The sequence below is a fragment of the Zalophus californianus genome, chromosome 7, assembly GCF_009762305.2.
Source record: "Zalophus californianus isolate mZalCal1 chromosome 7, mZalCal1.pri.v2, whole genome shotgun sequence".
Lineage (NCBI taxonomy): Eukaryota > Metazoa > Chordata > Mammalia > Carnivora > Otariidae > Zalophus > Zalophus californianus.
The window spans coordinates 74,346,867-74,491,045 of record NC_045601.1 but is presented as its reverse complement, the minus strand read 5'-3'; the positions used below and the strand labels follow the sequence as shown (position 1 = coordinate 74,491,045).

Sequence of the window (144,179 nt, the reverse complement as noted above, 5' to 3'; positions counted from 1 at the left end):
TGTGATGGATGCACCACATGAGATTTGCTGCAGATGTTCCCACACAAAAGGCCTCTTGAGCTGTGTTTTGTTTCCCACCCACGCCCTTACCTGGAGTTTATCCTGACCATGGGGCCTCCCACCTTCCGGTGTGGAATTACTGCTTTTCTCAGTAGAACACAAAGCTCAGGCAGATGTCTACAGCCTCACTCAATTCTATTGACACCTTCTTAAATATTGCTGGAACATTTCAATTCTTGTCTAAATTATGTTTTTCCTACCAGATACCAAATGTTTTCTTTTCTTAATACAATCTTGGTTTCGATATTTCCAAATTCTCCTGGCCAGTTGACTATGTTCAACGTCTGTGATATATCACTCTGCTACCTTTATGGGAGTTAAATTGGGCTATTTATTTCTTACATACATGACTGACCTAAAGCCCCTTGCAGTGAAATACTGCACTGTGTTTTAGAATAAACACAAAGGTTTGAGGATTTATGGTTACTTTCAGGCATGTGAATTCTGTGGCTCAGCCATTCAAAGGTAATTCTTAAAATAAGAATTAATTTAATACTTGTTTATGAGTTTATGACTCCTGTACTCACAAACTTCCTCTTAAATGGCCTATGCTTGTGATGTTCATCCTTCTCATTTCTTTGATACTCTTTATAAATTCTGGTTATTTTTCCAGCACGTGGTATATTTAGCTGCCACGATTCTCTTTAATGCTCCTTTGAATGTTGTAGCCAGGGAGGCTTTTCTCTCAGTTCCCCTTATATCCTCCTGAGCCTTGACCACACTCTGCCTCTTGCTGAGGAGTAGCTTCCAGGAATATGCTTTGCCTCTTGAGCGGGATGTCAGTGACTTGGTAGAGACATGAAGAGTGTAAAGACCTCTTGGGTTGGGCTTTGTAGCAGCCACCTTTTTCTTGCATTTAAAGTTCAAATGTCAAATGTCTCTCTCCCTTTTTTTTCTGCTCTGACATAGTTTCTCAATATCGATTTTCTTGTTGTCATTATTAACATTGAGAATGACACAGGTTTCTAAGAGCTCGGAGGATGACGTGTTCCAAGGTCCTCCTTGCCTCTGCTCCTCCTGAGCTGTACCCATTGCTCACAATCCTGACAGTGTTCATGCAGTTGGGTTTCTCATTTTCCCTCCCTCCCTTTTCCCTCAAGGGCTCTGGGAGCTTTATCTTCTCATTAAAGACCATCTATAACCATAAACCAAGTTTTAATGCTGAGTCCCTATAGATGCTCTAGTCTTCCATGATTTTTGTTTTAATGTTCAGGTTTCCTGGTGCTCGCTCTTGTTTACTCTGTCCTGAGGTAATTTTTCTCTCCTCACTGTTTCATCAGAACAGAAAACAGATGCCCATCAAACTCTTAGTGTAAGATTCTGTGGTATGCCACATTCGAGAATGTAGTCTGTGCTTGGTTATTATTGACACAAAAACGTTAAAATGTTTTTTACCTTTGAAAAATGTAACATGAGCATTCCTTGGAGCTGACTCACATGGTGCAGAGAGCTATAAATTCAGTAAACATAAATTCTGTAGTCTTGTTCTAAATAGTCTTCCAAGCCACTATTTGTCAATGCGCATAGTTGCTTAAATGTTCTGAAATTATTCCTTAATGATTAGAGTTATAATTCCATTCCGAGCCTTTAGAAACGTGTTAAATTAGCTTTTTGGATCATATGGTGCACTCTAGTGGGGTCTACTTGAATTACAAATGGTCCTGTTTCCAACTCTTTCCCACCATTTTTGAGGGGGTGGGGCATGACTCGGAGAGGCAGAAAGAAGCTAAAAAAAAAGCTATGACAGTTTCACGATGAAAAAAGCTGAAGAACTTTTTGAGTAAGAGAAGCATATATCTGGAAAGGACACGGAGACATGCAGTTCCTTCCATTGCCTCTAATTAGCATTTCACCCAAGATAATCCAGAGGATAGATTTCTACCCTAATCATATGTTTGAAGGAGAGAGGATGTGAACCATTCCACATAAGCATGTTATGTTCACTTTGAGAACATTTCACATAGATGTTAGACGCCATTATCATCAAATATTTACAGAGCATGGCTTGTGTACATGAAATGGTACTAGATGTTATGATTAGTTTTTCCTGGGCCACTGGATACATCGTAACTTCTAACTAGCCACTTACACATAACTATGTCTTCACCAGTCAGATAATTAATGTATGGTGATTAACATAACATAATAAAAAAAAAAGAGAGAGAAACCAAAATGGAACTCTTCTAGGATGAAGTAGTACCATGAGATCATGTGAAATAGCCATGTTCTGCCAATAAGTTTCAGGGATCAGGGACAGTCCAGCATGGGATATTTCTAGTTCAATTCTCTTTTAAAATAGCACATATTGGTTCCTTGGTGTTTTTTAAAGAAAGAAAACACCAATAGCCAGTACAGGTATGAGGCTGTGCAAGGATGCAAAGCAGAAAGGACTGAGGTTGGTAAGAGATCTGCATTCTAGTCTGTGCCCTTTCCCTAGCCCGCTGGGAGACTAGGGAAGCCAACCACAGTCAGGGTATCCACTTTCTCATCTATAAACTTGGGAGGTCAGCCAAATATTACTTTATTGGTTGGTTCATGAGTTGATGCTACCTATAAGATTGTATTATTCATAAGTAGAAAGACTATTTTTCAAGGCCCTGGAAAATCTGTGGAATATTTAGAGTACATTTATGTTAAAGTCCTGTCCTCACTTCAGAAGAAGGTCATTTTAACCCTGTTAAAACTGAACACTAGATGCTGTTAACATAATGCAGGCAAATAAGGACCACAACAGAATGTTCTTTGAGTGTTCCCTTTTGCTTATGATGCTTACATTCTTTTGGATCTTTAGAACTCAGTAATTGATGGCGGGCTTATGGTACTCATAACAAGAATGAATGCCTAATTGCAATATAGGTGCTTTTGTTTTTGATAAGCAAATACAGGTATAGATAGATTCTGTCAGGGTCCTTATTATATCTTCAGGTTAGCATGGGAAATCATTGTCCAAATGTTTTTTCTCATTATTAATACTGCATTAAATATATATTATATATAACATAAGTATATGTGGATTTAAATATATCTATACACCTAAGGTTTTTTATTAAGCCATACTAAAATATATGTAAATTCTAACAATTTCCAATTCTTACTTAAAATTCATACAAGAGATATATTCTGCTGAATGGAGCAACGTTGGGGTATGAAAACATCCTTGAGAAATGATTAAGTCCATCTCTTTGCCCACAGCTAAACTTATTTACTACATTATCTGGGCAGAAAGAGAACATTGATCTGTTCTAAAATTCCCCTTTCCAGTAGGTCCCCCAGTCCTCCTGAGTAGTGCTAACATTCCTGTGTTGAACTGTCTCTACAAACCCCACCCTCCAGTCCAGGAGACAATATTAAAAAACACTGGAAGGTTGAAAAATCAAATAACACAGAGTACATAATTTATCCTACAAATAACACACATATTTCCATTCTGGTTTGCTTTTACCTCACCATGCTACTACCTAAGTGCATTTCAATCATAACTTCAGTCATTGTTTAAATAATAGCTATTCGTACTTAATAAGCTCTGGGCAGTATGTAAATGCTAGGATCATACTCTGGTGATTCCTTATTTCTTTTTTGGTTTTATTAACGTCTGTAACTTCACAAAATGAGCTCTGTGGTTAACTTCTTGATACTAAGCTAAATGGTTGATTTAGTCAATATAGTGCCTGACAGCGTGTGATCAAAATTTAAATAAAATTTAATTCAAGAACAAAGTCAGTTAAGAAAAAAGAAAACAATGCTATCTAAATTATACGTGTTCATGTGAAATCAAGTATGTTGCTAGAGGGTAACATAATTTTTATTAGTTTCTGGTATACACAGAAAACAAATTCTGAAAAATCATTAAAAATATTGAAATATTGTTTACCTGAGATTGGTAAAGTGCCCGCCCCCAATGCTAATAAAATGCCCAAGCTATGTAGCATTCAGCTTACTATAGAAGCTTTAATCATCTGCATGGCAGTTCTATCTTAAGGCACAAGCCAAGAGCAATTGAAGAATTTGCCATATAGACACCCAGATCAAGTTTCTACATTTAATTAGCTGCAAATAGACTCTATATTTAGATCACTTCTCAGAGCAGTACTTTAGTTATTATCTCTAACTTATAAAAAAAATCGTCGTGGAAATGAGTCATTTTAAACTGATAAGCTTTCAAAAATACCCTAATTGACAAATTCATGCTAAAAATGGATACTATATAGATTAGCACAGGAAACAAAATACTATATGATGATTCAGTCATCCAGAAATTTACAGGCACTCCATCTCAGGGGAAGAATTGGTCTTAATCCAATAACAATTACCTCCTATAAATTTCTTGCCTGTCATAGGTCACATCCTATCATATAGATGTTCAGACTCTATAAATAAAAGCATGGTGATGTAATATATGGTGATGAACATAACAATAAAAAATTAAAAAAAAAAAAGAACTGTCACACTATGGCATCCGGGTTGACATTTGACCTGGCTAACCCAGTAAAATTTAAGCACAGATTTTTAGTCTGTCTTTTCTATAAATGCTAAACAACCCCCAAAGGCTAATTACCTCCACTGTCATGAAATATTCTAATATCAAATGCATGAAGTACTAAAGCAACCTTGTAGAGGTGGAAGCATTTCATATAATGGAAGACCTTGGAGGGAATATATTATAAATAACAGAAATTCTCATTTGAAAAGGGCATGCATTTGCTTGAGCTGTTTTCTTCCTGTTACATAAGGACCTGGGAGTCAGCCAGTGGACATCTTGCCACAGAGAATTGACAGATGCCTACTGAGTAAAAGTGGAAACAAGCCAGGGAGTCCAAACTGGCACATTTCATATTGACTATGGACAAAACATTTGCTTTATGAAAGATATGCCACCAGTTTTCCAGTTTTGACATAATTCTTAAAATTTATAAACACATTTATTGCCTCCTTCTCTGAGGCTTCTTTTTTTCTTTTTAAAAAGTTATTGTATTTATTGAACATCTAAGAGGATTCTTTTTATTTATTTTTTTATTTATTTATTTGAGAGAGCGAGAATGAGAGAGAGAGAGAGAGCACATGAGAGGGGGGAGGGTCAGAGGGAGAAGCAGACTCCCCGCCGAGCAGGGAGCCCAATGCGGGACTCGATCCCAGGACTCGATCCCGGGACTCCAGGATCATGACCCGAGCCCAAGGCAGTCGCCCAACCAACTCAGCCACCCAGGCGCCCTTCTCTGAGGCTTCTTAATAACAATTCATATATTCACGTTTATCAAATGCAACAGTGTTATATTTCATTATAGACCAGAAAATAAACTGCAACATGGGCTGTGCCCAGAAACATCAAATATTTCAATATTACAGGCATCCGCTGTTGCTTTTGAGGTGGTGTTAGAAACCTATGTATTTTCATGAGAGTTATCAATTAGTAAAAGTAGTAGGAACAAAACCCAAAAATTTTTCTACAAATAATCATTACCCCACAACCCTCCATTGTGTTGGTGTACTTGGTGTTTAAAACCCCAATCTTACTCTAGTTGTCCACATTTCCAGTTCACCATGCAGTATAATGGAAAAAATGTGGGCTCTGAAATTTGACAGATCTGCCTCTAAACCCAGCTCTCTTACTTCCTAGCAGAATGACCTCAGAAACTGAGCCTCAGTTCCATCATTTAGACAATAAATAAGTACTATTTCATTTGAATGGTTGTTATGAGGATGAAATCAGGAAATGTGCTATTTGTTGCACTTTGTGAGTAAGTGTGCAATCACTGTTGCTTGGCTTCAAATTCACCCCCTCAAAACAACAAAACAATAAAACCTGGGCCCATCATGAGTGTATCGTGGTTTTAGGTGGTATGAAGCTTAGGAATACAAAATTAGTTTTAAAAGTACATTTGTATGTAGAAGGAGAAAATAAATCATAACCTATTACAAATTTTTAAAAAACTGATCTAAAAATCCAGATCAAACATCACACTCTTTGATTGCTTCCTTGTAGGACAACAATTTTGTAATGGCATTTTTGTGTATTGAGAAAAGAAAAAGAATTTATATTTTCTTTCAGCATTGTTGATTGACCTTTGTTTTTCATATTCTATCTAGTCTAAGGAAGTTTTTTTTTTTTTAGGGTCATAACTCATTATTGACAATGGCATGTTATATTTTAGAATCGTTGCCAATTTTAGAAAGATTTTCATCAAGTTTCTTTCATATATAAGTTGCAAGATTTTGGGGGAATTTCTAACTTCCCTAAGTGACAAATTTTCAACACCCTTTAAACTGGCAACACTTGACCAATTTTTTGCTGACTGTCTTCATGTGATGTTTGGTAGAGTGGACAGAAGCTATTTCTGGAAGCTATTCTTACACCTGGTCGACCAGCAACAATTTAACTGTCCCAGCTGTGACTTTGTATCCCATGATTTCAATAAATCCAAACTAAAAGTATTTCCAATTCAACTTCCCCTCAAATGCATCTCGTACTGAGGAGAGGAAGTTAAAGTGGAAAGGAAATGGTCTTCTAACCAACTGCAGTTAAAATATCTTACACTTGCAAAATTTACAAAACATACGACCACAGGAGTCATTGCTAGAGCTCCTCCCAGTGCCTTAGAAGGGGTCCATGTAAGTGAGAGGCCCTGAAGCTTAAACTTCATTACTTTCACCTAACACTCACCTCCACTTTTCGTGTTTTTTCATCTTTTCTTTTCCTTTCCTGCTCATGCTCTGGCCACCTCTTTCTTTGTCTCCTTTGTTGCTTCAGCTTCCTGTGTTCTGACACTGAGCTCTATGCCTACATTGAAATTGCTCTCTCAGGGCGCCTGGGTGGCTCAGTTGTTAAACGTCTGCCTTCAGCTCAGGTCATGATCCCAGGATGGGATTGAGCCCCGCATTGGGCTCCCCACTGGGCAGGAAGCCTGCTTCTCCCTCTCCCACACCCCAGCTTGTGTTCCTGCTCTCGCTAACTCTCTTTCTCTGTCAAATAAATAAATAAAATCTTTAAAAAAAAAAAAGAAAAAAAGAAATTGCTCTCTCGAATGTGATAGCATTCCATAGCTTTTCCTTTATTCTGATCAGACTTGCTCTTATAGCATTTCAGGCTATCGCTCACGTGTTCCTTGAAATGCCCCCTTCCTGTATGTTTTGTGTGACTCCTCCCTTCCCTGTTTGTTCTTCAGCCAAGTAGTCTTTGTTTCCTGACCTATTCTGGCTTGTCTTCTCTCACCTCCTACATTATATGGATCCTTAGAGTCCTACTCATCTCTCTGTGAACCCCAGAGAGAACCCTCAGCTCTCGTGGTTCCAGGTGGAACCTCTTCAAGAGTGATTTCTAAATCTCTGACTCCTGTCTTACCTTTTCGGTAATGTTACAGTTTCATTTTTCCACCCACCCCATGGACAGCTCTTTTCAAAGTCACTTTGAGACCTTAAAATCGAATGTCCAAAACCTATCTCAACCTTACCCTTCCTAAACTGACTCCACGTTGGTCTAAAGGATATAAATTTTGGAGTAATTCTTGACAAGACCCTTTTTGCCACATTTTACATATCAGGCTGTCCTTACAATGATTCACTGAAAATGTCCCCTTATCTATCTTTCAGTATAAATTCTCATTTCCCTCCATTTATAAGCTTTGAACCTAACCCCCAATGGTATGCTTTGAGTAGCCAAATATTACCTACCTTTCAGAGATTAGCTCATGACCCACATCTTCCACAAACTCTTCCTCAGTTTTCCCATTAACACTTATTTTATCCACATGGCAAAATCCTTCTCTGAACCGGGTCTAATTTTGGTTCTTCTGATTTAAAGAATGAGACAGAGTTTAAGGACTCTGAGAAATCTTGAGGCCAGTGAATTTCTCTGCCATCCCTTTATTTATTCCTCTACTGAGAACAATATTTATACGGCATCTTGATATTATCCATACAGGTTTTGGTACTCTGTTGGTGAGCGTTTTCCCCCAAATGACCAAGCATATTTGACCCTTTATTTTGGGGGGTGAGGAAATAAAGTTATATGCGCATCCAAGTTATTGCTTCACAAGAGATGGCGTCCTCACTATCTTTCTTTCCTCTTATGTGACAAAATGATAGGCCATTGTGCTACAAACCTAATTCCATGTCCTCATACGAGGAAGGTTCAACGGGTAGGCCCCTCTACTCTCTAAAAGTGACAGTAAAACAGCCAAGAGAAACTGATTTTCCATTTGTTATAGTTTGTGGAATTTATCTTCCTGGAAAGGCCCTCAGAGATCCCCGCAATAAAGAACAATCACAATCAACTAATTCCATTCCCTTCCCGCTAGTGAGAAAAACTAGTCAGTTGTATGGCTGACATGGGCTTCGGGGCCATGCAGGGGAAATTGACCAAGTATCTTCCAGAACTCAGCTGTATCACTCTTCTCTGAATTTCTACTCCACTTCTAATCTGTATTTTTGGGAGGGTGGGAAAAGGAATGTGGGAGAAGCAATGTACTCCTGATACTCCATAGGGATTTAGTATCAACAACAGAATTTTTAGAAATGATTTCTTTATGGAGGCCTCACACATCAACCCACAAACAGGGATGATAAGAAACCCTTTAAAATTTGGGTTCAAGGGGCGCCTGGGTGGCTCAGTCGTTAAGTGTCTGCCTTCAGCTTGGGTCATGATCCCAGGGTCCTGGGATCGAGCCCCGCATCGGGCTCCCTGCTCGGTGGGAGGCCTGCTTCTCCCTCTCCCACTCCCCCTGCTTGTGTTCCTGCTCTCGCTATCTCTCTCTATGTCAAATAAACAAATAAAATCTTTAAAAAAAAATTTGGGTTCAAGCCTCAGCGGGGGCAGGGATTTAGAGTTTTAACGTAGGATGCCATCTGTATTACCTAATTATTTATTGACCTCTAATCATGCATTATGTCCCCAAAGATCCTCAGCTTACAAGGGGTTAGAAATGTCTCCTTCTCTTTCCATTTTGAATTCCCAGACAGTGCTCATTAAATAATGGATACTCAGTAAATATGTGCAGATTAAATAATAAAAAGGTTTTTTTTATAAAGTTTATTTTTTTAAAGATTTTATTTATTTATTTGAGAGAGAGAGAGAGAGAGAGAGCAAGCAAGAGAGCACAAGCAGGGGAGCAACAGAGGGAGAGGGAGAGGCAGGCTCCTGCTGAGCTGGGAACCCAACACAGGGCTAGACCCCAAGACCCTGAGATCATGACCTGAGCTGAAGGCAGATGCTTAACCAACTAAGCCACCCAGGCATCCCTAAAAAAAATTTTTTTTAAACATTGAGAAAAATTCTATACATCTGTTTCTTGTAAGGGAATAGATTATGTTCAACCTTGTTTGCCTAAATAGACTTCACAAGCTTAATACCTATTAAATTTCCAGGAACTCTTGAAACATGGGGAAAACCACTAAAATTTATGAAGATATTGACACATGCACAATACTCCAATTGTTTGGTCCTTCATTAAGATGAGAAAATCTGTCAAACACTACCATCTGCCATCCGAAGAATCAGAAGATTAAAAAAAACATGCAAATTAAGTCAATTGATGACTCACAAAAGGGATACAAGTTGAAAAGGCAACACATTATATAATGACTAATAAAGTCTGAAACAATGGCAAAGCGGTAAGGATAGGGGAGGAGGGGGAGGCCGGGGGAGGCCTGATGGTGATTATCCAGTTGCCATGTCACTGCCAAACTACAAGACAAGAAGATGTAGGGGGAAGATGACTAAATTAACTATTCTCTTCCCTCATTATTACCAACCTCCTGTTGCCGAGACACAGGAAAGTGTCTCCTTTCGGGAAGACTGCTTGTTGTGTTTCAATAATATGATTGTCCTTCATTTCTAGGCTAAATCTGTACTCAAAGGTGGAGAAAAAGTGAAAAGGATTGAAACGCGCTGATATACTCACAGAAACATAGTCACCCCCTAACAGAAGTGTGATGGTCTATGGTTGTTCACGTTTTCTTGGGGGTTAACCCAGCTCCGAACAAGAAAGATGCTCCTGACAAGAACTGGAGGCTGACATCTCATAACCCATACCCATATCCTGATTTCACAGATAAGGAAACTAAGGCACGGAAAGGTTAAGTAATTTGCCCAAGATTACACTGGTTTCATGTCTTAACGAAAAATCTCTTCATTCCTACTATATGCTATTATTATACCACAGTGCATTTTAATGTATATTAAGGATATTCTGTTATAATAAAAATAGAATAATATGAATTAGTTATAGTTGTATTATTCAAACATCTATAAGACACAGAATTCAGTAAAAGTGAACCATTATGGGGCGCCTGGGTGGCTCAGTAGGTTGAACATCTGACTTCTGATTTTGGCTCAGTCATCATTTCAGGGTTGTGAGATCTTGAGCCCCGTGTCAGGCTCCAAACTCAGCGTGGAGTCTGCTTGAGATTCTCTCTCTCCCTCTGCCTCTCCCCCATTCCCCACTCATGCATACACTCTTTCTTTCTCTCTCTCTCTAAATAAATAAAATTTGGATGTTCTCTTTTTAAAAATTTTATTTATTTATTTGAGACTGAGAGGGAAAGAAAGAGAGCATGAGTGGTGGGGAGGCACAGAGGGAGAGGGAGAAGAGAATTCCCGCTGAGCAAGGGAATCAGATGTGGGGCTTGATCCCAGGACCCTGAGATCATGACCTGAGCCAAAGGCAGATGCTTAACTGACTGAGCCACACAGGCACTCCTGGATGTTCTTTAAAAAAAAAAAAAAAAAGAAAGAAAGAAAGAAAAAAAGAAAAAAACAAACCATTATAATTACTTCAGTTTTTTCTAAAGATTTATTTATTTATTTATTTGAGAGAGAGTGCACATGTGCAAGTGCATTGGGGAAGGGGTGGAGGGAAAGAGAGAGAGAGTATCTTCAAGCAGACTCCCCTCTGAATGTGGAGCCTGACATATCCCATCCCAGGACCCTAAGATCATGACCTGAACTGATTCAAGAGTCAGCCGCTTAACCGACTCAGCCACCCAGGAGTCCCAAATTACTTCAATTTTAATAAGAGAAACTGAAGCGTAAGTAAACTATAACTGAGAGTCAGTGTAAAATAATGGCATCCTAATGTATATACTAGTTCCCCCGATTTGTGGTGGTTATGTCCTAAGACGCTCACTGGATGCCTGAAACCATGGTTAGTACTGAGCCCTATATATGCTATATTTTTTCCTATACATACCTATGATAAAGTTTAATTCATAAATTAGGTACAGTAAGAGATTAACAACAATAACTAGTAATAAAATAGAAGAGTTATAGCAATATACTGTAACAGAAGTTATGTAAATGTGGTCTTTCTCTCAAAATATCTTATTGTACTGTACTCACCCTTCTTATGACGATGTGACATGATAAAATGCCTATGTGTTGAGATGAAGTGAGGTGAGTGATGCCTGGGTTATGACGTAGCATTAGGCTACTATTGGCCTTCTGATGATAAGTCAGGAGGATCATCTGTTTCCGGATGGCAGTTGACCCTGGGCAACTGAAACCATGGAAATCGAAACCATGGGTAAGGCAGGACTATTGTGTCCTGCTTTGTCTCTCAGGTGATCTCAGATTGTATATAGTTTTACAATCAAGTGAAAAACCTTGACATACTTATGGATTTATCCATTTCTAACTTTAACTCATTTAAAAAGAGAAAGGGAAAGCAGTAACTACACGTGCTGTGAGCACAGCATAATGCAGAGTTGTGGAATCACTTTGTTGTACACTTGAAACTAATGTCACATTTGTGGCAACTAGACTTCAATTTAAAAAAAAGGGGGAAAGGAAATAAAACATTTGAAACATTTATATTCTATTATTGCCAGAAATTCAAATCTAAAAATTTCATTTAGCACCTCAATTCAGAAAGTCTTGGAAGGTTATATAAGATTCACATCTGTAAAGTGCTTAGGAACATCTGGCACAAGTTATCTTTAAACAATTTTTTATTTATTTATTTATTTTACAGAGAGAGAGAGAGAGAACACAAGTAGGCAGAGCAACAGGCAGAGGGAGAGGGAGAAGCAGGCTCCCCGCTGAGCAGGGAGTCCCACGCGGGGCTCGATCCCAGAACCCAGTTTACTTAACCAATTGAGCCATCCAGGTGCCCCAAAAGATTTGCTTTTAAATAAAACTCACATATTATAAGCCAGATTTGCAATAATCTCCAATCTTAGTTTGACCTCCCACAGGAGCAGACCATAAGATAAGAATTTAAGTGCAGATAGTTTGTTAGGAGAAAGTTGTGACCAGAGGAGAGAGGGGACTTGAGACAGGGAAGGAAGGCAGCCAGTGCAGGGTGGGTGCATTAGGAAGCAGCCATCTCCAGGGATGAGTGGAACCTAATCCCACCGGGGAAATCCTGATCATGGACCCCAGAAGGATGAGGGGGTTGGGACATTTACACACCTATTCCCATGAGTCATTGAATGAGAGCTGCTCTGGGGAGGGGCCACATCTCCGCCCTTCCTCAGGCCCTCCGTGCGGGAGGCACAGTGGTCTCTGAGAGCAAGTCCTTGGTGCTGGCGTGGGCAACCGGCAGTCCAGCCAGTGTGCAGCACCAGCACCTGCCCCCTCCCCTCCCCCCTCCCCCCGCTCCATTCCACCTTTCACTCAGAAGGACATTTGTTTGTCTACAGATCTTTATATCCACACAGCACTTACTGTTGGAAATAATAAAAGATCAACTTATCCCACAAACTCCCAGCATGTGGGTTTACGTGAGGGCTCCACAGAAGCAAATGCCCAGTGAGAAGATCCAGGCTCCCTGCTTGAAGCTGCTCTGATGATCAAGCACACAATGTCTTGTGTGGAATCATAGAGTACGGGTTAGTGGGAAGGGAGACGGGTGCAAGAAGCCAAATCTACCGAGTGTATATCACGGATCTAGGGTATCAAGCTGTCCTCTAGCAAGACTCTCTCCCTCCCAGTCCCAGGAGTAAAATGAGAGTTATTGTTGGGTCTTATGGTCACCCTTCTTATTTTCTCTATTCATGAAACCCTAACATCCTGTGTGCCTCATAAATCCTTAATTTATGAGGCAAGGAGGTTTGTTGTCCAGAAAGAGATCAAGTGGTTTATCCTTGGTTAGAAACTGAGTTAATGGTTCAACTAGAGCTGGGACTGATTCCCCATGACCAAGGAGATGGCAGGATTCTGAGTAGGAAATCTGTTCTAACTCACCCACTCTCCTCTAAAGTGTACATATATTCCATTCTCACCCCCCCTTCTAATTTGTCTCATTCTTTTCTTTCTTTCACATAAAGCTTCCCAAATTGGCCAAATGGCCAAATGACCAGATAGATGTTTTTCCTCTTAGTGTTCTCACTTCATGGTGGCTATAGGTTATGACTTGCATGCCCTTTTTTAGGAATTAAAGAAGTGAGGCAATGAGATAAACTCATGGGGTTAGAAGATGCAAAGAACATTTCTACCTGCTTGTACCATTTTTATTCAGCTGTATATCCACATAAATAGGAAAATGGATTTATTTGTGTGTCTTATAATTTGCTCCAGTTCTTCCCATATTAAACTTTTCCTTAGAATACACTCTGATGTTTTGTCCTGAAACATCCTCATTCATTAACCAAACACTAATAATCAAAATTATTTAACCTTGAAAAATTAATTAAAAGGATTTCCCAAGTTGGGAGAAAAAACATTCAAGAAAGAAATGTCATGTTTTAACAAGAAAAGGTGATAAAAAGTGGGAAATCACGTGCTCAAGTGAAGTGTGATTTTCACCCTCTTGTCGGACGCCTGGCAGGATCGCTTAAAAGAGGAAAAAAAAGGATCAACTATGTGATTTATATTTGCACGTTGAAATTTGTCCATAGCCTGAAATCAGATCTCTGTGTTTACTCAGCCATACAATGGAATCACATTACTCCTCTGGCTCATGACTCACAGGAAACACTGGATGATTTTTAAACAGAAAAGAAAGCATAATACTCTTTTTTGAACATCCTGAGATATAAGTTGATAAAAGAAGGATAGAAAATGTCTTCCCACAGTCACCACCTGATAATCCTTATCAAGTCCTGAAGACAGCATAAATATTGACATTTTTCTCTGGTCTGTGCAATGTGAAGTATGAAAAGATGCCGTTATGTTGTAAGTGGATTTGTTAGGATATTTTCTTCTCAGCTATAACTCCAGGGTGTGTGTGGTGTGTGTGTGTGTGTGTGTGTGTGTGTGTGTGTGAAAGAGAAAGGCAGGGGCAGAGGACTGGGAAACCAAAACTTATAAATATCACTAGGTTTCTTATGCGTTTCTCTTTTACATCTTCAGAGAGAAACATCACGAAGGTCCACAGTATGTAAACATATAGATTATAATGGCAGAATAACATACATTTCTGTAAAATATATGTATATATATATATTGTAGAATACAACATATGCACACTACTGTGTTTTAATTGCACCAAGAATACTGGTATGCAGCAAACATTGATTGGATTTAGGGTTGCCAAGAAAATCCTGCCAGTTTAAGGTTTATTTATTTACTGTGCTTGGTTATTTAGTTGACTCTGTTTCAATTATTCATATAATGCTCTTGCTAATTTGATCTATAAAAATGTCTCTTTGTCTCTAGTCTGATAGGCACTGGCTCTTAGGTATGTACTTAAAATAGAGATTGTATTTTCTTTATACTCAAGCATGCTATTCCTATAAAATGCTTCAACATTCGAGTCAGACAAAAGGATGAGCACCAAATCTTGATTTCCTAGTGAACACTCGTGTCCTTTTACATCCTAAACTGGAACTTGAGACTCAAGGAGTATGTAGGGAATTCAGATCCTTAAATGTGAATAAAAAATTATGAAAAGATAATATCAACTTTATAGACATTCGCAAATGCCAGAAACATCTGGGAATAGTGGCAAATTACCTTAACTATTTCTACCAATGATCCACTTAGGTGGAAATTTTAATTAATGCCAGTAGAAGAAAGAACAAAAGTATGAGGTTATTCTGGCACCATGTAGAGACATTCTGATCTGCAAGTAGAAAATGTAGCATATACTTATCCTATTCAAATATGATCTCCTGAATCTATAGAACAGAACTATCCAATAGAACTATGTGCAGCGGTGGAAATGTTCTACATCTGCTTTGTGCATTACAGTAGCCGCTATGTACATGTGGCACCAGAAATGTAGCTAGTGCAATGGAGAAACTGAATTTTAAATTTTGTTTAATTTTAATTAATTTAAATTAAAATAGCCACAGGTGGCTAGTGGCTACCATATCGTACAATATAATTCTAGGAGAAAAAGCTCATTTTTCAGCCTCAGAGAAAAATCATGGCGGTAGCAGAGATAGGATCAAATTAGAGATTTTGCTGACATCAGTGGACATGGAGAAAATATTTGTAAGAGACACATCTGATAAAGAATTGTTATCGAAAATATACAGAGAACGCTTAAAACTCAACAATAAGGACACAAACAACCAGACTAAATGAAAAAAATAGGCCAAAGACTTTAACAGACACCTCACCAAAAATGGCATAGAGATGGCAAGTAAGCATATGAAAAGATACTCTACATCATATGTTAGCAGGGAAATGCAAGTTAAAACAATAGTGAGATGCCACACACATCTATTAGAGTGGTCAAAAATCCAGAACGCAGACAACACGAAATGCTGGTGAGGATGAGGAGCAACAGGAACTCTCCTTCATTACTGGTGGGGAATTCCAAAACCACTTTGGAAGACAATTTGGCAGTTTCTTACAAAGCTAAACATACTCTTACCATATGATCCAGTAGTAGTACAGCTTGGTATTTTCCCAAAGGAGTTGAAAACTTCCGTCCACACAGAAACCTGCACACAGATATTTACAGCAGCTCTATTCATAATTGCCAAAACTTGGAAGCAACCAAGATGTCCTTCAGTAAGTGAATGGATAAAATCAATGGGCATAATCTGAAAATATATTAAATTTTAAAGTAGGATCTAACTCTAAAGGTTTGGAGATCCTTTTAAAAACATTTTTTTTTCAATTCGGCTTTGATTTCTCTAAGACTTTTATCTCAGCTAAAGATTCTTTGAAACTCTCTCCTTTTATAGAGTTCTTTGGCACTCAATCAATTCTACTTCTACTCTTCTATTCCTTCTCAGTCTCCATTTCTGGTTCCTTGGTTCCTCTTTTTTATATGCCTCCCATCTGGAGCTTTGTGCCCTGAATCCTTAAGACTTCCCTTGTGGGGGGAAAAAGACTCTTCCCTTGATATCAGCTTGTTCTACTCAGTTTCTTTGTTCACTTTTCACTCCCATAACTATGTTGTTGATTCCCAAACCAGCTTTTTGAGCCACAGACTTCACATTAGGCTACTTTATCCTAGCTACTAATTTTTTTCTGCCTGAATGTTACGCACAAACCCGACATCAAAGGATTTGGTCCAAAAACCTCTAATCATTTCTGACACTATTAGGCTCCAGGTCTATCATATTATACCCAAATTGATCTTATCATTGACCTTTTTCTACATCTCACCTTCTGTGGGTGGTAACACTATTCTTCCACTCTTGAGACGAGAAACACCACTGTTTATAACATTATCTTTTCATTCATCCCTTGAAAGCAATTCAGTAACAAATCAGTCCTTCAAAATACCAATTCTCCCTCTGTAAATGTGTCTCATATTCACTCCACCTGCTCTTCCTACAGGCCAGGCTGGAGGCTCAGGGTTCTAAGAGCTAAGGCAGCCTGGCCATGAGAATGAGAAGGGGGTTGGCCATGACTGTATGATCAAAGCACAGGGCACTTGGGGTTCATGTTCCATGAATCAATGAGAGGTCAAGGCAGCAAGTCTATGGGAGAAGATCGACAACAACAATGAGAAACATGGGGAAGGTGTTATAGTGTAGAACCTATAAGGCAGAGTAGGCAGGTTTGAAGACAATGTCCAGAAAGGGTTCTAGAAACAACTGGATCTAAGGCAAAGGAACTTTTATGAATTTTTGTTAATGAATTCAGGGACAGGAAGGGAGCCTACTAGACTGGCTTCTTTCTTTTCCCTGAGACACCACCCCAATCTAAGCCCCAATACCCATATTATTACTTAATTACTTTATTACTATTTTGTCTTAACTGTGTCACCTTTGGCAAGTTAGGAACCTCTCAGTGCCTCAGATCTTCATCTGTTAAAGTATTCACACCTATCTCATAGAGTTATTTGAGGATTAAATGTAGAACCCTTAGAACAGAGTCTGGCATCTAATAAATGCTAAATCTTTGGCTATTGTTATTATAGTGTTATATTAATACTATTATTTCAAAACAGTTTTTTGACTGGTCCATCTATCCCCAGTCTCTATCACCTCCATCCCATCCTGCATTCAGTTTTGTAATCATTTTCTTCATGGTACCTCCTGTGGCCTTCCATGGTTCACAAATTACCTGATGGTCAGGCTCAAACTCCTCTCTCATGACCTTCAATAATCGAGCCTCTCCCACTCAACATGACATCTCTTTGCACCCAGTGCTTCACCTCTCCTTTTTTCAGCATGACCTACTTCTTGTCTCCTACGGAAGTCATGACCTTTCATACCACCTCACCTTTGTTTATGTTGCTTTCCCTCTCTAGAAGGATCTCCTTTCTTACCTTCTACCTGTCTCAGTTCTAACCACTTTCAGGGCCTAGCTCAAGTTGTATCTCTTCTGCTATAACACAGGTATTTTCTCTTGTACTTTTCCATAGTGTATGCCTAATAACATCAAGCAGAACACCTGGCACAATAGTGTTTGATAAATATTTCTATCTTAGTTATCCTTGCTCTAGTGCTCAACATCATAGATTTTATTTTATTTTAAAGATTTTATTTATTGATTTGAGAGAGACAGAGAGACAGAGAGACAGAGAGAGCACAGACAAGGGGAGAGGCAGAGCGAGAGGGAGAAGCAGGCTCCCTGCTGAGCTGGGAGCCCAACATGCGGATTGATCCCAGGACCTGGAGATCATGACCTGAGCCAAAGGCAGGCACTTAATATCTGAGCCACCCAAGCTCCCCAACATTGTAGATTTTAGAACTTGCTATTGTTTGAGTGATAGTTTATGAATATACATTGTATCCATTTAGAAAGCCTTTGGTTATATGTCATAGAAGATCACATTAATGGAAGGTTAAACTCTAAGGATACTTATTGTGTGTTTCCAAAGTTTCATCAACAAGTCAAAAAACCCTTTGGTTTCACCATTCTCAGACTGCTGGATTTTCATCTATGTGCTTTTTTGCTTCACCGTCACAAGATGGCTGCTGTAGCTCCAGGCATTTCATCTTCACATAAGTGTCCCAAGGTTAGAAGAAAGTACCAATGGCAAGTGTGTCATCCCTAATTAGAGAAGCTAGCAAAAAAAAGTGTTCTGGGAAAGGAGAAAAGGGATGACAAAATTGGCTTAAATAATTCATCACTTGGGGCAAGGCACATTGCTACCCAAACAAAACTGGAGTTCTGCTGCGAAAAAGAAAGAAATGCCTCTTGAGTAGGCATCATGGTTAGTGTCTGCCATTCTTTTGTATTTTTGTTCTCTACTGTTGTCTCCTACAGAAATACTGTCTTTATTCCCCACGGTGCACAGTACGGTCTTGAAAACAGAGCAGCCACACAGCCAGTTAATTGTTTGATTGTTGAATCTGTAACTGCTGTTCAGGGCATTCCCTAAGCCCTCACCTTCTGCCTTTGTTTTGATCCATTTCAGAGTCCCAAGCAGCTACCCATTTTGAAACTAAGAAAGGTTCAACAAGTACAGTGTGAGCTACTAGACACATAAATTTAACACACTTTTATGGATTCCTGCAGAAGCTCAGAAGCCAAAATACAAATTTTGAGAAGTTGTTTTGTTGCTCTCTGCCTGATATAAACATTATGTGCTTAGCTGAGCTGAGAGTCCTTTAATTATCTTTTCAGGAAGCCTTGCTGAGAGTGTAGATCTGAAAGCGACCAACCAGAGCAGCCTCCTGACAGCCCATGCTCTAAAACAGGAGTCAACTCCAAATAATAGTCCCTTTCCTGCACATGGTAGTATTTATCTGAGCACAGAGTAATTAACATCTCCGGCAAATAAGGTCTCTGATTGCATCATATGGTCTCAGCAACTCTCAGGTCGCCACCCATCTGGTTGCATTGATTTTGCCATTTGCCAGCATGTGGGCTTGTGTGTGTGTAGTTGGGGGGGAGTGGGGGGGGGAGTGGAGGACCATCAGGTGTTTGGAGTAACACGTTACCACATGTGCATGCTTAGGTTTGTAACATGGACCCAGTCCCTCCATCCCTCTGCTCAAGTAAGAAAGGGACAGATGCTCCTCCTGGTCACATCACTCTTGGATTTAAACTCTGTTATTGTTCTTTGCTCACTACCTCTGGAGAGCATCACCCATTGGAAGAGATAAACGTTTTACGATTAATCGGATGAAAAGCTATAGCCTAGCAAATTCCTCAGCTCAGAAAGAAAAATTCTACAGATCAGGAAAATAACGGCTGCACTGATTTTAAGCCATCAGGGAGAATGATACGTAGAAAGAGGAAAACAGATTGTTAAATAGACTCCGTCTATGAATGTATTCCTATATTATGCATATGCAGATTAATTTGCACACATGGCCTAAATATTGCAGTGGAAAGTGAAAAATTCCAAATGTTACCAGATTATTTGGTTATATGACACTCTACACCAAGATGGTTTGCATCCAAAGTCTTCCTTTCAGCTGCTTTGAAAGTACATAAATGTGATAAACAAATCTGCATACGTGTAAGGAGAAGTGACCCAATCTATCCAAAAGTGAGTGTAGACGCTAGGAAATATTCAGCTCAGGTTTTGGCTTCTCTGAAGTTGCTGATCAGAAAGCTGTCTTAAGGTATCATTGAGTAAACATATACATGACAGAGTAGCCGTGTTACTGTAACTCATGAATGGTCATTCTGTAGATATGTTGAAACACAATAAAAGAAATATAATGGACTATAAATATTCCACACAAGCTAAACATAGTACTTGCAACAAACATCACTTAACAACTAATAAGTGTAAATTGTATTTGTTATTTCAATATGCCTTTTTGTTTAGTTTGGTTTTACACACACACACACACACACACACACACACACACACACACACACAAAATGCCAACTCAAACTGGAATGAGCACTTGATATGCTCTCACAGGGGCTGTGATGATCTTGCTTTAATAGTAACAATTAAATCCCCCAAGCTCACATGGGAGGTGTAGGGTGACTAGGAGGGGCAGAAAGGGAAGTGATCAACATGGTCCTCCATCCCACAGTGTTCGTGATTGCTCTTTGCTACTGTTAGCTGGACTCATTTTCTTAGACTCGATTAGCCCTTGCTAATGTTTCCACGGACAGTGACGGAGGGCATTCTAACAATCAGCATAGTGGTTAGAGTGGAGGTGCTGGATGGGTTGAAAGCTGGCTCCACTAGGCTGTAACTTGGACTTATCTTTTCAAAGTTGCTGTGAATTGGGGTAATAATAGTAACTGTCTCATAGGATTAAGGGCAGAGTGAAAAAAATAATCATACAAATTGTTTTATTTAAAGATTTTATTTATTTATTTGTCAGCCAGAGAGAGAGAGAGAGAGATCACGAGCAAGGGGGAGGGTAGAAGGAGAAGCAGGCTCTCCGCGGAGCAGGGAGCCCAATGTGGGGCTCGATGCCAGGACCCTGGGATCATGACCTGAGCCGAAGGCAGACGCTTAACTGACTGAGCCATCTAGGCTCAGCCCATTGTAAGCCATATAAATGGCTTTATTATTATTATTATTGTTGTTGTTGTTGTTATTATTATTATTACTTCTGTTATAACTCAGGATAAAAGAGAGGGGTATGGGAAGGGGGTCTTTTAAAATCTATTCCAGACATCATCCATTCACTCATTTCTTCCTTCAAAAGAAAAGCACCTTGACTGTCATATTGAGTGTCTATTGTATTGAGATAAGCATACTGCTTTGGGTGCAACACAAGATCTTGGTAAAATCTCACCTAGGTGAAATTTGCTTTTCAAATTTCTCACCTCCCTTTCGGCTGTCCTCCTCCAGAGTATTGTTTTCTCCCACTGCCCTGGTGATTAAGAGCCCATCACTGGAGTTCACCTTAACAGGCCAAACTGTCACCTCAGTCAGCCCCCACCAAATCTCCTGTGCAAAGTCCCATTTTTTTCAGATGCTTTTTTGGTAACTGGCTTAATTCTTGCTAAGATGTTAAATTTTCTGATCTGTCAGTACATAGTATTAACTCTTTCAGTTTATTATTCTGATGGTAGAGATACCGTACCTTATATAAAAGAGTCCTTCTGGTATGGAATTTCATGGTACAAAGTGGGTTATGGGGTAAAAACAGGGGCAGATAAGATGTTCAGCGCCTCTGAAATCAATTCTCACAGGAAGTTCTGTCTGTATGCAGGAATAGCTTGGTGGAAGGTAATGAGGTCCTGTCCTGATACAAAGGAGCATGAAGTTCAGTTGGAGATAAGAATTATATCAGTTAGACACTAATTCTAGTAACAGAATAAAACTTGATGCACCAAATTACTAGATAATAACCGTCAGGTAATATTGTTCTGAGAATACATTAAAATGCCAAAATTATTTAGTAATTGCTGAATGTTTACTCTCAAAATACATTTTATTGTGGCAAAATACCACATGTAACATAAAATTTACCATTGGTGACATTCAATAAATTCATAGTGACGTGCAACCATCACCACTATCTAGTGCTGGAACACTTTCATCACCCCAAAAGGAAACCCTATGCCCAGGACACTCCCCATTCTCCCCTCCCACCAGTCCCTGGCAACTACTAATCTGCTTTTTATCTCTATGGATTTGCACACTCTGTATACTTCATATAAATTGACTCATATAACATGTTGCCTTTTGGATCCACTTTCTCATACTTAGTATAATATTCTCAAGGTTTCATCCATGTTGTAGCATGTATCAGTACTTCATTCCTTTTTATGGCTGAATAATATTCCATTGTATGGATAGACCACATTTTATCTGTCCATTCATCAGTTGATTGACATTTGGACCATTTCTGTGTTCTGGCTATTGGAAATAGTGCTTCTTTAAATATTCATGTTCAAGTTTTTGGGGGGCACCATTTTCAGTTCTTTTGGGTATATACTTCAGGAGTGGTATTACTGCATCACATGATTTAACTATACTTGACTTGTTGAGGAACTGCTAAACTGTTTTTCAGTTTCCATTTTATATTGCCACCAGAAACATATGAGGGTTCTAATTTCTCCACATCCTCACCAACTTTTGTTATTTTCATTTTTTTTATTTCAGCCTTCCTAAGGGGTATGAAGTAGTATCTCACTGTGGTTTTGACTTGTATCTGCATAATGACTAATAATATTGAGAATCTTCTCACGTGCTTCTTGGTCTTTGTGATAGCATTTTAAATATCTTATCTCGGGGCGCCTGGGTGGCTCAGTCTGTTGAGTGTCTGACTCTTGAGTTGGGCTCAGGTCATGATCTCAGGGTCACGAGATTGAACTTCACATCTGGCTTTGTGCTCCACGTGGAGTCTGCTTACAATTCTCTCTCCCTCTCTCTCTGCCCCTCCCTCACTGTGAGCAGATGAGTAAACTGAGGCTTTATAATTAAGGTGAAATACATTGTCCAAAGTCATGGAAGAATCAGGTTCAAGGGATCTAAGGGAAATGAGCCTGGAAAATGATGGACTGGGGCTACTGAAGAGTATCTGGACCTCCTATGTTAAGAAAACCTTCCAGGGAAAGCACAATGCCCATCAAGGCATATTGGGAGCAACTCACCCATGTGGCAGGTCAATTGTAGAAGACAAGCCATACACAGCTGGGTTGCTGAGCCAGTTGTCAAATGTGTTGCCCAAAGCAGTCAGCTTCCACAAAGGAGGCTTTGGGGAGCCTCTGTAGGCTGTTGGCAATTTTCCTTTCCATTTTGTTTCTCCTTATTAAAAAAAAAAAAGAAGTAGCCTGTCATAATTGCAGTGAGATCTAATTTCTTTCACAAAATGCCATTTTATTTGATTAACTAGAACATTGAGGTCAGGATATAAAAGGTGAAGAAGTTAGACTTACATAACCCGATAGGAACAGAATCCAGACTGTATTTCAAAGAGCTTCTGATCACTCAGGATGTTCAAAGAACTTTGGAAAAGGACAAGTGAATAAAGAACACATGCCCTGAAGCCAGTACTCTTTTAACCCATGGACTGACCAACTCGGTAGCCCATGAGAAGAATGTCTGAGCACAGATGGATGTGCCACAGGCTCATCACGGGCATGCCACGTGGCACTGGCATCTGGTAAGACTTCACATGTATCTTGGGTAACTGCCCTGCATCCTCTTTAGATTATTCTGCCATTGGTTACATAATTTGGAAATAAAGATAAATAACACACACATAGTAACGAGAGTTCCTACACAGTGCCCTTGATAGAGTAGTTTCTAGGAAGAGCCCCCCCCATGGTAAAAGATGCCTAAAGTCACATGGAGATTGAGCCAAATGGAAGGGAATTTTAAGTTCCAGTCTACTTGACCTCAAATACTGAATAATCTTTTACTCTCTATGAGATGATATTAGAGTGATGTATAGCATGGTGTGGTAAATCAGGGAAGAGGGTCAAATATACACTGGGACTAGAGACACCAAAGTTTAATGTCCATGACTTTGAAGTATATTGGCAAATCATATCAATGGACAAAGCTTGCTGGTCCTGCTACGTGGGAGCACTGTATTCTCCCAGGTACTTGTGTGAGTAACACTTGCCTGTCATATGCCACCTGGACCATGTGGGGTGTTTTCATTAGCACTCAGAGGCAGATCTCCAGAGCTTTCTGTTTACTTTAAAGGAAGTGCAAAGTATAAATGTTTACCAAATCTGGACTAGACTGCCTCTTTCCCAAATGAGTTTGGTTGTGATTTCTTTCTTAAATGTGTTTCAATATAGAGAGAACAATTTTGGACAGAAAATAGTGAGAGTCACTGGATACCTTTTCTCCTATGATCTGAGCCTCTCAAGGAAAGATGAGGAAACTGGCAGGAATTTTCTTACCAACTACGGTGACTGTATAAATCACGCATATAAAGTATACAGAGTTATGTTTTTAAGAAATACTTAAGGCAAGTGTTTTAAAAAGTATTCAACCACTCCCCCCGCCAGAATCTTCTGTCCTCATATCAAATAACAAAAACAAAAACTCCCAGCAAAAGTAACATTTATGTAAAGACAAGGCATTAGTGAAAACAACCAGGGAGCATTTGCTGGTGCCAGGCCTGATATCTGGAGCATTTGTTGCCTGGAGAGTGTGGTGAGATAAAATGAGCTCTTTTATCCTCTGGATCCAAAATACAGATGCCTTAAATTCCGTTTTGGTGCAGAGCTTAATCAGAGTTGGAGTCGAACCGTGAAAGCACAGACTCTTTATAACAAGATCTTTCTATACATGACTGGCTGGACGTTGCAGGTACAACCCAGCTGAATCTATTTGAATTCCCCTGATGTTGTAAAAATATTTATGGACCTTTCAAAAACCGTTATAGGTTTATTTGAGCTATGCGATTCCAAATTCAAAAAAAAAATCAAGATATTCTACATTGAAAGCTAATGGAAAATTATAAGTAGACATTACTGACTTTTTAAAAAAATCTTCTCTGCCCTAAAACAGACTTCACTAAGAATAGTACACCATAGAAACACAGCTAATAGCTTATCTGTTTGTTGCTAGTCAAAAGGAACTATAGTAAGATTTTCCCCTTTTACTTTTCATGTTATTTAGTTTAACTTCACTAGTTTTCCCGATAAGTGGAAAATCAGAACATTGCTGAAAAAGTGGAAAGTGTAGAAAATTATAAAGAAATAAAATCACTTATAATGGCAACCCCAGCTATCACAAAGTTTAATGTTTTGGTCTATTTTTCTAGTCTCTTGTCTCTGTCAGTATGAGTATGTATGCACACCGAGATATTTGATTACCTCAGAGCTGATTTCATCCCTTAGGTAGTCTCTGCCCCCAATTTCACTGAATTAAAAAATTGGATTTTGACATGTCATTAAATATTCTTTGAGCATAAGATTTTAAATGGCTGCATGATATTATCCTTTAACAATATCTGTATTATTGAATAGATTGTTTTTAATTTCTTTTTTTTAAGATTTTATTTATTTATTTGACAGAGAGAGAGATAGCAAGAGAGGGAACACAAGCAGGGGGAGTGGGAGAGGGAGAAATAGATTCCCTGCTGAGCCGGGAGCCCAACATGGGGCTCAATCCCAGGACCCTGGGATCATCACCTGAGCCGAAGGCAGATGCTTCAACGACTGAGCCACCCAGGCGCCTCTATTGTTTTTAATTTCTGTTGTGAATGATTCATGATAAGTATTTTTCTACATAAATTTTTGATACGTAAATTATTTCCTTTCAATAGGTTCTAGAATTGGAACTGGTGAGTAAAATGGAAAAGTAAAACTTTTGTAAGGTTCAAACATATTTTGCCTTTATTGTTCTGAATGAGTGTGCCAATGTAAATTGTATAAACTCCACCACCAGTAGAAAAAAATGTGCCTGTCTCTCACTACATTCTCATCCAGGCTACTTAAGATGGTTAGAAAATTAGTTTCCAGTTCGATGTGCCAGAAATAGCACTTTGTTGTTGCTTTAGTTTGTTTTTCTTTAAAATTAGTTAAAATATACATTTAAAATTTTTGGTGAATGGCAATTTGCATATTTTCTTTGAAAAATTGTTCATTTTTGTTGACCATTTCTCTTTTTTCTGTTAAGTTTTTCTTCAGCTTTTGTTTGTAAGTAAAAAAAAATGCCTGTTGTAAAAATTTAAACAAAATAGAATTATGAGCAATAAAAATGTGAAAATTACCTTCTACCCAACAGATACATTTTTTTGCGCATGCTTACAGACATTTGTTTTTACAAAATACGCCATTATATATATACACGTATCGGATTTTTTTAAACATAAATTGCATCATTTGCTTTTTCACTTAAAAGCGTGTCACTGATTTGTTTACTCTTCGGTGCTGACAGATATTCCTCATGCGTCGAAAAAACTCTGTTCTGAAGTAGCACAGTTTATTCCATTATTTCTTTACTTATGCACACGTTGTGCATATATTTGGATGCCCCTTGTGAGTAAGAGGCTCTGGCTTTTTTATGTATCTTCCCTCTAACCACATGTAAAATATGGATTACATTTTCCATTATGTGTCTTTCTCAGGGAAGAGGCTTCAGTTCTGCAGCTGAGAACGCAGTTCTCACTCACCAGTTAGAAGAGCCAAGGGCAAAATAAAGTGCTCTAATAGACACCATTCTTCGTGCTCAGGAAGGACAGGACAGAATTCCTGGAAAAGCTGCCGATGACGGCTGACAGCCTTCCCCCATGCTCACTCTGAGACCAGAGAATAGGAGCAGAGTTATTCATGGCTCTAGCCCTGGGAGAAGAGGGGTGAGTCACCATGCTGCAGGCTACCCTCTGGTAAACGGCTGGCTAAATTCTTGGAGCTCTAGAGCAGGTTGCCACTGGCCAGACCTAGGGTCTAGGCTATCTGTTTCTAGTATAGGAACGAGTATATATGGCAAGAAGCCTGTGCAGCTCTATGCAGCTTGGTTTCATCCTCCAGGAAATAGCTCAAGAGACCTGAGGAAGAAGCTACCAGGCTCAGACCTATTTCACCACTTGCTTCAGAGTGTTTTTTATTTTAATTAATTAATTTATTTTAGGGAAGAGACAGGCTCTCAAGCAGACTCTCCACCGAGTGGGGGCCTGATGCGGGCCTCTATCTCATGATCCTGAGATTATGACCTGAGCTGAAGCCAAAAGTCGAATGCTTCACCATCTGAGCCACCCAGGCACGCCATGCCTCAGAGTGTTCTAATTGTACTGCCAGGAGAACTGGCACAGTCCCCGGTCTGAGCTGTCTCAGGTGAGCATGATGAGTGGATGCTGTTATGCAGACCCATCATTCACAATATCTTACTCGATCCTGGGAGTAGATCATAGAAAATCCATTCATTCAACAACCAAACATTTATGAAGTGCCTCCGTAATATTGGTTTCTGGAACCTTGTTGGGTAGCAGGGACAAGATGATGAAGAACACATGATCTTTTCCGTCAAGGAGCTTGCTGTCTATTATAAAGATACAGATGTGAATGAATGACTATAATAACATAGGCTTGGTCCTTGGCCAGAAGTGTATCCAGGGTGGGAGAGGCACAAAGGAGGAGGCGAGTTATTCCTACTTAGAATGAGCAGGTGCTATTGGAGCTTAGTGTTGCTCTAGCTGATGATTGCTAGGTCCTGACTCTGGGGCCAGACATAGCTTCAGGGATGCACAGGGAGTCCATGTTAAAGAGCAACACTAAGCTCCAATAGCACCTGCTCCATGAAGGTTTTTCTAGTCTTCTCATTCTAAGTAGGAATATTATGTGTCAAAAACCCAGCCCTCAGAAAGGACATGGATTTGAACCCACGGTGGGGTTTCACTTGGCCTTTATCTTTGTTCAGGTTTTCCCATAAGCAGACCCTGACACAAAGCAAAATCTTCAGGAAAGGCAGAGTGAGAAACAGATTTATTAGACAGAGTTTTGTGACATCAATATCTCCAGCTCCTCACAGGTCGGGGGAGGGGGCAGGGAAAAGCAGGGCCACACCCAGATGTGGACTCAAAAAGGCCTCGGTTCTACTGTCAAGACTAACAGTAAATAGAGAACCAGAAATGTGGTTTAGGATAAGAACCTGATCAAGGAGGGGCATTTCTCAAAGGTAACAAACCCTTTCCCGTTTCATTTTATGAGGAAACTATTGCTATTAAGAATTTCAGGAGCCCCTGGGTGGCTCAGTCGGTTAAGTGTCCGGACTCTTGATTTCGGCTCAGCTCATGATCTCAGGGTGGTGAGATCGAGTCCTGCACTGGGCTGGGCATGGAGCCTGCTTGGGATTCTCTCTCTCCCTCTCCCTCTCTTCCCCCACTCGCTCTCGTGCATGCGCGCTCTCTCTCTCTCTCTCTCTCAAAAAAATTTCAATGTGTTGGATCCTCATTACTAAAATGCATTCTATGTTTAAAAATAAATTTCAGTCTATTAACAAATTAAATTCAAATAATTGAATTTAATATTATGGAGCAACATGCCATGGAGAGTGAAGTCTAGAACCTTTTATTTCTCACAGGAAGAGCACTACCACGCACCACTCATTTATCTGGGGACAGAAACCTCCAATTATAAAGTCAGCCTTGAGGCAGAGAGACATTCTGGAGGGGCCTGGAGCCCCTAGACCTTTCAGTCAGACCTTCATGGCCTGGAATAACCTCAGCCAAAATAGAGACAGGAGTGTTCATACCTGCTATGTTCTGGTTAGCCCAGTTCAACCGCTACCTCCTCACTGTGATCACTGGGGTTTTTAGAAAGCCATCCTGCTGGGGAGGACACCTAGGAAATGGTGACCCTGTTTGGAGGTAGCAGCAGGTGATAGACCCCCTCATAGTTGAGACCACAGCTCAAATCCCAACACAGTCGTTTACCAGCTCTGGGACCTGCAGCTAAGTTGCCCAGCCTCCTGGTACCAATTCCTCATCTGTAAAATGCAAATAAAATTACCATGAAAAATACTGCCAGCCTCAGTCCTCAGGATTGTAAGACTGTAGATGGATTTGCTGCTGCGCAATACTTCTTGCTCTTCCTGTAAATTCCGAAAGGGTCAGATTTCTACAGCAGCATGTCATGAAGTTTGTCTCCCTTGGATGACATAACACTAGGGAAGCCCCAAAATTTCTTCTGAGTTGTGTTTTCATAAACAGAGTTCTGATTTTTTAAGTCAGAAGTTTGGAAAGTTTTGCCCAAGATTGGTTCCTTAACAGCTGTGTCTAGATAATATAACCTGATGTTTGATGTTATGAGCGCTTATTCGTAATGTCTGGGAGCGCTAATTCATAATGTCTATACAAAACCTATCTTTCTACCAGATTTGACTTGTTAAAATCTGAGATTTTAAATTGCTTAAAATGTTCACTCAAAGAAATTAGTTAACTTCATTACATGAAACTTTGCTATGATTATTACCTTGTCCTGAAGTCCTTGTACACTTTCCAGTTTACAAGAGATATTACCAAAATATACTCACAGATTTGGAAGATGAGGCTGTGGACATCTTTGTTTATCTATAGGACTATCAAGAACCATTATGGGTTTCTATATAGTAGAATGACTTGGTCAGATTTTTATGTTAAAAGATAATGTCTGTAGGGTAGAGGCAAAGATTCTGGACAAGTCCAGGTGGATGCTGGTGAGGATCTGAACTGGGAAGGGCACAAGACCCAAGGAGAAAAAGGGACATGGAATACTCATAGTAGAATGTAAATATTCAATCACTTTGTGAAAATTTTACTATTCTCTTCTTTTTCAACCTTTTCCTTGCTGAATTAGAGGGATGGGAAGTAATTATTTCTTACCCTCTGGGAGAGTTCAAAGACTGGGCCTCCCATGCTCTTAGAGAAAGGGATTCGACTATTTTGGCTGCTTTTGATTTAGGCTCTAGATTTAATGAGTCATTGAGGTCTGTTATAAGTGAACATTCGGTATGGAAGGGATAAAGAGGCTGTGGGGATGGGCAGACTGAAGAGAGGAGCAAGAAATGGACATACTATATGTCCCAGATGCCTAGGAATTTCTCTGGAGGAAGGGGCCCAAGAAGGGAAAAGCCCAGTGCTTAGAGAATGGGCCTGAGGCGGGATCTGGGTCCTCTTCTATCCTCTTCTATGACAGCCCAGCAATCACTGAGCAAGAACCTCTTGCAAGATAAGGCAGAGACAGTCCTGAGGCTCACCAAGTCATTTCATTTTTCCTCCTGGACACACAAGGAGTCTAGATTCTCCAGCCCTCAGCATCTAGGTGGGACCATGTGCCTGGTTCTGGTCAATGGGATGTGGATGGAAGTAGCAAGTGCCACTTCCAGACCTGGAATGTAGGAAATCACCTATGCTTGATCCTGCTTTCCCTTTCACTGCACCCTGGGGATCGTAAATATAAAGACAGTGAATCTATAGGATAGGAAGAACTTGGAGGACACCCATCCTAGAAGGCTGTGCGGTGAGGAGTATCTGCACGGAACTTTATATGAGTGAGAAATAAATGTTTATAATGTAAGCCACTGAAATCTGGGGTATATTTGTTAATGCAGCATGGCCTTGCCTGTCGTGACTGAAATATCAACTGATTAATGCTTTTAGTCCCTAAGAGAAGGTCACTTTGTGGGCACCAGAACCAGACCCCGTAAGTTTACAGTGGGAGGGACATTTGGAAAGACATATGATTTTCTAGGGTTCTTTCTGATTGCCTCTTGGTTGACCTGCCCGCACCCCACCCCGGCCAGGGCACCTCAGGATGCCTGTGAACCCAAGAGGTGTCAGATCCTAGACACCTAGTAAAAAACTGGGTGGTGGGAAGGTCTGCCTTGTACCTAGGGGTCTGAACTGTACTTGCAAAGTCAGCCCATGCAAGGGACCTCTAAGATGGGACAGCAGTTACCCACACCTTGGATACACTGTATTTTCTTTTTCCTTTTTAAAATTAGAGCAAACAGGATCCACATAAATGCTGCTTGCTGCTTTCATGGACCTAATCCCTAAAGCCAACTTTATTTAGACTCTGTAGTATGTGCTCTGTCTTAGCTTGAGTTCCCCCCAGAGCAGAGCCTGAAACAAAGACCTGTGTGCAGGAGGTTTATTTAGCATGTGATCGCAGGGAGCAAGAGTAAGGGACCAGAAAGTATAAAGCAGGGAAGAAGAAAAAACTACTACAAGGATATTTTTTCAGGTTATTTACTTACTGTGGGCAACTGAGGCTTGATCTCTCCAAGGCCTGCCAAGGAGTGTATAGAGAGTTTCAGAACTGTCTACCAAATGATTTGACAGGGAGACATTGATTCATAAACTGCTGGCTGAGGGTGACCCCAGGCGGCAATAACTCTCCTGACTTCAGGGCTGTGCAAGGGAGCATGCCTGGCAGTGGCCCATGGTGTCAGAACAGCTGCCCCAGGCAGGTCACAAAAGATGTTCAGGGCATGCTGAAGGCAACGTGCCATCTGCATGAAGCCACTGGAAGCCCACACAGCAGTTTTCCAAAACCAAGGGTGCAAAAAGCAGTGAGGCTGAGAGGATGTGAGGCAGGGCCCCAAGGTTGTGAACAACTTGATAACGTCCCCTTGTAGTGGCTTGGGTAGGGTGAAGGACATCCCAGAACTTGAATCTCCAGAGAGTGCAGCACAAATGGAGGCACTCTGAAGATCCATCTTATATAGCAGTGGTGTCAGCAGCAACATTCCCACCAGGCCGTTTCTGGGTGGGGGTCTGTATTCCCTACTTCCTGTGTCTCCTTGTTCTCACCATTCCTTCACTTGAATTCCAGCATCCCTTCGGGTCTATGAGTTCCTGGTCCCCTTTCAATAAATTCCCTTTTCCTTAAAATAGCCACAGGCTATTTTACAGAACAATCAGTGAACAAATAGAAGACAAGGTGGGGGTGGGGTGGGGTGGAAAATAACACCATTGCCCTCCCTAAACACACTAGAACTCATTACGTGACTCTGCCCTAATTTGTATAACAAACTACTGGATTCAATATCCAGTACATAATATATGTATTATATGTACATGTATGCATTATGTATATTATGGCACCTATCTGGCACAGGAGAATTAAATTGTCTCTAGAAACCAGCTCTTGCATAACTTGCTAGAATTAACATTCATTCAGAAAAAAAGCCCTCTAATTTCCGCCTCAGCAGCTTATCAGTAAGAGTTGTATTAGAAGAAGAGTATACACCCAATTTTATACTGACCTATAGATTGTTCTTGGTTCTGCTTCAGTCTAACTTAACCTTCAATGATATAATTAAAGAGGTATCGGGAAATATGGATTGAATACATACATTTGTCTCTCCTAACACCCTACTCAGATGATGGTGAAGGAATGCAAAAAGGCACACATGCTCAAGGGCAAAGGGAAAGAAAGTACGGAAGACTAGTCACAGAGTCATCAGTTTGAAGGAAGCTGACACCTGAACCAGCAGTGGGAGAAGACAACACCCAAAAACAAGCTGACTCATGATGCAGAGCCCTGGGCAGTCTCAAGAATTGGAGGCACCAGTTATCTTTGGAGACGAGAATGTAGGGTGATGCTGAGAACAGAAGAATTAGTTGAAAGTCTATATTTGCCACAGTCAGACATCCCTTCCCCAGCATATGCACCAGGCAAATACCCCTCCCCGACCAGGGCTGAAGGCTGGAAAGGTCCGCCCTGACAAGCTCTAGATTTGAGGACAACAGGCATGGCTGAGGTATGGGTGAGGCACTACACTGACATGACAAGGGGGTTAAATGTATCTATGACAAGGAAGCATCTTACATTCTAAAAACTTTAGATAGACTATAAATAATTAATTTTTACTATCTTAGTGTCTAATTCAATATAACCTTTCTTAGCTATCATTTAAAAATACAACTTCAGGCCCTTGTAGGACCCAGTCCAGCCTTGCTTTTGGTAATACTCTGCTCTGGGAACAGGAGGAGTCCATAACCATGGTCCCCAGCCTAGGAAAGGAAAGCTGCTCCCAATACACCAGCCACCCAGATGCTGTTCATTCTTGCGAGTCCTTCCAGTGTTCAGCTCTGCTCATTGGTTCTTTATAACACAGTGGTTGTTGAGCGCATTCTCTGGAGTTGAGTTGTTTGGGTTTGAATTTTGGCTCTGCTAGTTACCCACTAAGGGATCTTAGACAAAGCACTTAATTTCCCAGTGCCTCATTTATTTTAAAATGCTTCCAACTCTTTGATGGTTATAAGATTTTGGGCTTTTCTATAAAAAAACCACCCAGCAAAATCACACTGTGCTCCAAGACAGAATTTTAAGAACTTTCAGTCATGGAGTAAATATTTGTGCTACCCCAAAATTCATATGTTGAAATCCTAACCCCCAATGTGCTGCTGTTAGGAAATGGGGCTTTGAGGAGGTGATTAGGTCATAAGATGGAGCCCTCAAGAATTGGATTAGTGCCCTTACAAAGGAGACCCCAGAGAGAGCTCCAGCTCTTTCCTCAATGTGAGGATACAGGAAGATGGCGGTCTGCAAATGGGAAGGAGGATCTCACCAGAACCTAACCATGCTGGCACTCTGATCTCGGACTTCTAGCCTCCAGAACTGTAAGAAATACATTTCTATTGCTAATAAGCCACCCAGTCTTGGGCAATTTGTCATAGGGGCCTAAAGTAAGACAGTTTGTTTACAAAACCATGGATTGTTTTATCTTTTCCATGCTCACAGACTTAAATATCAAACAGAATTCTGAATAATAGGATACCTGGATTTTTAAAAAATCAAAACACTACGGCCTAAAACGCCAATTAATGCAGGTGGAAGGAAAGACAGAGCAAGAAAGTTGTCATTTTGAAACCATCATCACAGTAATTGATTTAGGCAAGAATCATCAGTGGATTCCAAAACCAGTGGTGAACATTTGGTGAGAAACAGGGTGCTTACATAGTCTCAGAGTATCTCCCCATAACTACTTATTAATTACAAAGGGAAAATAACTTCACAATGGGGAAACCTGGCAGGTACTACTTTAAGGAAGTGATTAAGTTTAATATCACAATTAATGAGACAAAGTCATATCACGTACCACCTGTTAGGATGTCTTGCAAGATATAAAACATCACTACTGAATTATTCCCCCCACATTTGCATAACTTGAATTAATGAAGAAATGTCAGATATCCTCAATTTGTGGAACCTTCTACAAAATAATTGGTTGGTGTTCTTAAAAAACGCTAAGGTCATGAAAGACAAAACAAGGCTGAGGGACTGCCACAGATAAAAGGGGACTAAAGAGACATGCAAACTAAATCCAGTGCATGATTCTAGATTGGATTCTAGGCTAGGAAAAGAAATACAGATATAAAAGGAATAATTGGGACAATTAGTGACCTTTCAATATTGACTGAGGATTAGATAATAGTTATTGTATCAATGTAGAATTTCCTGATTTTTTTAATTACGCTGTGGTTACAAAAGAAATTGTCCTTGATTTTAGCATATGCACACCAAAGTATTTAGGCATAAAGGAGCATGATGTCTGCAACTTACTCCTAAATAAGTCGGAAAAAAAATCTCTGTGTGTGTGGGGGGGGTGGGTGTATTGCCAAGAAAACAATAAATCAAGTGGGACAAAATGTTTAACAACTGGTGAACCTGGGTAAAGGGCATACAATATAGGAGTCCTTGCAATCTTTTCATAAGTTTGAAATGATACAATATTAAAGATTATAAAAAAGTAAATATACTATGGCCAAAAGATTGCCTCCTAGATATAATATTCTACAGTTAGCATTCAATGATTAAGGGTGATCCCAATAGACCAATTCATATTGCTATCTCACCTTTGCAAACTTAGAGAAAACTTGCTTTCGAACTATACCCAGTGCTATGATTAAAAACAAGATAGCTCCAGACTCCCAGAGTCCACTGAACTTGTAAGTATGAAGGAGGGAATCAACTGTTTTATGAATTATTCTTCTGATAAAATTTCTTGAAGGTAGTTTTAAGTTGTACCTGATATAGAACAGTGTGACACAATCTGTTAGTTACCACCCCAATATCCATTCTTTCTTGGTAACAAACCTCCTGGTTTTTAGGTAGGGATAGGGTTGCTCACAATAAAAGCCGTGTTTCCTAGCTTTCCTTGCAGCTAGGTGTGGCTATGTGGCTAAATTCTGACCAAAGAGACGAAAAAAAATTATATAGCAACTTCCAAGACACCTCCTTAAAAGATGTCATTGGCCCTTTTACCCTTCTTCTTTGTCTCTTCTACCATAATATTACCTGGAGTGCAGACTGATGCTTGGATTTCTAGCAGCTATCTCGTACAACAAAGGCAAGATTCATATCCTAGGGATGATGGCACAATGAGACAGAAGGAAACCATGTGGGTCCCTTATTAAAAAAGAGCTCTCACAGGACACATGGATAGCTCAGTTGGTTAAGTGGCCAACTCTTGATTTCAGCGCAGGTCATGATCTCAGGGTCATGAGATCGAGCCCCACATCAGGCTCTGCCCTCAGTTTGGAGTCTGCTTGAGATTCTCTCTCTCTGCCCCTCCCCCCACCAGCACTCTAAATAAATAAATAAACAAACAAATACATAAAATCTTAAAAAAAAAAAGCTACCATACCAACCCTGGAATATCTATCTAGTAAATATATTTTATATGAGAGAAAAAGATAAACATCGATTTTGCTTAAGTCACTGCTAAGTCAAGTTTCTATTATGTATCATAAAACAAAAGGTATTTTTTTTTCTTAAATAAGGGGCTGAGGACTGACTTAGCTAATAATTTCTATAAAGTTTGCAGGAAATGATTCACTTCATGAGCGTGGATCCCATCAATGTTTCTCTCTAGAGCCTAGCAGAGCCTTCATATAACTTTAGGTGATGAATTGTTCTGTGGATGAATGAAAATTCTTTTTGTTAAAATAACTCCAAAATGCTGCCTACAGCAATATTAGTAATTCATCCCAACTTGTTATTGTTTTGATTATTATAACTTGCTTCAAAGATCACATTAAATATTTTTCTTTCCCTATGAATCTTGGTCAAAAGTGATACAATCCTTATCTAGTGTTCTAGCTTGTTAAAGACAGAATTTTATGACTATATTGTTTGCTTTCATGGCATTGTTCTTTAATGGATCATAAAGTAAAGGGAATTAGGCAACATAGGCTGAGTTATCCTATAGGAACAATTCCAAAATCTCACTAGTTTTAAACCACAAAGTTTACTTCAGCAGACGGTCCTGCTTTCTTAATCAGCTGATGGAATCCCCTCCATCCAGACAAGAGGGAAAGGAATGTGACAAATTGCTTATTTGTTCTTATGGCTTTGATCAGAAATGAGACATTTCACTTCCACTCATATATCACTGGCTAAAGAAGTCACATGGCCACACCTGACCTGAAGGGAAGGAAGTGCATCCTGCTATGTATCCAGGATGAGCATCCCAGAATTACTGGAGAACACCAATGATTATCAGACATAGTATTTCATAATTAATTCTGAGCCCACGTCTTCTCACTTCAGTCTTCTGAATTTGTCTTCAGCAATTTTTTAAAAGATTTTATTTATTTATTTAAGGGATAGAGAGAATGAGCTGCGGGGAGGGGCAGAAGAAGAAGGAGAAGCAGACTCCCCACTGAGTCCATCCCGGGACCCTGAGATCATGACCTGAGCTGAAGGCAGACACTTAACTGACTGAGCCACCCAGATGCCCCGCCTTCAGTAATTTTTAAATATAAGAAAAATTTGATTGGTAAATAGAATGGCCAGCTACATTTTTTATGATTATGGAGAGTATAATTTTCCTGAGGACATACTCTAACTCTCCTAATCTGCCAGTGTTTGTTTGTAACTACCTGCTGATGAAAAACAAAACAAATGGCTTCTCAAAGTCTTGTCAGGTCAATGTAGTCTATGCTACCTCAGGTTGGTGGTTCATTAAGTGTGCAGGACTCCTGGGGAGTCTCTAGAATGGAGTTAAGGGTTCACAAAATGCTTCCTTTTCCAGACATAACTGTTTGAGACTGTATTTTCTCCATTCACTTCAGTGAAGGCAACATATTGCTGCAGATTGAATGCAGAACAGACTTGAGAATCCAGTCATCTTTTATTAAGCAAGACATTAAAGAAATCGGCAAAAGAAATTAGTTCTGGAAAATATAGTCATTTTTATATGAATACACATTTCATGTTAATATGCAAGGGGTGATTGTTATTTTAAAGGAATTAATAAATACATAGTTTACAATTTGATCAGTTTTAATTTTTAATAAAGTTAATATTGATAGATATAATCAACATAAGCTAAAGGTCTTTGGGGTCCTCAATAATTTTCATTTAACTTTTCATTTTGAAATAATTATTCTCAGTAATTTTTAAGAATTTAAAGGGGTCCTGAGGCTAAAAGGCTTGTGAAAGTAAATTAAAGGAAACCTCATTTAAAATGGAGTCAGGAAGTCCTGGAGGGGGAGCTTTCCTACACTACCACTCTAGGTAAGAAGCATACCTTGCATGCCCCAATAGGAAGAAGCTTACTTTACCTAGGAGGCAGGAGGATAGAAGAATTTCTCCTTGCCTAGCAGCAGCTCAGCCAATGGGAAACCACCACACTCAGCCAATGAAAAGTTATAATAGACCTTCCAGCTTCCTCCTTTCCCCTATAAAAACAAGCCCTTCTCTTTTGTTTTCTGGACTTCTCCAGGGTTCACCATAGTTTGCTTGTCTCAAATTGCAATTCTCTGCTATTCCCAAAGAAACTCATTTTGCTAGTAAAATAATTGGCTCTTTTGTGTTTTTAAAGGGCAACAGGCTTAAGAACCTGCTTGTTAAATTTCAGTGTAAACTTTCAAAAGACAGAACAACTAAATAGCACTTTCTCTACAATGAAGATTTTAAGGATCAGTGAGATAATGATAACAATTTGTGTTTACCTACTCGAGGAGCACTGCATTGTGGAACCACATCTTATTGCTGGGAAGAATAGTTTGGCATGCCTATATTAAAATTTCACATCAACTGCCTATTTGGATTACAAAAGAGCATGTTCAGTTAATCTATTGAATACTACCTGAAAATAGAACTAGTCAATGAATGAAGATACATGCAGCTACAAATAACTAAAACACCTTTTCAGGGGGTAAAATTCAAATAAGAAAATTCACATTCTCATACCAAAAGTCCCGATGTTGGATATTTCCAGAGATGGTTATCAAAATGTTCCCAGGATCTTCACCTCCTTCCTACCTGCTAGTTTCAGGATCTTAACCCATATAAGCTTTCATGAGCCCCAAATCCTGGTACAAAAAGTAAATATAAGATTGAGAGGTAGAACATGGAGGACTGGTGTGTTTCCTCCCATACTTTTCTTTTAGGCAGTAAGAAAGACTTTTCCCACAATCACCCTGCCACCACAGTACAGACTACTTTTTAAATATCATTGGTCAGAATTGGATCACATGACTGCCTAAACTAATCACCAGCAAGATCACATCATGATTCTCTCCTTGCGATTGAGGAAGACACTAGTTTTTCCCAAAGCACTTGACTTCTTCATATCTGCACAAAATTGGGATTCTTTCAGCAAGAATGAGAGTGCGGGATTGGGAGCAGCTATGGGATAGGAAACCAGTAGGTTCTTGCACAGTCTTGACAACTGAAATGTCTCATTGTGGTAACCAAGACGATTATGGGATAACGGATAAAATTTAGACAAGTTTTATGCAGACCACACTTGTCTGTTTTTCCTATTTCAATTAATCAGTCATCACTGAGAGCCTAATGAATGCCTAGCAGCATTAAAGATAGTCTCATTTTCTTATATCTTCACTGATAGTTCATTCTTAGCTTGTAACTTTCTGTAAATCGTCATATATATTTCATTCAGTAGTAACAAAAAGTCAATTCTACTCAATTTCATACTACCACCTTTTGGTTTCCCTACTTAAATTATCATGCACATATTGCTGTTGCCATATTATACTATGACACTTTTTAAACTTAATACTTTGGGCTTCCCATTAAACTGGGAGTCATTTACATATTTAAGGAAAACGAATTTCATTCTAGAATCTAAGTAACTAATAAAACTCAGAAACAAATACAGAAAAATACTCTTCAATATATCTTTCCTTCTCTGGTACAACCCACACATCAGCTGTCTGGTCTCCCACTAATAGCATGAACTTAACCAGAACAGGTAGGTATTTTCTGCCTTGATTTTGTGTGGTCTGGATATAGCAGAAATAACTTATAGATCATTTAGGAAATGGTCCTGTCTCATTTTTCATTCAAGGCTCAGCCTAAATGTTATCTCTTCCTAGGCCTTCCCTGATTACCCTGCTTAAAAGAGGCTTCCTCCAATTACTTTGTATTAAATCCCTCTTCAATTCCGTCTATAGAACTCTTACAAATCTGTGATTATCGTCTTCATTTATTTATTTTCTGTTTTCCAGCCAGAATACAAGCACTATGAGAGCTGGAACTAAGACATGTTGGTCTTATTCAAACTGTATGCTCAATGTTTAATACAGTGGTTGGCAGATAGTGGCTGATCAATAAATGTTTAACTGAATTTAATTTTCTTTTCTGAATCATTTCTCTATTTTATGTCTCATTCTAAAAACAAAAGTTAAACTAAATCTTGATGTTTATCATATTTTGGCCACTGACATTTAATAATATAGGATATTAAAATTGTATAGTTAATGACATTTAACATAAAGTGTCAGATGTGACAAAACATGGTAAAATACAGTTTGTAATGAGATCAATTTCCTTTTAGTCAAGTGAATACATTTTTTACATATTGTATTTTTATTTTATATAATTTATTAGGTAGGAGAAATTAACCTATATGGGGCTAGCATAGAAGTTTAGAAATGTCTAGAAGTGAAGCCATCAAGAACTCTGAATAGTTTACCTGTCCAAAGCTAAACTTCTGCAAATACTTTGTATCTTCAGTATACTTTGAATTGGAACCACCTTTCATAAACTCTCACTGTGGTTTTAATAATATACACCCAACTATAATATAAAGCATATTGTTTTCAGGCCATTACATATTATACTTCACTGTTATTGTTAACCAAGTAAGAAAGTTACTTGAGGAACACAATGAAATCTGGCTGTTTTCAATGGAGATATTCCCATGTATGAGTGTGATTAGCACAGACTTGCTAAATCTCTCTCTGAGCCATCTGTGAGCACCTTCTTGGTTTAAAACAACACACTCTAGCTCTGCTCAGTTCTAAGTCAGTTTTACCACAACTGTTATCTTTATCTTAAACCTGGGAAGATCCTCAAATGCCTGAAGCTTGAAAATGCCACCTTTCATGAAGAATCTAATCTTCAAACTGAAAAAAGACCTCTATGAAATCAATTATCTCAAGTAAGATTTTATCGGCATAAGGGGTTGACCATAGAAGTTTCAATCCAATTGTAAGGGGGAAGAAAGAGTATTTTAGCGTACTAATAAGTTTAGAAGCCATTCATGTATTTAACTTTCTGATAATGCACAATAAAAATCCTAGTTACTTGAAAACATTTGCTTGATCTTTAGTTCGATCTCAAATTGAAGTGATGCAAACGTTTCTTTTATAATGGCCTCAGTATGAGGGTCTGGCTCCTAACAAATCAGCAATAGTGGAGACTTTATTGACAGAGACCTGACAGATAGTTTGTCACTGCACTCAATAGTTTGGAAGCCTTAAGTCCTTATTGTAGACCCAGTACAATCTTTTCTAAAGATCTTATTCTGATCACCATGAATCAAAGCATCGATGTGGAGCCTTGCAGAGACTGCACTGCAATAAAACTACCTAGAACTGTCCAGAGGCCAGTGTAAATATAGCATATGCTTTAAAGGAAATTCCAAAGTTATAAAAGACATTGTAATAACCACTTTTTCTATTCAAGATGCATTATTTTTAAAAAACCCCAAATCAGAAACACCCCCAATAGGCTTGATTCTGACTGCAGTGTTTAGTTTCTCAAGCCTAGACTGAGAATGGTTAGGAATCAATACTTTAATGTCATATTTAAAGTTTTCATATTGAGCTATATTTTGCACACCGTAAAATTCACCCATTCTTACTGAACAAGTTAATGACATTTAGTAAATTACAGAGTTGTGCAACTATCACTGCAATCCAATTTTAGAACATTTGTGTTACTCCAGAAAGATCCTCATACATATTATGTGTAGGGTTTTGTATTGGATTTTTCACCACATTTTTGCATGAAAACATAATTATATAACTAAAATAAAATACCCCAAATAAGTAAGTTAATAAATTTGACTCTGTTGGCATTCAGACACAAACAAATAATTATCTTAGAAAGGAGCACACTTTATAAGTAGAGTCTTAAAAAGGAGTCTAGCTTATAGGGCATATGTTATAATTTTCCTTAAATAATATTCATAAAATCATGGATAAAAAAGGATGTGCATAAACTGAGACTGGCCCTGCTTTCATATAAGCAAAACTGACATTATAAAGGAGGCACATGGTGGCAATAGCAGATGTGAGTCATTATATTCCCCTGATTCTTTCACACTTCTGTTTCTCACCTTAGTCTCTAAGTGGAGACTAAGTCATACTTTAGTTGAGGTCATCCTGTCCATTGAAAAGGGTGGGGCAACATCAGGTCACATTCAAAATGGGAACCTAGTTCAAGCTCTAATTTATCTTTTCATTTAATATTATTTTCCGGATAATAGAGAAGCACGTACTCATTGTTTTTATGTACTTCTCATTTTTTCCATCCATCCTCCTCAAGGACCATTGCCTAGTATCCTTTCTCCAGGGTATGTTTCTCTTCTCTCTTATAGTCATATAAAAATCCCAAAATTAAAAAAAAAAAACATGTTAGGTACACATGTTTACCATGTGTAAGGTGAGTTTATAATACTTTCTTTTTAGTTGAATGAATGAATATTTTTGTATTTTTAATCCTAAAAGATTATGTAGATCTGTCTTCCTCATTGGTATGTTATGAAGAACATATTAATATGTTACATAAAGTACATATTTTAGAAATGGATAAATTCCTAGAAATGTACAATCTACCAAGACTGAAACATGAAGAAATCGAAAATCTGAACAGGACAATTACTAGTAAGGAAATTCAATCAGTAATCAAAAACCTCCCAATAAATAAAGGTCCAGGAGCAGATGGCTTTACTGGTGAATTTTACCAAACATTCAAAGAAGAATTAATACCAATCTTTCTCAAACTCTCAGAAAATAGAAGAGGAAGGAACACTTCCAACTTCATTTTATGAGGCCAGCATTACCCTGATACCAAAATCAGACAAGGATCATATAAGAAGAGAAAATTATACACCAGTGTTCCTGATAAACATAGAGGCAACAATCCTCAGCAGGGATATTAAAATACTGAACTCAACTATACATTATAAGGATCATACACCATAACCAAGTGGGATTTATTCCAGGGATGCAAGGATGGCTCAACATCTATAAGTCAATCAACATGATATATAACATTAACAAAATGAAGGATAAAAGTCATATCATCTCAACAGATTTAGGAAAAGTATTTGACAAAATTCAACATCCATTTATGATAAAAACTCTCAAAAAAGTGGTTATAGAGGGAACATAGCTCAACATAATAAAGGCCATATATGACAAGCCCATATCTAACATCACATTCAATGGTGTAAAGCTGAAAGCTTTTCCTCTAAGATTAGGAATAAGACAAGGATAACCACTCTTGCTGCTTTTATTCAACACAGAATTAGAAGTCTTAACCACAGTAATTAGGCAAGAAGAAGAAATAAAAGATATCCAAAATGCAAACGAAAAAATAAAAACTTCTCCATTTGAGGATGCCATGATATATAGAAAACCCTAAAGACTCTGCCAAAAAAGTCAGCTAATAAATGAATTCAGTAAAGTAGCAGGATACAACATTAATACATAAAAATCAATTGGGTTTCTATACACTAATAACAAATTATCAGAAGGAGAAATTAAGAAAACATTCCCACTTACAAATGTATTAAAAAGATTACATTCTTAGGAATAAATTTAACCAAGGAGGTGAAAGATTTATACTCTGCAAACTTTAAGATACTGATGAAAGAAATCGAAAAAGACACAAATAAATGGGAAGATTCCATGTTCATGGATTAAAAGAATTAATATTGTTAAAATGCTTATAATACTCAAAGCAATCTACAGAATTCAGAATTCAAAATTCCAATGGCATTTTTCACAGAAATCAAACAAACAACCCTAAAAGTTGTATGGAACCACAAAAGACCCCGAATAGCCAAAGTAGCTTGAGAAAGAAGAACAAAGTTGGAGGCATCATGCTTCTTGATTTTAAACCATATTACAAAGCGCTACTCATCAATACAATATTGGCATAAACATAGATCACATATGCACATAGATAAATAGAAAAGAATAGAGAGCCCAGAAATAAACCCATGCATATATGGTCAATTAAAGTATGACAAAGAGGCAAGAATATGCAATGGGAAAAGAACAGTCTCTTTAATAAATGATGTTGGGAAAACTGGACACACACATGCAAACTGGATCAATATCTCTCACCATACAAAAAAATCAACTCAAAATGGATTAAAGACTTGAGCTTAAGAACTGAAAACATAAAACTCCTAGAAAAAAACCCTTAGGCTGTAAGATCCTTGACATCAGTCTTCACAATGAGTTTTTTGGATCGGACTCTAAAATCAAAGACAACAAAAGCAAAATTAAACAAGTGGGACTACATCAAACTAGAGAGGAGGAAACCATCAACAAAATGAAAAGGCAACCTACTGAATGAGAGAAAATATTTGCATAATACATCTGATAAGGCACTAATATCCAAAATATATAAAGGACTCTTACAACTCAATAGCAAAAAAGCAAACAAGCCATTTAAGAAATGGGCAGAAGATCTGAATAGACATTTTTCCAAAGAAGATGTACCGATGGCCAGTAGGTAAATGAAAAGGTGCTCAACATCACTCATCATCAGGGAAATGAAAAACAAAACCATAATGAGATATCACCTCACACCTGTTAGAATGGCTATTATCACAAACACAAGACATAGCAAATATCACTGAAGATGTGGAGAAAAGGACACACTTGTGCACTGTTGGTGGGAGTGCAAGTTGGTGCAGACACTATGAAAAACAATATAGAAGTTCCTCAAGAAATAAAAAATAGAACTACTGTATGACTCAGCAATTGCATATCTGGGTATTTGTCCAAAGGAAACAGAAACACTGACTTGAAAAGGTATCTGTTACCCCCACTGCAGCATTATTTATAAAAGCTAAGACATGGAAACAATCTAATTATCTGTAAATAGATGAATGGATAAAGAAAATGTAATATATATATATGTATGTGTATATATATATAATGAAAAAAGAGGAAATTCTGACATTTGGGACAATGTGGATGGTACTTGAGGGCATTATGCTAAATAAAATAAGTCAGAGAAAGACAAATAACATTTGATCTCACTTATGTGTGGAATCTTTAAACAAACAAACAAGCCCAAACTCATAGATACAGAGAAGAGATGGGTGGTTGCCAGAAGTGGGGGATGGGTGTTCATGAAATGAATGAAGGTTGTCAAATGGTACAAACTTCCAGTTATAAAATAAACAAGTCCTGGGGATGTAATCTATAGCCTGGTGACTATAGTTATTAATAATCTTTTGTATACTGAAAGTTGCTAACAGGGTAGATCTTAAAACCCCCATCACAAGAAAAAGAATTGTAACTATGTGTGGTGATAGACATTAACTAGACTTACTGTGATCATTATTTCATAATATATACACATATTGAATCATCGTGTTGTACACCTGAAACTAATATAATGTTAAATGTGAATTATATCTTAATAAAAAAGCACATTTTAAATGCACTAGTGGGACTCATAGATTTCTAAATAAATTTTAAATGTAACATGAATAAGCTATTTGATCTTGGCCACACTGGCAATGAGCTTCAGCATCTGTATAAATAGGTGGAACAAATGGATAAATGTATAAATAGTCTAGTTCCAGCAATATATATTTCTACTTCTCAGTTTACTTAAATTTGATCAAATATACCTTTTACCATATTTTTGTCAATTGGCTCTCCCTTACATTCTTTAAACATAGCTTAAATTTTGTTGAGAGCTTCCTATGTGTGAGGTTTTGTAGCAAGCATTCTATAAGTTTTATTTTATTTAGCCAACAATAACTCTAGGGTATTGAGACATGCATTAGGTACCTATCCTTACTGATTTCATTATCTGAAACAAACCATATCTTACTTTCCTGATGGGTAGATCATTATAGATCCTTAAGTATTAATTAGATTATTTTCCTACACAGTAACTTCTAGTAATGCATTTTTTTCACAATTTTAAGACAACTGATGTTCTCTCAGATTCATGTCTCATCATCCCATTACCCCCTCCTTCTTCATGACAGATCTAGTCACCTTGATTAAACTTGCTTCTTGAGGAATCACTGGTGCATACCCTCCAACTGCATGAGAATCCTCCCCACAGCTCCTGATCTCATTTCTTCTTTCCTCCTAGGGGACCTGGAGCATTGTCCAGTCCCCTTTCTCTAGAGACCTCTCCACTCCTGCCTCATCTCTTCATCTTATAAACATTCTTTTGTCTCTTGCACCCTAAAAACAAAATGCCTCTACTGACCCAACATTCCTTTTCTCTCTTTTTTCTTCTCAAAAAGGTAGCCTCAACTTACCGTTTTATTTTTTCACCTCTACAGCTCAATTTACTGTAAAAAAGAAAAAAAGCTTCTCTCTCCATATACTTGAGATGTTGTTAAAGTCACTTATGACCCCTGCTTGCCAAATTCAATGAACATGCATCCTTATTTTGTTTGACCCAGTGGTGGCACTTAATGCCCTAGGCCTTTCCTTCCTTGTTGGAATTCTTTCATCCCATGGTCCCACCACACCTGCTCTACAAATGCATCTTGTGCTACCTTCACCATTCCTTTTCAGGGGGGTTTTATTTTGCATCTCTTCTCACTTCACAAGAAATGTGGCTCTCCAGAGCTCTGTCCTTGGTCCTGTTCTCACGCTACAAAATTTCCTGGGAAAATGAATCAGTCCTTACAATTTTAAATTACTACTTCTTTTCTTATGACTCCCACATTTAACTATTTAGTCCTAAACTCTCCACTGAACTCTGAACTTCATATCTCTAATTGTCCTTTTGATAGCTTCCCCACCTACATCTTAGTAAGTCTTTAAAAATCTGTTAATTTTATTCCCTTCCTCCTATTATGACAAATGGCATGGCTTCAGTGGAAAGAGGTTCCATCAGTTAGTATCCTTAAGTGGAGATGACCTGGAGTAAATCCTACCCACCAAAAATGGAATACAGCATGAGTCAGAAATAAACCTCTATATTCTAAGGCAATGAGAGTTTGGAGTTCTTTTTTATTGCCGCATAGCCCAGCCTGACCTAACTGATTCAAGATCCAAAACCAAATTCATTATTTTTTCCCTGAATAAAACAACCTAAAAGCATCTCACCTGCTCTTCCTCCTATATTCCCTGTTTTCTCTGTCTTTGTTTGAACCATCACCATTTACCTAGTTAACCAGGTTAGAAACCTGGGAGCATATATAGACTCCACTTTCATGTCTCCCCACATTTTATGATTCAGGTAGTAGTATAGATTCTATTTCCTAAGTATCCCTCAAATATGTTCTTTCATTTCCATCCTTACTATACATCTTCTCATCACCTTTTGCCTGAACTATGGCAATGATTTTGTAAATGATTTCCTTCTTCCAGTATCAGCCTTCCCTAAATCTGTCTTCCATAGGGCTGCCAGAGAGACTTTTATAAAATGTAAACTTTAGGGGTGCCTGGGTATCTCAGTTGGTTAAACGTCTGCCTTCAGGTCAGGTCATGATCCCAGGGTCCTGGGATTGAGCCTCACATCAGGCTCCCTGATCAGCAGGGAAGCCTGCTTCTCCCTCTCCCTCTACCTGCTACTCCCCTGCTTGTGCTCTCTCTCTCTCTCCCTCTCTCTGTCAAATAGATAAATAAAATCTTTTTAAAACAGTGTAAACTTTGACCATTCCATTCGCCTGCTTAAAATATTTCACCAGTGCTTACAGAATAAATCCAGAATGCTTTATCATGGTATATTAGGCTCCTGTTAGCACAAGCCCTTCTCTCTTCAGCCACATCTCTGCTCCAGCAATCCCTACTCCTTAGAAGCACTGTTCCTTCCTCCTCTTTCCCCTCCTGCACCACACACACAAACTACACTATTTCTTGATCCTTCTAGAAATCCCAACTTAGGTTTCTTTTACTCTAAAAAGGTTTTCCTGGTTGTCCCAAATAGACTTATCAATTCCCTCCCTTGTACCACTTCTCTGGTTAAAATGTGCTTCTGCTATTGAATGTGGCACTTTTTAAACACCTTTGCTTATGTGGCCATTGTGATCACAATGACTGTAACCCTCTTGAGGATGGGGGTGGGGGGTGGGGGATATCTTATTCACCATTACCTTCCAAAAGCACAGTACTTACCACATTACAGACACCTTAAAAGATGTTTATGAAACCGAAATGATGAACATTTCATCAGACAGCTTAACAACTGTTAAGGACTTACATTTTTTAAACATAGCTTAAAATTGTTGAGAGCTTCCTATGTGTGAGGCCTTGTAGCAAGCATTCTATAAGTTTTATTTTATTTAGCCAACAATAATTCTAGGACGTTGAGACATGCATTAGGTACCTATCCTTACTGATTTCATTATCTGAAACAAACCATATCTCACTTTCCTGATGGGTAGATCCTTAAGTATTAATTAGACTATATTCCTACACAGTAACTGAATGAATAGCTGAGACACTATTACTTGCATTAAAAGCTTTTATCTACAACTTTTAAGTAGCTCAGCTCTATTATATAAAACATTTGAAAAAAATTATGGCATTTATATATTATCTTTCCTATATGTTTTCCAAGCATAACGCTTTTTACCAAGTTTAATGGATCTTTGTAATAAGTGAGGGTCAACTTAAATAAGAGAAACAGGGTCCCGGAGAGGTTCACAACTGGTCCCATAACTTTTCAAGATTTCATTATCATTCTACACACACCCTGCCTCCACAGAATAATTTCTAATTATCACTGAGTGACAAAATGCCAAGTAGTGACTGAGGTGTACACATGAAATTCAAGACTTCTCTTCAGGGGACACTGGTAAGATGTTGAGGAAAATCACAAAGATAGGAGAAATAATATAGAGTTCTACGCCTAAATCACATGACTCCAATCTTCGGTTCTCGTGGCTGTCCAGTCTCGGTTCAGTCTTTTACCATTCACTTTTTTTTTTTTAATCTACAAATAATACTATTTGTAGTATTATGACAGACTATGTAGAACCTAGTCTGTCAATACATTAACGAAAATTTCCTTTCGTAAGGAGTCTGTTCATTCACCCAGCTTCATTCTGCCGGAAAGAGGAGTTAAGGGCATTCCTTTCAATTTAGTCAACATCCCAGCTTTTAGCAGACGGGATGCAGAGCTTGTTGCATTGACCACATTCCAAAAAGTCTCGGGTCAAGTAATTACCAGCCACTTGGCCTTTTTGCAGAAATACACAAAACGTGTAGAATTGCTTAATTTTATCGCCTCCTAGACTCCTCACTTGGAAATTGGCTGCTCGGGCGAATGTTGTTTTTTCCCCCGCAGCCATGTGTCGAAGAGCGATTAACACTCGCTCAACAAAACCCATTCCCGGGCCATTTGGGAGCTGCACGCGTTCGCACCCGGGGTTCAGCCGGTTGCGCCTTGACGCGCAACCTTTTTGTTTATGCGGCTAGCTGGGGAGAGAGGGGCGGAGAGGGAGCGAACCTCTCAGTATGCAGCAGGCAGCCGGGGCTCTCTATATAAAGCTCGGGTCTCGGGTCTGACAGAGGGAAGAGGCCCGGCTGGCCCGCGAGCTGGCAGCCGCCTTCTGCTCGGCCCCGCCGCGCCATGGAAACCGGGGAGCCCTCGGCGAGCGGAGCCGGCGAGTGCGCGCGCTGCCGCCGCCGCCCGCCGCCCGCGGGCCCTGACCGCCGGACGCAGCGCGAGGGCGCGGACTCCGGCGGCGGCGCCTCCCCCACCCCGGCCCTACCGCCCGCACCTCCCCGGCTCCTCCCCTCCGCTCTCCGCCCCCCCACCGGCCCCGGGTCCGCGCTCGGCTGCGGGCCGTCCTCCCGGGTCTGGGCTCCCGTCTCCTCTGCGCGCCTTGTACCCCCCAGCCCGCAGACCGGCAGGCTTCTGGAGACCGTGGGTTGACGCCAGAGGCTACAAGGAGGAGGGGGCGCCGCAGCCCGCGGCGGAGGCGGTGAGTGAGCCGCGCGCCTCGGGCCGCGCCTCCCCGGAGGGCAGATGAGCGACCCGGACTGGGTATGCCCTGCCCGAGGGAGATACGCGCCCGGCCTGCCCCTCGTTTAAGCTCGCGCCCGCCCGTGGCCCTACCGGAGGCCCCGTGGGTCCTGATGCTGCGAGGGTGTCCTCCAGAGCCACGAACGCGCGGATCCCGCCAGGAGCGAGGCTGCGGAGAGCCCCGGGGGTCACATTCCCCGCGGGCGCGAGAAACACTAGACCGCTTTCCCCCTTTCTAGAAGGTGAGTGATAACTGCGATTCATCTGCTTTCGTCCCCAGATGCCGGATGGCCCCGGGGTGACCGAAGCCTCAGGAAAGCTTTCCCAGTACAGACACCCAGTCAGGTGAGTGACAGGCCTCACGGAAGGTCTCCCGCTCCTCCAGCCCAGGGTAGAGTCGGGAATCACAGCGCGTAGCTCCATGGCTGGTCTTGCAGTTCTTCTCTCTGGGAAAATCTGTCTTCACGGATCCCAGAGGTCCTTTACTCATCGAATTGATAAATGTAGTTCAAGCTCTCACCTAAAGGAACTGTTAATCAGTGCCCACTCAGTAAACTCTTCAAGAGTATATTATAAAGAGGGAAAGTGGATGGCATCGTGAAAGTCGACCGGTGACATCTCGTGTCTGCAAACCAGTTTTGTGTTGTTTAATGCTAAAGGGTTCGAATGAAATTGACTTCACAGCAGGCAGAGTGTGTATGTTCTTATTCTCTTGCAAACCAGAAGGAAGACTGGTGTTCATTGTTGCGGTTTTACAGCAAATCGAGCTTGACGTGGAAGAAAAAATGGAGTGTAATGAAAATCCTAAAGATCACGAAGCTTCCTAAGAAGGGTCGAGGTTACTTGACATAACAATGAAGAGCTAGTTTATGGTTCCTAGCCACGGGCTGTCGGCCTTCTGTAGAAATCTTTGTAGCTTTTATTCAGGTGAAAGGTTCATTCTGCAGTTTGCTTCAGAGAGCTGTGAAAGGCAGAGCGTATGACATTTGTATGCATATGTTTATAAATAGCTTGTAGAGGTCAATACATGCTGATTGATTTTCTACCTGATGGATACAGGAAAAAAATAATCACATCCCATTGGCAAGTGTTGTAATAGTTTAGTTTGGTCAGGATGTAAAGGACATGAAGTACCTAACTCTCCCTGAGGGAGCAGGGAAAGATCTGGGAAGTGTGTATGATAGGATGTGGTTACCTAGCTGAGGCTTGAAGTTAGCCAGATGGATGGTAGGTGGAGAAAAATAGGACAGAAGAAATAGCAGAGGGGATATAGAGTCATAGAACAACATGGCTCCCTATGGGAGCCTCAAGGAGCTGGAATTTGGGTGCATGAAGCTGTGGTCATTCTAGTAGGTAAGCTATAAGCCAGATCTTGTCCACCTTGGTATAGAGTTTTGTTCTATTCCTGTATGTGGCATTGGAAACCCATGGCCTTTATTCTGTGGATGGTATTGGGGGTTATTCAAAGGTAGTGTGATCAGATTTATGTTTCAGAAAAAGCACTAAAAAAATGGTATATAGGCTTAGTTAGAAAACTAAATGAAATTGGAAGTTACTGTAATTCAGGCAATATATGATAAAGAGCCATTCTAAGGTATTGGAAGTGGGGATGGGACTGGGTGAATTTGGGGGATGCTTAGATGACGTAATAGATTAGGCTTATAATGTATTGTATACGGTAGGTAAAGAAGAGGTAAAAAGAATGGCTTCCAAGTTTGTGGCAGATGACCAGATGAATGCTGTATTAACAGAGTGGAAATTAGGGCTTAAAACAGATTTGGAGAACAAAATAATGAGTCCAATTTTTCATTTACTGTATTTAATGTGCCTAGGGGGTATCTAAATATGTATGTCTAGTGAAGAGCTGTGTGCGCGCGCGCGCGTGCATGGACGCACGCGCACGCACGCGGGTAAGGGGCCCAGAGTCAAGATCTTAAGTGGAAATACAGACAACTGGGAGTCTTTAGTAAATGAACAGTTGAAGAAATCATGTCAGTGGATCAGGTCTTCCAGAAGAATGAGAGAGGAGAGATGATCACTCTTGATAAAACACTGGGGAAGGCCAATACCAACCTGTATACAGAGAAAAAGAGGTCCACAAAGGAGACCGAGAAGAATCACTCAGGACAGGGGAGAATTCAGGAAAGTATGAAGTCCCTGAAAGAAAAGTGGTCAGTCAGAGATTCTGGGCAGAGTGTGGTAACAATTAAACAACATTCTTTGGGTCTGACAATTCTAGTTAAGCATTAGAAAATCATTTGTTTCCTGTATAAGAAATCCCTTTTCTGAACTACTGTAGCCATTTATTTGTACTTCTTTTAAGTTTATTTTATTTTTATTAATTTCTGTCTTGAATACTGTTATTTCTTGAGGATAGAGACTAAGATTTTTTCATCTTTGAATTATGAATTACGTCTGGCACGAGATCACTAAAATATTTATTGAATGACTGAATTATTGATGGTTGCTTATTAAAGGCACCAAAATTAAAACTTTTTTTATCATTTGGCTAAAAACATTTATAAACTACATTGCCTACTTTTCTGCCTTTTAAAATGGAGTAGACTGAGCATAATGTAACCTTCTCTTTGTTAGAAGCACTCTGTTATAAATGGGTATATGGGGCTAACTACCCTACACTAAAATGACTGCGCTGTTGTTGGTGAGTTAGCCATATCCTTCTTCTTTTCTTTTCTTTGGAGGAAAATAATAGAAGACCAGATGGCAAGATTAATATTTGTCAAAAATTTGAAATTCTGAGGTAATTGGGTTACATGTAAGTTGTGTAAAGCCAGCATTATTCTCAATATCCCAATATGGTATTTCCAAATTTAGTTGCATGGGGAAACGGGAGGGAGATGGGATCAAGGTTGGGGTCAGAGGAAGCCTTCCTATAGCCCTGGTGTGAGTGCATAGAAAAACTTTAAAATATTGCTTTTTGTACTCTTCTAAACTTATGTTGTTAGCTACATCTTAACTAACAGTTAAGCAAGATACTAGGTGATTTCTGCTTTTCTGGAAGGTGCATAATATTTTGTTGTCTTTATAAAACTGGGTTTCAGAATTTTTAATGTAATGGTAGGATTCATTTTCCCCCCCAAAGGAATTTGGAAATCGGAAGACAAACCATCTGTATATTGTAAGAATAAATATATTCATAATACCTGAAGTGATCTAAATATTTATCACAAAGGGTTTCATGTGAATTTGTTTGATCCAATTTACAGCTTGGATAAAGACTTAAAACGATTAACTAGTTATTGATACTTTGGCAAGTAGACTCCCATGACACCTGAGATAATAGCATTTTTAGACTATCTAAAGGCATACATCAATTGTTAAGTATATGGAACTCTTAGCATTTGAACATTTCATGAATATAAGGATTCTGAATGTGAAAAAAATAAAGCCTATTGTGTTGTCTGCTTCTTTCAGACTATTTTGGCCAAAATCAAAGTGTTATGATTACTTATATCAAGAAGCAGAAGCTCTTCTGAAAAATTTTCCAATTCAAGCCACAATTTCATTTTATGAAGATTCTGATAGTGAAGATGATATTGAGGAGCTGATCTGTGAAAATTAACCTGATTAGTTACTTGCGATGACATTCAAAGCTTATAGGATTTAAACTTAGTGTACAAATGTATCATAATCCTTCATACTAATTTATTTGTATATAAATTATTAATAAAATGAAATATTTTGTAATTCTATAGTAGTTTGGCTTTTTTTTACCCCTACGCTATAATTCGGTGTTGGAATTTAAAAATAAGTGCCACTTACGGATGCCTTGATTGGACTGTAAACATTTGGGGCTTACAAAAGATACTTTTGATCTCTTCATCAAATTACAAGTTATAATTTTGCAAATATTTAGCTAAAATTTTGCAAAGAATGACAATATTTAATTTTCAAGACTGAATCTTGTAACATCTGGTATTTCCTACTGATCTCCATTAGGTATTGTGTTGCTGATGAGTATTTTTAGATAATGATAAAAATCACCTTATGCTACCAATCACACAATATTATGTTTTTGCTAGCAGATGGTGAAAAACACTTTAAATCATTGTCCATAATTGAGAATGGGAATTAATGCCATGGCTATCAAATTTTATGGATTTTTAATGAATGATGAATCAAGTAATAGCACTTTAATACTCCTCTGCTGCCTTTAAATCTAGTAGTAAAATAGCATTTGTGCTCAATAATTAGAGCACTTCATTGAGGGATCCCCAGAATTTAAAAAAAATGTTTAAGTGAGCACAACTTATATGGAGTCTAAAAAAGGAGAGCCAAAAGCCTAGAATTTGATCTTTTTCCATTTCTGTCTAAGGGGGAGCTGAGACATTTGGCAGATATGAAACATTCTTCAACAGCATCACCTTCCTTTGTTCTGGCTCCTTGCTCCTGATATTGTCATGTACAGATTTTCTCATGGGAAGTGAAATAAGAAATTCTCAGTGATTAGTTTTTTAAAATGTAGACTTACAGAAGAATACATCACCATTTAATGACAGAGAAAAACAGGAGCACATTGCAAGGTAGAGGTAACCTAGACTATGGTCATGAGGTTCTTCAGCTCAAATGCAGTCTCCCAATAAGCATTTTCATTGCAAATGTTTCTTAGTACCCCAGAATGATGATGGGTAGAGGTGAAGGTCAGAGATAGTTACCTGGCTAAGAAATGCCTCTTACTTGAATGGCTACATAGATCACACACTTTTCCTTCTAATTGAAAGGATACTACAAACATTGATTTGCAGGCACTTTTAAGGACAAGGCAGTTGAAACAGAGCAAGTTTAAATCATGTGTCAGAGTCGGGAAAAGTTAGTAATGGCAGGTGGACAGGGAGAGTTACTTAGAACTGTATTTCTTCTGAAAACTTTCCCTTCACTGGATTCTACACTCAGGAAGTGTGTGTTCCCCAAGGACTATGCAAAAAACCCACCAGGTCACCAATCTGGACCTTGATCATTAGGGACTTGTTTTTAGCTGCACAGTATTTGAGCTTCTTTCAATATGTCGGAATAGTATGACGAGCCACTGCCATTTTTGGGGGTGCCTACTATTAACCAGGCATTGTACTAGGTAATTTACATATGACATCTCATTTAATTCTTACTGAAACCTAAATCCATTAGGCAGAGGGGGAAAATGAGACTTTGAGATACTGAAATAACTTGCGTAAGCCTGCTCATTTATTAAGTGCAGAGATGGCATTCAAACTAAACCTATCTGACAAACATAACTCTTCGTCACTACATCTGGGGATGGGCTGTATCTGTACACAATTCCCTGTAGCTTTCAGCGAAGACAAGAAGTTAGATGAGGAGGAAGAACTTGTGAGTGGGTGAATGGAGCAGGAGACTTTACTAGCTTCTTTGACTCATTCGTTTGTCATTAGTGGGGGTTCTTAAAGGTGAAGCTTCACCTCATAAGAGTGGCTGTGGTTGTTTGCATTTGACGCCTTAACTCTTAAAAGTTCTCTTTCTTGTACAGCCGGGTGCTTTAGGGGAGAGAGTGTCAGAGAAATCAAAATGCTTTGATAGTGTTATTTTATTCCATATTTCAAGCAGTGTGAAGGTGGGGCATAACAACAGACACTTGTGTTCTGGGTTAAGAGGAGTCTAAAAGAATTTATGCTCAGATTCTGTCAGCACCAAGGCTAAGGAACAGCTTCGCTCTGTCTTTAGTCCTTCCACGGAATAGCTGTCACCTCACTGCGGTGCTGAAATTCAGGGTGCAGAGCTAACGCAGCACGCGTAACAGAATTCTGTCTGGTTCCTCCCCTGCCGGCGCTGCGTTCGTCCCGTTGGCTCCGCCCCCTCGGCCTCGACGTGCTGCGTCATGGCGCTCCTCACCCGCGGCGACCCCGGAAGTGGGTCGGGGGCTTGGCCTCTGCCCGGCCTCGGAGCCGGAGCGGGAGGTGTTACTCTGGAGGGGTAGAGCTGAGCGCTTTTGTCCGGCGGCGGACCCCGGGCAGGGCCCGGGCCAGGGGTCCAGGATGCTGAACGTCCCTTCCCAGTCTTTCCCGGCCCCCAGCTCGCAGCAGCGCGTCGCCTCCGGGGGGCGTAGCAAGGTAAGTGGATGACATCGTGCGTCTTGTTCAGCTCGCCTCCCGCTGGCGTTCCGTACTACCGAACGGTCCATTCTCTCTTTTGGCCCCCTCTTCCACCTCCTGTCCTCATCTCTAGCCTTCGTTCCTCCTGCACTAGCTGGCGATCTCTTTCCCCGGCCGTTTGCAGTCCTCTCTCTCACCTACTAGGCCCCCCCCCCCCCCCCCCCGCCAATCCTCTTTTCCCGCGAATTAAATTGAGTTGTATATGACGGCCAGCACCGTGCTTTTGCCGTTATCATAGGTACTCAGTATTAGCTTCCTTACCTCAGTCTGTCCTCGTCTCCGGTCTTTTGTTCTGCAGTTTCCGGAAGGAGTTGTGAGTGAGGTGGGTTCCCTAGGAGAAGGGAAAGGTTGGGCAGTAGCGACATTGACCGGTGACCATCCTCCAAAGGTGGGGACTCCCAGAGCTAGGGAAGATGGGGGGAGCGAGAACAAATGTCTACAGTCCTCCGGTGGGTTTACGGACACTTCTCTAAGTCATACGGCCTTTCTTCCTCTGGTACCTGTTTTATCGCACTGTCTTTTCTATTGACATCACTTGCTGACTTCGAAGCTAATATAATACTCTTTTTGTTGACCATAGTTACTGTTAGCAACAAGTGGAATACAGGTGTATTTTATATTTATAAAATTTAATAAAATTGTCTCCCGTGCAGTTATTCGTTAGTTCCTCATTCTGTAAGTTCATCTTCATGTTTTGTTCATGTTTTGTTTTTGAAACTTCCACCTACTTGGACCACTCCGCCCAACCCCCCATTTCTGGACTCTTGGGTCTTAGCATGATTTAAGATCTTCACTGACTTTTTTTTTTTTTTCTCTCTCCACTTAAACTTGAAGTTGACTCGAGATCAGAATTATGGGTTCAGGGATCTGTAGCTTTCATTAGATTTTCAGAAGTCTGTAACTCCAAATATAATAGTAATAAAGCTGAGATTTATTTGGTGCTTACGGTATATATGTATGTTAGTGTTCTGAGTGCTTCATGTGTAGTGTATTAACTCATTAATTTTTACAATAATCCCACGAAGTGGTTGCTTTTGTTATCTCTATATCACAGAAAAGAAAACTGGTTAAGAAACGTTGCTTTGGACCCTAAAAGTTTGATGTGATGTGACTCTGGCTGTGATATTTCATTTATTGCTCCATAGCTCCATATATCATCCAGTCATCTAATCATCTGTCCCCTCCTTCTTGATGTTTGACCTTTTCTCTCCTTGAACTAAATGCTTGGCTAAATAGTCAGAAAGACTCTCTGAATTAAAATATAAGAGTTGCTGGCCTTCTGTACTAAAACTACAAACCACGTGCTCAGCATCCTTTTAAAGGAGAAAGCTCAGAGGCAAAGACAAAAGGTCCACAGGTGGTGATGGCAAAGGTGAGTCTTCGGGTCCAAACAGAGAACAAAATACGGTTATTGCACAATTCAGAGGGAAACTGAGACTTTTTCCCCCCCTTTATAAAATGAAGTAATCTTGCACGTATCAGAACCTGACTCAGGATTGTATGAAATGGGTAGAGGTTGAAAAAGTAGAAGCTAGTTGGGGAGGTTATATATCATAATAGTTAAAAGCATAGACTTTTGAGTGAGAAAGACCCGGATTCTTTTCCCAACTCCCATGACTAAGTCTCTGAGTCTCAGTTTTCTCAGGTGTAAAAGAGAATAATAGTACCCATTTTATAGGGCCGTTCACAGGATTAAATGAGATAATGTTTCTCTTAGCACAGTCTGGTATGTGGTAAGCACTCATGTGTTACTTGCCCTTAGACTTTTATTTGGATTCCATGGATTGTTGTGTAAAGTCCTGAGCACAGTGTCTGGTGCTGAGTATGCATTCTATATATGATAGCTACTATTATTTTTGCTAATACTAGTAAATAAATATTTTTTGAGAACCTACCGTATGCTGAAGATGTGGTCTCTGTTTCCAAGGAGTTTAGTCTAATAGGCTGCACACACTAATAAATAGTTATAAATGTGATAAGTGCTATAACTGTGTGTTATGACCACAGAGGGGTTGGGGTCAGAAAAGGCTTCTGGAGGAGATAGTGTCTGTGAGAGAGAGAGGGAGGGAATTGGGCCAGGCCAAGGAGCAGGTATTTCATAGCAATCAAGGAATTGGTTCCCATTTAGCTAAAGCGTTTAATAGGAAGGAGCAAAAATTAAAACTCAGAGCTAGTGAGGTAAACTATGACCAGATATAAAAGGCCTGGTAAACCACTCTAGGGAATTTAGAGACATTATTATAAGGTAATGTGGTGGGCGCCCAGGTGGCTCAATCGGTTAAGCAGCTGCCTTCGGCTCAGGTAATGATCCCAGAGTCCCGGGATCGAGTCCCACATTGGGCTCCCTGCTCAGCAGGGAGTCTGCTTCTCCCTCTCCCTCTACCCGTGCTTGTGCTCTCTCTCACTCACTCTCTCTCTCTCAAATAAATAAATAAAAATCTTAAAAAAAAAATAAGGTAGTGTGGGGAGCCATTGAAGGAGGGAGGGCCCATGGTTAGATTTGAGTTTTCAGAAGATTACGCATTAACTACCCAGTGGATTATGGAATCCACATAAATAAGAGAGATGAATGATTTTGGTTTGGGATGGAAATGATCATATTCTCATACTTTACTTCATTTATTGGGACCAAGAGACCTAGAGAGTTTCAGGGATGGTAAGAATGGGATGATGTAATTGGTAGGAAGGAATGTGAAATTGCAGTGGTACCACAGACCTATTAACTTGGTTATTTTGGGGGTAAATGAATGACTACAATAGACAAGATTCCAGAAAGTGAGGTATATAAATATCTTAGTCTATTCAGTCTTTTATAACAGAGAACCATATACTTTATAAGGTGGATTATAAACAACAGCAATCTATTTCTCACAGTTCTGGAGGCTGGGAATTCCAAGATTAATGCACCACCGAGTTCGGTGTCTGATGAAGGCCTGATTCCTGGTTCATAGCCATTTTTCCCCACATCCTCACATGGCAGAAAGGATGAGGGAGCTCTTTGAGGCCTTTTTAATGAGGGCATTAGTAGCATTCATGAAGGCTCTACCTTTATGATTTAATTACCTACCAAAAGATCTTACTTCCTAATACCATCGCATTGGAGGTTAGGATTTCAACATGAATTTTGGAGGGGCACAAACATTCAGTCTCTAGCAATATATTTCTTTGAACGTGCCTTCTTTTACATTAAACATTCCTCTGGTACTATGTTACAAACTAGTTATACGAGTTTAGACAGTAGCTCAATCCCTTTACCAGATCTTCTTTGCAGGGGTAGGCAGACTTTTCTGCAAAGGGCCAGATAATAAATATTTTTGGCTTTGAGGGCCACACGACAATTGAGTCTCTTCATCACCACCAGCACCACGACCTGTGAAAATGATTCTAAGCTCCAGGGTGATACAGAAACAGGCATGGACCGGTTTGCCAAACCCTTCCCTAGAGTGTTAGAGTTTTTTTTTATTTTCCATATTTGAGAACTTTTGTTTCTTAGTGAATTCTTAGAAAACAGATTGCTGCCTCGTGATTTCTAATGTTTTGTGTATATTGGATATGGATATATATATGGATATATATATATCCAGAAATTCAACTTTAGCTCGCCATTTATATTTTCTTCTATTAAATCTCTTGTGATTTTTAAGGGAAAGAACTTTTGGTCCAGGTTGGTGAGCAACTCCAACGTATTAGTGACAGAGCAGAGCCAGGACCAAAATTTGTTTTCTACCTCCAGGTTCAATACTGTTCTTGTGTTATTAGATACCATTATGGTGAGTGTTTGTGTGACAGAATTTCTAAGCCCTACCTCATAGTTCATGTATTTTATATTGTTCTATTTATAATTCTAAAACAGCAGAGATGATTTTGACAACCACCTAAATCTGTAAAAAAATAAAATTGTAGAATTGTTAGATTTGAGTTTTCTTATCTTTTTGAATGAGAATAAGAGTAGTGAGCAGCCTGCAGAGAAGCAGCAGGTGGGGCAGGAGAAGCAGCTGACTCAAAGAATCCACATTGAATTCTTCTCTGTTCCTTTTTTAGGTCCCTCTAAAACAGGGCAGAAGTCTTATGGATTGGATTCGCCTCACCAAAAGTGGAAAGGATCTAACGGGATTAAAAGGCAGGTTAATTGAAGTAACTGAAGAAGAACTTAAAAAACACAACAAAAAAGACGATTGCTGGATATGCATAAGAGGTACGTGGTATTTATTACATACTGCAAAAAGTTTTGGCTGGGCTTTCCAGTTGTAATGTCATATGGCCTCATGGTCCTGTTATTTGGTGATATGATTCACAAGTAGATAACAAAAATATGCCTTATGCTGGACTACAAAGTATATAATTCTGAATTTCAACAGTATTTCTTTCTTAGGTAACTATTTACATAGCATACCGGCACTGTACTCCCTTAGAAAGAAAGCAAGTGTTTGCTGGGTGGTTATTCAGTAACACTCTAGTTTATATATAATCATGTCCCACCTTAGTGCCTTTTAACAGAATCGTTTTGAATGGGAGAAATTGTTCTGCCAGAAAAAATGTCTCTGAGAACCGAAAGTAAATCAGAAAGCCTGTGTTTAAGCCAAATCTTAAGTTCTGACATGAAGCAATTTTTATTATTTAATGTAAATTTCTTAGCAATATTAATGACCTGATTTTTGTAGCCCATAGCAAATTAGAAGTGCCAAGCTAGAAATGAGTGGGTTGGAGAGAGTGAGCAGAGATACAGGAGAGTGGCTGATAAAAGCAGACCTCATGGCAATCAACAACCTCACATCTCAGAGGGGAATGAAAGCAAAAAAGGCCATGGGAATGTACAATGGGCTTCCGTAGCAATGTCACTGAGCCATCCAGACCTGGTTAAATATGCCCACTATTTTTAAAGTGTCGGTTTGTTATTCATTGGTGTTACACAATTGTAATTTTATCATTATATAGTTATGGTATGTTGTCAGTTATCCTGATTACACTGTGACCTGTATGAGGGCAGAGACCATGTCATGTCAGTCATACTGTTCTGTCCTTGGTGCCTGGCACATAGACATCATCAGTATATGTTGTTTGTTGAATGAATTCACTTAACATTTTTAAGAAGTTTTGTTACTTAAAGAGCTCTGTGGTTGTTATAGTAGATTGGTGATGTGATAAATGGAAAGATAGCAGTAGACACTATTAGTTTGCTAGGGATGCCCAAACAAAATAGCGCAAACTAGGTGGCTTAAACTACAGAAAATTACTGTCCCACGATTCTGGAGGCTAAAGTCTGAGATCAAGGTGCCTTTTTCATAAGGCTGTGAAAAAGAAAAATGCCTGTGTCTCTCACCTAGCTTCTGCTGGTTTGCTACTACCAATCTTTGAAGTTGCTTGGCTTGTAGAAGCATCACCCCAGTCTGCCTTCAGCTTCACATTGCATTCTCCCTGTGTACTTGTCTGGGTCCAAATTTCCTATTTTTACAAGGACCCCAGTCATATTAGATTAAGACCCTACCCTACTCTAGAATGACCTAATCTAATTATATCTGCATTGACCCTATATCCAAATAGGTCACGTTCTGAAGTACTGGTGGGTAGGACTTCAGCATATGAATTTGGGGGTTATGCAATTCAACCCATAACAGACACAGTTAGAGTGTGAAATTTATTTCAGTGGCAAAGGGGGTGGACTGTTCCAGCAGGTGATGACATAGCTTGTTCTGAGACAGAAGAACAGCTGCTCAACTCCCCAGAGTTTCTCAGGGAAATACAGCTGTGGATAGTACCCATAAGTTGGAATGAGGATTCTGCTAGATGCAAAAAACTCCTTTTGCCATTTTATTTTATTTATTTTTTTTAAATTTAAAAAAATTTATTTATTTGAGAGAAAGAGCGAGAGTGTGCATGCGTGTGCACGAGGAGGGAGGGGCAGAGGGAAAGGGAGAGAGGCTCACCGCTGAGCGTGGAGCCTGACATGGGGTGCCATCTCATGACCCTGAGATCATGACCTGAGCTAAAATCCAGAGTCGGCCACTTAACTGACTGAGCCACCCAGGCGCCCCTCCTTTTGCCATTCTCTAGGGTTTTGAATACCCTCCTTGCTCTTTCTCCATGCTGCCCACCTGTTTTACCAGGTGTAAGTATAATGACCGCCACACTGCCTGAGTGTTTTCTGCTAGACTGGGTGAAGTGGAGGTCAGTATGCAGGAGAATCTCTCAGCTGGTCCAGGCTGTAGGCGTGTGAGTTCTGTTTCTATAGGCACTTCTCCAGAAAACTCACTTATGTGAACCCTTTGTGTCTTAGTTATGTTAGATAAATGAGGCATTAATATAACACAGTCACACTTCGTTATTCATTTGGTGTATTGATGGAGATAAGGGACTAGTGTGCTATGTTTCAAAAGTAATACATACACTGCTCCCTGTTATATATCTCCTATAAGGATTGAATGCATGCCACTTTTTTCTGGTAAGGTTGTCAATTTAAGGATAAATTTGTTTAAAGTCTCTGTTACTCTTTTAGTAATAAGGCTTTTTCCCCTTTGCAAAAAGTTAAGTGTCTTTTTTTTTTTTCCTTTTTGACGAGTTCAGTTTATATTATCAAGAGCACTCAATTTAGGTGGTGCTCTTTGAGCATCCCCTCTAGTAGGAGAGGATAAATGACTGATAGTGGACACAGCTGAGTGAAGTGCCATTAGAAGCTATAAAGAAAGTGACATCAGATTGGAGGGAGGGAGACATGTGGGTTAGGAAAATCAGGGACACTCTTGTGGTAGTGATAGCTTAGAAGCTGGGGACAGGTGTTCATCAGAAAATAAGGAGGAAGTACATCAAAGTGGAGTGAAAAGCCTAACCCACAGATGCAGAAAGGCTTGAGAGACATTCTGGAGCTTAGGTTAACTGTTGGACAGTTATATAGAGAAGACTAGAAAGGTATGCTAGGTCAGATCGTAAAGGACCTTGAAAGCCAGGCGGAGAAATGTGTCCTTAATTTAGATGGCAGTATGAGCTCTAAGAGATATATGGATGTGGGGACATTGTGATCAGAGTATGCCTTGGAAACATTAGTCTGGTGGGTGGGTATAGTGAATTAAATGGGACAAAAAGCATTTAGCTCGTTACAGAAGTTCAGGTGTTCTTAGGGGAACCAGGGTGTTGACAAAGACAATGGAAAGTAGGATGAATTTGAGACAAACAGATTAAACAGATTACTGGTAATTTCTGAGACAGTCATAATTTAAAGTAAGCGTGTGACTATTGTCTTTTTCTTATTGTTCTAATTTAAAATATAAATGATACCTTCTTAAAAGGGGAATGTATACCAAATTTAGCTTTGAATGTCAGAGATAATGTTTGGGCCCAATTTTTAATCAAAGCTGTACCATAGGGAAACATGGTATCATGGTATCATATTTTCCCCCTTGATAAAATATTAAATTCTTCATTTGTCTAACAATTGCCCCATATTTAGATCTGTTCCAATTTCAGCTGATCGGGTTAAGGTAGACACAATTAGTTTTAGTATTTTTTTTAAAGAAATCTTAGAAAATATACACTTTGGTATGGGTTTTTATGGCTGATATTATGGGAATTATTTTCTTTTTTTGAGTATATATCAGTATTTATGCACATGTTCAGGTGTGTTGAGTCCAGTTACATACCTAAAAATGATGGTATGAAAAGAACACTTGGCTGGCAGCAGTTCACTTAATCACCATTTTCTGTGAAGTGTGTAATTACTGTAATGCAGTAGGAGGTAATTGGAACGTTGAAGGAATTGATAGGAGTGATAATGCTTTTTTAAAAATCTTGTTGAATTTACATTAATGCAAACTTTTGTAGTTTTCTCTGTTATTGCTGTTTCTTGAGAACTAAAGGTGATTTACAAACATGTGAAACTTTGAGCAAACATCTGAATCACTCATCTGTGAAAGCTCCGTAGAGCCTAAATCAGACTTTGTTTCCCCTGTGGTATATTTTATTGTAGGATGTAGTCAGTGTGGGTAATGATATATTAAGTCATGAAATCATTTTTTGGCAGCATGGTATACAGCCTTTGATCTCAGTGAGAGTGAGGGTGAGTGTAGCCTGATACTTAGTAACAGTCATTTGAATGAATGGTATTTAGAAAAAGTTGATTACCCTCAGTAGACTGGCTGCTCTGTTAAAAAAAAAAACTGATGGGATTTGGGGCACCTGGGTGGCTCAGTCAGTTACGAGTCTGAGTCTTGGTTTTGGCTCAGATCATGATCGCAGGGTCCTGAGATTAAGACCCTGGGTTGAGCTCTGTGCTCAGCGGAAAGTCTGAGCGTGTGCCCTCTCTCTCAAACAAACAAACAAATAAATAAAATCTTAAAAGTTTATCACATTAAGTTGCTCGTAAGAGATTTAATGGATTTCATTTATAACTTAGAAATAAACATGCTTTAATTTCTCCTAATGCTGATTATCTTATACTAGTAAATTGAAGAGGCTTGCTTGAGATCACTGTAAAAGTGACTTGAAATGGGTCCGTACTTTTCGTGTTTCATTAGTATTTAGAATATCTTTGGGCGCCTGGGTGGCTCAGTCGGTTGAGTGTCCAGCTCTTGATTTCAGCTCAGGTCATGATCTCAGGATCCTGGGATCAAGCCCTGCCTCTGCTCCGTGCTGGGTATGGAACCTGCTTGGGATTCTCTCCCTCCCTTCTCCTCTGCCCCTCCCCACCGTACACACTCTCTCTCTCTCTTAAAAAAAAATAAAAGAGGGGCACCTGGGTGGCTTAGTCAGTTAAGCATCTGCCTTCAGCTCAGGTCATGATCCCAGAGTCCTGGGATCGAGCCCCACATCAAGCTCTCTGCTCAGCAAGGAGCCTGCTTCTTCTTCTCCCTCTGCCCCTCCCCCCACTCGTGTTCTCACTCGCTCTGCTCTCTCTCTCTCAAATAAAAAAATCTTAAAAAAAAGAAAATTTTGGTAAATTGAGTCCGAGAAGTAATATTTAGTCCTATGATATTTCTAGTCCAGCTTCCTAGATTTCTAGATACATTTACAGTAAACGTTTTTTAAATTTTACTTTGTAGGATGGTAGTGTAAATTTTTGTGTGTACAGTCAATCCTCATTATTCGTGAGTTGCAGATTTGCCTACTCACTAAAATTGCTTTGTAACCCCAGAAATCAATACTCAACAGTGCTTTCATAGTCCTTTGCAGACATGAGCAGCGCAGGGAAAATGTGTTTGGCCCAAGCACACATTCCTACTTGAGGTTGAACAAGGCGATGCTCTGCCTTCCGATTTCCGCTCTCATACACCTACAGATGTGTCTTTCTTGAGGTCCGTTTAGTGCCATGTTTTTCATATTTTGTGCTTTTTGTTGGTGTTTTGGTTTAAAGTGGCCCCCAGGCGTAGTGCTGAAGGCTATGATGTGCCTCACAGAGAAAATATGTATGTTAGATAAGCTTTGTTCCGGCATGAGTTCAGTGCTGTTGGCTGTGAATTAAATGCTCATGAAGCAGCAATACATATTGACTAAGGTGTTTTTAAACAGAAATACACCTTAAGCACCACGGTTATGTATTGTTTGACAAAAATGTGACCAGAGGCTTACAGGAACCTAACGCTGCCTTTTCCCAAAGGAGCAATGGTTCAGTATTTGCTAATTCAGTGTTCACAGTGACTTTGGAGAACATAACTGCTGGGAGAAAAGAGAATTGACTAGGCTGTTTTTTTATTTATACTCCAGAAATAAAGTAAGTTTTATACTTTCTGGGTTAGATTCAAGTCCACCAAGAACAGAGCTGATGTTTCCAACAGTAAGCTCTTTTCTTTAGGGCCCCTTAGCTCCTTGCTTCACTTTTATTTTGAGAAACTGCAATATTATTTGTCTCTAGCAGAGAAACTTTTTTCTTCTAAGAACAGCTTTTCAAATCTGGGACTAACTTGGGGCGCCTGGGTGGCTCAGTCGTTAAACGTCTTTGGCTCAGGTCATGATCCCAGGGTCCTGGGATCGAGCCCCGCATCGGGCTCCCTGCTCCGCGGGAGGCCTGCTTCTCCCTCTCACACTCCCCTCGCTTGTGTTTCCTCTTTTGCTGTCTCTCTCTCTGTCAAATAAATAAATAAAATCTTAAAAAAAAAAAATTGGGGACTAACTTTTTAATTTATAATGAAATGTATTGTCACAGCTGTACAGAGTGTAACTGAACAGTAGTGTACTATTATTACAGGTAGCTCAGCTCTTCTGTACACAGTCCACTTTGTATATGGTCCTCATTACTTCTCGACAGCAGATTTCTGAACACCTCTTCTGCTATTGCTTGCTTGCTTAGGAAATACAAATCAACATTTTTTTACAGCTACACTTCCCCTTACTCATTTCTGATCTGATCTGTAGGTTTTCACATTGCCTGTTCTCCCCTATGAAATGCAGATAATCTCATCCTTGTCGATTTTATTCATTCTGTCCTGCTGACATCCAAGAAGGTTTGCTTTTACTGTCATTATCTCCTAAATTGTCAATCTTTTCCTTGCTTTTGTTTTTGTTTTTAAGTTTTCTTCTTTCTGTCCCTCCCTCTCATCCACTAAAAATTTGGTAGAGGAAGAGAACGGGTGGTTTTCGGGCCTCATCTGACCCACAGGGATTTTGTTTGGTTGACACAGAATTTTACAAACTTTAGCCAATGTTTTGCAATTTTTTTCTTTGTGGGAATGTTTTTGATAATTAATTTTAAAAAAAGATACAGGTTATTCAAATGTTCTTTTGTTCTTATGCCAATTTTTGCAAGTTATGTTTTTTCAGTGAATTTGTTCATTTTAATCTCAGTTATTGACCATATTGACATAAAGTTGTTTACAACATTCCCTTATTACATCTTTAGTGTCTTTAGGTTCTATAGTAATATACCCTGTTGCAGTCCAGATACTGCTAATTTTTGGCTTCTTTTTTTTTCTTGATCAGTCTTACTAGAAGTTTATCAATTTTTTTAACTTTTGGTTTTGATTTTCTTTGTTGCTTGTCCATTTTCTATTTCATTAATTTCTACTCCTATCATAGTTAGGAAGGTGGCTATTTCAAGACTCTTTTTCCTGCAGTATTGGCATCAGTATATTTATGGCGATAACTTGGCAGTTACTCTTGTTATATTCTTGACTTACCCCATTCTAAGCTTTTAAGCTTAAACTATTACAGTATGCTTTCTCCTGTTTTATTATATTCAACTCTGGATTGAATCCTGGTTTAGCATTTGTGTGTTATTCATTTTGAGTGCCATATGTAAACTAATTCATTAAGAAATTACCATGGGGTGCCTATTACCTGTAGTTCTTTTTTATGTTAATTAACAATCATATAGGATATCCTTCTGGGACAGTTTTTATTTCTAGTAATTTAATGAAACATAGCTTTTGCTTTTTTTGTTACCTGTGTGTAGTTGTCATTCATAAAAAATAGAGAAGTTAGTTTTGAACTTTTCCTCTATCTTGGTTCACTCATTTAATCAGTATTTATCATGCACTCTACCAGGTTCTGGGGATAACATGGAAATATAAAACAGAGATGGCTTTTGATTTTAGGGAATTTACAATGCGGTGGGGAGCACAAAGCATTAATCAGGTCTGACAAGTATTGTGAAGGAGAGGTATGCTGTGCTGAGTGAGGACTACAGAAGATGGAGCTGAGATCTGAAAGCTAAACGAGAGTTAACTAGGAGAAGAGGAATGGGAATGGCACTCTAGGCTCTGGGAAGAAGCATGTGCAAAGGCTGGGCGGTGTGATTGTGTGAGAGAGAGGTCACGTGCACACGTGGAGGTGTTTACCATGAGTAGAAGGTGCTTAAAGTTAGTGATTTCTGTTTTCTTTCTTCTCTCCTCTTATATTGGAAAGACACTTTTTTTTTAAGATTTTATTTATTTATTTATTTATTTATTTATTTATTTATTTATTTATTTATTTATTTGAGAGAGAATGAGAGCATGAGCAGGGTTAGGGGCAGAGGGAGAAGCAGACTCCCCGCGGAGCAGGGGTACTTGATCCCAGAACCTGAGCCAAAGGCACATGCTTAACCCTCTGAGCCACCGAGGTGCCCAAGACACACTCTTTTCAAAGATCGTACTCCTTCTAAGATATTTTCTTAACTATGGCTCATCTCTGTGTGCTCTTACCAGTGCTCTCCAGCCTCCTCATACCTTGGGCAGTTGCCCATCCAGAACTATTTAACACCCTTTAGTTCTTTGCTTTCTTTCTGACAACGGTTTCTTCCTTTAATCTCCTCATGACTTTGGCCCTCTTGGACTGTGTTTCTTCCCTGGGCTTTCTTCCTTAGCACTTGGTGTTGGACTTCTTTTAGAATATCTATAACACTTTTTGGCCATTTTTAATATTTTTCCTATTTAAATTGAGTTTGGGGATACTAATATACTGCTTCTCTCCGTACCCCTAGCTTCCAGCACAGGGCGTGGCTCCTAGTTAGTGTTCAGTAAATGTACCTGGAATCATTTGTATATTTTGATATGTGTAGGAGTTTTAAACCATGGTATTGTTTTATTATTTCACAGAATAGTAACCAGTGGAGAAACTTGATATTTGATGTTTCCAGATTATTGGCCCCTGGAGTTCCTTAATCAGTTTGAAACTTTGTTATTTCTGGATAGTTTTCTTATATAGATTCATGGTCCATTATTGAGTTTTGAGCCCCATTTTAAAATATATTAGTATTTCCATTAAACTCCTTTTTATAGTTTCTGTCTCTGTGATGATATTTCCTCTCTGTTAAATGTCATCCACATTTTCTACTAGATTTTTTTAAAGATATTAATTATAGGGGCGCCTGGGTGGCTCAGTCGTTAAGCATCTGCCTTTGGCTCAGATCATGATCTCAGGGTCCTGGGATCGAGCCCCACGTAGGGCTCCCTGCTCCACAAGAAGCCTGCTTCTTCCTCTCCCACTCCCCCTGCTTGTGTTCCCTCTCTTGCTCTCTCTCTGTCAAATAAGTAAATAAAAATCTATTTAAAAAAGATATTAATTATAGTTATTTTAATATCCCTGTATAATAGTTCTAACATATACACCATCTTAAAGTCTGGTTTTGTTACTGTTTTATTTTTCTCTCTTGACAATGGGTTTTTTGTCTTTTTTTTTTTTCAGTGTGACTTGTAATGTTTGATTGAATGTCACACATTGCATAAGGTGCACAGTAAAACCTGAAGTATTTACACTTAGAAACGAGTACACTTTTTCTGGCAGACAATTAGGTTGAGTCAGTCTGGGTAGTAGCTGAGCTGGGTTTGGGGTGTATTGTTGCTATTGTTACCATCAGTATACTGCAGACTTCAAACTTCTCCCACAGTGGGTTGCTGCTAACTTGTTTGTGTGGGTCCCGCCATGGTAGAGGATTTTCTCCTTGTTCCTGTTGCACTCTTAGCTGACAGCTTGCCTTACATTGTTGTGTAGGGTCTCCTTCCATGCTCCCAGCTGCTCTTGCTTGTTACTTGGTGCAAGACTTGTGGTGGAGGCAGAAGGGGTTTTGCAATTTTCCTGTTTGAGCCTCAGTCTCAGGGGGGTCCTGTGAACTTGAGCCCCAGAGGCTGACCTTTTTCAGTGCTTGTGTCACTTCCCCAGTGGAAATTACTTCTGCCTCATCCTCGGCACAGGATCTGGAATACCGGCAGGTTTTTTGTCTCTCCCCAACCTCCTCTCCTCCTGACCGCAGAGCTTTGCCTTGTATCAGTAGGGCAGAGGGTGTAGGCTGTGAGCAATTGCCCTGCCTCTCTTCTAGTGCTAGAAGAGCTCTATTTTGTATCAGCACAGAGTGTGGGCGTGAGTGGGCTTTCTGTCCCTCTCCCAGTGTTGATCTTGCATTTGCCTAGTGTCAGACCAGAGTGAAGGAGGATGTTTGTTTCCTTCCCTTTCCAGCAGCAGCTAACATCTGCCTGGTATTAATGCAGGAACTCAAGAATGAGAGGCTTTACTGTACCTTCCCAAGCAAACGGACAACTTTTGCTGCATGTGAGGGTTCATTCTGAAGCACGGATGAATTTCTTGCTTCTGCCCCACCAGTAGCTGATAATCACCTTGTGTCTGGGCAGTCTGAAAGTGTGCATAGACTTCTTGGTACTCCTGCTTTACCCTCAAATCTTGGAGCAAGCATTGCACACCAGTACCAGCAATATTACTTTCTCAGCTCTGCCCTGCTTGTCCTTCTCATAAGCATCTCTTGAGGTGGGAAACTGTGAAAAAGCAATTTGTGAGTGGGTACAGAATCCTGTGTCTGAGGCCTTCAGGGTTCTAAATTGGCATGAGTGCACATTTGGCCCTTAAAGAGTTTGTTGAAACTTCAGTTCTTTTCTAGCAATGTCTCTTTTTCCCGTGCTCTATCAAAGATGAAACAATTCATAAGTCCCACCTCCTCAGAGGGGCTTATCACTCTAGAGTTTAGATTACTGGTTGCCTTATGATCTCATTTTCCGGATGGGCTCAGAAACTTACGGTTTTTATGGATTGCCTGGCTTTTTCTTTTTTTTTTTTTTGCTTTATTTCATTTTTTATTTTTAAAAGATTTTATTTATTTGAGAGAGAAACAGAGCACAACCAGGGAGAGGGACAGAGGGAGAGGGACAAGCAGACTCCCTGCTGAGCGCAGAGCCCGATGTGGGGCTCGAGGTGGGGCCCATGCCAGGACCCTGAGATCATGACCTGAGCCAAAGTTAGACATTTAACCAACTGAGCCACCCAGGCACCCCTAGCTTTTTCTTTTTGTTAAGGGTAGGAACAAATATTTCTTGTGGTTTTCTACTTCTGAAGTTCATTATTATATCTTGGAGCTAATCTTTGCAGCTGCCTTATTTTGGAAAATAAGAAATAATCCAAAGCACAAGGACATACTTGTCCCCCCCCCCCCCCCCCCCCCCCCCCCGCTGCCAAGTAATTAATAACAAGGCAGTCAAGTGCTGGTTGGTAGCTGTCACTGGTAGACCTAAGGCATAGGCAGACAGAGGGAAATGATCCCATGGAATAGGGAAAACTAATCTTTTAGAGAGAGGGTGTCTTGCTTAATATTGATATACATTGTAAATCTGCTTTAAGTATATAGTAAATGTGGCTATTGCTAATGATGTTTTGTTATTGTTCTCCCTAGGAGAGGTTTGTGATTTTTTTTTTCAGAATATTTAGAGTGTAACTGATTCCTCAGGCTGTTGGTTAATTTTTAAAGCTTTTACTGATCAATTTCCTTTTAAACTAATTTCCTAGTTAAATGTCAGGGCTGTTTTTCCTAATACTAATGTCACATAGGATGATCTTTGATAATTATGCCCTATTGATGTTCTGAAGTGCACAGAGGCCTTTATCACATCCTATTTAAATTTTCCCATGCAAACTGAGGCATTCAGTTCAGATTGTCTTGGCTCTTTTGTAAATTGGACTCACCATCATTGAGGTAGTTTGGTGGAGTTAGAAGCTCCAAGTTGTATTCACGATAGTTGTTACCTCACTCTTTTCTAGTTTCTCTGAGGCAGTGCTGGTCTCATTTTTCATCTTTCTTTTTCTTTTTAAAATTGTGCACCAGAGGTTGGCAATTTAAGTTGCTTAGATACTAATCTTAATTTTAGAGGCTTTCTTCAAATGTCTGCCCTTTTATTTTGAGAGTGATGGACCAGAGAGCTAAATGGAAGCTCCGTGTGTGGGCAGAACTCTTTTATGCATTGGTTTGGCTGCACTGGCAAGGTGTCCCCAACCGATGGTATGCAAGTCTTTTGGGCTGGAATCCTCCCCATCATCTGCAAATAAGTGTTCTGAGGGTTATTTAGGAAATGGGAGCTGCTGGAATGGTGGTGGTAGGAGGTGGATCTTAATGTTTTGACATGTAAGCTTTTGCTTCTGGATTTTAGTTCAAGCCTCTCCCCACTCCCAAGTGTGTTTCCTTTGGTATAATGTTTCTCTGGTTCATCCTCTCTAGAGAATAAGCCTGCACTTCTTGCAGGGTTGGGAAGGGGCTGGTTGCTTGGTAGTGTAGGATGGGGGAGGGGATTTAAGGCTCATATTGCTGCTTCAATTGAATTCAAGATCTTCCTGCCCTCTAACTTCAGAACTACCTGGAATCTCTGATTCTTACACTTTTGGCGGGGGTGAGGGTGGAGGGGATGGGTTCTCTTGCACACACTGGCTTTTTATAGGTTCCCCTCCAACTTTCACAGGGTCTATTTCACCTTTCTTCATTTTGCTAAGAATGTTATCACTCATCCATTTGGCTTTCAGGCTTCCGGAACTTTATTGCTGTCATCTCTTCTTCTGATTTCTGTGTCTTTTTGGTTTTATGTGTTATTTATCTTTTGCAGTCATTTTAGAAACTTTTCAGGAGTATAAGAGACGAATGCTTTTAATCCTGAAATCCTAAGATGCTCTACTGTCCAGCACCTAGTTGGGTAAACTGGTTAAAGTTAAGTATATATACTAGATATCCCTAGAACAATTACTTTAAAAATAATGTGAGGAGGTATAGCTAAAAAGTCAATAGATAAAATGAAATTCTAAGAATATTTTGTTAACCCAAAAGAAGGCAGGGAGAGAGGAATAGAGAGACACAGATAGAAAACTTGGAAGAAGAAAAAAATTCGAGGGTTAAGGATGAAGACTAGATAAAATGGTTGCTCTAAATTCAGCCACATCAATAATTGAGTGTAATGGACCAGTGATTTGAATTGAAAGATACAGATTGTGTGATTGTGCATCAGGACCTAACTACATGATGGTTATAAGGAAGGGATACACTGTATTTATTTGTTTTGTTTGTTTATTTTGCAGTGTTTTATATAATTATTTGTCTTTGGTTTTGCATTTCCAGTCAAAACGTTGGTTTCCAAAGTTACTTAGGTCAAATTCCTTTTCTTTGTTTCTTTTTTTTTTAATTGAAGTTTAATTACATACAGTGGTATATTAGGTTCAGATGTATAATATAATGATTAAGCAATTCTATACATTACTCAGTGCTCATCACGGTAAGTGCGCTCTTCATCCCCTGTATCTAATTCACCCATCCCCCACCCGCCTTCTCTCTGGCAACCACCAATTTATTCTCTGTATTTAAGAGTCAGGGTTTTTTTTTTTTTGCCTCTTTTTTTCCTTTGTTCATTTGTTTTGTTTCTTAAATTCCACATATGAGTGAAATCATATGGTATTTGTGTGTCTGATTTATTTCAGTTAGCATAATACCCTCTAGGTTCATCCATGTTTTTGCAAATGGCAAGATCTCGTTCTTTTTTTCTGTGGCTGACTAATATGTCAATATGTATATATACCACATCTTTATCCATTCATCAGTCGATGGACACTTGGGCTGCTTCCATATCTTGGCTATTGTAAATAATGCTGTAATAAACGTAGGGGTGCACATATCTTTTCAAATTAGTGTTTTTGTTTTCTTTGGGTAAATACCCAGTAGTGGAATTATTGGATTATATGGTATTTCTACTTTTAATTTTTTTTGAGGAACCTTCCTACTGTTTTCCAAAGTGGCTACACCAATTTATATTCCCACCAACAACAGTGCATGAGGGTTCCTTTTTTTCCACATCCTTGCCAACACTTGTTATTTCTTGTGTTTTTGATTTTAGCCATTCTGACAGGTGTGAGGTGATTTCTTACTGTAGTTTTGATTTGATATTTGCTTTTTTCTGATGACGAGTGATGTTGAGCATGTTTTCATGTGTCTGTTGGCCATTTGTGTGTCTTTGTAGAAATGTCTATTTAGGTGCTCTGTAGAAGGGATACACTTTAAATACAAATACACAGGTTGAAAGTATATGTGTAAGAAAATGTATAATATCTAGACAGTAAGTATAACAAGGTTGGCCTATATTAATATTAGATAAAGTATATTACCAAAGACAAAGAATCTTACTAGAGATAAAGACATTTCATAATGTTAAGAGAGTCAGTTCATTATGAAGACTGTTTATGCTTTATAACAAAGCTTCAAAATACATGAAGCAAACATTGATAGTATTGAAAGGTAGAATTAAAATCCACAGTTATTGTTGCATGTTTTAACACCCTCTCTCAGCAGGTGATAGAACTAGATAAATATCAGTAGGCTTAAAATTAAAGTAATGTGCTATTTCTTTACTGAACACAAGATGGCAAAGTGGTCACAGTCCTTGCAAAAATGGACCTGTACATTTGAATATAGCGAAATATGCTTTGATTTTATTGTGTGAACACACCTTTTTCCTTCATTGATTTTAGAGCCAACAAAATGAACAGTAGTGAATAGTGAAATAGGAATACTACAGTGTAGTTGCATAATACTTGACGTGTACATGATAGGCATTAAATACATTTTTGTTGAGTGCATATAATGTGGGGCTTTAGAGTTAAATTTCTGTTTGAATTTTAAACAAAAATTAATTTTAAATCTGATTATAAAAATTGTATAAAACTACAAAAATTTGAGTACAAAAAATACTTACAGCAATAGTTCTCAAACTTTTTTGGCTTTAAGATCTCTTTACTTTTGTAAAAATTATTGTTGACCCCCAAGGAGCTCTTGTTTATGATGGTTTTATCTATTGATGTTTTTGCCTTTCAGAAATAAAAATTATGAAATTTGAAGAGGCAGCTCTTTCTGCGCACAGGTCCTGTCGCTGTGCTTTAATAAAACCAAGATTTTATTTATTTATTTATTTATTTATTTGAGAGTGAGAGAGAGAGCACACGAGCGTGTGAGTAGGAGGAGGGAGAGGATCCCAAGCCAACTCCATGCTGAGTGCAGAGCCCGACTTGGGGCTCGATCTCATGACCCTGCAATCATGACCTGAGCTGAAATCAAGAGTATGATGTTCGGGGCCCCTGGGTGGCTCAGTTGTTAAGCGTCTGCCTTCGGCTCAGGTCATGATCCCGGGGTCCTGGGATCGAGCCCCGCATCGGGCTCCCTGCTCGGCAGGAAACCTGCTTCTCCCTCTCCCACTCCCCCTGCTTGTGTTCCCTCTCTCGCTGTGTCTCTCTGTCAAATAAAAATAAATTTAAAAATCTTAAAAAAAAAGAGTCTGATGATGTTCAACTGACTAAGCCACCCAGGGGCCCCAATAAAACCACTTAAAAAAAAAAAAAAGACATTTAAAGAATATTTTTAAGTTAACTTTAAAATAAAAACAATAAACTCACCATATGTTATCACAAATAATAGATATTTTTATGAAAAAATAACTGTATTTTCCAAAACAAAAACATAGGGAAGTGGCATTGTTTTACATTTTGGCAAATATCTTTAAAGTGTGACTTCATAGGTGACAGTTGTATGCTTGTGTCACCTTCTGCACTTAATATACTTGTGGAACAAAGATTTTTAAAAAGGCAGATGACATCTTGTTAGTATTCCTACAAAAATGTTTTGGCCTTGGACCACCCACCAAAAGACTTTTGAGCTCCCGCAGGAAGCTCTGGATCATGCTTTGAGAATCTCTGACATAAAATAGAACAAAGAAAATGACAAATTATCAGTGCGTGTGTGGCCTCAAACCATGGGGATGCAGTTCACTCCTTATCAGTGGGCCATTATGGTTCACGTGTAGTTACCTAACCTGAAAAATTGTGGGAGCCTCATCTGGAAGATAGATTAATAGGTATAAATATCACTTGAGGCTTACATTGTGGTGTCAGATATAGAGCTGGGGTTGAGAATGAGTTGGAGCTTACTGCAATCCAGTTGTGAGTTCAGTTATCTGAGATAAGTGATTCAGGTTCTGTGGTTGGGAAGAGGCTTTTTCTGTCTATGGGAAGTTGGAGTGGTGACTGAAAAAGAGTGCTCTGAAATTGGAAGCTTCCCACATTGCTGCTGGGAATAGAAAACATTCTGGCAGTTCCTCAAAAGGTTAAACATAAATTGTGTATGACCCAGCAGATTTACTTCTATGTATAGACTCAAAAGAAATAAAAATATATGTCCACACAAAAATGTGTTCATGAATGTTCATAGCAGCATTATTCCTAATAACTCCAAAGTGGAAACAACTTAAATGTCATTGAACTGACGAACAGATGAACAATATGTGCTCTATCCATACATGGAATATTATTCAGCCATAAAAAGGAATGATGTATTGACACATGCTACAACATGGATGAACCTTGAAAATATTATATTCAGTGGAAGAAGGCAAATAAAAGACCCTATATCGTATGCTTCCATTTATATGAAATGCCCCAGATTTGCTAGTCTCAAGACAAAACATACATTCGTGGTAACTTAGGGCTGGGGAGGATGGCAGGAATGCTGCCTGAAGAAGATTTTTGCATATTGTTAAATCATAGTATCTGTCATGTGGTCAGTGACCCCTATACAGGGACTCATGTTCCTCACAATATCAACATCAAAAACTCAAAGGGGCTTTTTCCTTTTTAAAGAAGTAAGGCGTCTCCTTTTGTTTGTTTCTTTTTTAACACTTTTTAAGATCAGATAATGCAACCAGTGTTAGCCGTGTCTCTTTTTAGCCTTGGCTTCTAGGGAGTTCAGGATGACATTTAATGCTCAGTCATAGTAACATTGTTAGTTGGGTTAAGCGACTGGTATATTTTCTTTTGCACGTTTTGTTGTGGGTTTTTAAAATTTTTACACACAAATATTTTGTTGTAAGATGCCTTACTCTTTAGCAGTAGCAGTTAGGGTTTAAATTACAACAAATATAACAAGTATATGTGAAAAACTAGGGGCAGCATTTACGAAGATGGAGAAGAGTTCTTTGTGTGTAAAATGGCAACATTGGTTTTTAGGTATAAAAATGATATTGATCCTTGAACTAAGTCTTTAAATAAGCAGTGAGCTCCTAGACACTGGTACTCTTCAAGCAGATGCTGGATGATGGTCTGTCTGTAGATCTTAATAGAGGTGGGTCCTGTACTGGATCAGAAATCAGACTAAAAAATGCCTTTAGAGTTCTCCCAGTCTTAAGACGCTATCATTCTGTGATTGAATTGGTAGTATAGGTTTCTGATGATACAAAGCACTAAATGGTAATTTTAAATTGAGTAATTTTTATTCTAAGAACTTATTTGGGAGCTCAGAGTTCCAGACATATAACACAAGAGATAATTTAGTTTGAAAATACTAGAACAGGTACTACCAGTACATTGCCTAAAGAACTCAGTGTAGCTGTTGTTCTGAATGTGTGCTTTCAGTTGCACTGCAGCTCAGCTAGGATGAATTAGCTAAAATATGTACCCCTGAATATTGCTAGGGCATTTAAAAAGTGTTGTCTTTAAACATTAGAGTAGATGTTCCTAATAAAACTGTTGTATTTTAATTTTAATAAGTTGTTCTTATTTATTCATTCAGTTACACTGAGATATAATTGACATATAACACTTTATAAGTTTAGGGTGTATAACGTTATGATTGGTATGTCTGTATATTGTAAAATTAACTTGCTCTTCTTAACAGTACTCAGTCAATCCTTATATCTACTCCTGGTTAGAGTTTAAAAAAAATAAAATATCAGGATGGGTAGATAAGATGGGTGGATGGGTGGGTGGATAGATAGAGTGATTGACTGATCAGTAGATATTCTCCCTAATTCCCCCTCTGCAACTGAAGGTGACCCATGTAAATGATCTAAAAGCACCAGTTGGGCTGTGACCAGAGGATCTTGGTCACAGCAGTTTTGTGCCATTCAAGGTTGGTGTTTTGTGAATCTCTTCCTGCCCATTTTTGTTCTTAGTGTCATTATTAGGATTTAGGTTTTACAGAATTCATTAATAGCCTAACATTAAGTTGAGATTGTGTCTTTGGGTCCCTAAATACCATGTATTTATATTTAATGGGCAATTGGTTGTACAAATCTGTGATACTTGAGCAACTAGAGCTATAGGAAGAAGTTAATTGTGTCATTGTAAAATTTAGAAAAATGCAAGCAAAATTAGTTTCAAAAACCAGGTGGTAAGAATCAATGGGAGGCTCTAGGCTAGAGATTACTGTCTAAAAACCATGTATAGTACAAGTAGAATACAATCAAGCATGAAAGAAAAGCATAAAGTTAGGTTCTTTGCATTTGTTTTCTTCTGCCCCATTCAAGTTTTAGTTTTAGGAAATGCTTTTGAAAAGGGAAAAGGAAGGAGATAAGATAGAGGAAGAAAAAGAGAAGAAAGAGCCTCTGCACCAGAGGAAAAACATCACTTGCGTTTTGGGAGCTGGGTTTATGTCTCATAATTAACAAGTTACTAACACTGCCAAGTGTGGTTGGATCTAACATTTCTTGGACTGAGACACTTACAGTTTCAATTCCTTACAGTGAGGGATTTTATAGGCATTCCTAGTTTTGTCCATTTGAAGAGCATGGAAGCTGTTCAGGTCTGGAGTGAGAATATGAGAGGATAAGGGTCAATCTAAAGGGTTGAGATCGAAGAGAACACATGTGGGATGTTCTAGGCTTTATATGCTGATTATGGATAGCTGGCAAAGCTCCCTGTTTATCTTTCTGCCAGTTGCTGAAATATGAAATTCTATCACAGAAAGTTCATGATTGTGTGTTGTAAGTTTCATGTTCTTGAGAAACTACAGTTGAGGTTTGGTGGCCGAGAAGGTTTGGAATTCCAAGTAAGGCATTCTATCTTAAAACAAAAACAAAAACAAAACCCCCCAAAAAAACCTGTTGGGAATAATTCTGACCCTAATCATTACCTCTGGCATTTGTGGTCTATGGATTTTAAGCATTAAACAATAGGAAAAATTCCTTCCAAATTTGGTAGAGAAGGTGGAGAGCGAAGAGAAAGGAGAGAACTCTACCAGTCATTTTGGTTTTTTTTCTTCCTTCCTCAGACTTACTTGGAGGACTGCTAAAAGAGATTTTGTGAATTTACTTCTTTTTGTTGTCTAAATTGCTTTTAAGCCATCTTATAAAGAAATCTACCTGGTTGGGGGCGCCTGGGTGGCTCAGTTGGTTAAGCAACTGCCTTCGGCTCAGGTCATGATCCTGGAGTCCCAGGATCGAGTCCCACATCGGGCTCCCTGCTTAGTGGGGAGTCTGCTTCTCCCTCTGATCCTCCCCCCTCTCATGCTCTCTCTCTCTCATTCTCTGTCTCAAATAAATAAATAAATAAAATCTTAAAGAAAAAAAGAATTAGTTTAAAAAAAAAAAAAGAAATCTACCTGGTTGGTTGGTCTCTAAAATTGAACTTGTGGAAAAACTATACAATACCTTTTTGGGCCTGAAATCCAATCTCTTCTTTCCTCCCAAGATTATCATATAGGATGAAAATTTTAAGTTACCTAAAGTTATTTAAATTCATGGAAGTCATAACATAAAGAGAGAATAGCCAGGATATAAGAAAACCAGTTGATCTCATTGTACCTTGAGGTGTCTTCAGGGCTGGATTTGTCTACTGTCTAGTTTTCAAGTAAAAGATTAAAAAGCAATTCATTTCCTTGGGAAGGCTATTCATTGAGCAAATTTTCCTCCATTTGTTCCCTATTTTTTTTTAAGATAAAGATATATTTAAATGTATGAACAGATGGGATAAATGTTTGGAGAAGATAAAAGGATTATTAAGATCTCAGCAAGAATCTTTGTTCCTTGGACAACTGCAGAGAAGGATTGTGCTTGCTTTCTCAGAGCATGCCTCAGTGGCCCAGTCACCCTTGCTTGCCCAGCGGTCGCTGAGATGATCAGACACATGGGTGACGGTTTGATTCTTTTTCATCAGAGTTTCCTACCAGGGCAGTAGTGGGTGATGGAGTAGAGAGAGAACACTTAAAAATCATAAACAATGTTTCATCATTTCTTTGTGTTGGGAGGCAATTCACTCTAGGTTTTTCAGATATCTGCCCATCTTACAAGCAGAAACACTCACTGTCTTTGTTCTGGACAATGTTTTCAGGGATGCTGGCATAGTAAACCACCTTGGGTAGTAGAACTCGAGACTCCCTCTGGAGTAAAGGACAGCTTGCCTACTGTTTGGTATAATAAAGATAATGTCTTCCCCCAGAACAAAGGGCACCCGCCCACTTCCTGCCCACTCTAAAAACTTCGACTTGCCTAAACTCTCGGAGTTCTCCTCCTGTCATACAGCACAGTAGTGCACAGGTAGTATCTGGCCCTTTTCACTTAGGTCTGTAGGAATTGGGGTTCAGGGAACTCATGCAAATGCTGATATTGTAGCTACTGCTAGTGATATGAGTACTAAATTATCCTTTGTGTCTGACGTTTTCTGCCCAGGACCCATGAAACTGGCAGGCTAACTTGTTTGCTTGTGAGTCTGATGAAATCTGACAGCCTTGATGTACTTAATACTTTGAAATAATAATGATTTGTTAAATAGGAGGTATTTGAAAAGATTTATTGCTTACATTTCTAGTTTGTACAACTTTAAAGAAGTTCATTTAGGATGTTATTTGCCCTTGCTTTGATAGGGTTTGTTTATAATGTCAGCCCATATATGGAGTATCATCCTGGTGGAGAAGCTGAACTAATGAGAGCAGCAGGATCCGATGGCACTGACCTCTTCGATCAGGTAAGGTGGTGAAGGTAATCATGAGTATTACAGTGGAAGAGTTCTCTTAGATTTAGCAGTGTGATAGTTGTAGACAAAAAAGAAAATAGCTGCACAAATTTCACATGTGTTGGCTTGAGTTTTGAAATGTAGGAAGATGCTCATAAGTAACAACTGTTTGTTTAATTTGCCTTTGAATTATTTTACTGTAATTTTAGAGCTGGTTTCAAATCTGTATCTGGGCGTCTACTGTCAAGTGCTTGCTGTCTCCTCTGCTGACAGCTGTTTATTCGGTTTTGATTGATTCTGATGATGATGATGTGATTGGGTCATGGGAGGCAGTAACAATTAGAAGAAAGAACAAGACACTTAGCTTCTCTGCGCTTAGTTTTTTCTCGCTTGGGGAATGTTCAATAACCGGCCTGTCTTGCTATACTGAATCTGCATATCATGTAGAAAGTTAGATGATTAGTGAATAGAAAAATTTATTTTTCCTAGAGTGGTAGCAGAGATTTTGTATGTATATTTCAAAAGATATTTAAATTAGTCATCTTTCCCCTTATATTTCCCCTTACATTTACTAAAAACAAACATTAGCTCTTGTACTACTTAAAAGTTACATGGAGTATGTTAGCTACTATCAATAGGCTGAACTGTTATTTTGAAACAACAGTCTTGAGAAGAACAGAAATTTGCCTTTGTCTCACATATGCTTTATTTTGTATTTTAATGATGATGATCCATGTTGTGGTACTGGGATTTTATTACCATTTGAGATAGTGGAATGAGATTGGGTTATTTTTAGAGTTGACTTCTTTTTCTTTTTTTTTTTAAGATTATTAATTAGAGAGAGCACGAGTGGGCAGAGGGGCAGAGGGAGAGAATCCTCAAGCAGACTCTCTGCTGAGCACGGAGCCCAACGTGGGGTTCCATCTCACGACCCTGAGATCATGACCTGAGCTGAAACCAAGAGTCAGACGCTCAACCGACTGAGCCACCCAGGTGCCCCGAGTTGACTCCTGAACAAATATAATTTGATTTCTGTTCCTCCTACCTTCTCATCTCTTTTAGGATTTATGTTTTGACCAGGTTGCCAGAAATACAGTTTGTTTTATATTTAAATGTATTGAGGTGCATCTGCTTAAATAGCAGAATCCCGTTTGCTGTTAATGTTCTTCGTGGGTTGGAAGAAAGTCATGTTTGGCCATTGGTCATAATAGCATTCTCCTTGGGAGGTTCTTATTGCTGATTTAAGGCAAATTCCCATTGTCATTTGGTATTTGTTATTATCTAGCAATGCAAGCTAAATAGAAAAGTTTGGGAACATTTGTGTGAAAAATTGTCTGCCATACTTTTTTCTTTTTTTTTATTTATTTATTTGAGAGAGAGAATGAGAGAGAGAGAGAGAGCATGAGAGGGGGAGAGTCAGAGGGAGAAGCAGACTCCCTGCTGATCAGGGAGCCTGATGTGGGACTCGATCCCAGGACTCCAGGATCATGACCTGAGCTGAAGGCAGTCGCTTAACCAACTGAGCCATCCAGGCGCCCTGCCATACTTTTTTCTTATATCTGTTCTGTAACCTAGATTTTACTGGAAACTCTTCTTGTGGAAGAATATTCAGCCTCAGGAGGTTACAGAGGTGATCTCAGGGTCATGAGGTTATATGGACCTTATTTAAGTAAACCTTATTTTAAGTTTTGGAGAAGTGACAAAAACTGCTATGTTGTTAAATTCTTTAGCAGTTTAAACAGTATGTTAGTTACCAGATTGCTGCATTCCCCTTGGCTTTAACAGGACCAGTGATGTTTATTTAAGACTTTTACTTAACACAGAAGTAAACAACTTTATATTCTAGAAACTGTGGGGAAGCTTGTATCTTTAAATATTTGAGAATTTATTCAGGGCTAGTATTTGAGTTGTACAAAGAACATTAAGTAATCTTCTTACTGTCAGATTTCTGTCTCTACTTTGCATCCTGCTTCTGACCTCTTGTTTTTTATTTCCGAATGCTGATGGGCAATTTGATTACTCATAGGCACTTCAACTTGTTTTGCCTTCAAATAATATCAACTCATCTTCTTCCCTTTTATTCCTCCTCCGTTTCCTGTTTCTGGTAATGGGGACTTGAAGCCACTTGAGTAATCTTTGCCTTCCTTCTTGTGCACCAGTATCGTCACTGGTCACTGGTGAAATCCCTTGATGCTATCTTTAAACATTACATCCTTTTCTCTCTTCCCACTGCCTTAGATGAAGTCATTATCACCTTCTCTGGCCCTGCTATTTTAATACTGCCCTGATACCTTTGCCTTCAGTACCAATGTAAATAACATGACAGCTGGATGAGTATTGTTTAAGACAGTCATTTTAGCACCTTGTTCTACAACTCTTTAGAGGCGCACCATTGACAGTGGGATAAATTGAAAGTCCTTAGCATGGCCTTTGAGGCCTTAAAAGACTGTATTAAGGCAAATATTCTCAACATGCATTTTGCTTTGAGCAAACTGAAGTGCTTTGAGCAAGTGCTTCCATGATTAACAAACCTCATACTTTTGCCTCCTCGAATATCTTTCTCCTTCATTTATCTATATAATTCTACCCAACGCTATAGCCCCAGGGATATTGCTTTACATATCATTAGATGTTCCATAAATATTTGGTAAATGGGATTTACCAATTTCTATTAATAAATGAGGGCCCATTTATAATTACATATTATGTATTTGCTATTTTAGTATATATTTATTTACTTAGGAGCATACACAAAGATTCTCATGTCAGTGTTATTTGACCTGATTATTTATTTTACTGATGGTCTAATATTTTATTAAATAATATATTAGTTTTCCTTTACTGGTCTTTTACATTTGGACATCTAGATTATTTCCAATATTTTGCTAATATAAATAGTGCTATGATGAATATCCTGTACCTGCATCTTTGTGTATCTGTGAGTATTTTCTCAGGTAAATTCATGAATTACTCAGTGAAAGAGCTGCATATTTTTAGGCTTTTAATGTATATTGAGAAGGTATCTCCAGAGGGTATTTATATTTAATTCCCACCGGTGAGTCTGGCAACAAAACAAAACAACAGTCAGTTGTTTTCCTTGAAGTGACAGTCTCAGTCTGTTCATTTTCACGAAAATGTCTGTCAGATACTCAAGTCTGAAAAACCAGTTTGTTTATCAGTCTTTTTTTTCTTTTACATATAAACAGCCTTCTGAGACAAAAGCTCAGTTCAGTTTGCGAATCAAGTAATTACCCTGGTGGTTCCCTGCGTGGCTCAGGCGGTTAAGTGTCTGTCTTCCGCTCAGGTCATGATCCCAGGGGTCCTGGGATTGAGTCCCATGTTGGGCTCCCTGCTCAGCGGGAGCCTGCTTCTCCTTCTGCCTGCCACCCCCCACCCCCTGGCTTGTGCTTTCTCTCTCACTCTCTTTCTCAAATAAAATCTTAAAAAAAAAATAATAATTACCTTGGTGTTTTTCCTCAAGGTGACCATCTTACTTTGTAGCAGAAATGTTTTTGAAAACATTTACACAGAATGTAAACAAGCCCTATACTCAAGCATTGAGGTTTAAGAAAATTAATCATTTCTTCTACTTCATGAAAGATATTCTTTTTTTTTTTTTTTTTTTTTAAATAGGCTCCACGCTTCACGTGGAGCCCACTGTGGGGCTTGAACTCTTGACCCTGAGATCAAGACCTGAGCTGAGATTAAGAGTCGGATGCTCAACTGACTGAGCCACCCAGGCACCTCTTCATGAAGGATATTCTTAAATGAAACCAATCCCCCCTGACCCCCATGGATATGTGATGGTGAAGAATATTAAGATTGAGACTGCTACCTTGATTCATGCCAATGTGCAAGCAGTTTCACCCACCATTGCTTTTTCCACATCAGTGCAAGTGTCAACATCGGTGAAAAAGGCAAATAACATCTCAGTATTATTATGAGACTAATTGAGACCTCATGGATATCTGAAAGGCTGTCAAGAACCTCCAGAGGTCTGTAGACAACACTTAAAGAACATTGTTCTAAAGAATCCCTATGTATGCTGCCTTCCTGTCACTCCCTTATTGGCTAATTGAATCTGCTTCTTCGTTTTTCCAGAGCAGTATAAGAATGGTTAGTTTTGCTGCGACTAAAATTAGAGCATCTCATGGAGTTAGAGTCATGTTGCTTTTCTTTCATTTATATCCTGTACCAGGTTCATCGTTGGGTCAATTACGAATCCATGCTGAAAGAATGCCTGGTTGGCAGAATGACCATTAAGCCTGCTCTGCCTAAAGGTAAGTGGTGCCGGTGCTAACCTGCAGTGACCTGTGACATGCATGTATTTTTTTTTTACTTAGATTTCAACAGAGAGATTTAAATAAATCACTGTATTGTTCTTATTTTTCACTGGCCTCTTGGTCTAGCCACTGTAAAGATTTTACTTTAGTTCTTTAGAATGAAGCAATGACATTACCTTAAAATTTTGACATGTTTTGAGGGAACACCCATAGTGTGAGGAATGAGCATTACAGAAGTGAAGCAACTTTATTTACTCCTTATATAGTTTTCATTAGTCTTTTATTCTGTCATTATATAGATCAGCCAGAACGTTTGGTTAGAGTTGACTTTTAGACTAGTTTTTTAGAATTTCTCTTTTTGAATATGCAATGTATTCACATGACTCAAAAATCAGAAAATATAACAACTTATACAGTGAAATTTTTCCTTCCAGCTTTGTCTCCCATTTGCCTTCAACTTTCTCCCTCCTTTAGTATGGAAAACCCATGTTCTGATTTTAAGCTACTTTTAAAATACACCGATTTGTTCCCCTTACCTTGTGATCTGACTCTATAATCTGTATGGTATTGGAGATCACCTCTTTACCTCCTAAGCTTATTTCAGAAGAGCATCCTCTGAAAATTTTAAATGTGCAATTCTTTACTGTGGAAGGAATGGTAGTCATTTCTTTTGAATAACTCCTGACTTTGACACTCAAATTAGGAATAAATTGGCTTGTTTGACCTGAGTCAGACAAATTAGTTCAGTGAGTTTTGTAATTCAAGGCTTCGTTGCCAGAGGCCTCTATCAGCAGTATGGAAATAGCACAGGCATACCTAGATTTGAACCCTAGCTCCATGCCCTGTTGGCTGTGCCTTCTTTGGGCCAGTTTCTACCTTTGAGCCTCAGTTTAAATCTGTACAATGATACATAGGGCTAAGAAAAACATGAATAAGGTTCCTTTCACTGTGACTGTAATAGGTCCTCAAAAGGATTATTTTTTTTCTTCCCATTGTTACAGAACAAAAAAGCAATATGTGTATATACCAAAAGCATACTAGTCTGACCTTTAGTGTATAGAAATTCTTGTAAACCCATTTGCTTTGTAAATCAATTCCTTTCTCCTTTTAATTGACTGCTAAATTCACTGATTCATTGCCAACAGGAGACATGATATTAACTGCAAGATTGAGCAGCAGAAGTTTCTACATGACTACTTTTACCTTATCCTGACTGTTGTTTATCTCATTTACATAATCTGGTACTAGCGGTCGTGTGTTCTTCTGTGTTACCATTCAGGGTAATCAGAAAGTATGGCAGGCTCCTTAAGCTTTTAGTCCACAGGAGACATGAAGTTAGTAAAAGGACTTTTCTGGTTTCCTTCCTCCTTCCTGGAAATGGAAGACAGAGCGTCCTCAAAATGCTTCGCCAAATACAACAAATACCATTTAAAATAAGCAGATTAGTTCAAAAGGAAATCTCCAGATATTTCCCCATACAAAAAGGGTTAAGTAGAAGTAGCAGTCCAGGGTGATAAGCTACCTCTGTTTCTCTCCAGCAATTATCTAGATATTAGGAACTTAAGAGCCACTGTAATTTTAATGGTCACACAGGATGGAAGACCAGATCATGGGTCTGTAAAGGCAGGGAGTTGGAACTGAGACTCCTGCCTATGGCTTGGACTCTTGGAGGTCTGTATGATCAGTGAATGGGAAAGCTAAAAAAAAAAAAAAAAAAAAAAGTCCAACAACAAGGGAGATACTAGGTTACCTTGTCTTCCCTGACTTTGTTTATGAGGTGATGGGGGGGGGAGGAAAGAGACACTTCCTCTGAGAATTTGTAACCATAGCCCTGCCTACATGAGAATTGGGAATTCAAATATATTCCACCTATGTGGTCTCAGAAACCTCAAACCAAAAAATAAAATGGCCTCTCATTAGTGGTTTCGCAGGCTGTTTGGCAGAGGTAGATACAGATTTTTAATGGTGAGACACACTTTCAACCTAAAACCCTCAAGATTTCCACAGTTACACATCAGATAATTATTAGTACACACTAAAAAATTAGACAACATGAGGAAGTGGGTCAGCAGAAATGAGCAGATTTTCACCCTCAGGACTTCATTATTCATATACGGAATAAAAATAATTATATTTGCAATATATTTCAAAGAATTATATTTAAAAGAAATGTATTAGTGGGGTGCCTGGGTGGCTCAGATGGTTAAGCGTCTGCCTTCGGCTCAGGTCATGATCCCAGGGTCCTGGGATCAAGTCCCGCATCGGGCTCCCTGCTCCTTGGGAGCCTGCTTCTCCCTCTGCTTCTCTCTCTCTCTCTCTCTCTCCCTCTGTCTCTCATGAATAAATAAATAAAATCTTAAAAAAAAAAAAAAGAAATGTTTTGGTAACAAGTAAAAAGCAAGATTAAAAATAATCATATTGAATTAAAAAAGTAAAAACAAATAGAACTTCTAGAAATGAGAAATAGAGCTGCTGAAAACCACGTAGCACAAATAGCCAAAGAGCTCAGTGAACTGCAAGATTGAGCAGCAGAAATTATACAGAATGTGGCATAGAGAAACAGAAGGGCAGAAAAATAGTCATGAGACGTGAGGGATCTGACACTTGTAATCAGATTTCCAGAAATAAGTGGTAGTGAGAAGGAGGAAGAGGCAACATCTGAAAGGATAATGGCTAAGAATTTTCCAGATGTCATTGATGTTATAAATCCTCAAATTCAGCCAGTTCAGCAATTCCAAACAAGATAAATAAAAAGAAATCCATGCATAGACTGTTTGTAGTAAAACTGCAGAACACTAAAGACAATGAGGAGATACCGAAACAGCCGCGAGAGACAGACGTACCACCAACAAACCAGTGCCTGCTGAATTGACAGCTAACTCGTGTAATTTATTAGCTGTTACTGCCTATTTACCAGAAGGACAGTAGAAGCCAGAAAACAATAGAACAGAATCCTAAAAATGCTGAGAGAAAATAATTGGCAACTTAAAATCATCCAGTAACAATGAGGATAAAATATAGGTAGTTGAGACAAGGAAGAAAAATAAACAACAACCATGAAACCAAAATCAGGAGGCTTTGAGCGGTCTAGGAAACAGGCTTTCTAATTAAATCCTAATCATAAAGAAGTGAAGACTGTAATGAGTGTTCTCTCTCCCCCTCCTCCTCCTGGCTCAGGGGAGTGCAAACATATTTCTTGCTGAGAAAGAGATATGGAGTCAGGTATTATGTATTCGTAAATCAAAAGTTTCCTTTTAACACTGTCCCCAGCCCTGATGCTGATTACTGAGGCAGCAGAGGACCTGCAGAAAGCGGACAAGTTTCTTAGACACTAACATGGGCTCAAGTCGCATCTCTGCCACTCATAAGCTGTTATGTTCTTTGGCATCAATGAACAGATCTGAGAGTTTTTCCTCGACAGTAAAATGGGGCTTAAGAATGAAACATCCTAACGTCATTGTGAGGATTCAGGGAGGTCCTGTTTGCAGAGCACCTAGCACAGGAGATGCTGTGGGCCCATAGATGCTGGAGATAGTGGTTGCTGCTATCCTAGCTCCCTTCACCCCTCCACTCCTGCAGGACTGAGGCTGCTTACCTTTTCTAGTCCTTCATGTATCCCTATAGTTACTAGGTATAAGCTAGCACGGACTGGTGTGTTTCACCTGAAAGATGGTTTGGTTTCTGTGAAAACCAAAGTGTTCTCATTCCTATTACCATGGCATAAGAGATGAGGGCTGTGAATCTGTGTTTTGCTATAAAGCCCTTTTGGAACATCTGGGTTTTGCTACGGCGAGACCAGAAGCAGGTACTGATGAGACGACTTGCAAAGCATTAGGAAGCAGACAAGAATTTCACAAATCAGAAAGATATTGACTGCAAGTAAGGGGATCAGGTTTTTTTGTTTTTTTGTTTTTTTTAACAGTAGAGACTTACGATCTATCAAGACACAGTTTGAACTCCAGGCTAACCAGCAGGAGTAGAGCATATAAAAAGGGACAGAATAACTAAAGAGAAAGATCTAATGTGTCAGAAATAAGGAATGTTCATGATAATTAAGGTGAAGTACCATTTTAATGTAGGGACCGCTTGTACCTTTGGGCAGGGATTGATCATTGAACTCAGCTGGCCTTTTTGATAGAAACTACTAGATTGGGATAACTGTGTAGTTGTCCAAACTGGGGCAGTTCTGAGTATGCAAGGAGGCTCTGTTCATAATTGTGCTGGATGACAGGGGATAAACTGTGACTGGCAAACCAGAGCATGTGTTCACACCGCAAGTAGAACTTCTAGATGAGATGGGGACAGAGGTTGAAAACAGATGAAGTAGGAATAGAGAATGAAACCAGAGATGAGGTGGGAACAGCAGGTGGAGAGAGACTATTGCCGACATGAAGATTTGTGGGGGGGAGATGGGGTGACAGGGGCTACACCGAAGAGGAATTTTATGCATGGGCTTCCTTCAGTACAAAATCCCTGGCACCCTCTTTTAGGTAGGTGGCCTGCCAGACCCCAAAGCAAGGGAATCGAAAATCCAGGCATTTTATGGGCATCCCTACAGTTGGGCAGTTCTGGAAGGATAGTTTTCAGTTTATCTGGTGGTTTCTAGTGTAGCAGTGGCGAAATGCATGGGTGTCTAGCAGTGGCGAAATGCATAAGCAGGAGCTAACTGCATCAGAATATAAAACATAATACTAGTGGGGGTGCCTGGGTGGCTCAGTCAGTTAAGTGTCTGCCTTTGGCTCAGGTCATGATCCAATCCTGCATTGGGCTCAGCAGGGAGCTTGCTTCTCCCTCTGCTTCTGCCCCTTCCCCTTCCCCCCCATCTCTCTCATGAATAAATAAATAAAATCTTTAAAAAAACCAAAACACAATACTAGTGGATCCTTATCAAGCAAAGAATCAGTGTTTTTTTTAATAATCCTTTGTTTAAAAAGCATTATGGTTTGTATAGTGCTTTAGAAAGATATCAATAATGAATAAAAGGAGAAACTTGGCTTGAAAAGGTAAAGCTTCAGTTCTTCATTACTTATTTATGTGGAACACTTCATTCTCTGGCAAAGATGAAAAATGTTCCTGCTTTTTGCCCTTATTTTAATCCTTTGCTGCCATTATTGTAGACACATACCACGTGTGGCTCTTGAACGCTAGAATGTGCCTCCTCCAAATATAGATGTGTTAAAAGTGTAAAATACTGCATTTCAAGGCTTAGTTGAAAAAAAAGAATGTAAAATGTCTTATAATGTTCTGGATATATTGTGTTAAGTAAAAATATATTATTAAAATTAACCTGTTCCTTTTTATTTTGTTAATGTGGTTATTAGAAAATTTAAAATTATGCTTGTGGCTTGCATAGTATTTGGGCAGCACTGTTCTAGACCATAAGTATACTTTAAAAAATTTTAATGGAAGTCATATTTTAAAAATAGTCATTTGCCAATGGCATAGGGCAGTGTCAGAAATGTTTCTTCTTAATTTCTCATTACTTAATCATGGTTTCCAATGCTTTTATGTTTTTCATTTTCACACGCACTCACTCAAGCAGTTACTGACTATAAAGCACTTGGTACCATAGATCAGTAGACTACTTAGAGATGAAAGAGGATTTAGGAGCTGTTCTAACACCTTCACTTTAAAAGTGAAGCTACTATATGTTAACTAATTGGAATTTTTCCCCCTCCCATTCCTCCCCCTTTTTTGAACTACCTGGAATTTCAATAAAAAGTTGAAACAAAAAAAAATTTTTTTAATTTTAAATAAAAATAAAAGTGAAGATACTGAGGTTTATATGTATATGTACCTTACTTAAAAGCTATAGTTATTCAACTGGAGAATCCTGCCATTTAAAGAACTCATGGATGCTTCTTTTTGTAAGGCAGAGGATCACCTCATAAAAGTTACCCACTTTTGCGCAAATGTATATACATGTATATATATATTTATATTTACATATGCCAATATTTCTATATGCCAAAATCAACGGGTTGATTTTGCTCCTCAAGAGAGCAATGTCTGGAGACGTTTTCGTTGTCGCAACTAAACCAGATGCTACTTGCATTCTAGTGCGTAGAAGAGAGGACAGTGATGCTCTGAATATCCTACAGTGCACAGGATAGACCCCCACAACAGAGAATTATCCAGCCCAAAATTATCTAACCCAAAATCCAGAGAAGAGAAAATAAGAAGAGAAGATGAGGTTTGTAGCTCCATGATAAATGTAAAACATTCAAATATAAATGCTCAGCATTTGTCTTCCTAGAATGCTTTTCTTCAGGGCCTTGTGACAAATGCCTGCATGTTTTCAAAACATAGCTAAAATATTACCTCCTCAATGGAGTCCTTTCAGATTCCTTCCAAGTAGAGATACCCTTCTCTATGCTTCTATACCTAACTGTCTACATACCTCTTTTAAAGCATTATCTTATTGTATGTATTCAAAAGAACGTATCAACATTTCATTCTTAATTCTGTTTATTTAATTTATTTGAATAAGTAATGCATTCACAGGGTTCAAGTATGAGAAGTGCCCTTGTCATACTTGTCTCCCATCTACTTGTTTCCCCTCCCCTACACACACAAAGGTGATCACGTTACTACTCTCATTATGAATCTTTCCAAATTTCTGGGTAATTTTAGTAATTCAGTAAGCAAACTGAATATATATTTGTATTTTCCTAACTTTTTATCAAAATGGTTTCATATTCTACCAATATCTCTATTAAGATGCTGATCAATATTTATTAAAAGAATGAGCATACTGGTAAAACAGACGTTTTCTTTCTTTATCTCGGAGGGGTCCTCCCTGGCTCCACTCAACAGAGGTAACCTAGATTGGGGTCACAATTAAAAATTCTCATCCACCTTCTTACCAAAAAAGAGTAAAGTGCAGTCTATAAATTACAGTGCTAGTTTTCAAAATGACTCTGATCTCTCCAGAAAGCAGAAATTCTTACCAGAGTAATGCAGTCTAACCAACATTGTGAGAAAACACAAAATCTTTTGGCCATGGAGCACACTAAAATGATGGGATTAATTATCTAGATGGAGTATCAAATTTCTTGTCAGTCTCATGTGACTAACATGATTCAGATGTCAATGTGCTTAATAATACAAAATTGTCTCATTTCTATGTCTCAGTTTTTTTAAAAGAGTTGCAAAAGACTAGTAGAGTTTTTAAATGTAATTTAGATCGGTTAAGTAGATTTCTTCCTACTGGTAATTGTTGTATAAAAAAAGAAAAAGATTCAGGGGAAAAAATTACCTATTTGGTAGGATCCAGAAAGTTCTGACAGGTTCAGTCAATTCACATCAGGCAGAAAGTAAGTCATATGAGATAAATGTACACTTCCCCCTAGGAACAAATTACCTGGGGCAGTTTTTCAAAATCGGTGATCCTCTTAGATAAAAACAAATTGTTTTACTTGATAAATGAGATTCCTCAAACTGCCAACTATGTGGTGCACTGAAAATAGATTTAATTTACTTATATGTGAGTTTGTTGTTTGTTCTAAGATAAAACAATCACAACTGCAGTAGGAAAGACAGATGAAACACATTGATGAAAGTAAGTGATCAAGCAGGGACATCAATGATCCCTTGTGAACTGTAATGACTAGATTTTTACTTGGCACTTGATAAACAAAGCTCATTTTGAGGTATAATTTAAATGATTTTTAGGTCTTTTGTCTTTTGGAAGTATTAACACTAGCAGTGGCATAGTAAGAAATATGATGCTGAGTTTCAGAAGATGAAGTCCAATCTTGGCTTTGTTCTTGAAGAGCTTTGGGTTTCATTCAAGTCCTTGACCTCTGGTTTTCAGTCTTATATGAGGGGATCAGATGATAATTTGCTGTATGTGGTTTAGATCCCTTTCAGCTATGAAATTATTTCAGTAAAATAAAGAAAATAAAAACAGTAGTCACCTGGGGGCGCCTGGGTGGCTCAGTCGTTAAGCATCTGCCTTCGGCTCAGGTCATGATCCCAGGGTCCTGGGATCGAGCCCCGCATTGGGCTCCCTGCTCCGCAGGAAGCCTGCTTCTCCCTCTCCCACTCCCCCTGCTTGTGTTCCCTCTCTCGCCGTGTCTCTCTCTGTCAAATAAATAAATAAAATTAAAAAAAAAAAAAACAGTAGTCACCTGACTTCCTAAATCATGATTATTTTATGATAGTTGGGTGAAATGGAGGTAATTATGGGATCTCTGATCGAAAATCAGAACATAAAAAATTTGAAAGCTTTCATTTAAGTAGTTTAGTTTCTTTTTCTATGAAACAAGTTCACCTTAACAATTGATATCTGTCAGTTTACTATTTGGATATTTTGTTGGCTTGTCATTCTTTCTTTCTTTCTTTTTTTTTTTTTTTTTTAACTCTGTTAACTTGCTGAGGGTTTTATTTTGACCATATGGTGTGGCACTTGTGATCAAAATACAGTGTAGATTTATGAGCTGGCTGCCATCCTGAAAGAAAATACCTGTTAAATTTTCCTGGGTTGTAACACTAATTGTAGTGCATTGCATATGCAAGTGTAAGTCTTATATTTTAATTATTTTGCCATTTAAATTTGGAGTAACAATAATCATTTTAAGTACTGACCTAGATAAGAAAGATAATAAGGCATCTTTCTTTGAGTTGTTAACATGTATGTTTTATTTATAAAGTATAATATAATAAATTCTGGAAAGTTTTGACTACTTTAGAATATGATAACCTGGACAAAACTTGGGTTTTTATATGCTTTCTAAAGAAATTAACCAAGATGTTAGAAAAAAATGTTCAAAGAAGTAGAAAAAACCTCGATGAAGTGGGAGATAAATATCTGGAAAAGAAATAGGCCTGGTAATTTTCAGAGATAATGCTTCCTTATTTCAAACATAGGCCATCTATTTATTAGCCTTGTTTTTCTCTTCAGACTTTGAAAGAAAGCCCTTTAAAAACAGGGCTGTTATCTTCAAATATAATATTAACTGATACTCTCTTTGATTATAGTATTCTTACCTGGCTTTTTTTTCTAAATCACTGTACAGACTATCGTGAAGAAAAGAACGTCTTAAATGGTAAGTCATATATGTTTATGGTAAAAAATGGATCATATTCACATGAGTTAAGTTACATTCACATACAAAATTGCTTTACAGAATTATTTGGGGGTAATATTTCGATTTTTTTTTATACAAAAGATGTCTTCACTTGCCTAACTTAAGAGGATTTGGCAGAACATTTTAGATCCCTTATTCCAGCCATTACTCTTACAGTAAGTAAGTAGTCTCTCCTGTAACATCCCTGAACATGTGTTCATCTGCCCGCAGCTTGAATATTTGTAGTGATGAGGAGTTCTACCCACAGAAGCAAGATTGAGCAAGTCACATCCCTCCGGCATGGAGCTCAACACCAGTGTTTACATATAGATGCTGAGCAGCCTGTTAAACTTCTTTACCAGGCTCAGTAGCTCTGGCTTCTTCAGCCACTCAGTTTGACTCAGAATTATAGCTGCCAGTGTCCACCGAGCACCCACCCACCCCCCGAGGCTCACCCTCCAAAAAAAACAAAATTAAGTATGGTGTAGTGGTCAGTATTGACTCTTAGGAAATGCCTGGGGCTACTCTGATTGCACTATTTTATAGGTTTTTTTCTCCATATTTGTAAAAGAAATACAGCTACAAGCTAGATTGCCAAATTACCTTTTCTTTTTTAACTTGAGAAAATAGACTATATTGTAGACTTACTTATTGCAGTTTGTGATGTAATACCAGAGCTTTTTGTCTGATAGAGTAGCACTGCATTCAATGAAGGGCTGATTTTAGGTTTCGTCTGATGATTGACTCTTTTGTGATACTAGGCATACAATCTTCGCTTAAAGATTCATTACTGATGGACTGGGCATTTCCATTCCCACCACATACGGCTTCCAGAACCTTTACTTTCCTATCGCCCTCCTCTGGATGCACTGTATTTAACTAATACCTCGGTTCAAGGTGGTCTTGAGAATGGAATATTAACATTTCACAAGTGATCTGGCCAGCACAGATCTCTATTATGATCTTGGATTCTTTAAGATTGTAATATTTATATTTATTAGCTGCTTCTCATATTTGGCTCATTTAAGTCTATGTGGTAAGTCTGTGTATTTGCAGATGTGATGTCTGCCTGCAATGTCATTATTCAAACAGCTTTTTAAATCCTGAATGAGATTAACTGCTATGGTATTCCACTGGAGACCTGATCCCTTCAAATTAACATCAGTCATCAAGCAGCACTTTTGGGGAGGAGAATGTTCATTTAGTCCACTAACTTTAACTATTTTACTCAACCCCATATTCACCACAGATTCCTTCAACTTTTCTAGAAGGATATTATATATAAGATGTTTTGTTTTGCTTGGTAAATGTTGAAATCAAGACACATTCCACAGCCTATGACATTATTCTGTTCTAAAAAATTATATTTGTATGACACCATACAGTTTTTTAGAGGTGTAGAAATTGGCTCATTTGCTTTCTCATGAGATTGCAGGGCAGATTTCTTTACTAGTTTGAATCCGAGGAAGCAGAAATGGTAGTTTTTGTAAGATCACAGTGCTGACACCTCAAGTCCAGATTTCTTGGTCCTAATCAGGTCCTAATAAGATCAAAATTGACTAACAATTTGTGAATCCTGTTGATAGCTTTTTCTTATACAAATTGTTAGATTGTGATGCATTTGTTTTTTATTTATATATCTATAAGTCCTCCAGAAGATAAATGACATTAATCTCTTAGTAAAATATCTTTCCAGTGATTTTCAAATACTTTGATAAGATTATCTTTTCTTATTTTTTGTCATTTTAGACAAAAATACATTTTAATTATTATAATCCTGTTGTTATACTTTTAGTTTTCTAGTAAAGCATTCTTCTTTAGGGTTCACCACTAGTTAGTTCATAACTTTGGCTTTGTTATGTCACATCTCTGAGACTTCCTTTGTTTATCTGAAAGTTAATTGAGTTACATAGGAAGAGATGGAAACTGAGTACAAGGCTTGAGCTCAGGACTGATGATCAGCCTCATCCCCCAAAATATGGCTGTTTGATATCCTGTGCTTACACTAAAGTTGTGTTTAAACAGAAGCTCCTTGGCCAGAAAGAATCCTGGAAACCTCTAAACTAGCCTGTCTGAAAGGTGCCTCTCCTCTCCGACTTTATATAATTACTGTGACTTCTAATGTGAGAATTCTAAGACTCACCAGAGACCAAACATAAAATTTGTTTTCCTGCAGAGTTCGAGGAATAGAAACGTAATTGATAGGGTGATTTTCAAAAGTCTTTTAGCAGCCGTCCTCCTTTTTTCCAAACTGAACCTTACAGGTAACAAGCAATGCACTCCTGTTGTGGGAGGGAAATACTTAATGCTTCCAGAATCTCCAGAGCTCTTCCACGTCTCAGAGTTTTCATTTGAAAACCACAGTTTTAGTGGGCTTTTAAAATGCTGTGTTGATGCATGCCCACAAGAATGACTAAGATGGAAAAAAACACCATGTGCCATTGAGGTTGTGGAGCATCTGGAACTCTCAGACATCTCTGGTAAAAAAGTGTAAATCAGTACAACCACTTTGGAAAAGCGTTTAGCCACATCTACTAAAGCTGAACATACACATAGCTTATAAACTTACCAGAAATGTGGATATATGTTCTTTAAGAATGTACATGTACATATACAAGAATGTTTATAACAGTGCTATTTGTGTCTAATAGCCAAAAACTGGAAACAACCCAAATGTCCGTCAACAGAAGAATGTATAAATTCTCGTATATTTATACAATGTAGTAGCATTCAACAGCAGGGGTAAAATCTCAGAAACCTCCGGGTTTGACTTACTGCTTACTATCAATCATGCTTATTTGATGTAAGGCCTGTAATGCAGGACAAAAAAAGCTAGGCCAAAAGAGAAAATATCTTATGATTACATTTTATAAAGGTCAAATATAGGCAAAAACTAACGATACTAGAAGTCAGAATAATGAGTATCCTTGGAGGAGAGGTGGTGATTGGAAGGGGGCATAGGATGGGTGCTAACTACAAGGGTATGTTTTACTTTATGAAAATGCATTACGTAGTACATCTCTGATTTGTGTCCTTTTATGATATTTTAATACCTTTACTAAAAAGCAAAAAAAGATAAATATATGCTTTCTAGATGAACTGTAGCTCTTTTGTTTTTCTTTGTGAAGGCATGCTTCCCAAGAGCCAAGTGTCAGATACACTTGCCAAAGAAGGTCCTAGTTCTCCAAGGTATGCATTCTTGTTTTGCTTTTTTAAAGCTAAATCAGTTCTACACCAAAACATACACATTAAAAAAAAATAAACAGCTCTGACTTTGAGTTATTGCCTACTCTATTAATCATGCGTCTTTGACACAAGAACAAAGTGTCCCATTTATCAGGCATTGTTGGAGAATGAGCTGTTTTCTGCAAATGTGAATTTTTAGTGTAACTGAAGTTTGATCCAATTTAAAGACCATTGTGTTTAAATCTCTGTGTTTAAAAAAAAACTTTAAACGTAAAAAACTTCAAAAATATTTTTAACTTTAAAAAACTATTCAAAAATATTTTTTTCTGATTATAAAGTATACATTCATGGTAGAAAACTTGAAAAATACAGAGAAATACAAAAAAGCAGGTGATAAAATCAGTCATAATCTATCAACTCTAGATATATACTTAATATTTGGTTTATTCTACCCAGTTTGATTCATATAACACCTATTTCTGTGTTATTCTATTTTGATAATACTGGCATTGCAATGTATTTATGAGCAATTTCCTATGTCATTAAATATTCTGCAAAAGCATTTTTGTCTGCCTTCCATCATATGACCGTACCATAATTTATTCAACTACTATATCCTGTTTTTAAAGTGTACTGCACAGCAACTGTCTTAGTATATTATTTGATCCATATGTATTTTTGTTAATGTTAACATTTCAGATGCCTTCAGGGTTATGAGTATTCTTTGTGATTTTTTTTCTCTTTCTGCCTTTCTCTCTACCACCAGCCCATAACAGCAGCATCGTGTTATGTTTGTTAAATCTATTTAAGTATTTCATACACAGTTTTAACTGAAGGGCATGAGGAAACCTCTAGGATTTACCAGTGGGTGTCCTTATGTATGTAATAAGTGCAAAAACAGTATCAGTTTGATGAACACCTATTACAAAACAGAAGTTTTACCTTAAGTTTTCCTGTTGAACCATTAAAAGACCTTGATTAATTAATATCTCTAATAATAATATATTTGTGACAGGGAGGAGTGAAGGTAATAAGTATGTAGATTTTGTCATGTTTCTTAAAAAAATATGTTGTGTTACTGCTCTGATAAAAGATTTTAGTAGAATGTAACCTTTCTAAAAAGTATCTTATCAAGGGGTGCCTGGGTGGCTAGTCGGTTAAGCGTCTGCATTCGGCTCAGGTCATGATCCCAGGGTCCTGGGATCAAGCCCCGCATCAGGCTCCCTGCTCAGCGGGAAGCCTGCTTCTCCCTCTCCCATTCCCCCTGCTTGTGTTCCCTCTTTGCTGTGTCTCTCTCTGTCAAGTAAATAAAATCTTTTTTTTAAAAAAAAGTATCTTATCAAGGGGATATTGTTTGTTTTAATCCAAGTTGGAATACGTGTTAGTATAGGTATTTTAAATTCAGAAGTAATTACCACTTATATAATGGTAAGACACCCCCCCATTATTTAGAAAAAAAGTGTACCTAGAGAAATATATTTCTCACTGTAGATTTTAAGCCATATATTTAAAATCATATACTTATGTTAAGTCATATATTTTTAAACCATATATATTTTTAAATCATATATTTAATGATTTAATATATTTAGTACAAGATTGTCAATGTAATTATTCATTCTTTTAATATTTTACAGCTATGACTGGTTCCAGACAGACTCTTTAGTCACCATTGTCATATATACTAAACAGAAGGTAAACTTAAAAATCAGAAAAAAAGTAAATGCTCAACAAATGTTAGCTATTTTCTAAGCACTCTTATATTAACTTATTTACTCACAGAAACTCCATGGAGTAGCTTAAATAATTTACCCAACGCCACACAGTAAGTGGCAGGTCTAGCATTTTGAACCCAGGCAGCCTGGCTCCAGAGTATATACTCTTAACAACCATGCTATAGTCTCATTAAAAAAGCTAAACTAGGAAATATATTATATACTTTGTGTGTGTGTGTGTGTGTTTTAAGCATGGATAACAAAAGTGAGAATCCCAGTTAACTTTATTGTAAGAACTAATTTCCTGCACATAAATTGGGATTTGAGAGACAGTAGAGACTGTATTACTGTGGCTTAGTAAGCTTAAGCCACGAATGGGATTCAAATGCACTCTTGAAACTAAAATTAAGGAGACAGTTGATTTACTAAGTACTTACTGAACTCCTACTTCATTTGCAACACTATTTAAGAATTCAGGGATCTAATGATGAGTCACATATGTAGATACTTGGCTTTCATGGGACTTACAGTCTGGAAAATCAGATAAATACACAGACAACGTATAACATCTCCAAATAGACCTTCAGCAATTGGCAAGATTCCCACACTCGAGGAACCATGTGAATTTAAAGACAAGTTCTGGCAGCTAGGAATTTCTGAGACTGCATGCTGTGATTTCCCCTGACTGTAGCGGTGTGGAATGAACAGGCTCTCTGCCTGATACAACCCAGAGGGCCAGAGGCACTGCCTGAACCCCTTCCACTCCCTCTTGTCTCCTCCTCATCTTGCAGTCCAAAACCAAGAGGGCACAGCCTAGGGAAGTTGGGGTCTACTCCCGTTAGTAATATCAGTGAGGCACGGGGGATGAATGACTGAGGGAAGGGGGAAGATTTCTATGTGGAATAATGTGTTCAGTGTATGGTATAAATGATAGGTGCCGAGGCTATGTAGAAATTAGAGATATCTAAAAATTTGTTAGTGAATTTTTCTTACAAGCTGAAGTCAGAGGTTGTGTAATTTGCCCAGCATCATGTAATAGTAGAAAGATTAAAATCAACATACATATCTTGATTGCTGGTCTGATTCTATTTTTTTCCAAATTATTTATTCAACAAATATTTATTGAGCACCTACTAGGTACTAAGCAATATTCTAGATAGTCCCATACATTTAGAGCTTAGAGATGAGTGGGTGAGGTAGACTTTAAGCAGAGACAAATGTATCATTAAAATTGCACTATGTGGGGGCGCCTGGGTGGCTCAGTCTTTAAGCGTCTGCCTTCGGCTTGGGTCATGATCCTAGGGTCCTGGGACCGAGCCCCGCCTCAGGCTCCCTGCTCAGCGGGAAGCCTGCTTCTCCCTCTCCCACTCCCCCTGCTTGTGTTCCCTCTCTCGCTGTCTCTCTCTCTCTCTGTCAAATAAATAAATAAAATCTTTAAAAAAAAAATTGCACTGTGTGTTTTGAAGGAGAACTGGGTTGTATGAGAAAAAAACAGGATTAACTACCTTTACTCATCTTGTGAATTCTATAAAGAAGTGCCATATGAACATCCATGGATCATCTTAAAAGTATAATTGTAGAAATTTGGGGAAAATTTTACTTTTTAATCTTTCTCTTTTTGCTTTCTGTTCAAGGATATTAACTTAGACTCAGTAATAGTTGATCATCAGGATGATTCCTTTAGAGCAGAAACAATTATCAAGGATTATTCATATATTATACATATGGGTAAGTACTTTATATTAATAGACAACTCCAGTTTCCTTTAAGGTTGGCAGTAACTTGGTCTACAGTCTAGGTAGCTATAATATTTTATCTGATATTGTCAATTGGTTTGTCACTTTTAATCAATTTCTATTCTGTTTTTTCTTTATACTAATGATAGGGCTAGGAGATGGCAGCATGACCTCATTTTTCCCAAGTTTAAATAATTGGATGCAGTCAAAATCAGTTATACTATGAAATATTTGTTTTCCTGGCTTTGTTAAGTGTCTTTTACTTGACACCTACAAACAAATCTCTGGAGGCCTGTCACGTGCTCCTACCAAGCAGCCATCCCTAAGTGCTGGTTCCTTGGGCCTGGTTTTTGCCGGCTCTATCATGGGAAGTCTGAGGCTGCAGCATGGACCATAAGGTTGTGTTGTATTCCTCAGCCGCCTGTTCCTTCATGACGAGAGATCAACTGCACAATCACTTCTGTCTGCTTTGAGAAATTAGAGATCAGAAGAAAGAAACCAGGAACTAAAATCTGGAATCAAAAGTACCAGATTCTTAATCCGCTTTTCATCCAAATGACACTAGGATTTCACCCTTTTCTTCTCTAATGAAGGTGATATTACTCTAGTTAGAAGGTAGAAATGAAGCAATAAAAACAACAATAAAAAGAAAATTGTGTTTTAAGCAGGTGTTCTTATATTAAGAACATATCATTTACTTTTGCAAAACAGACTGATTCCCCAGACATCAGCTGACTCAGGATTCTGTTCACTGCTTTATTATGTTAATGAAGTACCTTTTGTCTTGAATTTGATCAGAGTTGATAAATGTTTTTTCTTTCCTATTTTCTCCATTCAGTAGATTAATCAAACTGGAACCTTAAACTTTTCTTCTAGAAATAATAACTTGTCCTATTTTTTTCTTAGCATAAGCTCTAACGCATAGGGAGGGGCGCCTAGGTGGCTCAGTCGGTTAAGTGTCTCACTTTGGCTCAGGTCATGATATCAGGGTCCTGGGATCGAGCCCTGCATCTGGCTCCCCACTCTTCAGGGGAGTCTGCTTCTCGCTGCCCATTGCCCCTCCCCCTGCCTGTGCACCCTCTCTCTCTCTAAATAAAAAATCTTAAAATAAAAGATCTAATGTATATTGCCTCTTAGGGGAGAGTTTTAACGAAACACTCAGATGTCTAGAAAAATATACGTTACTCATTAGCACTGCATTTTTCTTTAAGTAAAACCTCTGTGCCACCATCTATTATGTTTCAAATACTTTATGGCTAATTTTGTTCCCACTATAGCGAACAATACGTAACACACAATACAAAAGAAACAAAAATTCCACAGTCAAAAAATATGACACTGTTGGATGCTGATATTGGATTGGAAAAACTAAAATAATGTAGAATTGTAAGTTCCAGATAACCATATTAACACAGTGAAGTTTAGAGCCGATGTCTGTAAAAACATTTCTTGCATCTCTCTCCCCCTTCTGGAATGCAGTTTCCATAAGGGCAATGGTTTTTCTCTTTCTTTAACTGTTGTATCGATAATGCCTAGAAAGTAACACATAGATATGCAATAATTTTCTTTCAATAGCTGAATAAATATTCAACCTTAAAGAACAATAAGGAAGAGAAAACGGAGCCAGACCCAGGCCTGGCCTGTACGCACATGTGTACCTGTGCACACATAAAGCATGCATACCGCAGGTGCTGCCTCCCTACCTACCCTGCTCCCTTCTTGGCTTGTAAGTTTGTCATTCTGGGACCATGCTTTGGACTAGTGTGGTTACCTGCTTGTGGGCAATTGGGTATTTGCTCCTCAACAGGGAGAGAAATTGAAAAGTTGAAAACCTGTATGTATTTATATTTAAATAGTTGGACATTTGGGTCGTGTACAGTTTTTTTCTCCTGGCTGTCAGAATATGTTTTACTTATCTTGAGAGATTTGAAATAGTGCATGTAAGAACTGTTTAGATGATCTTACATGGTGTTCATAGACTGTGTGAATTGAAGTTGGATTTTAACTAGACTTATTTTTCTTTCCTAGGGCTAAGTCATGAAATTCAAGAAGATTTTTCTGGTAAGCTACCAAAAAATAATCATGTGTATATATACACCTACATATATACATATATAGGAAGAGAGAGAGAGAGAGAAAATCAGCATTTGTCTCATTTTTCATATGTATTTTTCATATTGCAAAACAAAGATGTGACATTTTCTATATAAACAAATACATTAATTTTTTATAAATATGTTCTTCTCCCTCTGGTTTCAGGTTTTTTCTCCGTTTTTTTTTTTCTTTTTCCTTGTTGCTTTCATCTTTCTATACTTTCCTTTTTCTCTCCTAATTTTCTTCTAAATTTCTTGTCTTCTTTCCGTTCTTCCTTCCTTCCTTATTTCTGCCCTCCTCCTGACATGCAATATGTAGAAATATACTAGACCAGACAAATTTTTCTTAGGCATATATATATATAAATGTGTAATGTTCACAGAGCATATTAAGTTATGAATATTGCTGCATATAAAAGTACAGTGTGGATTTCACAAAACTTTAACAACAGAAGATTCATAGAATAGTGGTTTCTTGTTTTTTTGTCTTTTGTTTTTAGCTCTGTTGATGTGTAATTGACAAAATTATAATAGATTTAATTGCATGATGATTTGATATGTGTATACATTGTAAAAAGATTCCCACAATCAAGTTAACACATCCATCACCTCACATATTTACTTTTTTGTGTGTGAGACCACTGTCTTAGCAAATTGGAATTATACAATATTATCAACAGAGTTACCATGGTTATACATTAGGTCCTCAGACTTATACATGTCTTAACTGAAAGTTTGTACCTTTTTGTCATCCTCTCCCCATCCCTTACCCCGCCCCCCCCCACCAGCCCGGCAACCACCATTCTACTCTCTTTTTAATGAGTATGTGACTTTTTTTTTCCTTTCAAGATACTACATATAAGTGATACCAGGCAATATTATCTTCTCTGTCTGGCTTATTTCATTTAGCATAAAGCCTCTGGGTTCATATGTTGTTGCAAATGGAAGGATTTCTTTCTTTTTTTTTTAGGCTGAACTATATTTCATTATATAGCTATAGATATATAGAGATATGTACACACATATATGTGTAAACATATATATTTAAAAATATATGTATATGTAATTTCTTGTTTTAAAGTACTATCAGAATACCTTACACTGATTCTGTGCTTTCTCTTTCCTATATATGGGAGCAAGCTCTGTAAATTGTATAAATTAAAATCAAGGACCGTGTTTCTGTATTTGTTAAGCTTCAAATCAGTGCTCATTGAAATGAATGTGTTTGACTATCTTAAAAAGTTATTGTTAAGTTGCTGTTGAATTATGTGTTTACCTTGAGGAAGAACAGATTGTTTCTAACGACAAACTGAAATATACTTTAGATCCGTAAAAGCATATTCAATTCATAAACTTTAACCAGTATATAAAAGTCTGTATTTTGTTATTATACCCATATATTCTGAACTCAGTCAAAAATTAAAAAGTACCCTAAAAGGTCTTTAATTATTTAAGATTCATATGTACTTTATAATGATTCATGTGGCTTTTTCTTTGTTTACTCAGTTCAGTATTGATCTACTGAATTTATTCATAAGAACCCCTCAGATCCCAATTAAGAAATGGAAGAGTATAAATTAAATTTGCTTTCATAGGTCCACTCAATGACTAATTTGTATATGTTAGGTCCCTCCTTTTTTTTTTTTTTTTTAGAGCTATGTGTTAAGTACTTGCCATGGCCATATTTGAACTTGTATGAAAACTAGCAATACATGTTAGTTTGGCCCTTGATAAATTAGTTTGAAAAAAGTTAATTTGATTCATAAAATAAAATAAGCTGGATTTAATATCATTTAAGACATAAACAATTTTGACGAATATGTTTAGAGTCTTATCTTACTAATAATGATCCCTGTTATTCGTATCAGATCAGGACATTTGTATTGTTTGAGAAAGACTGATTTTAAAGTAATGTGTTATATTTAGTTTCAATGAATACAAATGGAATTTATCTTCTTTTTAGTGCGGGTTGTTGAGAATGTGGGAAAAATAGAAATTGTCCTAAAGAAAAAAGAGGATACTTCTTGGAAACGTCTTGGTCACCCCCTAGAGAATCATAATTTACTTATTCCAAAGAAAGATACAGGTATGCTGCACTATTATTTTGTGTCCTGTGTCCATGAAATCATTGTGTCATGGTGCAATTGTTTGGAAGGCTATTTTGGGAGGGGCCAAAGGGCCCTTGTATCTCCCTGTAAGAAGTTATAAAAGGACATCGTATCTGTTTTCCTCCTTTTATCAAATTGAGATATGATTGACATATAATATACTAGTTTCTGGTATATAACATAATGATTTGATATTTATAGACTTTGTGAAATGATCATTACAGTAAGTCTAGCTAACATCCATCACTGTACAGTCACAAAAACTTTTTTTCTTGTGATGAGCTCTTTTAAAATCTGCTTTCTTAGCAACTTTGAAATATTCATTACTGTATTATTAACTGTAGTCACCATGCAATATGTTATGTCCCCATGATTTATTTATTTTAGAGCTGGAAGTTTGTACCTTTTAACCCTCTTCACATATTTTGCCCACCCCACCACCTCCATCTTTGCCAACCACCAGTCTGTTTTCTGTATCTCTGAGCTTGGGTTTGTTTATTTGTTTTGTTTTGGTTTTTTAGATTCCATATGTAAGCGAGATCATACAGTATTCGTCTCTCTGTGTCTGACTTGTTTCACTTAGCATAATGTCCTCAAGAGCCATCCATGTTGTCACAAGTGGCAGGCCTTTATTCTTTTTTAAAATAGCTGTATCTGTATATACATACACACCATATCTTCTTTATCCATTCATTTATCAGTGGACACTTAGGTTGCTTCCATATCTTGGCTACTGTACATAATCTCGATGAACATGGAAGTATACATATATTTCCAAATTAGTGTCTTTGTTTTCTTCAGATAAATACCCAGAAGTGGCATACTCATCATATGGTACTTCTATTTTTAATTTTCTGAGAAACCTCCATGCTGTTTCCCATAGTGGCTGCACCAATTTACATTCCCTCCAGCAGTGCGTAACAGTACCCTTTTCTCCGCATCTTTGCCAACACTTGTGATTTCTTGTCCTTTTGATAATAGCCATTCTCACAGGTGTGAGGTGATATAGCTCATTGTAGTTTTAATTTACATTTCCCTGATGGTTAGCGATGTTGAGCACCTTTTCATGTACTTATTGGCCATCTGTATGTCCTCTTTGGAAAAATGTCTCTGGGTCCTTTGAATTTTTATTTTTTAGATTTTTAATCTATTTTTTAATCGATTGTGTTTTTGCTATTGAGTTGTATGAGTTTTTTTATATATTTTGGATATTAACCTTTTATCAGATATAAGATTTGCAAATATTTTCTCCCATTCAGGTTTCCTTTTCATTTTGTTGATGGTTTTCTTTTTTAATTTTTTATTTAAATTCAATTTGGTTAACATATACTTTATTATTAGTTTCAGGGGTAGCATTTAGTGATTCATCAGTTGCATATAACATCTAGTGCTCATTACATCAAGTGCCCTCCTTAATGTCCATCACCCGATTATCCCATTTCCCCCACCCAACTCCCCTCCAGCAACCCTCAGTTTGTTTCCTATAGTTAAGAGTCTCTTATGGTTTGCCTCCCTCTTTATTTTCATCTTATTTTATTTTCCTTCTCTTCCCCTATGGTCCTCTGTTTTGTTTCTTAAATTCCACATGTGTGAAATCATATGGTAAATGTCTTTCTCAGACTGACTTATTTTCCTTAGCATAATGTCCTGTTGTTCCATCCGTGTCATTGCAAATGACTAGCTTTCATTCTTTTGGATGACTGAGTAATATTCTATTACACACACACACACACACACAATCTTCTTCATCCCTTCATCTATTGATGAATATCTGGGCTCTTTCCATTTTTTGGCTATTGTAAATATTGCTGCTATAAACGATAGGGTTCGTGTGCCCCTTTCAAACTCTATGTTTGTATCCTTTGGATAAATACCCAGTAGTGCAATTGCTGGGTCAAAGGGCAGCTCTATTTTTAACTTCTTGAGGATCCTCCCTACCGTTTTCCAGAGTGGCTGTACCAGTTCGCATTCCCACCAACAATGTAAGAGGGTTCCTCTTTCTCCACATTCTTGCCAACATCTGAGTTGTTAATTTTAACCATTCTGACTAGTGTGAGATGGTATCTCATTGTGGTTTTGATTTATATTTCCCTGATACCGAGTGATGCTGAGCATTTTTTCATGTGTCTGTTGGCCATTGTATGTCTTCTTTGGAGAAATGTCTGTTCATGTCTTCTGCCAATTTCTTGACTGGATTATTTGTTTTTTTGGTGTTGACTTTGTTGCAAATATTGTCGATGGTTTTCTTTTCTGTGTAGAAGCTTTTTAGTTTGATGTAGTGTCCCACTTTATTTTTGCTTTTGTTGCCTTTGATTTTGATGTCAGGTCCAAAAAATCATTGCTAGGATCAACGTCAAGGAGCTTACCATCTGTTTTCTTCTAGGAGTGGATGGTTTCAGGTCTTAAATTCATGTCTTTATTAATCTGCTTTAATTTTTGTGTATGGTATAAGATAATAAGCTATTTTCATTATTTTGCCTGTTGTGTCCTATTTTCCTAGCACCATTTATTTGAAGGGACTGTCCTTTCCCCATTGTATATATTCTTGCCTCTTTTGTCATAAATTATATAATCAGTTGACATGTATATATATATCAATATGGGTTTATTTCTGGGTTCTCTGTTCTGTTCTATTGATCTATATGTCTGTTTTTATGGCTACTGTACTGTTTTGCTTACTATAGCTTTGTGGTATAGTTTGAAAACTCCGAGTATGATACCTCCAGCTTTGTTCATTATCAGGATTGCTTTGGCTATTTGAGGGTTTTCTGATTCCATACAAATTTTAGGATTAATTATTTTAGTTCTGTGAAACACACTATTGGTATTTTGATAGTGATTACACTGAATCTATAGATTCCTTTGGGTAGTATGGACATTTTTTTAAAACAATACATGGATTCCTACAATTCATGAGCATAGTATTTTTTTCCATTTATTTGTGTCAGCGTCAGTTTCTTCCATCTATATCTTAGTTTTCAGAGTACAGGTTTTTCACCTCCTTGGTTAAATTTATTCCTAGGTATTTTATTCTTTTTGATACAATTGTAAATGAGATTGTTTTCTCAATTTCTCTTTCTGATAGTTCATTATTAGTGTATAGAAATGCAACAGATTTTTTTGTGTATTGATTTCATATCCTGCAACTTCATTTATAATTTCTAACAGCTTTTTGGTAGAGTCTTTAGGGTTTTTTTCTATATAATATTATATCATCTGCAAATAGTGACAGTTTTACTTCTTCCTTTCTAATTTGATGTTTTTTATTTCTTTTTCTTTCCTAATTACTGTGACTAGGACTTCCAGTATTAAATTGAATAAAAGTGGTGAGAGGGGCATCCTTGTCTTGTTCCTGCCATTGAGGATGATGTTAGCTGTGGCCTTGTCCTTCACAACCTTTATTACATTGAGGTGTGTTCCCTCTCTACCCACTTTGTTAAAAGTTTCTGTCATAAATGGGTGTTGAATTTTGTCAAATGCTTTTTCTGCATCTATTGAGATGGTCATATGATTTCTATCTTCCATTTATTAATGTACTATATCACATTCATTGATGTGTGGGTGTTGAACCATTCCTGTGTCCCTAGGATAAATCCTTCTTGATCATGGTGTATGATCCTTTTAATGTATTGTTGAGTCCAGTTTGTTGATATTTTGTTGAGGATTTTTACATTTATGTTCATCAAGGTATTGGCCTGTAACTTTACTTTGAATGTTTGGTAGAATTCACTAGTGAAGACATCTGATCTTGGACTTTCTTGGGAGGTTTTTACTCACTGATTCAATCCTTTCTAATAATTGGTCATTGAGATTTTCTGTTTTTTCATGGTTTGGTCTTGAAAGATTGTATGTTTCCAGAAATTTATCTACTTCCTCTAGGTTGTTCAATTTGTTGATGTATAATTGTTCATAGAATTCTTTTATGATCCTTTATATTTCTGTGGTACCAGTTGTAACATCTCTTTTGTTTCTGATTTTATTGAGCCCTATTTTTTTTCTTGGTGGCCCTAGCTAAAGGTTAGTCAATTCTATTTATCTAATCGGGGTACCAACTCTTGGTTTCATTGATCTCTTTTATTGTCCTTTTAGTCTCTGTTTCATTTATTTCCACTCTGATCTTTAATATTTTCTTCCCTCTATTAACTTAGTGCTTCATTTGTTCTTCTTTTTCTCGTTCTTTGAGATGTAAAGCTAGGTTGTTTATTTGAGATTTTTTTGTTTATTGAGGTAGGTATTTAGCACTATGACCTTCCTCTTAGAACTGCTTTTGCTGCGTCCCATAAATTTTGATATGTTGTATTTCCTTTTCATTTGTCTCAAAGTTTTTTTGATTTCTCCTTTGATTTCTTTGTTGATCCATTGGTTGTTCAAGTGTACTGTTTAATCTCCACACATTTGTGAATTTTTCACTTTTCTTGTGATTGATTTCTAGTTTCATACCATTATAGTGGGAAAAGATGTTTGATATGATTTTAATCTTCTTAAATGTATTAAACTTGTTTTGTGATCTAACATATGTGGAGAATGTTCCTTCTGCACTTGAGAAGAATGTGTATTCTGTTACTTTTGGGTGGAATGTTCTGTGTTTATCTACTAAGTCAGTCTGGTCTGTTGTGTCATTTAAGGCCAGTGTTTCCTTATTGATTTCCTTCCTGGTATAAGTGGGATATTAAAGTCCCTTACTATTACTATATTGTCAGTGTCTCCCATTAGGTCTGTTAATATTTGGTTGATATATTTGGGTACTCTAGCCTCTGTTGGGTACGTAAATAGTTACAAATGTTATATCCTCTTGTTGGATTCATCCCTTTATCATTATGTAATAATGCCTTCTTTGTCTCTGATTACGGTCCATGTTTAAAGTCTATTTTGTGTGATATAATATAGCTAACCCAGCTTTCTTTGGGTTTCCATTCTCATGGAATATATTTTTTCATCCCTTTGCTTTCCATTTGTGTGTCTCCTCACATCTGAAGTGAGTCTCTTGTAAGCTATATATAGATGGGTCCTGTTTTTTAATTCATTCAGCTACTTTATGTCTTTTGACTGGAGGATTTAGTTCATTTACATTTAAAGTGATTATAGAAGTGTACTTTTTGCCATCTTGTGAATTGTTTTCTGGCTGTTTTGTAGTTCTCTGTTCCTTTCTTCTTCTCTTGCTCTCTCCCTTTGAGATTTGATGACTTTCTTTAGTGTTACTCTTCGGATTACTTTTTTGGTACCTTTCATATATCCACTGTAGGTTTTTGCTTTATGATTACCATGAGGCTTACATATAAAAATCTGTATTTGTAATGGTCTATTTTAAGTTGATAGCAACTTAGATTTGAATGCATTCTACAAGTCTACATTTTTAATCTTTCTCTACACCCACATTTTATGTTTTTGATGTCACATTTAATAAGAACCTTTTTCTTGTGTAAACTTTAAATAATTATTGTAGTTATAGTTGTTTTTATCACTTTTGTCATTAGCCTTCATACTAGCTTTATAAATGATTAATCCACTACCTTTACCATATATTTACCCTTACCAATGAAATTTATACTTTCATATATTTTCTTGTTACTAATTAGTGCTTTTTCTTTTCAGCTTAATGAAGTACCTCTAACATTTCTTGTAAGACTGGTTTAGTGGTGATGAACTCCTTTAGCTTTAACTTGTTTGGAAAACTCTTTTGTTTTTAATAGAGATTCAATTTCAGCCTCTACTATCGAATGTTTAGACATTACAAAGTTATTAGATAGTGATATCTGAATGGAGAAGCCCACTTGTGCTTAGACTGTTGTTCAACCATTTACTCCTTCCTTCAAGTTCCTTTTTATAACAGGTGCACAACCAAGTTTTTTTTTTTTTTAATTTTATTTTATTATGTTATGTTAGTCACCATACAGTACATCATTAGTTTTTGATGTAGTGTTCCATGATTCATTGTTTTTGTATAACACCCAGTGCTCCATGCAGTACATGCCCTCCTTAATACCCATCACCAGTCTAACCCATCCCACCCCCTCCCCTCTAAAACCCTCAGTTTATTTCTCAGGGTCCATAGTCTGTCATGGTTCATCTCCCCTTCCGAATTCCCCCAACCAAGTTTAAGTTTATACCTTGTATGCACATCTAATTTTTTTATATTAAAGAAGATGTGTTTATTTTTTTCTGCTTATCTAAACCATTGTCTCAGTTTATTCCTAAAGGATGTAATCCATTTCCTTCATTTCATTTCTTCATTCATTTCCCTCTTTCCTTTATTTTTTTAGGTTTTTAATGTTAGTATAACATTTATAGAAAGGGATGAATATTGTAAGTGTTCTACCTGATGAATTTTCACATAGTAAATGTACACTATCTTTTTGGAAATTGGCAGGACTTGCTCTTTGAAATTTCACAATTTGATATGCCTTAATTTGGGTCTGTTTTCATTTTTCATGCTGGCTCTTTCGACTTTGTGCTATCTTTTCATTATGGAAACTTATGACCTTCAGTCCTGAGAAATAATTGATTTTCCTTCTCTTCATAGTCTGTTTTTGGTCTAGAAGTGTTCTTATTTTAAACCTTTTAAACTTCTAAATAGCTCATTTTTTTCTCTCTTATTTTCAATTTTGCCCTTTTCTATTTTTTGAGTGATTTCTTTAGCTGTGTCTTTCAGCTCTTCTACTGAGTTACTTATTTCTACTGTCATATTTTTAACTCCTAAGAACTCTTGATTTCTGTTCCTTTGTTTTAGCATCCTATTCTTTTTTTTTTTTTTTTCTTAAGAGAGGGAGAGAGGGGCAGGCAGGGGCAGAGGGAGAGAAAGAATCTTAAGTAGGCACCATGCCCAGCATGAAGCCCGACACAGGTCTCCGTCTCACAACCCTGAGATCATGACCTGAGGTGAAATCAAGAGTTGGATGCTTAACCGACTGAGCCCCCTGGGTGCCCCTAGCATCCTATTCTTAATAGCCTCTCTTATCTTTTAATTACTGATAGAGCTTTTGTGTTTCCCTTTCCCTGTGTAACCTGTGTCCCCAAAGTTTGTTTAGTCTGTCTTTCATGTTAGACGCTTTCTTTGAGGGTCTGCTCATCCTTGACTATCTACTCATATTTCTGGGGGTAGAACTCTAAAAGCTGCTCAGAAATGTGCATGTGGGTGTGACTTATTGACAGTAATGTTAATTATATGGGTGGATTGTTTCCTTGTTGCCGAGTTCAATGCCAGTATTTTGTCAGTCTTGAGAGTGGACCGTCTCCTACTTTGCACCCAGAATTTCAGAAGTCCAATACAGCATACTGTATTAGTTCCTAAGGCTGCCATAACAAAGTACCAGACTGGGTGGCCTGATAACGGAAATTTATTTTCTCAATCTAGAGGCCAGAAGTCCAAGATCAAGGTGTTGGCAAAGTTAGTTCCTTCTGATGCTTCTGTCCTTGGCTTGTAGGTGGCCATCTTCACATTATCTTCCCTCTGTGTGTCTGTGCCCCTGATTGCCTCTTTTTACAAAGATATCAATCATATCGGATTAGGGATCACTCCCACTAATGACCTCATTTTCACCTTTTAAAAGAACCTGTCTCCAAGTAGTCACATTGTGAGGTACTGGGGGTTACAGCTTCAACATAGGAAAATTGAGGGGAACACAATTCAGCCTATAACATATACCCAATCCAGAGACCCTTTGTTTTACCCACTCTAGAGAGTACACTTCTAATGTTTCCCCAGAATAGGAGAGGGTCAGTCATGTAGCTATGCTAAGTAGGGGAAGACTTCAGAAAAGGTGAGGGGTGGGAGCATCTAGATTTCTTAAATGACCTTTCACCCAGAAAGTGGTTGTTCAGCTCCACCTTCACTCTGATTCCAGATATAACTGGTCCTGCCAATTTCTGAGCCTTCAGGGATTTTTTGTTACAAGTGAGTCATATCTTGGTTTTCTTTACTTCTAATTTAGGATCAGCATTATTGAGTCTGCTGAGTCAGTTACCAGTCATTTCTTTGCCTTGTCAGCTCCTAAAGTTTTGTTGCTTTTTCTTATTTCCATTCTTTCTGTGCTTGCAGGCTTATGCGTTAAAAAACAACCAAACACACACACACACACACACACACACACACACACACACACACACACACACACACACACACACACCCCTTTGCTATTATTTTAGGGGAGTTAGAAGGAATTAACTGCATGTATTCACTTTAGTATCTTTAAATATTTAAAATTATTATAAATATTTTAAAAATTACGAAGTTATATTTGTGGATAATATTTAATTTCAGAAAAGTTATCAGGTAGCATTATTTTTGAGTAGACATTGTGAGTAGAAAGCTGTTTTAGGCACTGTGTTAATTATTTTCCCGAATGAAAGAACATACACTGACATGAGATTGAAGAATACTTTTTTATAAAGCGACAGACCAACAAGAGCAAGTTCTATAGTACAGACTGAGCATATTCCAAGGTAACCCCAAGCAAACAGATGTGGATAAGTTTTATTGTGAGTGACTCCCTGAAAGAGGTGAATTTCAAGCAGTGTTGTGAAAATAACTTTCAAACAAATAACAAGAAACTATGAAGGGTTTTCCAGGAAGAGCTTCAAATTGTTACTAGGTACTTATTGTGCCAGCATTTTGCAGGTTGTAGAGAAAGAAAAATGTAAGCCACAAGTGGGGAAAGGCCCAAGTAGAATTCTTTTATGGGAGCAGAGGTCTGAATTTTGCGGTATTAGGAAGGGAGAGAAAACAGAGGAATAATAGTGTGATCCAGCAGATCAGAAGAAAAAAGAGAAAAGATAGTAACAATGAAAAGAGATGTTACTAAAATGAAATCTCTTGCCCTGGTATTATCTATCTAGTGATTGAAAAATCATAGCAAACCAGATAAAAGCCAAGTCCAAGAAATAAATGATACTAAGAATAAAGGGTGACCTCAATTTGGAAATTGTTAAAATGAGCATCACTCAGGTTTTCTCAGTAATTTCCCAAGGCTTTCCCTGAACTCTTTTGTCTCTGCCATAAATTTCTGCTTGAGTCATGAACCACCACAGTTAGTTTTAGCTTTCTTGTCTGAAATTGAAGCAATGCAGGTATTTTTCATTGAATTGTGTTTTCCACTTTGGAAAATGACTCAGAGTTTAGGGGATGCGTTTACTTATGTGACTGAATTAGCAAAGATAATTTCTTCTTTGTTCTTTCCACTCCTTAAATCATGACAGAAATTGTCAGTTAGTCACTAACAAAGCTGAATACTTGTATCATCAAATTATTACAATTAAGTTGCTGTCAGTAATGTCAAATGTTTACAGTCCATCACATGGTCCTGGGTTTTCAGTATGTTAAAATTATTGACTCTTACAATACTAGCATGCTAATTTACTCTTATTAAAATTTCTTAGCTAAATGAAGTTTGTTTGAAAATAAGCATGTAAATCTAAAACTTTTGATGTGATAACCTTCTCATGGCAAATCTAGAATTTACTTACACAAAAGATTAAAATAAAGCAAAGAACATAATTAGAGTAGAGAAACTACTTCATTTTTACCTTTAATCCAAATGTAATAGTATCAGTGGAACTAGACTACCATTTTTAAGTTGGATGCTTCCCATTTTTTCCCCCAGAGGTGACGATTATGAGTGAACAGTGTGTGTGTGTGTGTGTGTGTGTGTGTGTGTGTGTGTGTGTGTGTGATGGCTGAGGACCTTGTTTGTCTATTAAGGGTCAGCAACTGATAGGTAATTGGGTTCCTATTTCTGTAGCCAACCTAAAATTTTATTTTAATTGCAGTTGCCTTTACTGTGGGGCCTTTGATCATGAGACGGAGTTAGTTTTATAGATTTGCCAACAAACACCTCAGTAAAAACATCAGGATACAAAATTGTAAAGAAGAGTTTTAAAAATTTTGTCACAATTTTGATGTCAGCAGTCACTTATAAACCTTTATGTTAAATATATGTATTGAATCTGTAATTTTAGTCTTTTTAATCTAAGTTGAACTATGTGAAATTGTTGATATTTTACTATTTTTAACCTAGAAAGCTGACAGTTTTGCACGGTGCACGGTTTGACCTGTACTTTCATAATGGCTTCTTAAATGCAGATACCCGCCCCCCACACACACACCCGAGGTGTACTGTCTGTGCTTGTAAATGTGCTTGTGGACACACTGTAAGCAATCCTTTAATTGAGCCTTTCTGTAGGGCCCGTGATTCTGCAGGCAAGATGCTTGCTCACCCTGGACTAGACCATCTTGCAGGTGTAAGAAGAGCCACCCCTACACCTCTCCCCAGTCTTTGCCTGTACATCCATGTTTCTTTGCTGCCTAAAATAAGCATTCAAAATTACTAGAAATGAAGAAGTACTGCAAGTAGCAAAGAAAAACTTCCCTGTGCATTGTTCTCTTCAGTTATCTCCTCTGCCCAGCACACATGAAGTTGTTGCATACTCAGTAACCATACAGTGCTTTGGCATTCTTGCTGTCTTTTTCCATCTGTTAGAATGGCCCAACTGTGAAATCTGAAGAAACACAGAGTAGATGGGGCAGACTCTGAGTAAGAAATTATTTACTGAATTAAAAGATGAAATGGAAGAAGTTTAAAATCTTAGAATTCAGGTGATTCAGGCACTTGAATATACAGTGTTGGCTGCATTATTAGTTATAGAACAAAAGAGGAAAGGTGATAGGTATAGAGGTGTTCAAATTTAGTGACAGTCTTGCTAACTGGTGTGTGGTCTAAGACTCCATTGAATCTAGTCTTGGAGAAAGAGCTGCCTTTCTCCTAGTTTACCGCTATGTTTAACTCCACAAAATCCTCACCTTGAAAGATTCAGTTTGCATCAGTCTGAGGTAGTAAAACATCTTAATATAACTTTAGGAATATTTTTAACAATAGCTAAAACAAAAAGGAATCTGTGCTTTACTGTCGATTTGATAATACTAATTTAACAATTATGTATGAGAATTCTCAGTCTTTGAGCATTCTCTTTCATTGTGTTTTATTCTAATATATTAATAGACATGTATCCACAGTTACTTATCATCCTTAGTGTTTGAAGACAAGTTGTGGATGTATTCTTTTTTTTTTTTTTTTAAGAGAGAGAGAGAGAATGGGGTGGGAGGGACAGAGAGAGAGAGAAAGAGAATCTTGAGCAGACTTCACACCCAGCACAGAGCTCAACGTGGGGCTCGATCTCATGACCCTGAGATCATGACCCTGAGCCAAAATCAAGAGTCAGATGCTTAACTGACTGAACCACCCAGGCAGCCTATATGTTCTTATTCATATATACAGAGTGTTTGAGTGAGGATATTTAAACTACTAGAGATTAAGTGGGGAAGCTTTATCAAAATTAGTGAAAAGCCTCAATAATTTTTTAAAAACAAAATAAGTGCAGTTATGTAATTCTTTTAAGAGTAATATTCCAATTTTGTTGTATCTTCAGTATAGGAAGATATTCTAATAACTTCATAAGTTTGAATTATTTTATCAGTAGTTAAAATGTTAAACATTTGTACAGTGCTTGAAAATAGTTTATACTCAAGTGTTCTGGAGATCATCCCTGCAGTCAGGTTCATTGCTCATCAAGATCACTGTCTTGGTAGAAATAGCTAGCAAGGCTAAGTCATCCTGGCCCCTGCTATGTGAACTATGACAGATTCTGAGTGGAGTGTCTATTGTATTGAATGGCTATAGGTTGTGTTTTTTTCTGTGTGGATATATCTAGGTATGTACATAAATATGTTTTTAACTATTGTAGATGTTAGTATGTTTGTGGTTGTTTCTTTTCCATGGACTGCATTTTTAAGTGTGTGGTCCCACTAATTGGTTACCCTACATTGGTTCAGGAAGATCTTGGAAGAATAAATGAGTAAAGGTAGATTGCAAATTAGGAGGTAAGTAAATGACATTTAGGTGATCAAAAGTAGTAATGAGTGCTAAGAAAAAGTGTGGTTGATGAGAACAGCAGAGAATGCAAATATTCAAGAAGAGATATACCTGGGATGAATCTTGACTTGCTGAACTGATTCCTTAATCTGTACATTAAATAGTTAGTAGGAAGTTGTAAAGGGTGGAGGGATAATCTATAAGTATTTGTGCTTGAACTGACATGGTTAGAACAGGGAGGAAGACACCAAACCATAAGCTAGTCAGGAACAGTGGCTTCTCACTTTTTGAACAAAGCCTGTGAACTGGGACAAGAAACTCTAATCCCATCTTGCCTCTTCCCACATCTTCTCGAGCTGCTCTGTGACCTTGCACAAGCTATTTAACTTCTCTAAGCCTCTGTTTCCAGTAGGGAAAGCAAGAGTGGATAGGTGCTTTAAAAGCGTACTAAGTTCAAGTAGGAGTTGAAGACCAGATGGAAGGCAGTGTGGACTCGTAACCAGGGTTCCCTTTGTGTTCTCTCTCCCACTGAAGACTTAGTCTAGACTTGAGCCTTGTGAAATTCTGTTCTTTAGAAGGAAAAATACAGTTTCTTTTCAGCCAGAAGAAAAGAGTATGCCCAAATTAATCATATTATCCTTAGTATTTCAGTATTGCCCTGAGTAATATCATATGTATGTTACTAAGAGAAGTTAGGTGTTTGGGACAGAAATTTTTCTGTCTTATGCTTCTCTTTCACCATCTTATATTTATTTCAGTTTCTCATTTTCTTGTATAATTATTTATGCTTACAAAGCCAAAAACCTGACACTTAAATAATGGCACCATGCAGCCTGAAGTAGCCAGCGCGTCTCCTTCCGGTCTTTACTCCTCATATATTTCACGGCCGTCAGTCTGTGCCATCTCTCGCCTCGGTCTAATTAAAAGATGAAAACTGTCTTTAGTGTTTCCTAAACTTTTAGAACCTGGATGTTCTTTGAAATTATGGCAGACTTATAGGCAAGGTGTTGAAATTATCTTTTGGGTGTTAAATAGCAAGAATACTCTATGAACTTAAAAAGAAGTATCAGTAAATTACTGTAACCCGGGCTTTCATTGTGTTTGAAATATAATTCAGGAGATGCATACCTCCTGCAGCAAATCCTTTCTGGCAAATGCTAGAGTTGAAATTGTCAAGTCAGAACATGAACCTTTTCAGCCAGCAGTAATGTTTTCAGAAGGGCATGCATTCAATGTCATTGTAAGAGAGCACTATAAAGGCCCTCAGACCCTGCCCTCGACTCCAGACTTAGAGATCTCCTCCTCTCTCCTGGTCACACCCCTCCCACAGGATGAGAAGTATGCAAGGCCAAGAAATGTCCACCTCAGTTCACCCTCTTTCCTTCAACAACCGCACGCTAGGTATCTGGAACCCAGAATTCCTGCTCAAATGGCCCCACTCCACTTGCATTCAAGGAGTGGCCAAGGCTGTTTATGAGAAAAGCAAGAGGATGAACTTAAACATATGGGTTGGTGCATAAGGCTCCACTCAGTATCAGGCAGAGCCTGAGGTGAGAGAAGAAAGGGGTAGGTGGGGGGGCTTTCATCCTTCTGCCATCTTCCTGCATAGAACTCTGAGGAGTTCAAGAATCCTGAATTTGAACCTAACCTTCTAGGACATTTTGAAGGTATATTTCAAGGTACAGCATAGAACATATTTTATTTAACTGTTATTCATCTGATTTATAACTTTTAAATGTTTAGACATAAAGTATGTGGGTCTCTGTGTTCTCACTCTGGGTCCCAGAAAGGAAGGGACAAGGAAATCATTTGAACCTTCATTTCTCCTTCTAGATGAGCCTATGTCACATTGATCCTTTGTCAGTCTAATACTGGATTAGGTGTCCTAGGATAACTTTACAGTGATTCCTTTAGCTGTAATCTGGTCTGAGCTATGCCCTGGCACTAGAATGAGGTGACTTCAGTAATGCCCCTTGGTTTTGGTGTGTTATGCTGCACTCTAAATTTATGTGTGTACTGAGCTACCAGGGGGGCAGGTGGAAAGATTTAGTGACCAGGGTCTTTAGGGCCCAAAGGGACAAGGGAAGAAGTTGGACGAAACCATGCCCAAAATGATTTCTTAGGATTATAAGTGAATTTTAGTTTTGCACAAACCATTGATTGTTAAGTGTTGGGCCTTCACTTTTCCTATAATCTGGAGTAAATCTGTACTTACTTAAATATTTTTAAGTTAAAAAAAAGAGTGAGAATAATTAGATTAAGAAATCCATTATCAGAGTTGATTCCTTTCCATCTCTGTAAATGCTGTTTTATAAGACAGGAAATAACAAAACAAACCAGTATCATTAGTCTAGTCTGGCATGCTGTTTATGTCCACAAGAGTTTTGTAAGTGAAAATATTAATGCTTTCAGAATTTCTATAACAAGTTCTTCTAATTTAAATAGTATTCTCTTGCTCTGTATACAAATAATATATATTTCCCGAGCTTGGGATATTAATTTTAAATACTTTCAGTACTTATGGAAACAGTTTGTTCCTTTTTATTTATTTGTATATTAGTAGCACAAACCAGGAATTTTCATTTTTCACTTAAATTAGTTTTCCAGGTAATGAAAACTTACACCCTTAAACATAAAATTTTATTTTTTTGTTTTAATCATTTCTTGACTTTTAAAATGTTCTGTAATTTACACACAAACATAGAGAAATAGAATGTTTATTTTTCCTGCATTTATCAAAATTATTTCATATTGTTAAACCTTAAATACTTGAATTTTAAGACCACGCTGTAAGAAGAGACTTCAGAATGTAGATTTGTTGATTATCAAATATTTTTCACATCTGTAATGTAGTTATATAGCTTGGAATAAGGCTTAAAAGATGAAATTATTTAAAAAGTGAATTTATGAAGAAATAAATTAGGTTTTAACTTCTTAGAATGTATTGCTTTTACTATGCTATAATTATATGAGGAAATAAGACTCAGTAGTTTGTTTTTCAACCTACAGAAGTACTGGCAGGTTTTAGAAAACAGGTATCTCAGGAAATAAAATGAAATTCCAACTGTAAGATTTTCAGACTACTGATGAATTTTTAAAGTGCATAGGCATTTTAGTGAATTTCAAGCTTGCAAAAGCGTTGAAGCTGAATCTGTGCTTTCACTTAGTGGGTCTGGTGTTACTTCTTATTTAATTTACTCATTGATAAGAGAAAATGAACTGCTTTCTAGGTTTGTACTACAGAAAGTGCCGGTTAATTTCCAAGGAAGGTGTTACTCATGATACGAAGCTTTTCTGCCTGATGCTACCACCAAGCACTCATCTTCAGGTGCCAGTTGGGCAACATGTTTACCTCAAGCTAACTATTACAGGTAAGGTAATAGAGGCTTTGGGGAAACATTTTATTTGAAAGCAAGTCCAAATCAGTACTAATCTTTTAGGAAGTACCCATTTAGGTTCTTAATACATGTTTCTGGCAGCTGAGTGATAGCCCAGTTCTAGGTTTGTAGATGCAACGTTCCAATGGGTTGGAGCCATAGCCACACCATACCATGTGGGGGACAAAGACCCTGTCACTAGTCAGGGAGAGAGAGTTCCACCAGCACTGAAATGTACTCCTCACAGAACCCTCGAGGGAAGAGGTGAGGGAGTGCCCAAGTGGTCCTGTAGGGGGAAACTACTAGAAACACATGCCGGTGTCTCTCTCTTTTTTTTTTTTTTTTTAAAGATTTTATTTATTTATTTGACAGAGAGACACAGCGAGAGAGAGAACACAAGCAGGGGGAGTCAGGGAGGGAGAAGCAGGCTTCCCACAGAGCAGGGAGCCCGATGTGGGGCTCGATCCCAGGACCCCGGGATCATGACCGGACCCGAAGGCAGACGCCCAACAACTGAGCCACCCAGGCGCCCCATGCCGGTGTCTCTTAATAACCACGTCTGCTTGTGTCATTTATGGAGTTGAATTTATAAAATTCAAAAGGAGTGGATGATTATAAATGATTTCCTTCCATCTGCCACCGGGATAAGCAGCTCTATAAAGATACTCCTTACTGGGAATTTTTCCCCTCATTTTCATCCTGAAGTTACCTTATGTACTTGTTTTAAATGTTCTTAACCATGTCTAACATTTTCTTGGCCTTTCGAAGCTGCAGAAGGCCACATTCTCACATCAGTTCTCAGTGTTTCCCGCAGTCTGGCTGACTGCCAGCCAGGACTTGGTTGGTACAACATACCACCACAGCTCTAGGAAGTTCCTCCCTTCATCGTCACCAGTGCCAGGTGTCATTCAATAGCTTGTATACTCCCCAGTGCAGTTACTGTCAATGGATTAGAATTTACAGGTAGATTAATTCTGTATATGTCAAGGAGCCACGTAGAAAATGTTGGTCTTTTCATTTGTGGTGACTCCTTTCTATGGCATTTGGCTAGCTAAAAATATAACATGAATTCTTATTAAATTTATCCTGTTTTTTTAATATTATATTCTTAGAGCCAGCTAGTTGGATTAATATTTTTTCCTTCAGGTGCCATATCATATTTTAAAACATTAAAACAATTCAAAATATATAAAGTAAAAAGTGAAATTCTTCCCTTTCTCAACCCTTATGATCCCTGTGACCATCAGTAACCATTGTTAAAAATTTGGTACATAATTAAAATTATTATGTAAGTACTTTCTTATATCTCTGTGTAAACTTTTGATGCCTTTTTTTTGTAGCCCATTACAAAGTTTATATCCTGATAGAACAGATGGTTGTCTAAGTTTAGTACCATAAATCCCTATCATTTCATGTTACACTTAATAAAAATACATTGTTTATATGATGTGTAAAGTATTGATTTGTGTAAATTATTTCAACATGCATAGGCTTGGGATATATATATACACACACACATACTATATATAGAAAATATAGTTAGAATTATATACACATTAGATGTACAGTTTTAAATATGTACTGATAGCATCATAAAATTAGTATGTTTGATCATTATTCAGAGCTTTTGAGATTTTTAGAATTGAATTTCTTTGTCATGACTTTTTCTAGGTACTGAAATTGTGAAGCCATATACACCTGTATCTGATTTCTTACTCTCAGAGTTCAAGGAACCAGTTCTTCTCAACAATAAATACATCTACCTTTTGATCAAAATCTATCCTGCTGGACTCTTCACACCAGAGCTTGATCATCTTCATATTGGTTAGTATTCTTTTTTTAATCATATTGATTAGTATTCTTTTTTTAACCTCATTTGTGTTCTAGATTGGATCACATGTTACATACACTGTCTTCTAGTAATCTACATGTGGGAGTCCATGAAATAATGAAACTCAACATGTCTACAACCAAAGTCATGTTCTCTTTGTCCCGCCCTACCTATCCTTACTCCCACATTCCTCATCGTTATTATTTACAGCATCACTCTTCATCCTGGACCCCGTCTGCAGGCTTGAGTCATTCTTGACTCCATTTTTGCCCTCCCAGTCCAGTCTGCCACTAAGTTCTAGTGACTTTTTACTCATTCTTTTCTATCCCTTGCGCCACCCTCTTAGATCAAGACTTCATCATTTCTCTCATGACCTCTAACTGTCTCTCTCAGTTGCCTCTAATGGTGTCTTTCTCTTTCTGTTTTTCTGCATTTCCAAACTGCCCTGAGGATAGATTTAATCAGGTTGTTCTGCAGCTTTGAAACTTCTGATGGGTGTCCATTACTTCACTGATTAAGTCCTCTGCATGTCATTATGTCTCAGCACAGACATTCGTGATCTCTCCAGCTTCATCTCTCTATGTAACTACTTGTGTGAATACTACTCAGAGTTCCACAAGTTTATCATCCTCATTCATAGGTACATGCAGGTGCCTCATGTAGGATGCCTATCACCCCTTTCTCTCTGCCTGTCAGATAGCCTTTTTTTTTTAAAGACCGAAACAAAATATCATGTCATTTATGAAGCCTCCTTTCTCCCGAACCCCTCAGTAACTAACACTTTGTTCATAGCTCTAGGATAGGAATAAATAACATTCCTTCTTTACAGAACTTTGAGTTTGAGGGTAAATATTGTCTTATCTTTCTATTTCCCATACCTAGCATGGCAATTGGCACATAATAGGGTCTCAATAAATGTACTTTGAAAGAACTAATAAAAAGACTATAATGACATCTATTAAGATTTCAAAACCCCTGTTCCTGTTTCTGTTCCTTTTTCTACATCTGCAACTTTTCACTACCTTTTGTTTAACAGTAAAAGTGCTCTTCCCATTTCTAACACAGCTTTAGCAGTAACATCAAGTACCAGTGAAGTAGATCACTATAATTTGGAAATAAAGAAAATTTGTTGCATTATGAAAGTTAAGCCAGACTTTACATAATGGATGTGATTAGTCCTCTTTGATTACATAAATCAAAATACTGAATATAAATGTGAACCTAAAGAATCTGGGAATGCCTGCAAATCTAGCGAAGGTGACTATCATCTTGTGGTAGACTGACGCATGATTGTAATATAGCATGTGGAAACTGAACCCATGTTATTATACCCTATTTATAGAGATTGTGTGAACAGAGCAGGGTGGAGAATTAGCCTGGAGCATGGAAAAGGAAAGCCCAAAGAACAAGATCAGTGTTTTTTCAGCTTCATCCAGGGGAGCTAGACATAGTGCAAATACTTGTGTCACTTAGAGGGTGACATACTGGCCTGGTAGTGATAACTCATGAAGCCTGATCACGGTCTACATGAGCTGCTCTATGAAATTATCCACTTCTTTGTTTCAATTCCATGTTCACCAAGCAACTCTTTTATGATTATTTTGGCCTTCCAAATGTTCTGATACTGGGAATGAGATGCCTCGGGTGGGGTATGTAAGGTTCAGGTTGCTAGGTGCAGATAGCCTTCTGTAAATCAATTGCTGTTCTGGTAGGTCTACTTTAATATCTTGTGAACTCGATTAAAATCAGGTCCCTTGCCTGAGTCTAATCAGTTTTCTGACATTGGAAAGACTGGACTGCTGACAAAATTCTCAAGTTACCCTCATTCTTTGAGGCATCTTTAGTAAACAGCCAGCTGACTTTTTTGTGAAGATATTCTGATCTTATGGTCCTTTTGAACTAGAACAGGAAGGTTCTGTTCCTTTCCAATACTTAATTCATCAGTTACTGCAAGATTCTTACTATCCTGGTATGGACAAGAAGGAAAATTTATGAGCATTGGAAAAAAAAAATAAAGTATTTGAAATTATTTTTAAAATGTTTAACTTTTTTTTTATTTTAAAAATTACATTGGAAATTTCTGAAATGTCCCAAAGGCAGTTCTCTTATATGAGTGGTACATAGTGATTATATCAAATGCACTGCAAATGATTTTTCGCGAATATTCTAGATTGAGAAGTTGCATGCTCTAAGTACAGTTTCTGGTCTTTGTTTTTTATAGGCAGTAAATTCAGAACAGCTTTTTTTTATATATATAAAGGTTTTTTTTTTTTTTTAAGATTTTATTTATTTATTTGGCAGAGAGAGACACAGCGAGAGAGGGAACACAAGCAGGGGAAGGGGAGAGGGAGAAGCAGGCTTCCTGCAGAGCAGAGAGCCCTATGCAGGGCTTGATCCCAGGATCCCAAGCCCTGAGCCGAAGGCAGACGCATAACGACTGAGCCACCCAGGCGCCCCACTGTCGTTTTAATCATAGGTTTTTTCAAAGATTTGATGGAGGTAACGTTAGCACATTTACTAACGTGACTGTAGAATACATTGCTGTTTCAATTTTCTCTCCTAGTTTTATTGGTCTGGCTACGAATCAATACGAAAGTGAGTATATATTCTCCACCTTGTACTGTGCAAGGCAGGTATACATGGACTTTACTTTTGAGGTGCTTATAATTAATTTAGCAATCAATTCTTTACTGATAACTTATACTTAAATACTTGTCAGTACTTTGTAAATTAGGGACTCCAGGTGGTTTGGGAAAATAATTATGGGAAATGAGTATAATAAAGCCTCATTATTAATTTGGTTAGAATGACATAATCCGAGTATACTTGGGGGCTTAATGAGTATTCCCAAAACTCCTTATACATTTCAAAGACTAAGCTGTAGTCTGAAAGTTATACATTCACCCTGTTACTCATCAGTGTTCTAAATTCAAGTAGCTTAACCTCAGTTTCCCTGATTTTTTTTTTTCTGATTTAGTTTGTATTTCATTGTTTAGGAGATTTTGTTTCCATAAGCAATCCTGAGGGCAATTTTAAAATATCCCAGTTCCGAGAATTAGAAGATCTCTTTTTACTGGCAGCTGGAACAGGCTTCACACCAATGGTTAAAATACTGAATTATGCTTTGACTAACATACCCGGTCTCAGGTATGTAATTTTATCTTTAATTACTGTCCTTTGTGAAGCTGTTAGATTAGTATAAGGTGTTCTAAATTAATTAAATACTCAGTGGACCTTCATAGACTTATTTTCATTCCCTCATTTACCATTTCTTACCCGATGTCCTCCAGTCTTAGCTGTTTTACTAACTTGATTCTTTTATTTTTTATACTTTTGGTTACCTAATTGGCACTAAAAAAACATTTCATGCCACTTTACATTTAGACTTTTCCTTTCATGCATGTTTTAAATGTAATCGAAATAGTTCTTTTTGAGTTGTTGTTGTTTTTTCTTTTAAGGAAAGTGAAGCTGATGTTCTTCAATAAAACAGAGGATGATATAATCTGGAGAAGCCAGTTGGAGAAATTAGCATTTAAAGATAAAAGGTATTAAACTGGTGTTAGCTCTGCATTTCAATATTCAAAAATGTGTAGTCAGTCTAGGCCTTATCTTCTTTGATTGGAGTTTTTAATTGTCCAGGAACCTCCTTCAAAGACAAAATAAGCTAATCAGTAATTCTCTCAATGTAAGTAATGTTAATTCCCTTCCCCCAAAGAAATACTGTTCAGTAAGATTAATATGACATCATATATCTATCAATAAAACATATACTGGGCTTTACGTTTGTGTGACTTATACTGAGTTGGGTTTCATTGAAAATTACATAGTATAGCCAATTTGATAATTCAAGATTTTCCTGTTATAGTGGGTACAAATCAAATAAATGTGATGAGATGGACTAAGCAAAAATAAGTATTTTTCTTTAGTACAGAATTTCTTAGAGCCTTTAATATGCTAATGTCCATTGTGACTTTTCAAGATGGGGTCTTCCTTATACATTGTTAAGATTTTCTTTATTTTTGTCTATTTACATTAACACTGATTAATGGCTGTGGTCCTCAGTGCGCACCTTGGAAACTGCTGGGACAGGCAGTAGAGAAAAGTTTGAGTCAGGCCAAACTGTGGTAAAATGAAAGAGCATGGAAATCTGTTTCATTTAAAAAAGCCCTAGCACAGCCAGCTGAAATAAGATCATTGAAATGGCCGTGTGCCCCATGTCCCCTAAGCAGACTTAAAAGCGGTAGGAAATTTTAAAGGAATTGTTTCGAAGAGTGAATTGGACTAGCTGTCATACTTTCTAAAGCATTTTTAGAGCTATTTTTAAGAAATTCGGGACTCTATAAGGACTTGACACAAAATATCTGAAGTAAATATGCTGAGGATCGTACAGCACAGATAAAATTCTAGGCCTTTCGAAAGTCAGAGTTGAAGACGTAGAAACTCAGCTGTTCTGGGGCTCCGTTTCTTGTGCATACTTTCTGAGCATCCTAGCTAAGGGAATGCTTGGCCGCCCCTGGCTTTTCCTCCATCCCTCCTCTTCCTCCTCTCTTCGTAAATAACGTTCACAAGTTAAGGACGACCTGAACTTATTTATCCTTGAAGTATTTAGTCTTCTCACATACTTAAACCATAAACCTAAGAGTATTTACTATTATTTAGGTAGTTATATGGCAGTTTAGAGAAATACAAATTCCTGGGTTTACAAGTGTCTTTTTTGCTATTTTCAAAGTGGAAAATTAGAAGCAGCATGTATCAAAAAGCCTAAAGCCCTAATTTCGAGTTTTCATTCTACTCTTCACTAGCTTGGAACTTACTCAGAAATTACTTAGCTCTTTGGGCCTCTTTATCTTCAAAATAAAATAATGACATATTTCCTGTTTACTTCATAAGGCTGTAATGTGAGTATTAGAGAAGATTGTGTAACTGCCTTGAAAACTGGGAAGCCCTACCTCAAGATATTTGAATTGTGGTTTAGAAGAACTTTACCTACCTGTGTTTTGTTTCTGTATTAACTGTTTGAGCTCCTGTTTTCCTAACCAAATATTTAAAATAATTTAAACAGCATAGCTAGGCTTTTTTACTTTAGGATTTTAAAAAAAAAGTATTTCTGGCAGTGTTCTGACAAATTTATTTTTTAAGATGGTTTCCTTGTACAAGAAGATGCATTTACCATTATTTGAATGAACAGACATTGTCCATTTAGTCTTTCAATAGGAGTTAAACTTGATTTAAGAAGTATTTGGTATAAAGAAATGTGTTGACAGCCTCTGAATATACAGTGTGTTTCATTTCATTTTGTTTTGGTCTACATAATTTGGGTTGGTGGATTACATAGGCTGGAGTGTTGAAGGTGAGGCAAGACCCCTTTTTCACATCTGGGTGACTGGTCTAACAGCACTCACCAGCTGAGTGCTACTCTCCGCCTTGCAGAGAGAAGTGCTAGTGTTCTGACTTCTGGCCTGCCTTTACCCTCCCTCTTCTCCTTCTTTCTCTTCTTGCTCTCCTTTCTCACTCCTGTATGTGCTCTCTCCCTCTCTCCCTCTCTCCCTCTCTCCCTCTCTCCCTCTCTCCCTCTCTCCCTCTCTCCCTCTCTCCCCCTCTCCCCTCACTGACCTCCTCCTTCCTCTTCTTGGAGACATAGCTGTCCTTGCATGAGGCACTCTGTTGGCACTGACGTCTAACGTTGTATAATGTATGCTCCCTGGAGACTCCTGTTGGGCCCTCACTAGAAAACAAAAAGGCTGTGCTTGTATAGATGGCTTTGGAATGTTTATCAGCAATGTCACCGTATTCTGAGACTTTATGAGAAAGCTAGCCATAAAAGTTTGTTGATGGGTTTTGTAGCACTATTGATTATTGAGTCCCATACAAAAAAGGAAAGTAAAAGTTGAGATTTAATATAAGGCTATTTTAGTTACATCTGTATTTCAGTTAGCATTTAAGGCTTCAGTTTTTCCATTTGTAGAATAGGGATGTCAATACCTACATCATAGAATTGTTTGGTCAATGAGGTAGTGTATATGTAGGTGCCTAGCCCAGAATTAGCATATTTGCAACATTCATTCATTCACTGAATACATGTGAGCTTCTACCATGTGCCTATATACAGAGGTATGACAGTGAACAAGATACTGTGTTTGTTTATTTTCTAACGCAATCCATGGAATGTATCTCTTCATTTACCCCCATTGCTAAACAATAGAATTGTGCAAAACACAGGTATATCATAAGTACCTTTTTGGGATATTTCTATTTCGGTCAAATTTCTATTAAGTATAAAATTTGAGCAGAAAAGAGCGTACTTGAATTTTGTCCAAGTATGTTATTACACTTGACTCTTAACTCCCGTAAAGACTCCATTCACAACAATTCAGATCTAGCAAAATCTCACACATTTATTTTTCTTAAGAAAATTGAGAGAAAACAGAAGGCAAATATGTATGGTAGTACATGTAGCTAATTACTATGTAAACTGGAATGCAAATTAAATTTCACTTATCTTCCTCTTGACTGCTGAACAGTGTTATGCATGAGGTCCCATCCCAGCAGAATGCCCTAGCTGTTGCAGAATGATTTTTGAGGGGCGGGATAGCTTGACAACGAGATTGACTTCTGGGCAACATTTTGTAATATATAAATATAACAAATGTTTTCCTTTACTTTCAGAACAGTCATTTTTGGAGAAAATAACCTTCTTTTAGTAAAGCTACCTGTCTCTCTCTGACACACAAACACATGCGCACGTATACACACTCTTTTTGTTTTGCATTTTTTAAACAATGTAGTCATACTGACTATATGTTTTATAACTATATTTTCTGCTTAGTGTATTATGCCTATTCTGTGTATAGAATACTTTAAACCAGTGGTTCTCCATCTGGAGTAATTTTTGCTGCCACCTCAACTCCCCCGACCCTGTCCCTACCCCCCGCCATGACTTCAGGGGAACTGAAGAACATTGGTCTGAGAACATTTTTTTATCCTCACCACGGAGGGCATCTAGTTAGTAGAGGCCAGGAAGGCTGCTAACTTCCTACAGCACACAGGACAGTCTCTAACTACAAAGAAATATCCATCCCCAAATGGCAGTAGTGCCAGTTGGGAAAACCTGCACTGTACCATGATTTTTCATAGCTGTTATATTCAGTCATGTAAGCATACCATGATTTATTTAACCAATTCCCTGCTGTTTGGCATAGTGATCAGAGGTTGTTCTGTACCTCTCTATGCAGGATAAAATTCATCAGAAGAATCATCAGATCAGAGAATACCAAGGCTATTGATACATTTTGACAAATAGCCTCTAGCAAGGTAAAGTACCCAGCACAGAATATTGTACCCCGCACAATTAATATGTTAGTGTCCTTATTTTTCCTTTAGAAAGGATGAGGTTAATGTTTAGGGCATAAGGGACAGAGAAAGGGAAAGGGATTCCAAGCAGCAAAGGAGTGGGGCACAAAGGACAGGGGGTTGTGTACCCCGTTATAGGCACCAGTGGATCATGTGCATCACTTCAGATGTCTCTGTGCTCACTGTTTGCAAAACGTGCCTAATGTTGGGAAAAGATACAGAGTGAGTAAGGATACCCCAAGTGGTGGAGAAGTTCTGAAGGTCAGCAGCAACTGTAAAGTCTGTACCTTGAGAGGAACAAATCCTATGTTATAGAGGTCTAAGAAGAGGAAAGAGTGAATCTGTTTTTGTGAGGGTGGGGATGGCAAAGCTTCAGTGGAAGAAGGGGCTTTTGAGTTGGGCTTTGGGAAGCGACTAGCATTTCTGTGCACAGCAAAAGGAATTTGGATAACAGGATTTTAGGAGCAAAAAACCACGAGGGCCAGTATGTTGAATGATTTAGCATTTAGCAAAAGAGCAGTTCAGTTTCATTGGACTATATACAGTGCATGATGGAGAACAATGTGAAATAACTGCAAAAATAAAACCATTGATTAGATCTATTTAGAAGGAATCTTAGTGGTGATCACTTTGAATCTTCTTGTTTTGGAGCCGAAGAAACAGGGTAGATTAAAATCAGGGAATGGAAGACCTTAAGTATAATTCTTATATCAAATAAGTGTGTACAAAGTGGGCATGGAAAGCTCCGGCCACATGGAAAGGAAGCTCATCTCCCTTTATTACTGACAGGCTCTGTAGATAATGACTGGCTCTGTTTCTGTACTCTGGTTTCCGCATCAGGACTAGCAGTGTTTCAGTCCACTTGAGATAGCAAAAGCTGATGACTTCAGAGGCACAAGTAAATTGAAAAATGTGCCCGAGCCCCTTTTTCTCCAGCCTGTGATGTGCTCAGATATGTGGGCCCCTAATCTGGACTCTTAAGCACTCTGTTCCTCCCAGCTGTCCCTCAAATGGTGTGTTTCTTGGAATGTGTTTTTTGAAATATTCATGTGTTCCCCTCTAAAGGGCTCTGTGAATAAAAAGTTTGAGAAAGAATGTATACTATATTACCTTCTTGAAGGTTTGCTGGGAAATTGGCATATTCAAGGTTTTCAGAAATTTTGAAGAAATCTATTTAACTTTTCTTAACCCAGTAGTCCCAAACTCATTTGATAGGTTAGCCTTTTCTCATGATTACCGTTAACATCAGGAAGAACACTAGGTATTTCATCAGATTCGTTTTGAGAAGTGTTTCCATAATATATATATTTTATCAAATTTTAATTCCTAGCTGTTTATTTTGTGAGTTATTTTCCTGTGAGCAAATAGCAAGTCTTCTTGCTGTTTCTGGTATTTTTTTATTAAGTTTTTAATTTTGATTCCAGTATAGTTAACATGTTCTGGTAGTTTCAGGTGTAGAGTACAGTGATTCAACAGTTCTGTACATGACTCTGCTCATCATGATAAGTGCACTCCTTAATCCCCATCACCTAGTTCACCCACCCCCAACCACCTCCCCTCTGGTAACCACCTGTTTGTTCTCTATAGTTAGGTGTTAGCTTCTTGGTTCGTCTCACTCTCTCTTCTTTTTTCCTTTGTTCATTTGTTTTGTTTCTTAAATTCCATGTATGAGTGAAATCATAGAGTATTATTCAGCCACAAAAAAGAATGAAATCTTGCCATTTGCAACAACATGGATGGAGTTGTATAATGGCAAGTGAAATAGAGAAAATAGAGAAAGACAAATACCATATAATCTAATATTTTTCTTTATCTAGAGAAATCTAGGCCCTGGATACCCTGAAATACTATTCTCTGGGCAGTGACAAATCACAGAAGCTTTGTAAGCAGAAAGTTTTGAAATGGGATCTGGGTTTTTAGGAGAACTAATACAGCAGTGATGTGTCAGATAGATTCGGGCTGAGGGCATTAGGGCAGTATTTTAGACAAGAGATCTAAGGGCTTGATGTGGAGTTGTGGCAGTAGAATGCGAAGGTAGGGGACATGTGTAAGAAATGTGAAGGAGGTAGGTTTTGGAAGCTGATTGGCTGAAGGAGGAGGACCTCGGTTGTTGGATGACTGCGGGCTCTGCATAGGATTTATACTGAATGAATACATTTGTATGTCAAGATTTGTCATCTCAGGTCATTATCAGTCTACTCTGAAAGAACTTTTTTCACAAGCTTATTTACTTCCACTGACATTTAGAACACACAGGCCTTTTCCAGAAGCAGGCCTATTTTCTCTCTTTTCACTCTCTTTTTATGTTGCTTTGCACTTTATGGATTATCTAAATTTATTTTCAGGTAACATTTTCAGGAGTTCTAGTCCTTTCCTGCATTTTGAAATCATAGGGCAGGAAGGAATTTCAGAACATTCACCCTTATTATGCCTCAAGGCTATAATTGTTTCAGATGGTAAGTTGGCCTTTCAGAATAATCCAGAAGAGAGGATTCCATAGTAACCATCTGTGTCTTGTTTGGGTAAAAAAGAGTCCCTCTTTTAAGTATTCTTGAGTCTTAACTTGGCATGGCTTCTACTCCAGTGTAAGCTCTTCTAGTCCTATAAAGGAGATAAGCAGGGTAGCAGCCTCTTTACAATATCCCTAAAAATTGCATCCATGTGGCTGTTCACTTTTTCCATTGAGTACCCAAAAGTTATGGCCAAGGGACCATTGTGTGAATAAATATGAAATGCATGAGAAGTTTACATCATTTATGTAAGGATCTCAGTTATTTACCACACTTTAGTAGATGCCTGCAGAAAGTATGCCAATGATAGGCTTTATTTTTTAAACCTCTCGTAAAGGAAAATTATGAATTTTTTCAGAAGAGAGGGACGCCACTATTGATTTATATATCTTCGCAGTTTTGTTCCAGTGACAGACTTGTTGGAAATAGAGCCAGAGGAGACACTTTTTTATTTTTAATGTAGCAAGGCAGTTGCTATCTTTTATCCAGTTGTCTATGTGTAATTGGAAATGTCTTAAGATAGTAGTTCTGCACCTGCTTTTGGGTCTCCTTTGATAATCTGTTCAAAGGTTATATGGATCTTCCCAGAAAAACGTACTTACGAATTCATGTACATTTTTTAATGTGATTTCATAGATGCCAACATTCGACTTTTGTTTCTCTAAGTGCATTTTTTATTTTTGACCTGTATGGCTTCTTTATGAATACATTTCTTTATTCATTCATCAGGTATTCTTGCACACTTACCTCAAGCCAAGCCTGGGTCCAGTATTAAATAAGGCAGGCAAGGGTCCTGCCCTCATGGAGCAGTAAACAAATACGATATTCTAGAATTACCTGAAACTATATTAATTTTACATGCTAGCAAGGAAAAATCATTTAGTGAAAGAAAGTCTTTGGGGAAGCTCTTTTGTACAGAGTAGATTAGAGTGCTGCTAAAACTACATGGGAGCCTCAGAGGTAAGAAATAGAACATAATTCTACAGGGTTCTTAAATATAAAATCAGAGCATTAGAATAGGGATCACAGAGTTCTCCCACCTTGTCCTACAAATGGACAAATAAGACCTAGAGGCTGGCATCTGGGTGAGAACTAGAACTGGTTTTCTCACCCCCAGCAGGCACTCTGAGTTGGTCCATTGTGCTTCGTGCCAGTTTTTGGGAACCATAACTTGGCTGCAGCACAGCAATGTGAGGGGCGCAGCACCAGCCCCATCTTGTTTCCGTTCTGGTACTTGGCTCCCCAGACGCCCTCACAAGGGAGACTGTTCACTTCTGCTTTCTCTTAAGATTGACATTAATGGATGATTCATTTCTGCCAGTCTTGAGACAATATCTCAGTTATTCACTGGAAACGGTAGAAAATCATTTGATCTGATGCTGCTAAAAATGGTAAGAATTGTGTTTGCTACATCAGAGAGCAGGTACAACATGAAATTTTTTATTTACTCTGATTCTTTACCAGCAGTTCACTCAACAGATTACAGAACTATGGGGAAAAAATGGCCTGTAGTTACATTGTGAGACTTGGTTTGATGTTCTTCTTTCTCATTTTAATTCTGTATCTTTCCTTTTTCTTTCATATGTGTGGTTTCTTAGTACTTGAGTGACTCCTGGGTGTTGGCTGCTAGGGATGCATTGACAGCTAAAGCAAACATGGCCCTTGTTCCCATGGAGCTCATGATCTAACGGGGAAGGTGGACATTCATAGAATAGTCACCTTGATGACCACATATTTACAAGCTGAAGAAAAGGGAAAGAAAGTCATTTCTCCAACATATAACAAAGGGCTGATGGGCAGCAGGGCTTCCCCCTGTGGAAATGATGCTTGAGCTAAGAACTGAAGGGTGGGGCATGGTAGAAGCATGGACAGAAAGAAAGAGGATGGGCAGCATGTGAAGACGGAGACAAGTAGGGTTTGATGAGGGTGTGCCTATGGGGGGTGAGGCAGAAAAGGTCCCCAGCATAAATCCCAGGCTCCTGGCTTTGGCAACCAAGTTCTGTGTCACCATTCACAAGGATAACATCAGGTGTGGGGTAGGGAGGTCATAAGTTGAGGCTGAAGCAATAGTAAGAAGTCAAATAGGCTCTCTTCGGTCTGGAACTCATTGGAGAGGTTCGGGTCGGAGATTAAAATGTACATGTCATTGAATTGCTCTGTACTGTGATTTATACAAGCAGATTATTAATAGAAATGTGGAGTTCTCTGAGATCCCTTGGAACTCTCTTTCTAGTGAATTCAGTAAATAATGCCAGATTACTCTTCTTATCCATAGCAAAAGCTAATCCTTAGTGAATGTGGATTTACCTGTATGTTTTTGTTAAATCTTTGCTTCCAGTCTTTTCTAGCAAGTGTATCAATCTTAATGTATTAAATTGTTCTCTAGGGGAAAAAAGAAAACATTTTCATGAACTTGAAACATGCTAATAATATGTTTAAAATAATAGACTTTTAAAAACTGTTTCTTTTCTCTAGATTTGATGTTGAATTTGTTCTCTCAGCACCTACTTCTGAATGGAATGGCAAACGGGGATACATTTCACCAGCTCTTCTTTCTCAGTTTTTGAAAAGAAGTTTAGACAACTCCAGAGTCCTCATCTGCATTTGTGGACCAACACCATTCACAGAACAAGGAATAAGGTGAGTAGTAATGTGGTAGGGAAAAAAATACTCTATGCAAATCTTCCATAAAAAGCAATTGACTTAGCCCTCTGTTCTTCCCATTCATACAAACCAGCACTGCAATAGTCTGTTACAGCCTAAGAAAATAGTAAAGTTTCTAACCTTCATGCAGGTAGGAGGTTGGAGGCCAGGTTTATGCATGGAGTTAGACGTGAGTGATGATTTCTGCTAATGACCTGCAGTATGGATACGTATTCACAAGTTTGGTGCCACAGTCTTAGGTGGGACATTGGATTCAACCTCTTCTTCCACCAAAACTTTATAACATATAGTAATTAATAAGCATTGTTCATCTCATTGTAGCTTTTGACTTCTCTTCATTCTCTGCCACTAGGCAACAGCTAGTAAATTACAGTGATTGAAAGCCAGACAGTAAGACAGAAGGAGAGGCTGGAACATAAATAGGCAAAGACTAAGAGTTGACTCTGGATAATGAAACATCAGTGGTGGTGTTCATCTTATTTGAAATTCACCTTGCTCTGATTTAAATCTAAAATGACACTTGAAAATAGCCCGGTGTTGGGTATTAAGGAGGGCACATACTGCATGGAGCACTGGGTGTTATATGCGAACAAAGAATCATGGAACGCTACATCAAAAACTAATGAAGTACTGTATGGTGACATAACATGACATAACATAACATAACATATAAATAAATAAATAAAAATATTTCGTTAAATGTAGCCACTATTGGGTGTCTAGGTGATTTTAAAATATGACTGCCTTAAATGCCCTGTTTTTCCTTTTTTTTGATATATGACTAAACCTAACATTTTGCTGGATAGTTTTCTCTATTGCTTTTTTATTTTTCATTTTAATTAAGAAAAAGATTGACCTCACTAAATAAAGACATTGAGAAATGTTTCTTTCCGTATTGCATTTTAAAATATTTTAATTAAATTTAAGTGTATTTCTGGATTTTAATACTTTCAGAAATGTTCTTTTATTTAAGCACTCTCAAATTTTTTTAAATATTACAATTTAAACTTTTAATCTTTCAAAGTTAAAGCAAAACTATTAAAATTATAGTGAAGACTAACAGTATGGTTTGCAGTAAAATAATTTTTCAAAAAGAAAAAGGCTAAGAGCTACATTCTTCAACTTTATTGACACTGCTATTTCAGATGTATCTTAATGCTTGCTTTATAAGCAAGCATAATAATCCTTTGAAATGATGGGAATCATAAACTCTTCAGCATTGAAAGAGACTGTCTTTAAGGCCACTTAGCATGATTAACTGACTGAGGAAGAATCCCTTGTCCAGCCTCCTAAAGAAGTGGGTTGTTTTCTCCCATGAATGATGGGCCATTTGTGGGTTCTTCCTTCTTGTTCTCATTCCGTGCAAGGCTTAGCCCACTTCCTTGCACACCGGAGCCTCGGTGTGTGTGGAATTGAATAGAAGGGAGCCAAGGTCCTAGTATGTCTGCATTTTTAAAATTGACGATGATCTCTACAGCATTAGTTTCTCAGTGTTACCTCAGAGCTAATCTTTCCATGCTGCACTAGCTGGCTTGCCTAGGATTGCTCAGGAGTATTACTGATCATCATCTATGGATCACTGCTTTTGCTCACCTTCGAACATGCTGCATGGAGTTGCCTTGTGAGATGTAGCCTGAGTCACGTCAGTACAGGCACACCTCGTCTCAGTGCTGCTCTTCACTTGATTGTGCTTCGCAGATACTGCATTTTTTTTTTTAACATATTGAAGGTTGGTGGCAACCCTGCATCGAGCAAGTCCATCGGTGCTATTTTCCCAACAGCATTTTCTCACTTTGTGTCTCATTTTGGTAATTCTCATGATATTTCACCCTTCATTATTATTACATTTGTTACGGTGATCTACGATCAATGATTACAACTTGCCAGGAGCTCAGATGATGGTTAGCATGTTTTAGCAGTGAAGTATTTTTTAATTAAATAAGGCAGGCAAGGATCTTTTACATTTTTTTTTTTAGACATAATGCCATTGCATTTTTTTTAGACATAATGCCATTGCACACTTACTAGACTATAGTGTAAAGATAACTTTTATATGCCTTGGAAAACAAAAAATTCATTTGACTTGCCCTGTTGCAATATTTGCTTTATTGTGGTGGTCTGGAACTGAATCCACAATATCTCTGAAGAGTGCCTGTACTTGCAATTCATAACATCTGCCCTTGTGACGTCTAATTTAAGACTCTCATTTCTTTGATTTCCTTGCCTTGACCATCTTAATGGATGTGGTGTATCTCTTACTTGGCAGTTACTTGGGTCTCTTATTATATCATAGTTTTTGCTGTCCTGAAAAATGACTCTGTGATGCCCACTCCCTAAGGCCCTCCAAAGTTAATCTCATGGCTGCTGTGTATGTATAACCATATCAAACATACTCTCCATATTTGGTGAAAATTTGTTAAATTTATATGATATGATAACAGAGAAAGACTCAGAAATGGATTTTATTTTAATATAGATAAAGAGCAAGATAATTACTTGCTCAGTAAAGGTGCTTTCGTTTACTAAATACCCACTTGTTTATTACCTAGATAAATAAAACAGTCTCTGCTCTCCAGGCCCACCCTGTCTAGTGGTGGAAACAGTTGCACACACTGGTAACTAAAATATGACTCAGAATATCATAAACACTCTTACCAGAGGTAAAAACAAAGTGTTATGAAAATTCAGGAAGAGGCAATTTACTTCTCCCTAGGGGTGTGTATTGGAGAGAGAGGAACTGCATGCTCAGAAAGACCTGTTCTTTGAGTGATGGCCAAAATGTTGCCAGTCAGAGGAGGTGGAGAAGGGTAGGGTAGGCAGAGGAACAAGCAGACACTTTGAGGATGCAGGTATTCAAAAGACGAGACTGGCGTGGCCAGTGTGAAGCCACTAGCCAGTGAGGGACAGTGAGCGTGGCTGGAAAGGGGGGATGAGTTCAGCCAGGGAGAGGCTTGACTGTTGCACCAAGTTGGCCCTGTGGCTCCTATGCCATCCTGTGATTTTGTCTGAATATGTGTGTATGTCTAGAAGCTGCTAACTTGAATCTGAATCCCAGCTCTACCACTCACAGTCATCTTGCAATCACTAATCCGGTGTCCTAGAGCCAATTACTTAACCTTTCCAAGCTTTAGTGCACTCATCTGTACAAGGGAATAAATAATATGTTTAGGCATGTGAAATGCTTAGCACAGTGGCTACATGTAGTGAGGACTAAATAAATGTTTTTATTTTCAGCAACATTTTTTTCTTTTTTATAACGTACAGTGTTATGTTAGTTTCACGCATACATTATAGTGAGTGATTCAGCATTTCTGTACGTTACTCAGTGTTCATCACAATAAGTGTCCTTTTGACCCCCTTTATCTGTGTCATCCATCCCCACGGGCAACCCCTGGTTTGTTCTTCATATTCAAGAGTCTGTTTTTTTTTTCTTTTTTGTTCATTTCGTTTCTTAAACTCCACATGAGTGAAATCATATGGTAGTTGTCTTTCTCTGTTTTCAGCAGCGTTTTAGACAGAGCTACTTCTAAGATTTCAGTCTCTATTTATAATGTTTTCCAAGTTGAATTATACTTAAGCAGTATTTCTGCTTGTCTTGTTCAGTTTAGGAGAATGAAGATAGAATGCTAGGGGGATCAACTCCTTACTTTGAAAACTGGTGAATAAAGGGGGAAAAATATCATGCATTTATTCTACCTTTTCTGTATGAGCTGTACTACTGAGTAACTACATAATAAATTAGCAGAAGTTTGTTTTTCTCTATAGAATTCCTTAGCTGATAAATAAAGAATTATAGTAGGTGTCAGCAACTTTAGTCCTTAATGAACTAATGGATGTGTACGTAGATCACCAATGGTTGTTAGCATCCAAAAAGAGAGGCAGTCAGGTATTATGTGCTATTAAAGTACACCACAAAGATGCAGCAAAATGAAGTCTCTGGGAGGCTCAACACATAGAAATCTGATTTTGACAACAAAGAAATTGCCGGACAAAGAGAGAGAAGGGATATTGTAGCTCAAAAGATACCTAAAAGACATCAGCCAATCACAATGAGTAGACTTTAAATTGGCATTAAACAAACTTAAAAATTATGGCATCCATTAGACAATTGAAAATTTGAACACTGACTAGATATTTGATGATATCAAGAAATGATTGTTAGTTTTTTAGAAGTGATAATTGTGGGGTTTTTTTTTTTTTGAAAGTACATGCTAAGCGGGAAAAATGAAAAAATACAATGTTTATGATTGTAAACTTTGATCTTACTTCTTTATTTTTAAACATTTTCCCAAAGAAACATGTCCTTTGTATTTGTTTTTCAGGTTGCTGCATGATCTGAACTTTTCCAAAGATGAGATCCATAGTTTTACAGCATAATGAAGAGCTGTCATTGTCCTTTATTCAACTGTTTTGTCTAAATTTGTGATTACTTAGGATTTTTTAAGAGCACATTTTTGTACATACTAACTAAAAGGTCAACTAGAATCCAGGTTTCAGTTTCTTCAATGAAATCAACTGTTCCTTCAGTATAGATGACTTGTTGACTTTATTTTGTACCATAACTTATTTTACTACTGATCTCTGACCTGGAATCTATCATGGCAACAAGTCCATACAGGAGTCTTTTGTGATGAGTCACAAACTTCCTTACCATTTAAAGTGTATCACTGTTCTACAGTAAGCTCTTGTGTTTTATGACATGATAAAGTAAATGATCATTTTGATCAGATTTCTATGCCGTAAAATGTCTTATTAGCAATACAGATTAAATTTTACATCGCACTGTTAACTCAGGAAATGATCGTTTATGTCCTTGTATTACTATTAAAACATGGAATGTTATAACTTACTAAGTGATCCACACATTTGTGTGTGTGTGTGTGTGTGTGTGTGTGTATGGCACCGATACAGAGTAGAATAAAAGTATAAGTACTTTTTAATTCCTTTGGTGGAAATGTGTTTGAGTGCAACAATATCCCGTCTGTGTCTAAGGGGAATTTAAAAGGCAACAATATAAGATTCTGGAGACACTTCACATAGGCAGTTTTGGATTAGATGTGTCAGAGAGTGGAAGGGAATCTTTTTTTTTTTTTTTTAATTTTATTTATTTATTCATGAGAGACAGAGAGAGAATGGCAGAGGGAGAAGCAGGCTCCCAAGGAGCAGGGAGCCCGATGCGGGACTCGATCCCAGGACCCTGGGATCATGACCTGAGCCGAAGGCAGACGCTTAACCATCTGAGCCACCCAGGCACCCGAGTGGAAGGGAATCTTAACAACTCTTTTGATTCCTCTCCAAAATTAGAGGTGTCAGGAAAGATCATGAAAGTGTAGCATCTGGTCCCATGACCTAAAATAATCATTTGGTGCTTTGGAATGGGTTAAACTGTAGTTCTTTTTGAGCCCATCTAGACGCACACTGTGTCCTAAATGCTACCTTCCCTGGCTGCTTCCCGCACACCTGGCAGTTCAGCAGGGAGCCCTCCTGCACTCTGCTGTGTGGGCGATTTATTCCCCCCCCCACCACCTCTGCTGCTGCCTGCAGCTTTCAAGTACCTTCCCAGATTGGGATTTAGCAAAGGACATCAAGAAAAGTCACTGTGTCGATCAAAGAAAGACATGTATTTTATGAGCTCACTGATATGAGGAATTCTTAATCTCAGGAAACAAACTGAGGCTTGCTGCAGTGGTGGGGGGTGGGAGGGATGGGGTGGCTGGGTAATAGACATTGGAGAGGGTATGTGCTATGGTCAGCGCTGTGAACTGTGTAAGACTGATGAATCACTGACCTGTACCTCTGAAACAAATAATACATTATATGTTAAAAAAAAAAAAAGTAGGAAGGGAAAAATGAAGGGGGGGAATCAGAGGGGGAGACGAGCCATGAGAGGCTATGGACTCAGAGAAACAAACTGAGGGTTCTAGAGGGGAGGGGGGTGGGGGGATGGGTTAGCCCGGTGATGGGTATTAAAGAGGGCACGTTCTGCGTGGAGCACTGGGTGTTACACGCAAACAATGAATCATGGAACGCTACATCAAAAACTAATGATGTAATGTATGGTGATTAACATAACATAATAAAATAAAATTTTAAAAAGTCACTCTGAGCTTTCCATGAGGAAACTTGAATGCACAGGTGGCTACTGCAGGAACTGAGATTTTTCCATGTTACCCAATAAGCAGCCCTGTTTTCACAGAAAGGGGGGGTGGGAGGAGTCTCCAATTTCCCTGAAAATGATGTTACAAATAGCTAAAGCTTCACTGAACGTGGTTCTCAAGAGGAACACAACATTCACCTTCCTAAAATGACAAACCCCCAGCTGATGAGGCCGCGCGTGTGCGGGTGGCTGGCGAACCCATCTCCTGTGCCTCCTTCTGCAGACTGTTGCGCCCACCTCATCATTCGCTGGGCCTGGCAGGACCGAGCTGTCCTGGCTGCCAGTGCTCCCTGGTGGCGAACGGGAACATTCTGTAGCTTCTGCCTCCCTGCCACCTCCTGTTTCTCCTCCGGGAGAGATCGCAAACTCTCTGGGCACACTTTTTTTTGTAGTTTATTAGTAAATATATCCATCAGTTCCGCCTCAGCCAACAGTTTTCTCATCTTTTCTAAACTTTTTTCTCTCCAGTCCTTTTCTAATCACCTCAAACACATAAAATCCTCTATTACTCTCTATATGTATCTCTTTCTCATTCCTCTTCTTACTGTATTTTATTTTATTTTTTTTTTTTAATTTTTTATTGTTATGTTAATCACCATATATTACATCATTAGTTTTTGGTGCAGTGTTCCATGATTCATTGTTTGTTCATAACACCCAGTGCTCCATGCAGAACGTGCCCTCCTCAATACCCATCACCAGGCTAACCCATCCCCCTACCCCCCTCCCCTCTAGAACCCTCAGTTTGTTTTTCAGAGTCCATCATCTCTCATGGTTCGTCTCCCCCTCTGACATACTCCCCTTTTCTTCCTCTCCTGTTATCTTCTTCTTTTTCTTTTTTCTTAAAATATGTTGCATTATTTGTTTCAGAAGTACAGATCTGTGATTCAACAGTCTTGCACAATTCACAGCGCTCACCGTAGCACATACCCTCCCCAATGTCCATCACCCAGCCACCCCATCCCTCCCACCCCCCAACCACTCCAGTAACACTCAGTTTCTTTCCTGAGATTAAGAATTCCTCATATCAGTGAGGTCATGTGATACATGTCTTTCTCTGATTGACTTATTTCACTCAGCATAACACCCTCCAGTTCCATCCACGTCGTTGCAAATGGCAAGATCTCATTCCTTTTGATGGCTGCATAATATTCCATTGTGTATATATACCACATCTTCTTTATCCATTCATCTGTCGATGGGCATCTTGGCTCTTTCCACAGTTTGGCTATTGTGGACATTGCTGCTATAAACATTGGGGTACACGTACCCCTTCGGGTCCCTACATTTGTATCTTTGTGGTAAATACCCAGTAGTGCAATTGCTGGATCGAACGGTAGCTCTAATTTCAACTGTTTGAGGAACCTCCATACTGTTTTCCAGAGGGGTTGCACCAGCTTGCATTCCCACCAACAGTGTAGGAGGGTTCCCCTTTCTCCACATCCCCGCCAACATCTGTCGTTCCCTGACTTGTTAATTTTAGCCATTCTGACGGGTGTGAGGTGGTATCTCATTGAGGTTTTGATTTGGATTTCCCTGATGCCAAGCGATGTTGAGCACTTTTTCATGTGCCTGTTGGCCATTTGGATGTCTTCTTTGGAGAAATGTCTGTTCATGTCTTCTGCCCATTTCTTGATTGGATTATTTGTTCTTTGAGTGTTGAGTTTGATAAGTTCTTTATAGATTTTGGATACTAGCCCTTTATCTGATACGTCATTTGCAAATATTTTCTCCCATTCTGTCGGTTGTCTTTTGGTTTTGTGGACTGTTTCTTTTGCTGTGCAGAAGCTTTTTATCTTGATGAAATCCCAATAGTTCATTTTTGCCCTGGCTTCCCGTGCCTTTGGCGATGTTTCTAGGAAGAAGTTGCTGCGGCTAAGGTCGAAAAGGTTGCTACCTGTGTTCTCCTTTAGGATTTGGATGGACTCCTGTCTCACGTTTAAGTCTTTCAACCATTTGGAGTCTATTTTTGTGTGTGGTGTAAGGAAATGGTCCAGTTTCATTCTTCTGCATGTGGCTGTCCAATTTTCCCAACACCATTTGTTGAAGAGACTGTCTTTTTGCCATTGGACATTCTTTCCTGCTTTGTCAAAAATAAGTTGACCATAGAGTTGAGGGTCCATTTCTGGGCTCTCAATTCTGTTCCATTGATCTATGTGTCTGTTTTTGTGCCAGTACCATACTGTCTTGATGATGACAGCTTTGTAATAGAACTGGAAGTCCGGAATTGTGATGCCACCAGCTTTGCTTTTCTTTTTCAGTACTCCTCTGGCTATTCTGGGTCTCTTCTGGTTCCATACAAATTTTAGGATTATTTGTTCCATTTCTTTGAAAAAAGTGGATGGTATTTTGATGGGGATTGCATTGAATGTGTAGATTGCTCTAGGTAGCATTGACATCTTCACAATGTTGATTCTCCCAATCCATGAGCATGGAACGTTTTTCCATTTCTTTGTGTCTTCTTCAATTTCTTTCCTGAGTATTTTATAGTTTTCTGAGTACAGATCCTTTGCCTCTTTGGTTAGATTTATTCCTAGGTATCTAATGGTTTTGGGTGCAATTGTAAATGGGATAGACTCCTTGATTTGTCTCTCTTCTGTCTTGTTGTTGGTGTATAGGAATGCCACTGATTTCTGTGCATTGATTTTATATCCTGCTACTTTACTGAATTCCTGTATGAGTTCTAGCAGTTTTGGGGTGGAGTCTTTTGGGTTTTCCACATACAGTATCATATCATCTGCAAAGAGTGAGAGTTTGACTTCCTCTTTGCCGATTTGGATGCCTTTGATTTCTTTTTGTTGTCTGATTGCTGTGGCTAGGACTTCTAATACTATGTTGAATAGCAGTGGTGAGAGTGGACATCCCTGCCGCGTTCCTGACCTTAGGGGAAAAGCTCTCAGCCTTTCCCCATTGAGAATGATATTCGCTGTAGGTTTTTCGTAGATGGCTTTTATGATATTGAGGTATGTACCCTCTATCCCTATACTCTGAAGAGTTTTGATCAAGAAAGGATGTTGTACTTTGTCAAATGCTTTTTCTGCATCTATTGAGAGGATCATATGATTCTTGTTCTTTCTTTTGTTAATGTATTGTATCACGTTGATTGATTTGCGGATGTTGAACCAGCCTTGCAGCCCAGGAATAAATCCCACTTGGTCGTGGTGAATAATCCTTTTAATGTACTGTTGGATCCTATTGGCTAGTATTTTGGTGAGAATTTTTGCATCCATGTTCATCAAGGATATTGGTCTGTAATTCTCTTTTTTGATGGGGTCTTTGTCTGGTTTTGGGATCAAGGTAATGCTGGCCTCATAAAATGAGTTTGGAAGTTTCCCTTCCATTTCTATTTTTTGGAACAGTTTCAGGAGAATAGGTATTAATTCTTCTTGAAATGTCTGATAGAATTCCCCTGGGAAGCCATCTGGCCCTGGGCTTTTGTTTCTTGGGAGATTTTTGATGACTGTTTCAATTTCCGTAGTGGTTATAGGTCTGTTCAGGTTTTCTATTTCTTCCTGGTTCAATTTTGGTAGTTGATACATCTCTAGGAATGCACCCATTTCTTCCAGGTTATCTAATTTGCTGGCATAGAGTTGCTCATAATATGTTCTTATAATTGTTTGTATTTCTTTGGTGTTGCTTGTGATCTCTCCTCTTTCATTCATGATTTTGTTGATTTGGGTCATTTCTCTTTTCTTTTTGATCAGTCTGGCCAGGGGTTTATCAATCTTGTTAATTCTTTCAAAGAACCAGCTCCTAGTTTCGTTGATCTGTTCTACTGTTCTTTTGGTTTCTAGTTCATTGATTTCTGCTCTGATCTTTATGATTTCTCTTCTCCTGCTGGGTTTAGGCTTTCTTTGCTGTTCTTTCTCCAGCTCCTTTAGATGTAGGGTTAGGTTGTGTATTTGAGACCTTTCTTGTTTCTTGAGAAAGGCTTGTATTGCTATATACTTTCCTCTCAGGACTGCCTTTGCTGTATCCCAAAGATTTTGAACAGTTGTGTTTTCATTTTCATTGGTTTCCATGAATTTTTTTAATTCTTCTTTAATTTCTTGGTTGACCCATTCATTCTTTAGTAGGATGCTCTTTAGCCTCCATGTATTTGAGTTCTTTCCGACTTTCCTCTTGTGGTTGAGTTCTAGTTTCAAAGCATTGTGGTCTGAAAATATGCAGGGAATGATCCCAATCTTTTGGTACCGATTGAGACCTGATTTGTGACCTAGGATGTGATCAATTCTGGAGAATGTTCCATGGGCACTAGAGAAGAATGTGTATTCCGTTGCTTTGGGATGGAATGTTCTGAATATGTCTGTGAAGTCCATTTGGTCCAGTGTGTCATTTAACATCTTTATTTCCTTGTTGATCTTTTGCTTAGATGATCTGTCCATTTCAGTCAGGGGGGTGTTAAAATCCCCCACTATTATTGTATTGTTGTCAATGTGTTTCTTTGCTTTTGTTATTAATTGGCTTATATAATTGGCCGCTCCCATGTTCGGGGCATAGATATTTACAATTGTTAGATCTTCTTGTTGGATAGACCCTTTAAGTAGGATATAGTGTCCTTCCTCATCTCTT

The 144,179-nt window shown here is 38.2% G+C and overlaps 2 protein-coding genes across 2 annotated transcripts; both read left to right on the top strand.

Moving 5' to 3' along the window:
* The first annotated feature begins 48,557 nt into the window (after positions 1–48,557).
* RIPPLY2 (ripply transcriptional repressor 2) lies at positions 48,558–52,825 on the top strand. Its single transcript, XM_027604049.2, has 3 exons — positions 48,558–49,076; positions 49,398–49,462; positions 52,553–52,825. The coding sequence occupies exons 1-3, from the start codon at positions 48,558–48,560 to the stop codon at positions 52,698–52,700; spliced, it is 732 nt and encodes a 243-aa protein (XP_027459850.2). The 3' UTR covers positions 52,701–52,825.
* A 2,144-nt stretch (positions 52,826–54,969) lies between these two features.
* Positions 54,970–138,299, top strand: LOC113927299 (cytochrome b5 reductase 4). Its single transcript, XM_027603030.2, has 16 exons — positions 54,970–55,200; positions 59,284–59,437; positions 79,577–79,677; positions 83,864–83,945; positions 92,969–92,998; positions 96,148–96,208; positions 97,843–97,900; positions 99,555–99,648; positions 101,685–101,717; positions 103,713–103,835; positions 118,949–119,089; positions 120,767–120,919; positions 123,923–124,073; positions 124,385–124,471; positions 133,262–133,426; positions 137,773–138,299. The coding sequence occupies exons 1-16, from the start codon at positions 55,126–55,128 to the stop codon at positions 137,825–137,827; spliced, it is 1,563 nt and encodes a 520-aa protein (XP_027458831.1). The 5' UTR covers positions 54,970–55,125; the 3' UTR covers positions 137,828–138,299.
* The last annotated feature ends 5,880 nt before the right edge of the window (positions 138,300–144,179 follow it).

Excerpts from the sequence above, each read along its gene's own strand:
- RIPPLY2 (XM_027604049.2), top strand. The coding sequence starts at position 48,558 with ATGCGGCTAGCTGGGGAGAGAGGGGCGGAGAGGGAGCGAACCTCTCAG. Across the intron at positions 49,077-49,397 it reads CGCAGCCCGCGGCGGAGGCG|ATGCCGGATGGCCCCGGGGT; the intron begins GTGAGTGAGCCG and ends TTTCGTCCCCAG. Across the intron at positions 49,463-52,552 it reads CAGTACAGACACCCAGTCAG|ACTATTTTGGCCAAAATCAA; the intron begins GTGAGTGACAGG and ends TGCTTCTTTCAG.
- LOC113927299 (XM_027603030.2), top strand. The coding sequence starts at position 55,126 with ATGCTGAACGTCCCTTCCCAGTCTTTCCCGGCCCCCAGCTCGCAGCAG. Across the intron at positions 103,836-118,948 it reads TATTCCAAAGAAAGATACAG|GTTTGTACTACAGAAAGTGC; the intron begins GTATGCTGCACT and ends ACTGCTTTCTAG. Across the intron at positions 119,090-120,766 it reads CCTCAAGCTAACTATTACAG|GTACTGAAATTGTGAAGCCA; the intron begins GTAAGGTAATAG and ends GACTTTTTCTAG.